Source organism: Cavia porcellus, unplaced genomic scaffold (assembly GCF_034190915.1).
Source record: "Cavia porcellus strain 051 isolate PalLab524CR breed Dunkin Hartley unplaced genomic scaffold, mCavPor4.1 scaffold_9, whole genome shotgun sequence".
NCBI classification, from domain to species: Eukaryota; Metazoa; Chordata; class Mammalia; order Rodentia; family Caviidae; genus Cavia; species Cavia porcellus.
Genome location: NW_026947492.1, coordinates 71276092 through 71420270, shown reverse-complemented (window position 1 = coordinate 71420270; position 144179 = coordinate 71276092). Strand labels below are relative to the sequence as shown.

Sequence of the window (144179 nt, the reverse complement as noted above, 5' to 3'; positions counted from 1 at the left end):
ATCATTTACTACCTTCTATGGGTTTTGGGATTGACTTGTTCTTTTTCTTCTAGAAGCTACAGGTGTAGCATTAGGTTGTATACCTATGCTTGTTCTGTTTCTCTGATATGAGAATTCACTGCTATAAATTTCCTACTTAGGACTAGCTTCATTGCATCCCATGAAGTCTAGTATGCTATTTATGTATTTTCATTTAATTGCAGATACTATTTAATGTCTTCTTTAATTTCATATGTGACCATTGTGTTTATGGCACTTTTGCAGTTTCCTTTGCAATTAATTTCCAATTTCATTGCAGTATGGTCAGATAATATGCATGGGATAATTTAAATTAGTTTAGTCATCTTCTCTAGGCTAGTATATGATCTACTTTAGAGAATGCTTCATGTGTGATGGGGAAGAATGGGTTTGTGATGCTGTTGGGTGGAACACTCTGTAAACATCTACTAATTCCATTTTTTTCACTGATTTGGTTCAGTTCTGATATATCTTTGAGACTTTTTGTCTAGTTGATGTATCTTTTTGTGACAATGGGAAATAAAAATCTCCTGGTACAATTGTGCTATTACTTGATTTTTTTCATGTCTAATAATATTTGTCTTATATAATTAGGTGTTCATATATGCTTATGATTTTTATCTCTTCCTCTTGAAATTTTCCTCTAACAAGTATGAAATGTCCTTCTGTATCTGTTTTGATCATTTTTAGTTTGAAGTTCACATTGTTTGCAAACAGAATAGCTACCTCTGCTTTTTACTGGGTTCCTACTGCATGGAGTATATTTTCTATCCTTTGACTTTCAGTCTATGAATATCCTTTTTTTTAATTTTAAAGAGAATAAAAGCAGACAAAACAAAATATTGTAAAGCCAGTTAAAACAAAGCAATGAAAGTGGTACAGAATTTCAAAGCAGTGTAATAGCAAATATACAGTTGCTACCATAATATATCTTGTTATCATACAAGAGTTGTTCATTCCATCAGACATAGCAAAATCAAATCAAATAAAATAGACTAAAACTGATCAAAACAGATCATTGAATAAAACAAAACAGTAAATTGGAACGAAATAAAGCAGAACAATATTAGATTTCAAATGCAAGACAAAAGGAAATCTCCCGTGTTTCTTATATTGCACACTATTATCCTCCGAATAGATACTCAGACCACCAGCCTTAGGCCTACACAATCAATCAAAGAATATAAGCATTTAGTTGATTTTGTACCTCAGTTGCTATTTAGTCAGTCTGTCCTCTGAACCAGCCAGTTGCTTATGGTATGGAGGGGGTTAGTTCTTGATTGTCAGCCCCTTATGCTGGTCCACTCATAGGAAAGGCAAATAGTTTTCTCTTTCCTAGGACCTGCCTAGTTTGCATTGCTTAGCAGAAAGGTGAACTGGCTTCTTGGTGTGCTCCTCTGAGAACCAGCATGGCTTCTCTAGTCCATAAATTTCTTATTGAATTAAATATGTTTCTTCTATACAGCATATACGTTATTTTGTTTCCTGATCTGTAGTTGCTAATGTGTTTTTTTTTTTTTTTTGATTTGTGAAGCCATTTATATTTATGGTAATAACTGATATGTATTGGCTTATCTTTATCATGTTATTTTTTCACTGTTAATTCCCTGACTTTCCCCTTTGTTTAATGCCTTGCCCTGACTTGTGTTTTGTTTCTGATGGTGTTCTTCAAATTGTGACCTTTTTTTTTCTCTGTCTCGACTATCTTTCAATATGCTTTGTTGGATTGGTTTGTTGGTCATGAATTTTTTCAGTTCTTTGTCATGGAAGTATCTTATTTCTCCATTAATTTTGAAAGGTTGTTAAGGCATGCCAGTCTAGATTAGAATTTGTTTTCTTTCAGGACTTTAAATATTTCACTCCAAGCTCCTCATGCCTTGAGGGTTTGTGTTGAGAAATCTGCCATGATTCTGATGGACTTTTCTTTATATGTGCTTTATTTTTCTTTTCTTTAACAGTTTCAATATTCTGCTTTTGTATTGAATATCTAAGAACTTGATTATTATATGTATATATTGATCATGGTATTTGGAGTTTTATGTGCGTCACTTATCTCTATGTCAGATTCTATCTTCATGCTTGGGAAATTTTCAGCTATTACTTATGCAAATTTTTAAAATTAAATGTGCACTCAATCCTGCTTTTTCATTTACGTCTATCAGTCTTATTTGTTATCCCTTGCATCATATTGCAGCTGGTGAACTGTTATCTCCTTATCCTTTGTTATTTTAAATAGATCTTCCTTTCATGATTGCTAGTTATGATCCAGTCTTCAGGTTTACCTTCAATTTCATTCAAGCAGTTTTGTCACCTTTCAATGGAGTATTTAATTTCCTGGATATCTTTTGAGGTTTTCTATGAGCTTCATGTCATATGTGAATAATAATAATTTAACTTTTTCTTTTTCTATTTTTATTCTTTTTATTTCCCTCTCTTCTCCAATTACTCTGGCTAATGCTTCCAGAACTATATTGAAGAAGAAGAAGAACAACGACAACAACAATAACAACAACAAAAAGAACAATAACAACAGAAGTATCAAGAAGGAGAAGGAACTGGAAAGAGGAAAAAAAATTGAAAGAGAAGGAAAAGGAAGAGGAGAAAGTAGAAGAAAAAAAGGGAGGAGACAAGATGAAGGGGAAAAAAGGAGCATGGAGAACAAGATATCCATACCTGTCCAGGCCACATGCCCAGTTACCTGCCACTTCTCACAAGGTCCCATCTTGAACCTGAGAATTTTAGGGGATGTTTGAGATATAAATCATAACAGGAGAAAAAATAAACCCACAAGAGTTTGTTGATCTGTTTCATTTATGTTTAGCTCAGCCCTATTCCAGCACTTTTGAAATTTTACTGACTCCATAGCATTTTCATCCTATTCATTATTGAACACAATAAATCTCAAGGGATATAGTGTTTTATATTTTGCTAGTTATATTTTATATGACAATAATGCAAACAGTGATGAATAAATTTATTTTGGAAAAAGTGATAAAAATACCATTGTCTTAACAATTTATCTGGAAAAATTCAGTGAAATTATGAAAACTTACTAAAGAAAATAATATATCAAGTGGCTGAATAACAAGACATATAAGGAAAAATATGGAAAGCTTCAATAGCTTTCTTAATATAAACTGAGTTTGTATAATATTCCAAGGCATTCATATCTAAAAAAGACATATATAAGCATAACTATGTTTTAATTATTTTGTATATAACTTTTGACTAATTTTATTATACTTTAACCTTAATGAAAATTGAAATTTTCATTATCTTATTAAAAAGTGGAGTGATTTTTATAAAATATAAAATTTTTAAAATAAAATAAAAATATAATATATAAGTATAAAATATATAAACATAAATCACATAAAAATAAATTATAAAATATATTTATATATTTAAAGATTAAATAATTACATTTATATTCAATTAAATAAATTTAAATTCATAATTAAGTGCATAAAAATTTTATTATAAATATTTACAAATTTTATTTTTGAATTTTAAAACAAATTTTAAATACGTTTTTGATAAACTTTTAATACATTTAAAAATTTTTCAGTTTATATTTGTAATTATAAATTTTATCATAAATTCTTTATAAAATTATCATAAAATAAATAAAATTTATATTTAAATAATGGAAATACAATTATAAAAATAAAAACAGAAATATAAAAATAGTACAAATATAAAAAATTTTTATAAAAATTACTTATTTTCTTTGGTTGAAGCTATAAAAATTTATATAACATACAAAATTTTCTTTTAAAAAATTTTAAAGTTTTATTTTAAAGATAATAAAACCAAACAAAATAAAACAGAATAAAACCAATCAAAACGAAACAGTGAAAGTGATACAGAATTTCAAAACAGGATAATAGGAAATCAACAATGGTTCCCATAATGTCTCTTGTTATCTTCAAAAGTGCTTTCCATATCATCAGACATAATAAAATTTAACAAAACAGAACAGAACAAAACCAATTGAAACAGAATACTGAATAAAATAAAAAAGTTAAATGGAACAAAACAAAACAGTGAGATCAATATTGGATTTCAAAAATAAGACAGAAGGAAATCACCCATAGTTGCTATATTACATATTGTTATTCTCTTAATAGATGCTCAGAATATCAGCTTTAGGCCTGCAAAGTCAGTCAAATGATAAAAGCATTACATTGTATTTGTGCCTCAGTTGTTAACAACTAGGGCTGCGTTCCTCCAAATCAGCTAGTTCCTTATGGGCTGGGCTCTGCATGACTGCCACTGGCTCAAAGGAAGAGTGAATTGGCTTCTTATTTCTCCTCCCAGGCCCAACACTGAAAATTTTCTTAAAATTGATCCCATTTATAAAACAAATCAACTAAATTATGACATGCAAATTACACAATTACACACAGATTTTTCTCTGCATACAAATGTCTGAAAGGGAACAATAACAAATCTTATAAGGCAAATATTTCCTAATATGTAAGGAATTCTTTTTTTATTTAGAGAAAAAAAAAAGCAAAACAGAAAAAAGGGTAGAAAAAGCATACATTTCAAAAAAATCCCAATAAGAAATCACTAGTTGATATATCACATATTGTTATCTTAGAAGTAGTTACTCAAATTACAAAACCAAAGCATAAGTGGACAAACAATGACAGTGCAAACCACTGTTTGATGAACTAACAAAAACAGTAGTGAGGGTATCTGTTTTGCGTATTTAAACATACATACAGTTGTATCCTTTAGAGCACTTTCTTTCCCTTTCTATATCACATCTATTATATATTTTGGATCTTATTACTCTTTCAGTTTTTTTAATTATTATTTTGTACTAGCAACAAAATGTAGTATTTGGAAATCTGAATCTGATTTATTTCAAATATGAGGATACTCTCAAGTTGCCTCCATTTACCTATATAAGCCTCAAAATCATCCTTTTTATACCTGAGTAATATTCTGTTATATAAAAATACCACATCATTTTCATCCATTCTTCAGTTGACAGGCATTTTGGTTGTTTCCAAGATTTAGCTATTAGAAATTGTGCTGCTAAACACATGCGTGCACCTGTATTGCTGAGACATCACCTTTCCAATTTTTATGGAAAATACCCAGGAGGGGAATAGCTGAATTGAATGCAACTTTCAATCCTAGTTTTTCTGGAGGCATCATCATACTGATTTCCATAGTGGCTGCACTAGTCTACATTCCCACCAATTTTCTCCATAGCCTCACCAATATTTGTTATCAGTTGATTTCTTGATGGAAGCCATTCTTTCTGTAGTGAGATGAAATCTCAGTGCTCTTTTAATTTGCATTTCTCAAATAACCAGTGATGGTGAACATTTCTTTATGTATCTATTTACTATTTGTATATCTTCATCTGAGAAATGTGTATTCATCTCTGATGCCCATTTTTTGAAGAAGGTCTTTGAATTTGGGGGGTTTGATGTTTTTCAATTCTTTGTATGTTCTAGATATAAGTCCTTTGCCTGAGCGACTGTTGGCTAAAATTCTTTTCCATTCTGTGAGTTTTCATTTCACTTTGTTGGTGATTTCTTTTGAAGAGCAAAAACTTTTTAATAAGATGAGATCCTAGTTGTTGATTCTTTGAAGTACTTCCCGTGCAGTCTATGTTTTGTTCAGGAATTTCTTTGCCTATCCCTATGTCTCCAAGATTTCTACCTACCATATCTTCCAGTAGATTTTGTGTTTCTGTTTTAATATTTAGATCTTTGATCAATTTTGACTTTAGTAATGCATGGTGATAGACAAGGGTCTAGTTTCAGAGTTTGGCATGTGGAAAGCAGTATTTGTGAAAGTGGCTATCCTTCCATTGAACATATTTAGCCTCTTTGTCAAATATCAAGTGGCTGAGTGTCTTTATAGTTGTGTTTGCATATTCTAATCAGTTCCATTGACCCTCAGGTCTATTTCTTTGCCAGTCCCATGCTGATTTTATCACTGTTGTTTTGTAGCATAGTTTCAAGTCAGGAGTTGAGATGCCTCCTGCTTTGCCTTTTTTTGCCCAGAATTGTCTTTGCTATTCTACGTTTCTTCTGTTTCGAAATGAATTTTAAGAATGTTTCCTCCAGATCCATAAGGTATGTTAATGGTATTTTGATTTAGATTGCATTAAATCTGTATAACAGTTTTGGGAGTATTGCCATTTTCACAGTGTTGGTTCTTCCTAGCCAAGAGCAAGAAATATCCTTCCATTTTCTAATATCCTATTCAATCTGCTTTTTTAGTCTAGCATAATTTTTAGCATATAAGTCTTTTACATTCTTTGTTAGGTTGATTCTTAAGTATTTCATTTTTAGATGCTATTTTGAAATGTGATATTTTCATAATTTCTCTCTCAGTGATTTTTTTGTTTGTGTATAGGAACGCTATTGATTTTTTGAGTGTTGACTTTGTATCCTGTTACACAGCTGAATTTGTTTATTAACTGTAGTGCTCTTTTAATGGAGTTTTTGGGGTCTTCTATGCAGAGTATCATGTCATCTTCAAATAATGATAATTTAACTTCTTCTTTTCCTATCTTTATTTCTTTTATTTCTCTCTCTTGTCTGAATGTTCTGGCTAATATTCCCAAAACTATATTGAATAGGAATGGTGATAGTGGACATCCTAGTCTTGTTCCTGATTTTAGAGTGAAAGCTTTCAGTTTTTGTTCATTTAGTATAATGTTGGCTGTTGGTTTGCTGTAGATGTCCTTTATCAGATTGAGGTAGTTACCATTTATTCTGAGTTTCTATAGTGTTGCACTTTATTAAAAGCTTTTTCCATGTCTATTGAGATGATCATATGATTTTTGTTTTTGGCTCTGTTGACGTGGTGCATTAACTTTATTGATTTGCACATGTTAAATCTTTCCTGAATTACAGGAATAAATACCCCTGGGTCATGATGTATAATCTTCTTGATGATTTGCTGCATTCTTTTTGTCAGTATTTTGTTGAGAATATTTGCATCAATGTTTATTAGTGAGATGTCATAAAGTTCTTCTTTTGGTTGGGTCTTTCTTTGGTTTTGGTATCATAGTAATACTTGCCTCCAGGAATGAGTTAGGGAGGATTGCTTCTCTTTGAATTTCATTGAAGATTTTGAGGAGTATTGGTGTTAAGTCTTCTATAAATTTCTTGTAGAATTCAACCATGAATCCTAAAGGACCTGGGCTTTTTTTTGTTGGTAAGCTTTTAATTATGTTTTCAAGTTCAATAAGTTATTGAAATATTGGTTACTCAGAACTGTTATATCTTTTGATTGAGCTTTGGTTTTGATAGTTCACATGCTTTTAGAAATCTGTCCACTTTTTCTGTGTTTTCTATCCTATGTGATTAAAGATTTTCCAAGTAGGCACTCATGATCTTTTAAATTTCCATGGGATATGTAGTAATTTCTCTCTTTTCATTCCTTATTGCATGAATGTAAATTTTTTCTTTCTTTTTCTTGATAAGATTGCCTAGAGATTTACCAATTTTGTTTAGTCTCTCAAAAAAACCATCTGTTTGATTCATTACTTCTTTGCATTTTTTAGTCTCAATTGCAATGAGTTTTGCTCTGATCTTTATAATTTCCTCTCTTCTTTGAGTTTTGGATTTTATTTCTCTTGTTTATCTCAAAGCGTGGAGTATAGCATTTGTGCTCATTTTGTTTTCTTGATATGACAATTAATTGCTATATATTTCCTTTATGGAACTGCTTTCTTTGTGCCCTACAGGTTTCAGTATGTTATATCTGCACTTTAATTGAATTATAGATATTGCTTAATTTCTTCTTTAATTTCACGTGTGTCATGGTTTATGTCCATGGCCCCCAAGCCTCATGCCTTTGCTTTATGCATTTGTGATTGGTTCATTGTCTAGCACTTGGATTGGGGATGTGAGTGCTACACTGGCCTAAGGGTGGAACTGGGAGGTGATGTAATGGCAGGAAGAAGGTGTCTCTCTCTCTCTCTCTCTTGCTGGTTTCCTCCTTGTTTTTTGCAGCTGCCATGAACTATGGCTCAATCATGTGACTGTGCCTTGGAGCCAACTGAATATGGACTGAAACCTCCAAAAACAGCTGAGAAGAGTTTGTATTCTGATGTGGTTGGGTGTAACACTCTGTAAACATCTATTAAGTCCATTTGTTCACAGGTTTGATTTAGTTCTGTCATTTCTTTGCTTACCTTTTGTCTAGTTGATCTATTTGTGACAATGTTCCTTCTTACAATTGTGCTCTTGTGTATTTGGTTTTTCATTTCCATTAGTATTTGTCTTACATAGTCAGGTGCTCCTGTGTTTGGTGTATATATATTTATAGTTGTTAGTTTTTCCTTGAAATTTTACACTAACAAGTATGTAGTGAACTTTTTTATCTCTTTTGACCATTTTTGGTTTGAAGTTCACATTGTCTGCAAATAGATTAGCTACCTGTAGTGGTTGATTGATTGTGCGAACTTGAGACATTTAGAAGCTTAACTAAATGGGTTTAGCAACTCTACACCCAAGGGTGTAGAAGAAGACCCATCCTAGGGTGGCTCACCACCTGGAGGTATAAAAGGGAAAGAAGAAGGAAGACTGCATTCCATTTCTTGGGAGAAGCTCCAGTCTTTGTCTTTGGTTTGGGCGTCATCTCCTGGCTTCCATCGTAGACTCTTCAGATTTCTGGCATATACTCTTCAGCCTTTCATCTAGAGACAGACTTCTTCTGTCTTCAGACCCATCTGCCTGCTAGTGAGGACTTGCACATGACACTATGGTGAACTCCAGACCTTGGATTGAATCCTTCAGCCTCCAGTGTGTAGACATGCTCTGCATACTTCCTCATTGGACTCTGTGGCTGATCATCATAAGCCAATCTTGTTGTTTCTTTTACATCTGTATATCTCAGGTTATATCTGTTCCCTCTACTAAACCCCTGACTAATATATAGTACCCCTGCTTTTTCCTGGGTTCCTGTTGCATGGAACATTGTTTTCCATCCTTTGACTTTTACTCTATGAGGTTCCTTTTGAGTCAGGTGTGTCTCTTGTAAACAGAAAATTGTGGGATGTTGTTTCTTGATCATTCTGCCAATCTACTTCTTTCAATAGGTAAATTAAGATGGATATAACTAATATGCACTGGCTCAATTTTATCATGTTATTTTCCTGCTCTTGGTTTTCTGGTTTCCCCCTTTGTTTAATTGTTTGCCCTATCTGGTGGCTACTTTCTGTTGTTGTTCTGGTAATTGTAGTCACTTTTATCTCTGTCTAGTATGTTGTTGAGTACACTTTCTAGGGTTGATTTTGTGGACACGAATCTCTTCAGGTGTTCTTTGTCATGGCAGTATCTTATTTCACCATTGAATTTCAAAGAGAGTTTTGCAGGGTACATAATTCTGGATTGAAAGTTGTTTTCCTTCAGGGCTTGAAAAACCCCACTCCAAGCTCATCTTTTTTTTTTTTTTTAATTTTATTTAAAGAAAGACAAAAACAAAACAGAAAATGGGTAGACATAATACATACTTTCAAAGAAAAATAATAAACAGTAATAAATCACTAGTTGATGTTTACATATTGTCCTCTTACAAATAATTGTTTGAGATGCAAAAGTGGAACATATAAATGGGAATTCAAACAGCGAGACTGCAAATAGTTCTGTTCAGCTATCTAATAAAAACTTAGTAATATCATTATCAATCCTATACACTAAAACATACATGCATTTATCCATATCTTCATTTATGTTAAGATTAAACAAACCAAAGCACACTAAAATCACTCTGAACAAAGAATAATAGTATTGCTGGATTTCACATCATTACACTCCAGAATCAGCACTGGGTGCTATAGTGCCTTTTTTTCCTTCAAAGTATTTGTTCATTTCATCATGTGTCATAAGATCAGTTCTCCTAAACTGTTTATAAGTTTTATGCAAGCATGATTCTTAACATGTGTTTCTATCCTTTCTATATTAGAGGGGGAAACAGAACAAAGCAGGACAGAACAAAACATATTCCTATAGACACATAAAACTAAAAAGACACATAAAACTGCTGTACAAGGAGTTCTACCATGACTACTGTGTTGTATCTTTTTATCTTCAATAGAATTGGCTACATCATCAGATACAGTATAATTGAATATATCAGTACATAACAGTATTAATAGTAATACAACTTTGTAGATAATGTAGAACTACAAAAACAGGTAGTAATCACACCAGAATGGATATTGCAGTGAATCATTGTCATTTTCAGTATAGTTGTCAGTATGTGTTCAGTATACTTTCAGACTTGATACTATCAACCTTAATGGTTTTGAATAAAATCTGCAATAATAAACAGCAATCAAGTAAATCAGATTTAACTAAGATCAATCATGATATAACAGTGTAAGTTATATAGGGATCCAGATTAAACTAATAGGAAATTAAAGATCATTACTGTGCTATGTCCTGATATTTTTGGGATAGCTGTCTGTCCTCAGATCTAGTGCTTATATACAAACTGGGATAGAATAATTTCTATCTAAGCAGAATGATGCGAGTAATATGGGTTTTAATTCCTGATACAATATTAGCAATATCTTCTGCTGTCTTTTTAAAGACTATTCCTCCCCTTTCCCTCCCCTAGGGTGTACTGTGCATTTTTGGGTATCCCCAACACCCTTGGTTTCATATTGGGTTGGGGGAAACCTGCTATTTACCTAAGTGGTTCTGAACCTTCTCATTCCTGAACTTGATCTCTGGTTGTATTTCTTTACCTCTTAAAGCTTGTCTTTCGAACCTATCCATAAATACTGGTCCAGTTTCCCCTATTACTCTCTGGTTCCCTATCACATAGAATACTGTTTTCTCTTATTTGATTTTTGATCCATATACCCTTCTTCAGGTTAATTATATTTCCTATAAAGAGCATCTCAGTGGACTCTACCTCTTGATCCACTCTGCCTGTGATTCTCTCTCTTTTTTTTTTTGCTTAAGTTAGTGTATCTAGACCATCTAAATTAAAAATTATATCCAACCTGTTTTGTTTCACTTTTGTTGTGCTTTTCCCCTATCATTAGTTGTCTGTTTGTCTTCTTCTTTTTGCTTTCTGCTCCATTCATTGAGGCCTCTCTGCCACTGTTCCTGAAATCCTGGTACTTTTCTCTCTCTTTAGAATGTTCTGCAATGTTTTCTGTAGAGTTGGATTGGTGGTTGCAAATTACCCCACTTCCTCTTTATTTTGGAAGCATCTTGTTTCTCCATTAATTTCTAGAGACAGTTTTTCAGGGTACATCAGTCTGGGCCATAGGTTATTTTCTTTCAGGGCTTGGAATACTTTGCTCCACACTCTTCTTGATTTGATGGTTTGTGCTGAGAAGTCTGCTGTAATTCTGATGGGCTTTCCCTTGATCTGTTTCTTGTATCTGACAGCTTTTAATATTCTGTTCTTATTTGGATTTCTGGGATCTTGATTATTATATGCCTGGGTGTGTAGTCCTGTTTTGGTTGTAGGTGGCTGGAGTTCTGTATGCCCCATACCTCTGAATAGCATTTTCTTTTCCTATGTTTGGGAAGTTTTCCTTAATTATTTCTATGAATAGCCTTTGTAGTGCCTTTGTTCTTACCCCTGTTTCCTCATTCACATTCTCTATTCTTAAGTTATAGATTCTCTTGTAATCTTCTAGCCTTTGTATTGTTACTGCTTGTTTTCTTGTCATTTTTAAGAAATTTTTTCCTTTCATGATCCCACATTGCAATCCTGTCCTCCAGTTTTGATAATATATCCTTAGTTTCTTTCAAACAGTTTTGCCAGCTTTCAATGGAGTTTTTAATTTCCTGGTAATCTCTTTGAACCTGCTTCATGTATTCTATGTTTTCTTTATATTCTTCATCCCTTTTTTTGTTTTCTTCCATTCTCCCATTTGTGTCTTCTTGAGCATTTCATTTATTAATCTATTTATATCTTGCTTTACTTGGTTAAATATTTCACTTTTGAACTCATCTATGAGGTCCCAAAGATATCGCTTTATGTCCACTGGTGCCATGTCTGATATTGCATGTTTGCCATCCTCAATCTCCTTTGCATTTACCTTTCCTGGATCAATGTTCTCAGGATTAGGAACTGGGGACCCTTTCTTGTTGCTTCCTCTTCTCATATATCTTGTTCCTTCCATAAAAGTATATATAGGAGGCCCCAGTTTCTTTCTTTGTTGGTTACAGTTCATCTGAAGTGCGCTGACTAGGTGCTTCTGCCCACTGCAGTGTACTAAGGAGGTACAAACAGGGGCAGCATCTGCTGGTCCTTCCCCTCCAGGTCAGTCAAACTGCTGAGGGCTTCACTGTATTAGGGTGCACTGACAGGTGTGGGGACTTAGTTTGGGCTAACCTATTGGGTGTCAGCCTGGGGCATGAACCAGGCCAAGAACATCCCACCAATCCCACTTGAGAAGGGAGCAGCTGACTGAAGTCACCACTGGTCTTTATTCTCATCAGGCTGCCCAGCCCCAGAACGTCATCTGTTGGAGCCCCTTTTTCTGTGGATTGGTTTTATTCCCGTCATTCACCGCAGGTCAATGCAGGTTCCCCACCAGCTCAGCTCTCAGTTTGGTGCACCAACCCCAACTTCGGTATGAGTGTGTCTCTAGTGAGTTGAAGCGGTGGGCTTTCAGGTAGCTTGGTAAGTCTCAGTTGTGTGAGTTCAAGTGCTGCAGCAGCAGCACCAAGACTTTAGCTGTTCCAATAGTAGCACCAGGACTGTATGTTTAATTGGTTTCTCTCAGCTTAGTTTGTTCCTGAGTCAGGAGGATCCATCTCCCACTGTTCAGGACTCCCCACACTGTATTATTTTTGGAATCTAAGTTGACTATCTCAGGGGGCCTCTGTAGCCTTCTGTTATCTATCCGTCATCTTTATCAGAAACCCCTCCAATATATTTTTGAAGGTAGTAGTATTATTACTCATTTATAATAGCATTGATTCAAGTTCACAAGTAGCCATTATTCTCTGAATAGATGATCAGACCACTGACTCTAGACCTGCAAAGTTAGTGAAACACCAAACACCACAAGCATCAAATTGCATTTTACCTCAATATCCATAATCTCAGCCTGTGTTTCTCCAAATCAGCCAGTTTTTTGCAGAGCATAGGGGAACAGAAAGTTGACTCTTCTTGTTTCCCAACCCATGTGCAAGAAGGAGCTGGGGTTCTGGTGATCCTCCTGGCAGCCGGCACATGGCATTGATTTGCAGGCCGGGATTTCTTCTTGATGACTTCTGGTTCTCTACTTCACAGTTTTCAAACAGTGCTGACTCCCATAGGAAAAGGCTGGAGTCAGGTGGTCACCTTGGTGCCCCCACATGGTGCTGATTTGCAGAGAGGGCTTGCCTCTTGGTGACTTCTTGTTGTCTTCCACTTCAGTCTGCAAATGGCCTGGGTCCTTATTTTGTAAACATTCTGAGCAGATTTCGGAGGTTTCAGTCCACACTCAGTTGGCTCCCAAGGCAGGCAGGCATGGCTGGGCCGCAGTTCATGGTGGCTGCAAACAGCAAGCAGGAACCAGCAAAGCCTCCAAGCTCATCTTAACTTGAGCATTTGTGCTGAAAAGTCTGCCATGATTGTAATGGGATTTCCTTGCTAGGTGAATTGTGTCTTTTCCCTAACAACTTTTAGTATTCTGTTTCTATGCTGTATGTCTGGGATCTTAATTAGTATAATCTGAGTGTAGATTTATGTTGGTAGTGACTGTTTGGCATCCTGTATGCCTCACTTATCTGCATATCAGATTCCTTCCCCATGTTTGGGAAATTTTTGGTATTACTTCTGTAAATAGTTTACTGATGTCATTCGTGTTGACTCCTGCATCTTCATTAATGCCTATTAGTCTTATATTGTTTCTCTTGGCATTTTAAAGCTGCTGAACTGTCATTTCATGTTGCTTTACTATTTTTACAATTTCTAACCTTTCATGATTGCTAGCTCTGATCCTGAAGGTCTGAAATTCTATCTTCAGCTTCATTTAAATGTTTTTTGACAGCTTCCAATAGGATATTTTTATTTCTTGAATATCTTGTTGAATTCATTTCATGCATTCTGCTTGTTTTTTATATTGTTCATTCCAAGTTTTGATCAGTTTTCCATAATCCTGTGCTTTTTAAAAATCTATTTCTTCTGTAGTTATGCTGAGCAACTTCTTTACTAATATTGTCATTTCTGTCTTTACATGAGAAACTATTTCTAATTTGATTTATTCTATAGCCTCATGGATTTGCTTCTTCATTTCACTTGCTATCTTTTCAAAGATTTCAGGTGTATGACTTTTAAAGTCTTCTATTTCAATGTCTCCTGTCCTTGCTTCTGATGGACTAGATGACTGAGCTTGCATTTTGCTTTTCTGTTTTGTCATTTTCACCTCTCAGGCTAATATTTGGTCTTTCAATCCCACTGGTCTCAACCGTCAGTAGTATATATCTTAGGGTCCTACTGTGTGATTGATGTTTGTGCAATTACTGGGTACTACAATGAAGAGAGGGCCAGTCACCTGAATTCCTTCTTCAGGATTTGTTGGGTGAGTGCTATATTCTTCCTGGGGTGATTAGCCTAGGAGTACTGATGCAAGTCAACTCTTAGTTTCCACTACTACTATGTCTTCAGGTTGTTCCAGGCCATTAGATATCCCTGTCTATAGTGTTTGTCTCATTTGGGACTCTACATAGTCACTGGATGTCTCATAAAGCTCTTTTAATTTTCTCCAGGTTGGGGAAGTCCTTATTGGCATACTCCTCAACCAACCTGCTGTTCTCTGTATGGAGAGAGAACTCACCCACACTCTTTCCAAGCTTGCCAAGGTCATACAGCTGAGGGAACTTCACTACTGCTCCTGTTTACCCCCTGAAAACCTCTATTTTAGAGGTAAACTCCCCACACTGACAGAAACCTGCTGAGGTTCTCTGTTTGGATGAAGGGTTTGAGTCTCCCATCAACCTATCAGGGTTAATCCACTACAGTCCAACATTCTGGGAAGAAGATACATAGCTGAAGATCAACAGCAATACTAGGTCCAGAAGGTGGGGGCAGTCCCCAAAGGCCGGGTGAGAAGGGGCCTGCCCTCCAGGCTAGAGACCCAGGGTCCTGAGGCAGGGTTGGAGGCCAGTCACAGAAGCGGCCTGCCCTCTGGCTGGAGGTATGGAGTCTGAAGCCCTTACATAATTTTTATAAATGCTCTGATCTTTCTAATTTCCTCTTTCATATGAGCACTGAGTTTGTTTTATTTTTCTTTAAGTTTGAGATTCAACATTAGATTGTTTATTTGAGTTCATTCTGTTTGCCTGATATGAGAGTTTACTGCTATAAATTTCCTTCTTAGGAATGTTTTCATTGTGTTCCACAAGTTCTGGCATGTTGTTTCAGCATTATCACTTAATCTTAGATACATTTCAATTTTTTCTTTAATTTCATCTGTGACCCATTAGTTGTTCAATCAAGTTTTATTTAATTTCCATGTGTTTATGTAGTTTTTCATTTCTTTTGCCATTTAATATTAGTTTTAGCACTTTGTGGTCAGATAATGCAGATAGGATCATTTCAACTCCTTTGTATTTAGTTTAAGCATGTTAAATGAGATAGTATGTGGTCTATTTTGGAGAACATCTCATGTGCAGTAGAGAAGACTATGTATTCTGATATTTTATAGTGGAACACTCTATAGACATCTAGTAAGTCCATTTGTTTACAGGTTTGGTTCAGCTGTGATATTTGTGTAACTGATCTATTTTTGACAGTGAGGTATTGAGGTCTCATAAAGAATTGTGTTAGTGCTTATTTGATTCTTCATATCAGTTAACATTTGTTATACATAGTTGTATGTGCCAATATTCGAGGTAAATAGATTTATGATTGTTATCTTTTCCTCTTGGAGCTTTTATAATTATGCAGTTACCTTCTTTGCCTCTCTTGATCAGTCTTGGATTGAGATCCATTTGATCTCCAAATAGAATAGCTGCCCCTGTTGTTTTTCCTTTAGAGATTAACACTGGTTATTATTGCATATTGTTAGCTTCAAAACAGTTGTTCAGATTACAATTAAGTTATAGGCATGATAAAAAACAATCAAAAGCTTAACAATGAAATCACAAGCTGTTTTTTGATGAACTAACAGAAATTGATAGCATAGTTATCTATCTTGTATATATATTATTTATATTTATACATATAATCTTTTCCCTTATAAATGAAGAAAAATGTAGCAGAATGAAGGTTGAAGGACAAATGATGACCACTCAAGGTTTGGGAAACTGGAGAAAAGAACACTAGAGAAGAAATGAAAGAGAAATCAAAAGAATATTAACATGAACCAGAACAACTAGAGAAATTGTTCATTCACATGATGATATCAAGAAACACAGTTGAGGAAAAAGAAAAAGGACAAAGTAGAAAAGAAAATGTAAAATTTTAAACAAAAAGACAGAAAAAAAAGAACAAAACAATCTATAAAGACCAATAAAATTTTTTATGCCTTCAATTCTATGATAGTGTCCAGTTCCATACTCAAATCTGTGCTGTGTAATTCACCCAAATTTCCAATAGGATTAGTGCTGAGTGTGGGGCTGATCTTGGCCTCTAAATGTAAGGGCAGAGGCCAGAACCTTCTGCCAGCACCTTTCTCTGTGTCACTCCATAGCCCATCCACATTTCCTTATCTGTTTGTCTCTCTGTTGCTCTCCTAATTGCTGTGATATCTTTAGACAGAGAGTCAGGACTGCTTCCTGCCCCATGCACAGTCAGCCCCTCCTGGCCCTTCTACAGCCTCCTCTGTTTCATTCCCACTGACATGTTTCTTCTCTCTCTGTCTCTTTTTCTCTCTTTCACTCTCATTCTTGCTGTTGGTCTTGCTTTCTTGTTCACTCTCTCAGGTCTGGGAGCAATACTGGGAGAATTCTGCCTTCTCACACATTTGCTAGCTACAGTTTAAACTGCTTACATCCCTTTCTCTCATCCCAGTGAAAGCAGAACAAGTGGGGTGGTGCTGTTGTAGTCATCAATTTTACTGTTGCCACTGTGGTTCCTAATCTGCTGCCAGAGATTCCAGTTAACCTCTATAGTACACCAAAACAAAACAAAATCCTCACAGCCCATCTGGGAGGGTGTAGCTTCCTGGTCACTCATTTCTGTGTGTGCTGGTGATATTTGCAATCAGGCTGCAATGTCTTGTTTGGAGGGAGATAAACTGTGTAAGGGGATTTTTATACTAAAACTATCCTATGTGGTTTAGGTTTGCCACATTGTTGTAATCCATCTGGGTTTTTCTTTTTGGAATTTTCCAGAATGGCAGTTCCTGCTCTACTCACAGGTAGAGTTCTCATTGGCAGTTTTCCACTTTTGAATGAACTTTGATGTAATTAAGTTTATATCTGCCATCATTACCTATCTCTTCTTTGATTGTATTTGTTCTCTATTGATGTTTTAATTATGAGTGTGAATTACTTATTAGTTTGATTATTTATGTTTGACCTAGACATTATATTATGTATCACTGACATGTAGCATTTTTTTATTTAAGAGGAAAAAGAGAAAAACACAAAACAAAACAAAGCAGTGTAAGGTTACATATAATACAGAACTACAAAAAAAAATAACAGTAAGAAATCACCTGTTAATAGATTACATATTATCATCTTGGAAATAGTTGCTCAAATCACAGTATCAAAGAATACAAAGTAGACATTCAAACAGAGAGACTACAAACAGCTGTGTTCAATGATCCAAAAACATTAATATAGTCAGCTATTCAACACCCCTATACACACTTGCTGTTATATCCGTTAGAGCTCTTTTTTTTTCCCTTCCTCTCTTTTTACAACAAAATTTACACATTTTAGATTTTATTACTCCTTAGTTCTTGTTACTTTTTTGGGGGGAGGAGAATAAAGTCAAATATGGCAAAACAAAGCTGTCAGTCAAAACCAAGGATAGACTTAGCACATGATGTAGAACAGAGTACACGGTTATTAACAATAGTTATCAACGTTGTCTCTTGTTTCCTTAAAAAGATTTGTCTATCTCATTAGATATTATAAAGTTGGACAAAACAGTAGAGAACAAGACCAATAAAACTTAGACATTGTAAACATTACAGGACTTCCAAAGGAGACAATAGTCAAACCTGAATGGGCATCTTAGTGAATCTTATTGCCTTCAAAGTAGTTGCCTATACCCTCAGACTTGATACTATCCCACAGAATGGAACAGAGTCTAGTCAGTCAAAACAAGATCGTGGGAGTATTACAGGACTTCAAAACAAGTTAATAGGAAATCGAAAAGAGTTACTATTATATATCCTAATTTTTTAAATTTTTCCCTTAATTAAAATAAACATAAGAAATAACTAAATAATTTTTTTAAAGAATAATAGTTACCATAGTGTCTGTCTTTTTCCTTGAGATATTTGGATAAAACTTCATATACTATAGTTTCAAATATTTCCATATCAAGAAGCCCAGAATAAAGCCTTTCTAATTAATAAGTGAAAATTTTATAAGGCTTCAAGGCCACATAATGAGGAATCATGATTGCCACATATTTTCATATATTTGAATCATTCTTAGGGAAACTATTCGGTATTCATACATGCGAGATTGATTTATTTCACTTATGAGTATGGTCTCAAGCTGCGCCCATTTATTGATAAATATCTCAATGTGATCCTTCTTTATAGCTGAATAATACTCCATTGTATAGAAATACCACAACTTTTTTATCCATTCCTCAGTTGATGGACACTTGGGTTGTTTCCAAGATCTGGCGATTACAAATTGTGCTGCTATAAACATAGGTGCACATATATCACTGTGGTATGATGCTTTCAGTTCTTCTGGGAATATGCCTAGAAGTGGAATAGCTGGAATAAATGGGATTTCCAGTCCCAACATTTTGAGAAACCTCCAGACAGACCTCCACAAAGGCTGTCCCAGTCTACACTCCCACCAACAGTGCAGGAGAGTTCCTTTTTCCCCACAGCCTCTCCAGCATTTGTTGTTGTTGGTTTTCTTGATCCTGGCCATTCTTTCAGGAGTGAGATGGAATCTCAGTGTGGTTTTAATTTGCATTTCTCTGATGACCAATGATGATGAGCATGTTTTCATATATTTATTTGCCATTTGCATTTCTTCATCTGAGAATTGCGTATTCATCTCAGATGCCCATTTTTGGATTGGATCTTTGAATTTTGGAGGTCTGAGTTTTTTTAATTCTTTATATGTTTTAGACAAGAGTCCCTTGTCTGAGAGAGAGTTCACTAAAATCTTTTCCCAGTTTGTGGGTTTTCTTTTCACTATGCTGGAGATTTCTTTTGACATGCAGAAACTTTTTAATAAGAAGTGGTCCCAGTTATTGATTCTGGGAAGTATTTCCCGTGCGGTTTGAGTCCTGTTCATGAATTCTCTACCTACTCCTATGTCTCCAAGGTTTCTACCCACTTTGTCTTCCAATAGATTTAGTATTTCTGTTTTAATATTCAGATCTTTGACCCATTTAGATTTTAATTTAGTACATGGTGATAGACATGGGTCTAGCTTTAGTCTTCGGCAAATGGAGAGCCAGTTTTTCCAGCACCATTTATTAAAGAGACTGTCGTTCTTCCAGCGAACCTGCTTGGCTCCTTTATCAAAGATAAGGTGGTTGAGTGTGTTTGTAGTTGTGGTTGTATCTTCTAATCTATTCCATTGATCTTCACCTCTGTTTTGATTCCAATACCATGTTGATTTTACTACTGTTGCTTTGTAGTATAATTTCAAGTCAGGGATTGTGATGCCTCCTGCTTTGCCTTTGCTGCTTAGAATTGCCTTTGCGATTCTAGGTCTCTTCTGGTTCCAGATGAAATTTAGGAGTGATTTCTCTAGATCTATAAGGTATGTTGATGGTATTTCTATTGGGATTGCATTGAATCTGTATAAGAGTTTTGGGAGAATGGCCATCTTCACAATGTTTGTTCTTCCTATCCATGAGCAAGGGATGTCTTTCCATTTTCTGAGATCATCTTCAATTTCCTTTTTCAGTGTATTATAGTTTTCACTGTATAAGTCTTTCACTTCTTTTGTAAGAGTAATTCCTAAATATTTCATGTTTTTTGCTTGCTAATGTGAATAATCCAGTTTGTCTTATTTCCCTCTCTGTGATTTTGTTGTTTGAGTATAGGAATGCTATTGATTTCTGAGTATTGATTTTGTATCCAGCCACATTACTGAATTTATTTATTGTATCTAAGAGTCTTTCAATGGAGCTTAGGGGGTCTTCTATGTAGAGTATCATGTCGTCTGCAAACAATGACATCTTAACTTCTTCTTTTCCTATCTTTACCCCTTTTATTTCTCTTTCTTGCCTAATTGCTCTGGCTAGTACTTCCAGTACTATATTAAATAGGAGTGGTGATAAAGGACATCCTTGTCTTGTGCCTGATTTTAAAGTAAAGGCTTTCAATTTTTGGCCATTTAGTATGATGCTGGCTGTTGGTTTGTCATAAATGGCCTTTATTATATTGAGGTAAAGACCATCTATTCCAATTTTCTGTAGAGTTTTTATCATGAATAAATGTTGGACCTTATCGAAGGCTTTTTCTGCATCTATAGAAATGATCATGTGATTCTTATTTTTGGCTTTATTGATATGGTGGATTACATTTATTGATTTGCGTATGTTGAACCATCCTTGCATTCCTGGGATGAATCCCACTTGGTCATGGTGTATAATCTTCTTGATGATTTGCTGGATCCTATTTGCAAATATTTTATTGAGGATTTTTGCATCTGTGTTTATTAGGGAGATCGGTCTATAGTTCTCTTTTTTAGTTGGGTCTTTCTCAGGTTTTGGTACTAGAGTAATATTTGCTTCCAGGAATGACTTAGGAAGGATTGCTTCCCTTTCAATTTCATTGAATAGTTTGAGGTGTGTCGGCATTAGGTCTTCTTTGTATTTCTTGTAGAATTCTGCAGTGAATCCATCTGGGCCTGGGCTCTTCTTGGTGGGTAAGGACTTAATTACATTTTCAATTTCAGTAACAGAGATTGGGTTATTCAACAGTTTTACATCCTCTTGATCTAGCTTTGGCACTTCATATGCTTCTAAGAATCTGTCTATTTCTTCTGTGTTATCAAACTTTTGAGAGTAGAGTTTTTCGAAATAGGTGTTGATGATCTTCTGTATTTCTATTGGGTCTGTAGTGATTTCTCCTTTTTCATTTCTTATTGCATGAATTTGAGCTTTTTCTTCCCTTTTTTTAATAAGGTTGGCTAGGGGTTTATCGATTTTATTTATTCTTTCAAAGAACCAACTCTTTGATTTGTTGATTCTTTGGATTGTTTTCTTAGTCTCTATTGCATTGATTTCTGCTCTGATTTTTATAATTTCCTCTCTTCTTTTGGCTTTGGGCTTGACTTGCTCTTCCTTTTCTAGCTGTTTGAGGTGTAGCATCAAGTTATTTATTTGTATTCATTCTGTTTTCCTGATGTGGGAACTCAGTGCAATAAATTTTCCTCTCAGGACGGCTTTCATTGCATCCCACAGGTTCCGGTAAGTTGTATCTGTATTTTCATTTTCTTTTAGGTATTGTTTGATTTCTTCTTTAATTTCTTCTGTGACCCACTGATTACTCAAGAGTGTGTTATTCAGTTTCCATGTGTTTGTGGGATTTTTGCAGTATCTTTTATCATTAATTTCTAATTTCAGAGCGCTATGATCCGATAACATGCAAGGGATGATTTCAGCTCTTTTGCACTTGTTTAAACATGTTCTGTGAGCTAATATATGGTCTATTTTAGAAAATGATCTATGTACTGCTGAGAAGAATGTGTATTCTGATGTTGTTGGGTGGAACATCCTGTATATGTCTATCAAACCCATTTGTTCACAGGTATGATTCAGTTCTGTTATTTCTTTGCTCATTTTCTGTCTGGTTGATCTGTCCCTTGGTGTCAATGGCGTATTAAGGTCTCCTGTTACAATTGTGTTACTGATAATTTGAGTTTTCATTTCTGTTAATAATTGTTTTATATAACTGGGTGCTCTGGAGTTTGGTGCGTATATATTTAAGATAGTTATCTCTTCCTCTTGGAGTTTTCCCCTTACGAGTATGTAGTGACCTTCTTTGTCCTTTATGGTCATTGTTGGTTTAAAGTTCACGTTGTCTCCAAACAGAATGGCTACTCCTGCCTTTTTTTGGATTCCTGCTGCATGAAGAATTGTTTTCCATCCTTTGACTTTCAGTCTGTGAGTATCCTTCTGGGTTAGATGGGTTTCCTGTAGACAGCATATGGTTGGATTTTTTTTCTTGATCCATTCTGCTAGTCTGTTTCTTTTGATTGGTGCATTGAGACCATTTACATTAATGGTTATTACTGTTAAATGCTGGTTAATTGTAGGAATGTTATCTCTCTGCTGTTGCATCTTTATCTTTCTGTTCTGTTTAATTATTTGCTTTGCTTAGTGGTTTTTTCCTTTGTGTGTCTAAACTGTCTTTCAATATTTTTTGCAGGGTCGGTTTGGTGTTCATGAAGTTCTTCAGCTGTTCTTTGTCATGGAAGTATCGTATTGCACCATCTATTTTGAATGATAGTTTTGCAGGATATATCACTCTTGGTTGGAAATCATTTTGCTTTAGGATCTGGAATATTTCACTCCATGCTCTTCTTGACTTTATCGTTTGTGCTGAGTAGTCTGCTGTGATTCTGATAGGTTTTCCTTTATAAGTGATCTGTCTTTTCTCTCTGACAGCTTTTAATAATCTATTCTTATGTTGGATTTCTGGGATGGTGATTATTATATGTCTGGATGTAGTTTTATTTTGGTTATGAGTGTTTGGAGTTCTATATGCTTCACTGATCTTGATGTCAGTTTCTGATCTCATGCTTGGGAAATTTTCAGCTATTACTTCTCTAAATATCCTCTTTACATCCTTTATGTTGTCTCCCTCTCTTTCATTAATCCCTATCATTCTTATGTTATTCTTCTTTGCATCGTCTTGCAGTTGTTGAATTGTTGTTTCCTGATTCCTAGTTATTTTCAAAAGATCTTTCCTTTCCTGTTCACTAGCTGCAATCATGTCTTCAAGGTCTGAAATTCTATCTTCACTTTCATTAAGGCAGTTTTTACAACTTTCAGTGGAGTTTTTTATTTCCTGTATATCTCTGTGCATCTGCATTATGTATTCTGTTTGTTTCTTATATTGCTCGTCTAGGGATTCTATCTTTTTGTTTAGTTCCTCCAATTTTTTATCTGTGTTTTCTTTAGATATATTTAGAATCTCTTTCATTTCTTTTATCATTTCTTCTTTTATCTGGGAGATTATTTCGAGTTTGAATTTCTTTAAAGCTTCCTGGAGTTGTTTGTCAACTTCAGTAGCTATTATGTCAGATATATGAGGTGGATGGGATATATTTTCTTCTATATACATTGCTCCTAGGGTTTCCTGAGATGGGCTGGAGGTTTGAGGTTGTAATTTGGTCTTTCGTTTTGTCATTTTCTATATTTCTGTGTTTCAAGTGTTATTTGAAAGCTTCCTCAGGATCTGTTGAAAATCCCCTTCTATGGTTGGAGCTACTGAGACTCTGACACTGCACTACCCCAAGCCATTGGGCCTACAGAACCAGTGGCCCTCCTCTGCCTGCTCAGAACTCCGCAGTTCCAGACAAGCTGGGCCTCAGGGACACTGTGCGCCCACCTGCCCCTTGGAAGATCCACAGCTCTTCAATCACAGCCGGGTTAGGGTGCTCACTACAGGCCACAGTGCCTCAGGAGCCTGTGATCCCTCCCTGCTTGCAGAGATATCCACAGTCCTCTAGGCAAAGGAAGGGACTTCTGCAGGCACTCCAGATCCGCCCAGCTCCTCCTCTGCAGGCAGATGGCTAGGCGCGGCTGGGCTCAGGGGTTGGTGTAGGCCCGCCCATCCATCAGGAGCTCAGCAGACTTCCAAGTGTAGCCGGGAGGGATGGGGAGGTGGCTGTAGTGGCCTCTAACCCACTGCTCCACTTCACTGCACCCAGAAGCCTGGGGGGACCGGAACAGTCTGAGATTTGGGCAGACTGTGCTGGGCACTCACCACAGGCTGAGGTGCCTCAGGAACCTGCGATCCCTCCCTGCTTGCACAAGTATTCAGTCCTTCAGACAAAGGAATGGGCTTCTGCAGGCACTCCGGATCCGCCCAGCTCCTTCTCCCGATATGTAGCATTTTATGTTGAAGTAATATTGTAGTTTTTCATGTGTAATGTAACCTAATATTTTAAGAGAAGTAAATTCTTTTGTACTATTGCTGTGATACATTTTATTTAAGCAAATTTTGTAAGCCTCACTTTTTCAACAAAAAACTTGTACTTTTACAAATTCAGTAACTAGAAATCATAACTAGTAACTCAGTAACTTGAAACCACAAGCATAAAACTCTGAATGCAGGAAAAAAGCCATCTTAAGAGTGTTCATTTCATGAGCCATGGAATGAAATGCTAAGTTTCCTGCATTTGCTTTGGCTTTATATAACCTAAATCTAATGTTAGAAAAGGTAGAAATTCAAAATTTTAACAGGTACAGACAAAAAGCCCCAATAAAAGTATACATTCTTCAGGCAAACAATCAAGAGAGGAGCAATATAGCAAGATGAAAAAAATTTCTGACAATTACCTCTCTGTTCTAGAAAAACACAGTATAAAAAAATTGTGAATTACCATCACCCTTAGTAGCAAGAGGTTAGTGTGGCATTGAAATTTCCACCCTTTTCATGCTGGGTAAGGATCTAGGACTTTCATTCCTCCATTGGACATGAGTAATGAGGTTTCTTGATCAGTTCCACCAGGTATGAGTGTAGACTACATGAAAAGCTTGCACTTTCACCCTCATCATTCAATAAAGAAATGTCCTTCTTCTTTCATACTAAGTTATGCTAAAGATAGTAGGATTTTGAGAGCCATTGAAGCTGGAAATTGACCTAGGACATGACCCAGATCCTACCAGAAAACAAAGAACATCTGGGTCAGCCACATGAAGAAGCTGCTACAGCCCAGAAAAACACCAAGCCCCTAGATATTCCAAGCAATGGGTTGCTTGGCAGAGGGGCTGAAATTGACATCATATTTACTGTATATAAGTAAACATCCTGCCTTGGTTGAGCATTGCCTCTCCTCCCATCAGGAGAGTAAGAGCTCCACCTGGCCCCAGCTTTGTCTCTTCTTTATTTTTCTCAAATTCTCATGGTCCTTCATCTTAAGAATCTTAGAAGCTACACTGGGTCCCAGAAATAAGCTAAAAAATAAAAAGAGATCAGACATGACATCAGATATGACAAAAAATCCTAACTTTCTGTTTATGGGAGTCTTAATGGGTATCAAGAAAGTAGAGCTCCAACATGTTCTAATTAACTATAAAAGATAATCTTCCAACATCATCAAAAATAAATTTTTTAAAGTACCCACAAAAATATAGTAAGACAGATCATATCCTTCATCTCAAAACAAACTTCAATGCATTTAAGCAAACTGAAATAGTATCAAGTATGTCCAGTGAAATAAAACCAGATATAAATAACAGAAAGATGGAAATAAAATATTCAAACATTTGAAACTTACATAACATTGTCTAATGGAATCAATACATTAAAGAAACAGTTCAAAAGAGCTTAAAAGTACCTTGCACTGAAATGAAAATATGTCAGATTTTGTGGGACATAACTAAAACAATTCAGAGACAAAATCCATTGGACTAAAAACACACTTTTGAAAAGATGAAAATCTGCAGTTAACAGTCTAAATTCTTACATCAAGAACTCAAAAAATTAAGAAGAGAATATTAACTCAAAGCAATCTGGAAAAAAGTAGAATATTACAACAGAGATGAGCATGGTAGTGCATGTCAGTAAACAGGAGCATATCAATCAGCACAAAAATGAGTTAGACAAAATTAACATCAATTCAGTATAAAAAGAATCTCAGAAAACTGTAATAAAAGATAATTTCCTCAAATAAATCAAGAAATGTAAAAAAGAAAGAAAGAAAACCCACCTAAACTATTACTAGTGTTAATAATTCACAATGGCAAAAAAGTAGTATATACAATAAAAATGATGTTAGGAATATCACATATCTACATGTTGAATAATGAAACTGGATTCTTATCTTGCCTCACATAAAAAAACAACTCAAAATGGATTAAAGATTTAAACATCAGACTAGAAATTTCAAAACTACCCGTAAAAAAATCTTAGGTTAAAAATCTTGACATTGGTCTTGACAAAGGTGGGGGCATAAATCCAAAAACAGGTGAAACAATAGTAAAAACTGAGTAAATGGGATTGCGCCAAGTTAAAAGACAACCAAAAGAATTGAGAAAATGTATGAAAACCATATATGATAACAGTTAACATAAAAATATATAAGAAATTCAACTCAGTAGCAAAAAAATAGGCAAGGACACAAATAGTTCTCAAAATGAGACATGTAAATAGCCAATACATATATGAAAAAATGCTCAGTTACTGATTAATCAGAAAATGAAAATCAAAACCACAATATCAACTCATATCTGTTAGAGTGTACATGTTGAAAATGATGAATATAAGTGTTGGAGAGAATGTTTAAAAAAAAGAAAATTCTGGTATATTTTCGTTGGAAATGTAAATTAGTAAGTCATTATGGAAAAGAGTACAGAGGTCCCAAAACACATCAGCTAAAATACAGACTCAATCCAAGTATTTATTTACAGATGGATTCCTATGGAAAAAGTAATATAAATAAATGATTAAATATTACTCATACAAAAATGAACAAGGTCTTATAAATTTCAGCAACACTATTGCACCTGGAATTCACAATGTTAGATAAAATAAGCCATACATAGAAAGATGATATCACTTATATATGGAATCTGAAATTGAAGCCCATAAAAATTGAGAGTAAAATATAATTAATTATCTGTGGGTAGGAATGAGGGGATGCTGGTTAAAGGATACATAGTTTTAGTTAGACAAGGAAAATGAATAGTGGAATTTATTGTATTGTAAAATTTCTATGATTAATAATATACTAGGTATTTAAAAATTGTGATAATACATACATTATCAATTTTTCAAATTGGTAATACAATTTTTCAAATTTAAGAGAGATAACATGTTAAATAGCTTCATTGACCATCCCACAATGTATGCATATATCAAAATATGATAACCAGACATGGTGGCACATGCCTGTGGTGTCAGCACTCAGGAGGCTGAGGCAGGAGAGTCACTGTCACTTTGAGACTAGTCTGGGCTACAAAGTGAGCACAAGGCCGGTTTGTGACTGCATAGTGAGACCTTGTCTCAAAAAGGCAAAAACAAATAAATAATCAAAAAGAAAAATTAAAAACAAACAAAAACAAAACAAAGCAATGCCCCAAACCCCCAAAACATCATGTTTAAACCAGGCATAGGGGTGCATAATAACAGTATTTGAGAGGCTGAGGCAAGAGGATCACTGTGAGTTCAAGGTCAGCCTATACTACAAAGTGAGCTCCTGTCTCAAAAAAAAATCATGTTTTATTCTACAAATATATACAATCTTTAGTTGTTGATTACAAATAACATTTTAAAAACCCGTTAGTACTATTATACTTAATGATGACAAACTTATTATCTTTGTCCTGAATAAAGAATGAGATAAAGCAGTATACTTACCCCTTAGCCATCAACATAATTGCTAGAAGTACGAGTTAGTGAAATAAAGCAAGAAAAAAAAAAGTTAAATGTGTGCAGATTAGAAAAAACCAAAACCATCCTTATTTCCCATGACATGGTTAGTAGAAACCCTAAGGGATCAACAATAGAAACTTAGAACTCAAAGTAACTTCAGGAAGGTCAGAAAACATAGGTAAACATATAATAATTACATTTCAATATACTACCCACTTCTGTATATTCCCCTGTAATTAATGGCGTGATACTGCTTACAATCACTCAATTTATAAAAAGAAAGAAGTACTTTGGTGGTGTAAATCTAACCACACATTTATAAGACTTTTACATGACTTTTAAAGGTGGTGCTTTTAAAGGAAGCCAAATAAAACTAAAACAAATGCAAAAAAAAACCAACAACAACAAAAAAAACAAAACACTGTGCCCATCAACTAGTATACTTGATATTAATGTTCACTCACCCACAGGCTATGCAAATTTAATGCAGTTCCTCTAAAAATCAGAGCAAAGTTCTTGTCAATATAGGTACGATGTTTCAGTGTTTATATATAAAGCAAATGAACTTGGATATTCAAAACAAATTTGAAAAGAATAAAAAGTATCAGTTTACACCATTTAAACATTCACTATATAGCTGCAAGATTGTGTATTATTTATGGTAACATAGTCACCTATACCAATGCAACAAAATAGAGAAGAAAACTGCTCATTGAGTTTGGCAAACTATGAGAGAGGAATTCAATGAAGGAAAGAAAGTCTTTTTAAATAGAATTGGAGCATTTGGGTATTTGTAGATTTTGGTATCCAAGGTTGATCATTGACCCAAGTCTCACACCTTCTACAAAACTTAAGATAAATTGAAGGCTCACATGTAAAAATGCAAGTCTACCAAACTTTGAGAAAAAACTGAATAATGCCTTTGGGATCCAGGGATAATCAAAGAATTTTTATAATTTATATGAACAAACTCATAAAAAGAAAAACTGATAATTTATCCTTCATTAAAATTGGAAATTTTTGCTTTTTAAAATAGTTTGTTAAAAAGGTTAAAGCCAAGTGTGGTAGTGCATGCCTGTAATCCCAGCACTTTGGAGGCTAAGGCAGGAAGATCATTGCAAATTCAAGACTAGATTTGGCTAAAAAATGAGCTCAAGGCCAGCCTGAACAGCACAGTAAGATCCTGTCTAAAAAAAAAATGGCCAAAAGAGAAGCAATTGGGAGACTATGTTTGCCAACTGACAGAACTAGTTCTAGAATAAAGAATTACCAAAATACCAGTTTAAAAAATAAAAATTTAAGTAAAAAAATGGGTAAAAGACACAGACATTTCACTGAAGAGACATACAAATGGTAAGTAAAACACAAAAATGTTGAAATTTATCACTTTGTAGGGAAATGCAAACTACTACAATAACATCACCACACACCTATGAGAAAGCATAGGGTCTATATCTCAGCACTCTGAAGATGAGGAAGGAAGAATACAAGTTTGAATTCAGCCAGGGAAACTTGGTGAGACCTTGTCTCAAACTAAAAAAAAAAAAAAACAAAGTAAGCTGGGTGAGGTGGCACACACTTGCAATTCCAGTTTTTGGGAGACTGAGGCCGAAAAATTACTGAGAGTTTAAGACAGCCTAAGGTACATAATGACCTCTGTCTCAGAAACCAAACCAAACCAAATCAAACCAAACCAAACTAAACCAAATCAAACCAAACCCAACCCAACCCATAGGGCTGGAAATGTACCTTATTGTCAAGGCCAGAGTTCAATTCCTAGTAACACACACATGAACACGCACACACGTGTACACACACACACACGCACACACACACAGAGTTACAGTGCTAAATGATGATAAGACACAGAAAAACCATATCATTTCTACCTTATGGCAGTAATGTAAAGTGATACAGCCACTCTAAAAACCAGTAGTTGGACAGTATCACTACAAAACGAACATTTGATTAACCTATGTCTCAGCATTTATTTCAAAGTAATGAAAATTTATCTTAAGTTCAAACTGTACAGAAATATTTACAGGAGCTTTATTCACAGTAGCTCCAGACTGCAAATTCCTCAGATGTCTTTCAACTGGTGCATATTTAAAATGAAGCATATTTATAACATACTGCTACTCAACAATAAAAAGAATGAACTATTTACATACATAATGATCTGAATGATTATCAGAATATTATCTGAGTGAGGGAAACCAATTCCAATAGAACTTGTAAAGTATGATTTCATTATGATTTATAAATCACTTAAGATTTATAAATAGAAAGTATATTCTATCTATAACAGAAATTATGTCATAAAGTATATTGTATGTGTAAAGTATATTCCACTCATAACAAATGCAAGAAATGTAGGATGTATCACTGATTGCCAAAGATTAAGGAAATGATAGAGAAGGAGAGTAAATCTGCCTGTAAAAGGGTAGCATGCCTATCCTCTGCATCCTGATGGTATTTATGTGGATTCATGGCTTTGATACTGTGGTTTTATAACACTGAACCTTTGTAGAAAATCAGAGAAGGGGCACATGTAATAATTTTGTATTATCTCTTACAGCTATCTAACGGTGTATGAATAATCTTAACACTGCTATGTTACAAGACTATGATGAGATTTTATGTAAATAATAGCACTGCATCTTTTTAATACATGTTATTTATTTAATGTTGAATTACATTGAAAAAATAGTGAATATAAAATAAAATATGAAGGATATTCTTGCCATCTTCTGTGTTAATAAGAATTTATTTAGTATATGGTTTTTAATAGATACAGATTTTACTAGCATTTATATGCAATCCTACAATCTAAGCAGTTTTGAAAAAAATATTTCCTCCTAATTTGGGGACTTAAACTCATTGGGAAATTATTGTGAACAGATGTGGAATTATTAACAGTGTTTATCTGACATTGTATTCACAGCCACATCTTTTGCTGTACGAATGGTCATGCGTTACCTTGTAGACTGCTACTTAAGAACGCTAGGGATGCCAGGAAACCCTGGTATAAGCAGCATGTTGTTTTTCTAACATATGAAAAATTCACTTGCCTTATTTGTTTTGGATAAAGAAATGAAGGTTTGCATTTTTTATTTAGGAATCTATTCCTATATTCTCTTGGATGTTGTTTACCGAATGGATTAAACAATATATATAGAAATGATTATTATTTATTTTATTTAGTCTTGATTTGGTCTGTTGAATGGAAACAGTCACAAAAAGAGAACTGACAATATTCTCAAAAAGTCTCGTTTTGCAAACATTCTTCACTGAAACATTATAACCATATCAACCAAATAATTCAAATTCAACCAGGTTTTGTGTTGAGAGTTTTTCAACTTACAATATAAAATGTCCTTAATATTTGTACATGCACATATTTATGTTTTATTCTAAGCAGAGTTAGTTTCAGGGTCTAGCATATGATTGTTTTCAAAATTAGATTTTTATTTGAGAGCTATGATGGATATGCTGTTTTGCACTACCCCTTCTTGTAGCTGAATTGTCTTCTAGCTCAGTTAATTTCCTATGATTTGTTTTGTATATTTTCCATTTCAGGAGCATCATGTCTTATTACTGTCATGAGCTCAGAGAGACTTATAAGCATGCACATACAGACAATAACTGCCCAATTATACTTATTTTATTCTGATAATTTGAATTTTGAAAAATATTTCCTCTCAGATACTTTGGAAATTTTCCTTAAACTCAGAAGCTTAAAGATTCTTCATATGATCCCCATTATTTCCACTAGTAATCTCTCTCTCTCTCATTTCATCTCAGTTGATTTACACTCAACAACTACATCATGAAAAATAGTATTCAGATGCTGTAGTTTCAAGCAACTTCCATCTGTACATTAATTCACTTAATTTTCTCTACTCTGTGAGATTGGTATTAGAACTATTTTCATTTTACTGAGGAGAATACAGACAAAATATTTTAAATGATTTCCCAAGATCACATATTTGAGCACAAGGAATGGTATAATGGGATACATTATTAATCTGCACCGTATAGTTAATAGCAACTTTGCTACACCATTTCAGAAATTTTATTTATGTTATTCCAAAAATATATATTACTATCACTGTATGCAAATCAACAAAATTAAAATTTAAACAAAATGTCAATTATAAAAGCAGGGCTAAAACCTAGAATTCTGAACTCTCAGTTCAGTGTTTTTCTGTGACATCATGGAATTTAAGATTGCAACACTAATTGGGTCAGGAAATGAAGGCAGAGAAAATCCAGCACTGTGGGTGCTATCATGTTCTGGGTACTCTACATACAGTAAACTATACCATTTATTCCTCTCAATAACACTGAAAAGTATATTAATGTTACTTTATGAATTAGTAATTTAAAGTTCAAAGAGTGTAAGTAAAATTCTCCAAGAATATATTACTGAGTTAGGAAATAAACCCTGATTGGTCTGGCTCAAAGCTTATAGCTTCCTTTTGAGCAAAAGTATGGTATGAGAGAAAGAAATGAAGATTTCCAGTGAATAGAAAGGCAAACAGAGGCCAGGGGTCTAGCTCAGTGGCATACATGACTACTTGGTAAGCAGAAGTTCATGAATTCAATCCCCGGTACAAAAAAAAAAAGACACACAGAGTAGCTGTGAGGCTTTAGAAGTATTGTGATTCCTTTTCTTTTATGTAAATTCACTGATAATCTTCTGTCCTGATCTTCTCAAACATTTCCTTTCCCTGTTTTCTAAACTTTCCCAGTTTTGCATCTTTTAGTCTCTTGAGCTCCTGCCTCAGAGCCATCCCAAAGCATCAGAAAGAGGAGGAGAAAATGTGGACTAAAGAAGGGAGGTGCAAGATAAATGAATCTTTCCTGGCTGGATAGAGTTTTCTGACTATGAAAGCAAGTGAAGGTGAAATTTCCATCTCAGATTTCTTGCACTCCCTAAGTCTTCTTCTGACCATCCTGGACAACATGGTGAGTCAGTGAAATCTGAAAAAAAATGTGAGTAGATTCTATTATCTGCTGATTCCTCTCAAGTGATCAATTATTCAAAGTGTTCTTTATTTCTATCCAATCCGTTCATCTTTCTATTCTTCTCTACATCTAATAAAACCTCAAATACCTATCAACGTTGCCCATATCTGGTTCATTCTGTCAATACCTAAACAAAACAATATCCCTGTCTTTATTATTTCCATTCATACATGATCCTTTATGCATACGTTGTCTTTCTACCTCTGTTCTTTATGGTCTTCCATTCCTAATCTATCTTTTACTATTTACTTTCACCTAATTTCATTGAATCTGTTGTCTGTCTAGAGAATTTATCCTACTCAAATATCTCAACTTTTATACAAGGAAGAACCAATCTTTCTGCATTTAAATTTCCTCATGTTTTGGATGGTCCTTGCAGATCTACAATCTATGTGTTTCCAAGTCTCCCAAATTTTCTCCCAATTCTATTTATACTATCCGTAATGCAAATATTTAATTTCTGCCCAATAATAATTTCCACCCAAATCCTTTTTCATGTTCTTCCTTCACTACATTCCTCTCCTATCATATGCAATTTATTCATTCTTCTCATGTAATGCTTTCCTCTATTTTAGTCCAGACATAATTACACTTTTGCTAATTAGCAATGAACCCTGTTTTTCTTTTAAAACTAAGTTAATGAGAATGAGAATGAGAGACAGATAATACAGGGGAAATTTATGTCTGAAAAATATGAATAGTTTTGGAGGGGTGATAAACAAGACTGAAACATGAAAAATTAAGAATTTCTGAAAGGCAGGTGGGCATTTCAATAAACAGAAGTTTATGTGGTGAGACACAGAGTGAGAGAACAGCATAACATGTTTTAAAAAACCAGTGGATAATAACTGGATCCTTGTGGAAGAGTTAAAATAAAATACATTTTAATAACTTGGGCTGGGAATTTAGCTCAGCAGCATAAGCTCCTGCCTTGTGAGAATGCATTTGCAAGTTTGATCCCTGGTAATAAAAACCAAAACAAAAAATTAAAACTAAAATTAAAAAATGAAAATTACTGGAGGAGCTTGTATGTGTTCTCCGAAACTGAATACTCTTTTGTCAGTAGTTCTACATAAATAACACTCCAGAAATAAGTAGAAGTTAGACTGATGATAATTCAGACTTAAGTAAGAAAGACCAAGAAAGAGGCTATTGAAATAATTAATTCAAGAAATAGCAAGCACTTGGTATAAGGGACTAGAGAGAAGACAGTAGAAATAGGACAGGAGAAAAGGACAGACAAGAAGATAATTAAAGAAACAGTTTAGATGAAATTAGGAGTATCTGTGGGTAAAATATATGGTGAGAGATGGATGAGTATAAAAAAATCCTAGGAACTTCCAGCTCTATGACATGAAAATAAGCCTATGTAAAATAATAGGCTTTGAAATTATTTTCTAGGTATATTGTATTTGAGAAAGTCATGTGGCTTTCAGGAATTATGTTCACTCCTTACTAATTCCACTTCACTGACTTAGTACCTCATTTATAGCTATGGAAGCAATTGTAGTGGTGAGAGAGCAGGTAAAATGATATGTAGGCTTTCCCAGCTTGAATGGGTGCAACAAAGAGAGGAGCTTCACAAAATCTATGAAAGGGAAAGGATGGGAAGGAGGGTAATTAAGGTATCTATGAAGAGATGGAACCTAAGCCAAAACTTGAAGACTTAATAGGAGCCAGATACGTTCATAGAGATTGCAGCATAAATGGGGCTGTGTGATGATAGACTTGGCATGTAAAGTACAAGTGTAGATCGTTGCAGGAGGTAAAGTTTTGCTGAAAGTGTTGGCAGATCATGAAATACCATAGATTTTGTTAGATATCTTGAGCATTTTGTATCAGCAGTGGAGCATTACAAATAGGTTTTAAATAAAAGAGTAAAATGGTTTTATTTGAGCATAAAAGGGAGAGACTGTTTATTGGTAGAGACATCAACGAGGAGTTCAGATGTGGGACTAACATTTTTAACATTTGCAGAGTATCAGATATAAAGATTGAAAGGATCAAAGGATTAACCTGAAGTTCTGCCCACAAATGGATAAAAAGCACAATGGATGGCATATCAGTCAGAAATTAAGAATAAAGTTTCAAGGTTAAGGTCATGAAGGAAAATTAAGTTTAAAGTTCTCATTTGTGAAGCTGTGTATTGTAGAAATAGAAGTTTAAGCTTGCAGGTATGAGGAAAGGAAGATCTCTCCCTAGGACTAGACAATGAGCTCTTTAAAGACTCAATTGATTATTTCTTTGTACTACATCTCTTAGCCTATGGTTTAAACCATAGCTTATCTGCCACAAAATTCTAATCAAGCAACATTCAGTTGATTCTACCTTCTTTTCCTTTTAGCCTCAGCCTTACTTCCTAACACTTTGACCATATAGCACACAGGGTGGCATTAAACTTTTATGCATATCAGTTAATTTGTGGCAAAGGAAACCTCTATTCCATATTACATATAGAAAAAGTTTTAAATTTTACAAGGGAAAATTTTATCTCTGATATAAAGGTGTTCCAGTAAATGGATGCTTTTAGATTAGTCTTCATGATAAAGAAACGTGCTCTACTCTCATTACTGGAGTTAGAACAACTTCAGAATCTATCGGATTCTTAGTCTTTCGGTCACCCAGCATTTAGTTCCTAATTTGATTTTCAGGTAGATCTCAGATTCTCTTTTAAAGTACTGGGTTTCAGGAACTTTCATGGTGTAGTTAATATGACCTTTGGCATTCTGTTTTTGAAGTATCATGAATTTAAATAAATGTATTGTGAATATTAAATACAAGGCATATCTTTTAGTCCATCCTTCATGTCATCTGAGTTCTGAAACTCTGAGATTTTGACTTCTTGGTTCCACTTTTTATAATCCATTTGACACCATATGAATTATATAACTGCTCTATATCTCAGTTTTTCCTTAGGTGTTAAGTGAAGCTACAACCAGTACTAACTCAGGGTTGTTACTGAAGGTCAAGTGATTAATATTGTAAACATTTTAGAACAGTCTCAAATAATAATGCATAGTAGCCAAGTTATAGATGGCTGTTATCTCTCTATTGTGTAACTCATTTGCTCAAAACAGAGTCATGATCTAGCTCATGAATGACTCTTACCTAAGGAAAAACCATATCTATCTATCTATCTATCTATCTATCTATATCTATAGATATCTATATATGTCTTTTTGCATATGAAAATTTATTATACTGTGTTTACAACATCAAAATTAATGATTCCTTTTTGCCTTTGTATAGGGTTGAAGAGAAACATTTGGACTAACTAGTGTCAGCTTTCCTAGTGTTTTATAATAAATATTTTTCTAAAGGCCAGAAAAGACTCATTTCCAATGCAAAGGCATTTATTGTTGTCCATGTTTGGCTTAGCTAATTTCTCAGCTCAGTGATTAATTAAGTTTGCTAAATATAGTGCATCTCAAAAACACACCCACTCCAAGAAGCGAGGTTCTTGCTGTGGCAACCCAAAACATCCATTCTTATCCCCTGAAGAACAGTAGACAAGACTGACACCATGGAGCGGAGGAATCACAGTGGCAGAGTGAGTGAGTTTGTGTTGCTGGGCTTTCCAGCTCCTGTGCCGCTGCGGGCTCTACTGTTTTCCCTCTCTCTGCTGGCCTACGTATTGGTGCTGACTGAAAATGGACTCATCATTGTGGCAATCAGGAACCACCCTACCCTCCACAAACCCATGTATTTCTTTCTGGCTAATATGTCTTTCTTGGAGATCTGGTATGTCACTGTCACTATTCCCAAAATGCTTGCTGGATTCCTCTGGTCCAAACAGAATCATGGACAGCTGATCTCCTTTGAAGGATGCATGACACAGCTCTACTTTTTCCTAGGCTTGGGCTGCACTGAGTGTGTCCTTCTTGCTGTTATGGCCTATGATCGTTATGTGGCCATTTGTCACCCTCTCCACTATCCTGCCATTGTCAGTGGCCAGCTGTGTGTGCAGCTGGCAGCTGGCTCCTGGGCTGGAGGCTTTGGAATTTCCATGGTCAAAGTTTTTCTCATTTCTCGCCTTTGTTACTGTGGCCCCAACATCATCAACCACTTTTTCTGTGACGTCTCCCCATTGCTCAACCTTTCATGCACTGACATGTCCACAGCAGAGCTCACTGATTTCATCCTGGCCATTTTCATCCTTCTGGGGCCACTGTCTGTCACTGGGGCTTCCTACATGGCCATTACTGCTGCTGTCATGCGAATCTCGTCAGCTGCTGGACGCCACAAAGCTTTTTCTACCTGTGCCTCTCACCTCACCGTTGTGGTCATCTTCTATGCAGCCAGTATCTTCATCTATGCCCGGCCTAAGGCACTTTCAGCTTTTGACACCAACAAGCTGGTCTCTGTACTGTACGCTGTCATCGTACCATTGTTCAATCCCATCATTTACTGTTTGCGTAACCAAGAGGTCAAAAGAGCCCTACGCCATACTCTGCATCTTTACCAGGGACAAGATATTAACTTCAAAAAATCTGGTAGGGACAGATAGAATGGAGGTATGAGGTCTAACAAAATTCTATAAAATTTCAGATTGATGTCTTCTATGAAGCCAGTCAAGTTCTTCAGTCCTAGGTGAAGTTCTAAAGTTTCAAATTCACCACCAAAGAACTGGAAATATATTTTCTATAATTAGTCTGGGAAAAATAAGAGGGATAGATTTCAAGCTAGAAATTGGATTTCTGCAGAACAGGGCCATAAAATACAGAACACACATTCGTATGATTTAAATAGACATAGTTCCATTCAAAAATGCATAGACTTTGTTAACTAAAACAAAACAAAAAAACAACTGGAAATTTCTTTTTTTTTTCTTTTTCTTTTTTGTCTTTTTTGTTTTTATCAGTACCAGGGATCGAACTCACGACTGCCTGCTTGCAAGGCAGACACTTATGCCGCTGACAGACATATACACCACTGACTATAGCCTACAAGTTTACTGACACCCAGGAGGTGATCATTCTGATGTGAGTTACAAAGCAAAAATGAGAAATTATGAATTCTTTGTGTTGGCAAATTTATCACCTCTTAGACAACAAGGGTTTCTAGGATAATTGCTTTCTTTATGGAGGTTAATGTCCACATTGAATTGGTGATTAAGTGCATTTGTTTATTTAACCTCTATCTCCTTAATTATAACTACACAGATCATAGAGACAAAATCACATTTGCTTACAGATTATTTTGTTATCATGGCTTAGAATAGTGTCTATCATGTGATGGCAATAAATACATGTAATTAATGAATGTAGTGTGGAGCCACATAGGCAAGGATCCTGATTTAAATCTTTGTGTAAATATATATATTTTTATATAATGACAAAAACCTGGACATATGCATTGTTTCCAGGCATTGTGTAAGAAAATCACAGTCCTTACATGAAGTCAAATAGTATGAAGGTAATAACATAATATGATCTAAATAGGGTTAATTACAAAAAAATTTTTAATATAATGAAGAAAATTATGTAACTGTCAAAAACCATTTGTTTGCTGCTTTATGTCCTTTTTTATCTTAATCTCTTTAAAATAAAAAATAAAAAATAACATTTGGAAGGAATTTGACTAAATTATCAGCTGTAGCTGTGTAATGGATCAGATACTTCTATAAATGGCATTTTATGATGAATGATTATTACTAAATTATTTATTTAAATAAATTTTTTTAGCCAGTACTGTATACACTTTTATTTATCTGGACAGAGAAATAGTTCAAGTCTGTCAGTATAATTTTCAGAATTTTAGCTTTCTATTGTTTTTCCCAAGGGCTAGAACTCTAAGACAATGAGGCTCCTCTCTCCAGATGTGGTAACCAGATATTGCTGCCTGTTTTTCCATAGTTTTCTACTACTTAATACAGTTTGTGAAAGTTTGTCAAGGATATTAGAGACATTATTGGATGGTTTACAATTATTTAAAACACATATATATGACAAAACATCCCAATAACATTTAGAATGATCATTTTAAAAATAAGCATTGTTCTGCAGCTCTGCAAACACTATTTTCCCACCTTTAAGAATATTTACAGTATAAAACACAAGACTAAGAAATGTCAGACCAGAGGAGACGAAAGAGTTAATACTGGTACATAAAATGCAGTATATTGAAATAGATCTTGGAAAAATAGAAAGAATATTAATGGAAAAATGATGTATCTGAATAAAGTAGTAAATTTTAAATTGTTTTTAAAAATTTATTTAAAAATTAAAGTTAATGCTTCAGCAGATTTTAGTATATTGACAGAGTTCTACTACCTATGAACACAATCAAATTTAGATTTTCGTTATCCCAAAGCAAAATATTTGAAAACTTAGGGCTCTGAGCAAGAAAGTAACAAGCCGGCCTTCCTGGTAAGCAGCCATGGTGTGAGCAAGGGGTGGTGAGCCAGGAAGAGACCCAGCAAGCCTTTCCCGAGATCCAGCCATGTTGGAACTTAAGGAACTGAAGAAAGCAACGTGCCCACCTTACTGGTAAGCAGCCATGGCACATGCGAGTGGCGGGCAAGCCAGGAAGAGAACCAGTGAATGGCTCCCATGAGCTACTGGCACAGGGCTAAGAAGCAAACATCCTGTCTCCCCTCCTCCACCCATCTCTGTTAGCACTGGGAACCAGAGATCTGAGCATATCTTGGGAGGATGACCACATGCAATATAGAAAATATGGGGGATTTCCTTCTGTCATCTCTTTGAAGGCTAATATTGTTTTCACTGTTTTGCTTTGTTTTGATTGTTATGCTCTATTCAACATTCTCTTTCAATTGGTTTTATAATGTTCTGTATTTCATTAGATTTTGTTATACCTGATTGAATGAACAACTATTGTGAAGATAACAAGATATACTGTGGTACCTGTTACTGTCATCCTGTTGTGAAGTTCTGTACCAATTTCTCTGCATTGTCTCGATTAGCTTTGTTCTGTCTTGTTCTGTTGTATTTTACTACCTTCAAAAAAGAAATGTAAAAAACAAAGGCAAAATACTCTGCCCACTAGCTATTATTTTCCAGGCTCCCCCCACCAGTGCTCAACCACTGAGCTACTCTATCTTCATAGATTTTCCTACTCTGGAATGTTTTAAATTTAAAATTTAAATTGTTAATAGTAATGTATCAATTTTCATTTAGATTTGACAAATATACCTGGACCTAAACATAAATATTGGCAGCAAAACTGGGTGAGGAATATATAAGAATTTTTTAGAATTCTTGCACTTTTTGTAAATCTAATATTATTCTATAATAAAAGAAATATTCAAAATGTATTATTTTTAGAACAAATAATTTTTATAAATCTGATGTAGTTTAGTGTCTTCCATAAAATATAGTATGTTGTGTCTTCCTTGATGATTATGGTGGTATGTATAGCCAACTCTATTTTTTCTGAAGATTTTTAAAAATTCTATGAAATTTTAATTCTTATACCACTCATGCATTGATATTGTTGTAAATTACTGGATTGATAACATAAAACAAAGAATAACTGGTGCATAATTACTAAATTATACATGTATCACTCTTACGTCACCATTAAGTGCAAGAGTGGGTGCTCCACTAGGCATAGAAAGCAAGGGCTTGATGACCAAGTGTCTTCTTCACTTTTTCCTAGAACCACTTCTCAGGATAACATTGTCTTTCCTGATTTTTGTGTTCCACAGGCCCACTTCATGGACATTAGCAGTCCTAGCATATACTCCAGGAGTGTTTATTCAAAGACAACACTTTTTGAAATCTAAAGCAGTGGGGTTTGACCTGTTGTCAATTAAGAGACCTCATTATTCTATTGTTTCACCCTGTCCTGTCATTATTCCCTATTCTTTCTACCATGGGTCTCTCTGTACTGGAATTTCTTTTATCTCATTTGTACTGATCAAATTCTGTCTGTGTGGCATATTTCAGCACGGATAATATTCTGCATTGTATACTTATCATAACACGGGTTTAGAATGTGTTTACATACATAACACTTTTGATCCTAAGGTCAATAATAAGATATTGATGAAATAAATGCTTTTAGTCTATGTAGTGAACAATTTGAGGAAAAAAGACCATTTTTAAGGTCAAATATCTAAAATATGGTAGACTCCAGAGTAGGGACCTAATTTTTGAACTGCTGAACCAAAATTATTTCCCATTATACTACTTCCAAGCTCTCTTGCTCCCATGAGTCTTGGATAATATCTCTCTGATGAAGTATTTTCCATGTTCCTAATTTAAAAAGCATATGCTTCTTCTTGGAAACTCAAGAGCACTTTGTTTGCACATTCTATGCCACATGTATTATTCTATGCTCATTAGAGTATGCAATTCTTTCCTGAAATATCCTGTTTCCAAATGGAAGACATCGTAACTTATATATTTATGTTCTGCAGAATGTTCAGCATGGTATACTATACATGGAGGAACTCAATTAAAGTGGGAACTGTTTTTAAATAACCATGAACAAATAAAGCCAGAATTTATATTTTCCTTCTAACTGTAACTTAGTACTCACTGACCAACCTTTCTCCATCCCTCATACTCTGGTATTCTCCTCAGCCTCCATTAACTTTCTACATTCAATTTCTATGAACTCAACTTCATTAGATTTCACATATGAATAAGATCATAGTATATACATTTGTGTAAAGCTGGTAAAGAGGTTTGGGAATGCTTTTACTATAGAGAAATGATAAATGAGGATATACACATATATTTTACATTGATTAGACATTATACATGTATATATGGAAACTCACAATATGTATAATTATATGTAAATTAAACATGCACATAATAATAGAAGAATAAAATACTGATATTTTACTAAGATAACATCTACTACCTTACTAACTCAATTAGGGATCTTATACTGTAGTAGTTTTCAGTCAATTTGATTTTGCATCATCTTGTACATAGGAGATAAAGTATCACACAGTAGCCCCAGGTAGAAAAAAACATGGTCTGATTATAAACAGGAATTCAGAGGTGGACAAAGATTTGGTTTTCCTGTCCAGGTCCCCTGGACATAGTCTTGGCAAGGCATGCAGAGTTTCCCCAGAGCCAGGACAGATTCAGTGTAAGTGACTCTCCTGGGGAGAAAAACTGGGCAAAAGGCACACTGGTGTTAAACGCACTCTCCAGTCTCAGTTATTGTCTTCTTGCTTACCTGCTCCTGGACCCACCATTCAGTCTAAGCCAAGACCAACCCTGATCTTCAGAGGATATAAAAATATGGAGAGCAGTCTTTCATTCTACTTCTGCATAATCAGTGTCAATATCTGAAGTATTTTCTATTCTCAAAGAGTGGGCAGATGGACTATACTGCGTGTTCTGAGGCACCAGGTGAGACTGATTTATCTCTAAACAGAGCTTCAAGGAAACTGAAGTGGAACTTAGGAAAATGTCAGCAGGCATCAATTCTGAACAGAACAGGAAATCAATGGGAGCATGAAAATTCACTGTCAATTAAATCTTTATTCAATGTTTGGGGAAATTTGGGCAGGTGAAGGACCTTTTAGGTGTTGAACAGGACACAAGTGTATGTTTCTTGCTCTAGGAAGAATCTATTTGTATGTGTTATCTCTTAAAAAGAAACACATATAGGACTGAAAAATAAAATTTCTCTACCATAATGATAGATTCACTTTCCAGGGTCCCATACAGATTTCAAGCCTCAGTGCTCCTGTTCTGAAAAATAAGAGAATAAGGAAAATAAATAGAATTCTTCATTCCTCCAGATTCAAAATAGAGGGTATTAAGTGGCACACCTGTGGAGAGAGTGGAGGTGAAGTGAGGCAGTAAGTGTGTGAGCGTAAATATAAAAGCAATACATTGGAAAGAATATAAGGGAAAAGTCATAAGTAATCTGCAATTAGAGCTCTTCCAAGATAAGATAATCTTATTTTACAGGAAAAATCAACTTACCTGAATCCCTAGAATAATAGAATAAGGAAGTAAAAGATACTGAATGATTGTATGTTTATATGAGCATGTGTGAATGAAGTTGAGTGAGCACACATAATGCTACAAATAGCTAACACAATGAAGAACTGTGGGCCAAAACTTTTGTCAATTGGTTTGTGCACATTATTACATTTATTTCTTATGACAACTAAATCAGATAGGCATCATTATCAACAGTCTTACTATGCAGAAGAGGATATTAAAGTAAAGTAAGTGATCTCTTCTAGATGACAGAATTAGCTGCTTTATTCTGACTCTGAAGCTGTTGCTCTTAAATTCTATATATAGATGAATGCATGTGATATTATGTGTCTGATGATTGAAATGTGGAATATTGTACATCTCCAGAAGAGGATAGTAGCACAATAGTGCTACTATCTACCTGGCTACAATCAAGGTCAAACTCAGGGCTCTGTTCTTGGAAACCATTGCTTTTCTCTAGGAACCAAGCCATGAAATTATGAATAAAGTATTTCAGTGATGAAGGGTGAGTTGGAAGCCAGGGCAAAAGGGAAAATCTCCTTCTAACCTGTATGCAACAATGGAAAAGTACAGTGATGGCAATAATATGTATTCCAGTTCCTCTTCCTGCAGTCCTTTGACATGAGGGGTGTCAGAATGTCTATAGTTCACCTGGAGAAGAGCGTGAAACTTAGTTGACTCGCCACTCTCTTGACCAATGATCTGAAGATGAGAAATAAACCCAGACTTTAAGAATGAGGGTGGTATTTAATAGAAACATGCATTTGTGCATAATATTTCAAGAGTGAACACTATGGTAACATGTTTTCTTGACCAAAGGGACAATTGGAAAAGTTCACATAAAGTTCTGTCTTTCAGCTACACAAGATCCATCTGTCTTTGTACTACATTCATGCACCCTGTTCCTCTCCCCATTCCTGTGGTTCAGAACCAGATGTAATGGCAGATATTTAGAAATATTGACCAAGAGAAGAGAGATTATGGTTCAGATCCAGTGTTCACAAACCTTATGGATATGTTTGACGTGAAAGAATTCTGGAAATTCAAGCTTTGGATATGTCAAAGATGTGTAGTCTGATAGAATTGTCCATCCTGCTGGTGCAGACACAAATCTCTTTCTCTTTCTCTTCCACTGACCTATTTCCTGTGAATCCTCAAGCTGCAAGGGATTCATTACTTCAGTTGTTCATCAGTATTCAACTAATGTGAATGTATTTACTAGGCACCTTCCTAAGTATTTGGGTTACAATCATGAAGGAGCAAGGTCTCAAATTTTGCAAGATTACAGCACAAGAAATTTCCATGCAGTGGAGAAGTGTGAATTGGGAAGCAGATACTAGCTAAGCACTTGACCTACTTATTGAAGATATCTCTTAAGTGAAAACATGATTCTTGAATGACCAGATAAATATTGAGAAAAGTGTAGTGGAAATAGTTAATTATAAATGTAAAAATCAACGGGACATGAGAGATTATAACCTATCTGGACTGCAAAAATGGATTGAATATATTTGGAGCATGGAATAGCATGTGACAGTGGAGCCCTCTGCCTTCTTGCCCCCTTTTTAATGTTATAATAAAACAAAAAATCTTTGATACAGTGTATGCATATTAAACTATACTACATATTTTATATGTGGACCAGCAATTCCATTTTCCTAAAAAGGAAAAAAAATGTTTACTAAAACAGTAAAACATTTGCATTTCATTCACTTATGTGAAGTCAAAGCTTTGATCATTAAAAATTTTTTAAATACTTATTTTCATTTAAAAATGTCTAGGGAAGTAAGTTTTCTGTGGCATTTTTATCATGAGTGACTGCTGGGACTGTGTTAAATGCTTTATTTGCATCGATGAGGTGATCATGTCATTTTTGGTTGATCATGTAATTTTTATCTTTGGTTCTGTTAACATTTTTTACCCCACTTATTGATGTGCATAAGTTGAACCATCCCATCATCCTAAGGATGAATCCTACTTGGTCACTATGAATAATTTTCTTAATGATTTGCTGCATTCTGTTTGCCAGTATGTTATTGAGAAATTTTGCATTTATGTTCATTAGGGAGATTGGTCTGTAACTTTCTTTTTCACTTGAGTCCTTCTCTGGTTTAGGGGTAATGCTTACTTCCTTGGTAAACTTTTAATTAAATTTTTAATTTCATTGACTGATATTGGGTTATTTAGAATTTTTACATCTTCTTGATTCAGTTTTGGTTGTTCACATGTATCCAGGAATCTGACCGTTTCTTCTGTTTTCCATCTTATTATAGGACAGTTTTGTAAAGTACATATTGCTGATTGTCTGGATTTCTGTAGGAAACTTTGTGATTTCACCCTTTTCAATCCTAATTGCATGAATTTGAGTCTTTTCTTTGCTTTTTTGGATAAAGTTGGCAAAGAATTGATCAATTTTCTTTAATCTTTCAAAGACTCAACTCTTTGTTTCACTGATTATATTGTTTTCTCAGACTCATTTGCACTGATTTCTTCTCTGATCTTTATAATTTCCTCTCTTGCCTGAGGTTTGGGTTTGATTTGTTCTTTTTCTTCTAGAAGTTGGAGGTTCAACATTATGTTGTTTATTTGAACTCATTCTGTTTTTCTGATGTGAAAATTTAGTACTCTAAATTTCCCTTGTAGGACTGCTTCCATTGCATCCCAAAGGTTCTGGTGTGCTGCATCAGAATTATCATTTAATTATAGATATTATTTAACTTCCACTTTAACTTCCTCTATGACCCGTTGATTGTTCAGGAGAATCTTAACTTCCATGTGTTTATGAAGTTCTTGTGATTTCCATCTGTATTCCACAATTGTCAGATAATACGCATGGGATAATTTCAATTTCTGTATATTAACTTAAGCATTTTCTTTTTTAAAATTTTATTTTATTTGAAAAATGATAAAACCAAGGAAAAAAGAAAAGAAGAAAATCAATAAAAAATAAACCCATATAAGTTATTCAGAACTTGAGAACCTTATGAACGAACAATAATTACCATAATTGCTTTTTTTGTCTTCAAAATAGCTGCAGATACTTTTGGACATAATCAAAATTGAACATATCAGAATAGAATACAAAAAATAAAGCCAAAACAGTGAATGCAATAAAGGACTTACAACAGATCACTAGTAAATAAAAAATGGCTACTGTAATATGTCTTGTTAGCTTTCAAATAGCTACTCATGCCATCAGATTTAACATCAATCAAACAAAAGAGAATAAAACCCAACCCAACAAGACAATGAAGACGATATAGTTTTCTTGTTTGAATCACTTCCTGGTGAGACCTGTATCCCTACCCTTGACAGGTTGAGAATGGCACAGAATCTTCAAAGTTGTCTTGGGTGTGGCTGTCTCCACTCTGGCATCCGCAGCGCATGACATTGCTTTCCAGATGTGGATCACCTCCTGGTGAGGCCCCTGCTTCTCTCCCCCTGCAGTACCTGAGTAGCACAGACTCATGTAGAGAGGCTTGGGTTAAGCATTTTCTATGGGTTAATGTTTGGTCTGTTTGCTGGATGCTCCAGTGTCTGAGAATAATATTTATTCTGATGTTGTGAGGTGAAACACTATTAGACATCTACTAAGCCCATTTGTTTGCAGGTTTGATTTAGTTCTGATATTTCTTTGTTGATATTTTTGGTTAGTTGATTATCTAATTGCGTCACTGGGGTATTAATGTCTTTTATTAAAACTGTGTTAGTGTTTATTTGATTTTTCATGCCTTTCAATATTTGTTTTATGTAGTTTGTTGTGCTGGAATTTAGAGCATATACATTTACGATTGTTATCTCTTCTTGAAGTTTTTCCTTCTCAAGTATGCAGTGACCTTATTTGTCTATTTTAATTAGTTTGGGCTTGAAGTTCACATTTTCTGCAAATAGCATAGCTATTCCAAGGGTTTCTGTTGTCATGGTTGTGTTTGTTTAAATTCCTGTAGTACAGAGTAATGTTTTCCATTCTTTACCTTTAAGTCTATGAATTTCTTTTTGAATAAATGTTTTTGTTTTTGTACAACTTGATGTTATAAACTTAAGTGAAAAGCTATTTTCTCCTTGGTGTGAGAAACTGCAAAAGGAAATGAAGACCAAAGTATATTATACATTTTGTGCAATGGGAAGATATTTTTCAAAAGTAAAGAATAACTAAGGCAGAGAAAGGGGAAAAGAAGGAGAAAAGATAAAAATGATAATTTAAAAAGTGTATAATGGAAACCAAGCCTTTTAAATAGGGAACAAAGATGGTTTAAAGGGAGGAGAGGGGATTGGGAAAACAAGAGGAATCAACACATATCATGTACTGGTACAAATTCCCTTTGATGAATATGATCATTATGTATATCTAAAATATACAAATACATTTAATTAAATAAATTTCCATGGCATCATTAGTGGAGAAAATAGTGAATCAAAATAGTGAATCAAAAATAGTGAATCAAAATATGGCAGTGAAGGATTTATGAAATCTTAAACATTCATAATGATTTCTGACACTGTACTACCCTTTTTCCTTTTAAGCAGGAACACGTTTGTGCTTTGAGTTCCTAATTAAACAGAGAACTTGAAATAACAGATGGAGACTGATATTTTCTGATCACTGAAAATGAGCTGCCAGTGGGATACATTAAAATCATTGACATCAGGTGAGAGAAAGTCATCAGAATAAAAAATGGAAGCGAATTTTTGATTGAGATTTTTAATTTAAGTAAAAAGCAAGCAACAAATAAAAAGCAATTTGATGGAATTCTGCACTTCACATTTTTAAGAAGTGTCCCAGTTTACTGTTTTATGTGTCGCACTCACGTGGAAGACAGAGTTAAGATCTTTGAGTGGTGTTACACATCTTTTTATTTCTTGTGGTATTGCTCTAGAAGACTCCAGTGTCTCTCAGTGCTTTTAGTCATGCTGGTGATGAACATCACTCTGGTCAGAGAGTTCATCCTGGTGGGTTTTCCCACTGCCCCATGGCTGCAGGTCCTGCTCTTTTTCCTCTTCCTTGTGGTCTACCTACTAGTGATAGCAGAGAATCTTGTTATCATGCTCACCATTTGGGTGACTAAATCCCTCCATAAGCCCATGTACTATTTCCTCAGTAGCTTGTCTTTCCTAGAGGTCTGGTATGTCTCTGTCACAGTCCCCAAGATGCTAGATGGATTCCTCCTGCAGAGGCGGCACATCTCCTTTGCAGGCTGCATGACTCAGCTCTACTTCTTTATCTCCCTTGCCTGCACAGAGTGTGTGCTCCTTGCAGCCATGGCCTATGATCGCTATGTGGCCATTTGTCATCCTCTCCGATATCCAGTGATCATGACTACGGCTTATTGTGTGCAGCTAGTGGCCTTCTCTTATGTGACTGGTTTCATGATTACTGTGATTAAAGTCTACTTCATTTCACATGTCACCTTCTGTGGCTCCAATATCATGAATCACTTTTTCTGTGACATCTCACCAATCCTCAAACTGGCGTGCAAAGACTTGTCCACAGCTGAACTAGTGGACTTTGCTTTGGCAATTGTCATTCTTATCTTCCCTCTCACCACCACTATCCTCTCTTATGTCTACATTGTGTCCACCATTCTTCATATCCCATCCACCCAAGGAAGGAAGAAAGCTTTCTCCACCTGTGCATCCCACCTCACTGTTGTTGTAATTTATTACACAGCCATGATTTTTATGTATGCCAGGCCTAGAGCTATTGCTTCCTTTAATTCCAACAAACTAATCTCAGCTGTGTATGCAGTTCTCACACCCATGCTAAACCCTTTCATCTACTGCCTAAGGAATCAGGAGGTCAAGAATGCTATCAAGAAGACGTTGGGGGCAGGCCAGTGCCTTCTGGTCAACTGACCCTTCTACCCTGAAAAGAAGAGAGCATTCCATGCAGGATAATATTTCTATGACATTTATCATGGGTCTGTTTAGTGTTAACACTGCCCAATAGGCCAGAGTTCCTAAAGAAATCAAAGGATAGAAAGTATAAAAAAAAATTAGTGAAAACACATGATAGTTGCTTTGTATTGCTTTGACCATTAACTATAGATAGTTAAGTATTTAAAATGTTATGGTAATAATTTAGTACATTCAATTTTAATGCATATTTCATACAATATATAGTTATATGTTTAACATGTGGTTGATATTTCTCAGATATGAAAATAGAGCTCCTGATCCATTTATTTACATGTTCTCACAAATTGTGAGGAAGTCCCACACTGTTTAGTTTGCGTTTCAATTTTCTTCACACCATAGCTTCTATTATTCTTTTTTTCCTTAACTTTATATCTTGCCTGTGGTGAACCTATAGAGGTTAAATTAGGTTATAATTAATGAGTTTTTTCTGAATTTTAAATTTATGAGCCAATATATTTTATTATACTAACATTTCATGATTCACTGTATCAGCAAACATCTTTAACACCTCTTTTGACATTCACATAAAAGCAAAAATGGATGATGGTGTGTTGTTTTGGGGTCTTTCTATATTTCTTTGTTTCTTTTTATGAGACAAGGAATCACTATGAAGTACAGGTTGGCCTTGAATTCACTTATGTAGTCCAGGCTGGCATCAAGATCATGGCAATCTCCCTGCCTCCTGAATGCTTGGATTATAGGCACGTGCCACCTCACCTGGCTCCAAATGGATAATCTATGAAATAATGTTCATTATCTTTGGATACTAGACAAATAAAAATCAAATAACACTGAGATTCCATCTTATGCCAGAAAGAATGTTAACATCAAGAATACAAAAATCAAAAAATTTGGAGAGATTATAGGGAAAAAGAGCACTTTTACATTATTGATGGTTCTACATGCTAATATAACCAATAAAGATATTAGCTTGGTGATATTTAAAGTTAAAAATAAAAATCCAATTTGACCCAGTTATAACTTCTCTTGGCATCTTCCTGAAAAATTTAAAGACATAATATTACAGTGTGAAATGAATACTCATGTTTGCAGCTACACAATTCATAATAGCTAAATCTTGGCAAGGTTATATAGGCCTATTAACAGATGAATGGATAAAGAATTTGTGGTATATACAATGGAATAATACTCAGCTCTAAAGAAGAATGAATTTCAATTATTTATAGGGAAATAGGTGTGCTCTAAGACCATAATGTTAAATTAAATCAATCAGACACAAAGGTTAACTGTCTCATAGTTTTCCTATGTGTGAAACCCAAAATATAAATAAAGAACAAAACCAAAAATAGATGATAGAAAACAGAAAGGTAGATTTTGTGAAGATGAAAACGCATCTTCAGATGGAGAGGTGACAGAAAGATAGGAGGGGATAGGGAAATAAAAACAAACAAGATGTAATATGTACATGTACCAATTCCCTAAGATGAACGCAATTACTGTATTATGTATCACAAATATATGTTAATAGAAAAAGAAAAAGCTTCCCTGGATAGAGAGCACTTTGAATATAATAATCCTTCTGCTATTCTGAAAAGTATAATTCATTAAAAATATTGATAGTGGTGAAAATTCAATAAATTTCAAATAAAGTCTAGCAAAAGTGAGTTTTTAGATTCTTGGCTTTGACCAATGTACAAGTCATTGTTATATAATGTTGAGGGAATCTGAGGATGAATAGAGAGTTTATTATCATTCTTCACCCTTTCTGAAACTTCTATTTCAATCTGATATGATTCCAAAATTTAAAAAACGTATTTAGAGAAGAAATGCATTATGCTGTTACTATCTTTTAATTTTTTTATTTTGAAAAGAATAAAACCAAAAGAGGAAAAAAACCCAAATGGGGTCATTCAAAACAAAAGGATAGACATAGTACATAATTTAAAACCACAATATAAAGTGATCTCCAATGGTTACCAAGATGTCTCTTGTTATCTTCAGTAGAATTGTCCATATCATCAGGTACAATAAAATTTAACATAGCAGTACAGAACAAAATCAATAATAACAAAACATTGCAGACATTATAGGATTTCAAAAGAGGGTAATATTCAAACCAGACCAGGTATCATAGTGAATCTTACTGTCTTAAGAGTGGTTGCCTATATTATCAGACTTGATACTATCAAGCATAACAGATTCAAATAAAATCACTCAAGACAAGATGGTGATTGAACAAGACAGATTCAAATAAAATCAGTCAAAACCAGAAAGTGAAAGCAATACAGGGTTTCAGATTAAGTTAATGGAAAATTAAAATGTTACCAGAGTATATCCTCTTATCTTTGGAATAGCTGTCTATGCCCTCAAATCTAGTACAAGTAGACAAACTGGAACAAAATATAACCAAACTAAGCAGAGATGAAAGCAATATGGATTTCAAATCATGATACAAGATACTAATGTCGTCTGTGTTCCCTATTTAGCCAGTTGCTAATTTTTCACTTTCCCAGGGTGCATTGTACATTTTGTACCCCACTAACTCCTTTAATTTTTAGATTAGGGAGGCAACCCACTATTTATCTAAGTGGTTCTGAAACTTTTTACCCCTAATCGTGGTCTCAAGTTGTATCCATTTACCTACCAGAGTCTCAAGGTTTTCCTTCCTTATAGCTGAGTAGTTCTCCATTGTATAATAATGTTATGTCTTTCCAACTAACCTGCAGCTGATGGATTAGCTAGTCCCACGTTTATCTGGTTCCCAGTCACATAGAGTGTTATTTTCTCATCTTCAACTTTCAGCCCATAAACCTTTCAGGTTAAACATATTTCTTATATAAAGCATCTTGATGGACCCTATCTCCTGATCCATTCTGTCTGTGTTTCTTTTTATTAGTGTATCAAGCCTATCCACATTAGTGATTATGGCCAATCTCTGCCTCATTTCTTTTTCTGCAATAGGTTGTCTACTTTCTCCCTTTACTCCACTTTCTGCCCAGTTCATTGAGCCCCCTCTGCCACTGTTCCTGAAACCATGGTCTTTTTTTTTTATTTAAGGAGAATGAGGAAAAAAAAACAGAAAAAGGGTACAAGTAGTACAAAATTTAAAAAATAAACAGTAAGAAATCACTAGTTAATAGAGATGTACTCTCATCTTAGAAATAGTTGTTACAAATAGTTGTAACTAGAAATAGTTACAAGTTTGAAGCATATAAAGTGGACTTTCAAACAGTGAGTGTGCAAACAGTTTTGTTCAATGATCCAAAAAACACTCAGTAATATGGTAACCTATCTTACACAATTAAACATATATGCAGTTATAACCGTTAGAGCACTTTCTTTTCTTTTGTACAATGACAATTACACATTTTGGGTTTTATTACTCCCACAGTTCTTATTACTTTTTTGAAGAGAGTAAAACCAAATGCAACATATCAGAACAGAGTCAGTCAAATCAAAAGGATGGACATAATAGATAATGTAAAAACAAAATATAAGGTGATCAACAATGGTTACCATACTGCCTCTTGCTATTTTAAGAAGAATTGACAGTTATAATAAAATTGAACTAAACAGTAAAGAATAAAACCAAAGCATTGGAGACATTACAGGATTTTAAAAGAAAATTATAGTCAACTGGAATGGGCGTCATAAGGATTCTTACTGTCTTCACAGTTATGCCTATACTTTCGAACTTGGTACTATCAAGCAAAGCAGAATAGAGGAAAATCAGTCAAAACAAGATGGTGAGGGAAATACAGGATTTCAAATCAAGTTAATAGGAAATCAAAATAGGTTACTATAATGTATCCTATTTTTTATTTATTTTTCCCTTAATTAAAAAAATAAAAAGAAAAAAGTAAATAATTTTAAAAAGGGGGGATTGAGATGAAAGAGGGCATAGCAACAGAACAGCGCAGGTCAAGTCATAACCATTTAAGCAAAATAGTGTTTCACCACAAGATATCCTGACATAAAATAGTTACCATAGTGTCTCTTTCCTTGAAATCTTTGAGTATAACTTCTTATACTGTAGCACCAAACATATCAAGACACTATAAAACCATTCAAGAGGATGACATTATTACAGGGTATTTAGAACTAATTGACAGAAAATGAACAATGGTTTCTATATGAACTCCTTGTCTATAAAAGTTTTTGCTTATATTATCATATATAATAAAATCCACTAAAGTACAACCTTTTAAGACCAATGGAGACAGAAAAATACACGTTTGATGGGACTTCTAAACAAGATGATACTAAATCAGCACTAGCTATTATGATGTCTTGTTTTCTCCAAAATTGCTGTTCTTACCTTCTGATCTTCTCTGCCTCATTTCTGTTGAGCTCTTTTTCTGTTGTTTGTTGTCAGTTTGTCTTCTCCATTTCATTTTCTGCTCCATTCATTGTGGCCTCTCTGCCACTATTTCTGGCATCTTGGTATTTTCCTTTTTCAGACTATCCTGCAGTATTCTCTGTAGAGTTGAATTAGTGGTTGCAAATTCCCCTAGATCCTCTTTATCTTGGAAGCACCTTGTTTTTCCATCAATTTCTAGGGAAAGTTGTGCAGGATATATCAATCTTGGCTGGAGGTTATCATCTATCAAAGCTTGAATTATTTCCCCCCATGCTCTTCGTGATTTGATGGTTTGTGCCTAGAAATCTGCTGTAATTCTGATCTGTTTCTTGTCTCTGATGGGTTTTAATATTCTGTTCTTATATTGGATTTCTGGAATTTTGATTATTTATATGCCTGAGTGTAGCTCTGTTTGGGTTGTAGGTAGCTGGAGTCCTGTATACCTCATATATCTGAGTATCTTTACCGTTTGCCAAATTAGGGAAATTCTCTTGGATTATTTCTGTGAATAACTTTTGTAGTCCATTTGTTTGTGTCCCCACTTCTTCTCTTATGTTCTTAATTCTTAAGTTATAGATCCTCTTATCATCTCCTAGTTTTTGTATTGTTGCTGTTTGGTTTTTTTTTTTTTTGTTATTTTTAAGAAGTTTTTCATTTCATGCTCCCATATTACAATTCTGTCCTCCTATTCAGATAATCTGTCCTTAGTTTCTTTCAAGCTGTTATGCCAGTTTTCGATAGAATTTTTAGTTTCCTGGTAATTTCTTTGAACCTGCTTTACGTATTCTATGTTTTCTCTATATTCTCCATGAAACAATTTCCCCCCTTTTTTTTGTTCTTACATTCCACCATCTGTTTTTTCTTGGGAGGTGCTTAGCATTTCTCTAACTATTCTGCTCATGTCTTGCTTCAGGTCATTAATATCGTCATTCCTGAACTTGTCTATGAGGCTCTGGAGATAGCGCTTTATGTTTATTGGTGCCGTGTCTACTATTGCATGTTTCTAGGATTGGGGGCCAAGGAACCTTTCTTGTTGCTCCCTCTTCCCATATTCTTTGTTCCTTATATTTAAGTGTGATAGGAGGCCCAGCTTCCTTCACTGTTGGCCACTGTCTGTTTGAATTGTGCCGGCTAGGTGTTCCCACCCACTGCAGTGGCACCAGGGAGACACAGACCTTGGTAGCCTATAGTGGGCCTACCCCTCCTGGTCAACCTACCGCAGGCTTCACTGCTAGGGTGCACCTCTAGGCACTGGGACCTGGGTTGAGCTAGCCTATTGGGTCTCAGCCAGCAGCATCTCACAGGCCAGGCACTCCCCACCAATCCCGCTTGAGAGGGGGATACGTGACTGAAGTCACTGCAGCTTCTCGTTCAGGGTAATCTGCCCGATCTGAGTATGTCCTCTGCTGAAGCCTCCTTCTCTATAGAAGGGTCACGGCTGGCTCACTCACCACAGATTGATGAAGGGTAACTGGCCAGTCCTGCTCCGAACTCCTTTCAATACTTTCCACTCTCCGAGCTTTTGTGCCTCTCTCCCCGATGTGCTGACCGGGATGCAACAGCAGCTGCAGGTAATTCACATTGCAGTTTCCAGTGGCGTGGGTCCGGCTTCCATGCTGAGACCTTATCTGTGCCTGCTAGATCACCAGCATTGCGTTTCCAGATGGTTTCTCTTAATTTAGTTCGTTCTTGGGTCAGAAAAGAATATCTCTCCTTGCCTGGGACTTCCTGCCTGGCACCATTCTTAGATTTCAAGTACGGTTTCTCAGAGAGCCTCAGAGGCTGCTGCTATCTATCTGCCATGTTCTTTTGGTTTTCCAACCATGGTCTTTTTTTCTCTCTCTCTAGAATTTCCATCCTTATTTTTTGTAGGGTTGAATTTGTAGTCATGACTAGGTCAAAACTAGGTCCGCTAGTTCCTCTTTGTCATGGGCATCTTATTTCTCCATTAGTTTTGAAAGACAGTTTTGTAGGGTACATCAATCTGAGTGAAGGTTATTTTCTTTCAGGGTTTGGAAAACTTCCTCCAGGCTCTTGTTGATTTGATGCTTTGTGTTGATAATCTGTCATGATTTTAATGGGTTTTCCTTTATAGGTGATCTGTTTCCTTTCTATGACAGCTTTTAATATTCTATTCTTGTGTTGAATTTCTGGCATCCTGATTATTATAGTCTCTGTGTGTAGATCTATTTTGGTTATAGCTGGCTGGAGTTCTGTATGCCTCATATATCTGGATAACACTACCTATTCCTATGTTTGGGAAGTTTTCTTTAATTATTTCTGTAAATAGCCTTTGTATTTCATTTGTGTTTACCACTGCTCTTCACTCACATTTTTTATTCTCCAGTTATAGATTCTCTTGTCATCTTCTAGCCTTTGTATTGTTACTTCCTGGTTCCTTGTTATTTTTAAGAGATTTTTCCTTTTTCAATCACACATTGCAAACCTATTTTCAAGGTTTGATAGTCTATCTTTCATTTCTGTAAAGCATTTTTTCTAGATTTCAATGGAGTTTTTAGTTTCTTAGAAAACTCCTTGAATCTGTTTCCTGTATTATGGATTTTTAAATATTCTTTATTGAAGGTTTCTCTCCTTTTTCTATGCCCCTCCATTCTTCCATCTGTGTCTTCTTGTGAGGTACTTAGAATTTCTTTTATTTCTCATATCTTCTTTTACTTGTATTAGAATTTCTATTTTTAGTTCTTTTATAATGTCACAAGATAATTCTTTGTGTCAGATGCTGCTTTTTCAGACACCACAGGTGTGCAACCCCTGATCTCTTCTGTTTTTACCTTCCCAGGACCAGTGGTGTTTGACCTCCTTCCTCCCTCTGAGACCCTCAGGCTCGCTAATGCCTGACCTCACCACAACCCTGTGTTTCCAGATTCCAGTGGTGTATCATACACAATGGGATCAGCTCTGGTGATAGCGAATCAGGTTACAGCCTTCTCTCTATGATTTTCTTTTCTTTTTTTCTTTCCTTTAGTTTACTCCTGGTTTGAGAGGATCTATCTGCCTTCATCCTGGTCTTCTCTAGGACATTTTATTCCAGCATCTGAGCTATTTCTCTCACAGAGGCTCCCTATTTTGCTGCTTACTGATCTTCCATCTTCCTATTTTATTTTAATTGACATGAAATAATTTAATGAAAAATTTTCTGATTTCAATGGCTTTCATACTAATTGTTGAAATTACTTCTTTTATCATTATAATAGTGTATATAGCAAAAGGTTCAATCTTCTGTGAAAAATCTCTTTGAATATTTTTACAGAGCAAAAAATTGATATAGAATTTTATATTAATATAATAGGAAATTAACTATGCTTATTATGTCATGTATTGTTATCTTCAAAGTATTTGCTCAAGTTACAAAGTTGATGCAACAGTATACTTACAAATCATTTGCTTCAATGAAGTTAAACTCGTAGTCCAATGATCTTAGCTATCTTGTGTGTGTGTGTATTTTTTCTTTTTCTTGCCTTCTTTTCTTTCCTCATCCAAGTTGTTCTTCCCTTTTGAGTAATTTGAACTGCAGCTTTCCCAGGCCACAGCCATGTATCAGGGAGGCAAGTGGTTGCTTGGTTTCCTAGTGTAGTGCCCTAAGTTTCAACATGGCACAGATCTCAGCAGATGCTTCTGGTTCTCTCCATGGGGTGGCCACAACTTACATGCCACAACTGCTTATTAGGGAGGTGATATGGTTGCTTTGATTGATTTCTTGATGATAGCCATTCTTTCTGGGGTGAGATGGAATCTTAGTGTTGTTTTAGTTTGTATTTCTTGAATGACCAATGATATTGAAAATTATTTCACATATTTAATTGCTGTTTCTATTTCTTCATCTGTGTATTCATCTAAGATGTCCATTTTTGGACTGGGTCTTTGAATTTGGTTGGAGGGATGATTTGTTTCAGTTCTTTATATGTTCTACATAGAAGTGTTTCGTCTCAGGTATAAGTGGCTAAAATTTTTCCCCTCTCTGTGGGTTTTGTTTTTATTCTATTGGTGATTTCTTTTAATGTACAAAACTTTTTAACAAATTGAGGCTCAATTGATTAATCCCTTGAAGTACTTCCAATGCAGTTTGGGTTCATTTATGAACTCTCTTCCAACTCCTATGTCTTCAAATTTTCTACCTACATTCCCTTTCAGCAAATTTAGTGTTTTTTAAAAAATATTTCATCTTTGATTTGTTTTGACTTTAGTTTTGTGCATGGTGATATACATGGGTCTAATTTTTGTCTTCATCATGTGGAAAGACAATTTTTCCAGTGTAATTTATTGGAGAGTATCTTCCAGTGAAAAAATTTGGCCCCTTTGTCTAAGATAAGATGTCCTAATGTGTTTGAAGTTGAGTTTCCATCTTTGAATCAGTTTCATTGATCATCAGGGCTGTTTTTTTGCCAGTACCCTTTTGATTTTATTACAATAGCTTTGTAGCATAATTTCTAGTCAGGGTTTGTGATGCCTCCTGCCTTCCCTTTGTTGCCCAGAACTGTTTTTGCTATTCTAGGTCTCTTCTGGTTCTAAATGAATTTTAGGGTTATTTTCTCTAGTTCTGTGAGGTATGCTAATGCTCTTGGGATTGGATTTGCATTAAGTCTGTATATCATATTTGGAAATATGACTGTTGTCACATTGTTGATTCTATCCATGAGCAAAGAATATCTTTCCATTTTATGATACCTTCTTCAATATTTTTCTTTCAAAATAATTTCAGTAATTTTTAATGTATAAATCTTTTACTTCCTTTGTTAGATTGATTCCTATTTCATTTTTAAGGATGTATTCTGAAAGGTTTGGTCTCCCTCATTTCTCTCTCAGTGAGTTTGTTGCTTGTGTATAGGAGTGTTATTGATTTTCAGTGTTGACTTTGTATCCAATTATGCTGCTGAATTTGGTAATTAATTCTAGAAATTCTTTGGTAGAATTTTTGAGGTCTTCCATGTACAGTATTATGTCATCTGTGAATAATGATAATTTAACTTCCTCTTTCCCTTTCCTTATTCCTTTTATTTCTCTCTCTTGTCTAATTTTCCCTCTTGACTAATATTTTCAGAGCTATACTGAATAAGAGTGGTGATAGTGGAATCCTTGTCTTGTTCCTGATTTTAGAGTCATCGCTTTCTGTTGTGTCCATTTATTATGGTTTTGGCTGTTTTTGTCATAGATGGCTTTTATCACATCGCGGGAAAACCATCTATTCCAATTTTTTGTAGAGTTTTTATCATGCATGATAAAATTGTATTGAGATGACCAAGTGATTTTTGTCTTTGACTCTGCTGATAAGGTTTATTATACTTACTGATTTGCTTGTGTTGAACCACTCCTGCATTCTTGGAGTGAATTTCACTTAGGCATCATGTATAAACAGAATGATTTGCTGCATTCTGCTTGCTTGTACTTTATTGAGGATTTTTGCATCTATGTTCATTATGGGAATCTTTTTTTGGTTGGCCATTTCTCTGATTTTTGCATCATGGTAATACCTGCTTCCAGGAATGACTTAGGGAAAATTGCTTCCCTTTCAATTCCATTAAAAAATTGAGGAACACTGGTGTTAAATCTTCTCCGCATTTCTTGTAGAATCCAGCAATGAATTAATCAGAACTGGGGTTTTTCTTGGTTTTAAGTTATTAATTACACTGGATTATTCAGAATTTTTAACTTCTTGATTAATCTTTAGTAATACATACATTATTAAGAATCTGTCCATTTCTTCTGTTTCTCATCTTATGTGAGTAAAGATTTCTGAAGTCAGTATTGATGATTTTATGAATTTTCACAGGATCCATACTGATTTCATCCTCTTTATTCTTTATTGGGTGAATTTGATTCTCTTCTTTCCTTTTTTGTTAACATTGGTTAGGGGGTTATCAATTTTATTCATTCTTTCAAAGAATTATCTCATTCATAAATGGTTTTAATTTTCTTGGGTTCAATTGTGTTAATTTCTGCTCTGATGTTTAGAATTTACTCCCTTTGTGTGATCTTGGGGTTTTATTTACTCTTCATTTCTACAAAATTGAGGTTCAGCATAAGGTTGTATTTGTGCTCATTCTATTTTATTGATGTGAGAATTCAGTGCTATAATTTTAACTCAGGACTACTTTCATTGCACCCATAGGTTCTAGTAAGTTATATTTGCATTTTCCAACTGTAGATATTGTTTAATTTCTTTTTAATTTCATCTGTGACTCATGGGTGTTATTTGATTTCAATGCATTTATGGAGTTCTTATAGTTTCCTATTTCATTAATTTCCATTATCATTGCACTTTACCTAGATAGTATATATGAGATAATTCCAGCTTATTTACAATTAGTTAAGTATGTATGATGCACTAGTGTGCAGTGTGTTTTAGAGACTTTGTTGTGTGCACCTGAGAAAAATGTGTATTCTGATGCTGCTGGGTAAGTTCTGTAAAGTTCCACTAAGTTCATTTGTTCACAAGTTTGGTTAAATTCTGTAATTTGCTGATTCTCTGTCTAGTTGATCTTTGTACATGTGACAATGGGTGTTAAACTGCCTTGTTATCACTGGATTATTCATTATTTGATTTTTCATGTCTATTACTATTTGTCTTATATAGTTGGGTGCTCCCATATTCAGTCTGCAAATATTTATGATTGTTTTATCTTCCTCTGGAATGTTTTCCCTAACAAGTATGTAGTGACCTCCTTTATATCTTTTGATCATTCTTGGTTTAAAATTCACATCATCTTAAAATAGAATAGCTGCTCTGATTTTTTCTAGGTTCCTTCACATAAAGTACTGTTTTGCATTATTTGACTGTTAGATTGTGAATTTCTCTTTGAGTTAAATGTTTCTCATATTCAGCTTATTGTTGGATATTGTTTCTTGATCCATTTTCTATCCCATTGTCCAGTTGTTTTTTAAATTGGTGAATTGAGATCACTTACATTTATCTGTTTCATGTATTCCATTTGTTTCCTATATTGATCATTCATGATTTCCATACTCTTCCTGTCATTGTCTATTTTTTGTATCTCTCTACTTTAGATTTGCTGAGAAATTCTCTTATAAATTTTGATATTTCCTTTATTACCTGTGAGGTTATTTCTGCTCTTACTTCTATAGCCTCATGAATTTGTTTCTTTACTGTGGTTGCAATAATTTCAGAAGTTTTAGATATGTGTCTTCCACTTTATTCTATGTCAGTGTCTCCTGAACTTGCTCTGCATGGGCTGGAGGAAGTCTGAGGTTGCATTCCACTTCTTTGTCTTGACATTTCCTATTTCAAATAAAATTTTTGTTTTCTGTTTTGATCCTTGTGTGTTTTTGTAGTAAGTATCTATATTACTAGTATCAAAGCCTCTCTAGGAAAAGTCTGCTCTTCAGGGATGTCTTCTAGCTGGAGGAGATTCTTGGTTCATGTCTGTCACAAGATCCTACCTTTCCAATTAATTAAGAATAGCATATTGGCACCTGTTTGGTGCAGTCACCAGTCCTTTGTTGTAGGGATGTGGTGAAGTTGTTACCTCAGAGCTTCCCATTACTCGAGAAAGGAGAACAACTGATATGACATGCTAGCTAAAGTAGTAAAATTGGCAATAACTATAGCATCAAAGACAATTTAGAAAGTGAAAAACTGTGGTAACCATTGATTTTGTACTTTAGACCATAGGAGCAAACTCTATACTTATATAGCAGACCTGATCACAAATGAGGAGTTTGTAGGAAAAGTGTTTCCCCGTGGTACAGTAGTTTTATCCTGTGGTGAAGAAATTTAAGCAGGATAGTGCATAAAACAAAGATAACTGGAAAGGAAGTAGAAGCAATGCTGGAAGACAAAGGATGGTTACTCAACGTTTGGGCAACTGGACAATGGGATAGGAAAGAAAGAAAAGAAAAAGAAAGAAAGAAAGAAAGAAAGAAAGAAAGAAAGAAAGAAAGAAAGAAAGAAAGAAAGAAACCAAGAAAGAAACCAAGAAAGAAACCAAGAAAGAAAGAAACCAAGAAAGAAAGAAACAAAGAAAGGGTATTCAAGGGGTTATCTGAATTTCTTGCCAGGTTTGAGGGATGGGATTAATTTTCTGTGGTGTTGAAGTTCTCCCCAGCTATTTAGAAAAGAGAGGGAAAAAAGATAGAAACAAAGAAGGAGAATAAAAATTTAAAAGAAAAGAAAAAGAAGAGTGAAAAGAAAGAAAAAAAAATGTAAGAAGGGAACGGGTTACTGAGCCCTGCATTCTTCCAGAGCTGGTTGCTGGTCCTATGGTGTAGTGAGAAGTGACTGATACTTGGATTCTTTCAGTGGAGCTGATTACCAAGCCCAGGATTTTTCCTAAGCTGGTTTCTGGTCCCAGCATGTAGTGGGAGGGCCAGATACCTGAATTCATTCTGTATTTCTCTGAGGAGGCCATTTGTTGAGTCCTGAAATCAGTATTGCATGGTATACTTCCATGCTTCTAGTTCCACCTGTCCATCATGTGCACCTTATCCAGGTTAATACTGTGTCACCAGCAATTCTTCAGGTCTCCAGACTACTTGTATCTTGAGTTCTAGCCACCTGAACTATCCTCAGGCAATCTCTCTTTTGAATTTTTTATGAAATAAAAATTTGACTTGTACATGGATATTTCTGATTTAGCTGGTTCATAAGAGAGTTAAAATGAGAAATAACAATCACATAGTTATGACATTATACTTTTACCACTCAAAATATGTCATCATTAGGTACCAGTAACCATGAGTAGGAAGTTCCATGAGTTTCAGAGTGAGAGCCTGGTGGGCAGTTGTCTTCATTTTCTCATACAACTACTTTTCAGAGAAAGAGTACCTTCCCTGCTTTTTTATGTTCCAAAGGTGCATTTTATGAACACTGGCAGTCCTAGTCTTCCCAGAATCAGTGTCAACTCATGATGTGCCTTTAGACAAAGATGATGAAAGAAGTAGGAGGAGAGGAGGATGGGATCATTCCCTTTCACCAAATTCCAGTTAGTCACAGGTGTACCTCCAGATCCTCAAAGACTAGACAAAGCATCTCTAGGGTGGCTCACATTCAGGCCTTTGCCTCAGTTACTTTCAGCTGCCTTAGGCTACTCACTGAGATGCAAATGCGTCTCTGGGCCTTAGTCCTTGCAAAACTTGTAGTCATCAATTCTATGTTTTATGGTTGCTTCAGGTAAAATTAGTAGCAGAGACCAAGAACTCACAAGGCTGTGGACAACATGACAGCTAGAAGAGGCTATGGTTTCACCCTGTTCTTAGCACACAGTGCATACTTCAGGAGTGTTTATTCAGAAACTGAATGCTTCCTGCAGTCCAAAGCAGTGGATATGACCTCTTGTCACTTCAGAAGCCCCAATATTCTATTGTTTCACTTGTCCTGTCAGTACTCCATAGGTATATTCCACAAAAAGCTGTGAATGTACAATAAAAATCAATGCAAAAATATGTATTTCTTCTACTACTTGGTGGAATCCTTTATATAATGTGTGTCTAGGAGGTTCATTTGATTTAATCTCTAATTCAGGACATATATTCCCTAATTGCTTTGCATCTCTATGATCTACCCATTGTTGAAAAAGGGATATTGAAGTCCTGGTAATAATATTCCTGGTTCCTTTTCCTCCTTACTTTTTTTTCCTGGGGATCAAACTCATGACTGTGCACTTTACAAGCAGGTGCTTATCCCACTGAGCTAAATCCCCAGCTCCTTTTAAATATACAGACACTCTATCATTATGGAAACATACAGAAATAAATATATACTAACAATAGAAACATGCAGAAATAAATATATACTAACAATTCATGATGATTTAACAATCTTATTACTATACAGTGATCTTACGAGCCTCATATTACAGTTTATGACTTAATGTTTATTTTGTCTAGTGTAAGTATAGCTTCTCCATTTTTTGCTTTCCATTTACATGGATTAGTGTTTTCCATTCCTTCAATTCCTGGGTATGTGCATCCTTACATATGAAATGGTATCTTGGGATATAGTTTGCTTGTCTTTTTTTAATAAACCATTTCTTCATTGAAACCAGCATTTCTGTGTTGCTACATAGCAAAATTTAATCATTTCACATTTTATGTAAATAATGATATGTAACGATTTGCCATTGTTGGTTTTATTCACTGTTTTCTGGATGTTTTAAACAAGCTTTCTTTTGTCTTCCTTTGAGATTTAATCATTTTTGGTAGTGTACTGTGATTTCTTTCCATTTTTCTTTAGCATGTCGTCTATATGTTTTCACTTTATGGTGTATTTCATCTAATTGTATGGTACACTTCTTATTTTATTTTATTTAAAATGTATAATTTTATAAATTCCCAGAAGCCAGATAATAAGACTTACATATTTTTATTCCAGAAATTACATAGTGTAGTACCTATAAGTGAAAAAAAAGAGTAAAAATGGTAAACATTTTATATAAAGAATATGTGCATAAAATTTTGTTACTTATGACTCACATTGACTTCTTACTCTAGTTTGTGAGTAATCTGATGTTGTAATACATGGATACACAAGTATGTAAGTGAAAAGACCACATCATACCTATAGGTACAAAGTAATACCCAACTGGATGTAACAGAAATTGACAAATACATGAAATTCAACTTTTTAGATGCCCTATCTCATAGACATAGTGCTGGCAATAAGCTTTCCAGAGCCAGGACAGAATTAGTATAATCTGGTCCCTGGAGAGAAGACATGGGGGAAAGGTAGGCAAGTGGTGAATATATTATCCTGTCCTTGTACTATTCTTGCTTTAGAGCTGCAAGCCCCATCATGCAGACTAAGTGAAAATTACACATGGTTCTCTGGGGAGCATAACAATTTTCACACCAGTGTGCTTTGCTTTAATCATTGTACATGTCTCAGAGTAAGGGCACCTGGATGGTGCGAAGTGAGTGACAGTATCAAGGAAGACTGTCTGAACTCTGAAGATGGATCCAAAGATGAAGAAGGGCTTTGCAAAGTGGTTGCAGGTATACCTTCTTGAATGGCAGAAAGAGTATATGGGGAAGCTTATGGCAAATTAAGATTCAACACATGTTTACTCTAGACTGGGAGAATTTGGGCAGGATCTGAGTTTTTTGTTATTGGGCAAGGCCGCAAAAGACATGTTTCATATTTGAGGTTAACACCAGTAGGTGCTAGTGTTAAGATAAGCACATTCAGAACTGTAGAAAAGTATTCCTGGAACCCAATGAAAGTATCCCCCATCAATAGCACAGTTAGTTTAGAGCTTTGCTTGCACAATAGTAACAGTAGAATGAGGTGATTCTTCTACCCTACATGCTTCAGAATAGAGCACACTGGTGGCATATTTAGGGCAAAAATTTGAGTAAAATTTTAAAGAAAACAAGGATGTGCTTGAGCAATGACTAGTTTATTAAAAAGTAAATTGCAAAGAAGGCATGAATAATATGTATCACAAAAGATATTCACAGATTTTATGATATTTCTTTGCTAATTAATTTGGATTATTTTCTAACAAGTGTGGGTTGTTTTATTCCCTAGAATATAACAGGAGAAGTGAGTAAAAGACAGAGAATGAATGACATTGTGTCTATGAGCACATGTAAGTACACGCCAGTATGCACAAGTAAGTAAACAACTATGTTTCTAGCATTATATGACAGCAGGTAAAGTTTATAGAGAATAACTATAGATCAGGTCTTCTATCAAATTCCATGCATCATCACATTTCATTCTTACAACACAATGCATTAAGGTAAGTGTTGTAAATATTTTCCAATTTATAGCAGAGTTTACTGATGTATATATAGTATGATACAGCTACTAGGGATAGGAACAAGTCTCTATCCTGACTATAAAGTTAGTGCTCTTAAATTCTATGCAGAGGAGATTGTATAGTAGATTGTGTGCCTGATGATGGAACTGTGGAATGCTACACATGGCCGGAGGAGTAGGAACCCCTGTATTGCTCCCTACTGGGACTAGATCATGAAAAAACTAACTTTTCTCTAATATTAGATTAGCGTCTGTCTGCATGAAAATCATTTCACTAAAGTATTGAAGAACTAGTCCAAAAATCCTTACTAGTCAACTTCTTCAGTGATGAAACTGTATATTGAAGACAAGGAGCAAGGAATAATCTTCTACTAACCAGAACAGACTGCTGAGCTGTGTCAGTGTGTGCTGCTATGAAAAGACAACAAGGTTACCAATAATACATACTGAAGCACTTCACCCCGTTAGTCTTTGCCATGCAGGAAGGGGATGTTCAATGGAAATCTCTCCATGCATAGCCTCTCCATGCAGGAAGGGGATGTTCAATGGAAATCAAATTTTAGTGAGGTGTACTTTGTATAACTTTCAAAGTAGAATTTTCCAGTATCATCGTCATTTAAAATTTTTCCCAAACTCTAATGAACGGGTTACACCCCGTTAGCTTTTGCCATTCTACTTGAGTTCACTCAAGTAGAATATCTAAAGGATTGGCCATGATTTTTTCACAAAGAGAACTACCTCATACATAGGAGTTTAGCAGAGAGTGAGCAATGATTTAAAGAGAGAACTTCATCACAGGCTTTAAGAATAAGCTACAAAGAAGGATAAACTTGAGGCATTTATAGGTAAATAGATGCAATTTGAAATGATACTTATAAGTGAAATAAATCATACTCACGTGTGTAAATGTCACATTGTCTCCATAGTGTAAAAAATTGGAAAGGTAAATAACATCTAGAATGTACAATAGATACTGTAAAATGAAAAGGAGATAAACTGTTCTTACAGAAAAAAACAATGGGACAAGAGAAAAGAGAAGACAAAGAAAGGAAAAGATTATATATATATATGATGTATATGGAAAATAGATAGCTATACTACTAAATTCTGTTAGTTCATTAATAAGAATGTTTTTTGCTTTCATTTTTTGATTGTCTGGTCATTTATATTCATGCCTATGTCTTTTATAACTACTTTGAAGATAACAATATGCAATGTATTAACCATTGTTCATCTATTACTTTGTTTTTAAATTCTCTAGCATCACTTTTATTTTTTCATTTTAAAATAAAAAAGAATAATTGAATCATTTAATAAAATTAATCATAAGATAGGTTAGCTCACACAGTTACATAAAATGCACACATATACACACACATATGCCGTGCTCCAATGTTACAAAATATATCTTACTTTAATTGCACTCATGGACCCTCCCACACCTCTTCAATTCTGTCATAATGAGGCCAATTTTATCGCTTAGACCGTGTGATACACTTGCTATGAAGGCATTCTGGGAGGACAAGTTCTGAATGTATCAAAGATATATAATCTAAATGAAATGTCTATGGAGATCTGGTGATAACTCTCCTCTGCCTCTAATCTATTTCCTGTGAATTTTAAAGCTGCAAAGAATCTACTAATTCACTTGTTAATTCAGATGACATCAATATCATGAATTTTCCACTTAGTTCAAAGTCATGAAAGACAAGGTTTTGAATTTATATTGTTGTTATTTTGTCCTCAAAATATTTATTCTTACTGTATTGGTATATGTGTTTAGTATATAATGTGTACATTCCCTTTGGGAAGATGGTCCAGGTACATAACACATTTTAATTGCTTTCTTTCTTTCTTTCATTCATTCTTTCTTTCTTTTTTCTGTTTTGGTACCAGAAATCTAACTCACGACCTTGCACTTGTCAGACAGGTGCTTATGACACTGAGCTAGATCCCCAGGTCCCTTTAATTTCTTTTTTCATCTCCTTTCCCTTTCCTCAGTTTTTTGCTTTGAACATTGCAGTACAATACAAAAACTCTCCATGCAGGAAGAGGATGTTCAATGGAAATCAAATTTTAGTGAGTGTACTTTGTAGAACTTTCAAAGTAGAATTTTCGAATATCATCGTCATTTAAAATTTTTCCCAGACTCTAATGAACTTGGGCTGGTGGAAAAGGTTACAGATAGGAAATATCTCAAATATTAATCTTTTGGAAAATTTTCTTAGAGTATTGTCCCCTATGTTTTATTTCAGATAGAAATAAATGTTTAATCATTAAACTGCTAATAAGATGGAGAGATGAACTCATCATAGAAGAGACGAGTAGATTTATTTTCAGTGATGAAGAAGATAAAAATAACAAAAGTGTTAACATTTGAATCACTGTACCAGGTGAGAGATGAGGCAGATGTGATTTTCAATTCAGGGAGATTTGTTTTAAAAAAAAAAAAAAACTTTGGTGGAAATGTTTGCATCACTTTTGAAAAAAGCTTCTACAACAAAAATTACTTATTTACAGGAATACTGAATTTTTGTTCAACATCATAAGCATCTTTATTACTTGTAGTGTTGCCATAGAAGACTTTATCATCTCAGTGCTTCTGGTCATGATGGAGATGAACATCACTCTGGTCAGGGAGTTCATCTTGGTAGGTTTTCCCACTGCCCCATGGCTGCAGGTCCTCCTTTTTTTCCTCTTCCTTGTGGTCTACCTACTAGTGGTAGCAGAGAATCTTGTTATCATGCTCACCATTTGGGTGACTAGATCCCTCCATAAACCCATGTACTATTTCCTCAGTAGCTTGTCTTTCCTAGAGGTCTGGTATGTCTCTGTCACAGTCCCCAAGATGCTGGATGGATTCCTCCTGCAGAGGCGACACATCTCCTTTGCAGGCTGCATGACTCAACTTTACTTCTTCGTCTCCCTTGCCTGCACAGAGTGTGTGCTCCTGGCAACCATGGGCTATGACCGCTATGTGGCCATCTGCCATCCTCTTCAATATCCAGTAATAATGACCACAGCTTATTGTGTGCAGCTAGTAACCTTCTCCTATGTGAGTGGTTTCATGGTATCTGTCATCAAAGTTTATTTCATTTCACATGTCACCTTCTGTGGCTCCAATATCATGAATCACTTTTTCTGTGACATCTCACCAATCCTCAAACTGGCATGTAAAGATATGTCCACAGCTGAGCTAGTGGACTTTTCTTTGGCAATTGTCATTCTTGTTTTTCCTCTTATTTCCACCATCCTCTCCTATACCTACATTGTGTCCACCATCCTGCATATACCCTCCACCCAGGGAAGGAAGAAAGCTTTCTCCACTTGTGCATCCCACCTGACTGTTGTTGTGATTTATTACACAGCCATGATTTTCATGTATGTCCGGCCCAGAGCTATTGCTTCCTTTAATTGCAACAAACTAATCTCAGCTGTGTATGCCGTTCTCACACCCATGCTAAACCCTTGCATCTACTGCTTAAGGAACCAGGAAGTCAAGAATGCTATCAAGAAGACCTTATGGGGAGGTCAGTGCCTTCTGCTCAGCTGATCCTGCTGTCTAGAGAAGAAAATGGTGTTCAATGCAGGATGTCATTATCATGACATTTCTTATGTTCTGGTTTGGTATTAAAACTGCTCCACCAATTTGATGCCTAAAGAAATTAATACATAGGAAAAAATTTTTTAAATATGTAAATAGTATATAATATTTGTTACTTTCCAAGAAAACTATATATACGTACACTTAATGGGTATGGATTATTGAGTATGTATTTAGCATTTACTCATAAATAAAGCATTTTTTCATAGTGCTCTATGACTTACTCATGCTCAGGTACTTAATATCATGAATAAGGAAACTGAAGTGATGTAGGTAAATAAATTGTCCAAGATTTCAACCTAAATAACATTGTGCTTACATTATTATAATGCAGACCCTACATACAAGTTAGGTAAAAACGATAAATTTCTAAGATAAATGAGCATCTTTGGTATCATTGAGGCATCTGATGGCCACAAGAAAATGTAGTATACTAGACAGAAACTGCAAATTTTCATTAAATCATAACTTAATATGACTAAACTATTATGATTCTGTCAATTACTTTCTTGAGAATGGGACAAAATATCCAACACCTGCAGCTTGAAGGAGGAGAAGTTTAATTTGGCTCTGTTTTAAGAGAATTCAGCCCATTGTTGGTTGGCTATATGCTAGGGCTTCATGACTGTGAAGAAGCAGAGCATTGAGAAAGAATACACCCTTTCAGATAACCCATTAGTAATCCACCACTCTGACCAGATTTACTTCCAAACAGGAGACTTTGGGAGAGGGGACAATTTAGATTCAAGCAATAAAATTCCTCTCCTAGTTCCTCAAAGACTCATGTCCTTTCATTATGCAAAAACCATTTAGCCCGCTTTTAAGAATTGCCAGTCTTAACTGTTCAAGCATTGCTGAAAGCCCAAGTCAAAAAGTTTCCTCTGAAGCACAAGACAAACTCTGAGTTGCAAGTGCCTGTGATAATCAAGAAAAACTTAAATACTTCCAAAATGCAGTGGCACAGAGTAAATGTTTTCATCACAAAAGGAAGGAATGGGGCATAGAAAGAAATTAAACCAAAATAAAATCATAACCCAACACTGGAAAAATTAAATCCCTTAACTGCTTGTGTAGCACCAGGGACAGCTTGTGGTGAGATGCGGGATCTAAAAGACAAGCAGGCTAGCTAATGTGGCCTTTCAGGGTGCAGCCCATATGCCTCTACTCTTGGACAGGCTCCACTTGCCTCTTATGGTTTTCCTCACCATTCCCTCTACTTTTCTAGCATGACAATTCCTGGGATCCCCCTTGCACTTTCAGTTTCACTATCACAGTTTAATCCTTTGCCTTTTCAGAAGCTCCTTGCCTGACCTCCCAGGGTTTCCTCTGAAATCTGGATTAAAACCCCCCTGACTTTATAACTCTTGAATTCTTCATGCCTCTAAAACCAGCACCACATGGATGATGCCTTGGTCTGCTTGCTAGGAGGAAGACCAGCTGGACCCCACCCCTGGACCATGGCTCTAGCAGTCTCTGAGTGCTTAGATGGCTGAATATGATGAATTGCCTACTGGGAAACTGATTTTTCCTGCAGCCCTTTTCCAGAAAGGGAGTAAAATCTGTCCTCTCCAAAAAGAGTTTTTTACTGTTGCACTTTTAAGCTTATAATGAATGGAATCTTGCTGATTCTGAATCAAAGTATTTGACTTCTTTTCAATGTTAATCTTTTTAGCAACCACGCTTTCTGTGGCCCAAACTTTGTAGCTATTTCTTTCTTCCCAAGAGTCAAGTTTATCAAATCATTGAACTTTAATGTTTTTCTCCTGATCTACCCCAAAGCACCCAAAAGTAGCCATGCACTTTGGACTGCTTTGAATTTTTTTTCTGTCAGATTCACTGCCCTCAATCTCAGTCTTCTGCAAAAGCACAGAGCACTGGCAAAATGAAAACAAATTTTCTGCCAGAATGTAATACACATGGCCTCTTGTCAAATTACTAATCACTTCCTTGCTCTTGACTGAAACTTCCTGAGCCTGGCCTTTACTCTTCACATTTTATCAGCACTCTAGTCTGCTGACCTCCCACCAATCTTGTATACGAAGTACTTTTTTACAACATTCTAGTACTTCTTTAGTCTGCATCTCCAAATTTTTCCAGTCTTTTCTGTAAATCAATTCTGAATCACATGGTTGGGGACAGTCACAGCAAAAAGCAATTTCTGGTGTCAGAATCTATTTTAGTCCTTTTCTTCTCACTGTGACAAAATATGCGACATTCACAATTGAAAGGAGGGGAATTTATTTTGGCTCACATTTTTTATAGGATTAAATCTATAGTTGATTGACTCCAGGGCAGGATTGTATGGAGAAAGTCACGAAGCAGACAGAAAAACGTAGAGTCAAGTACAAGAATAAACCCTTCTAGGTCACGCCCCCTATGACTCACTTCTTCTAAGCAGGTCACACCTGAATACATGAGACTCTGGGAGAATATTTTAAATCGAAATATAAAAACTGCTATTCATCCTGACAATTTTAAGTAAGGTTTAAAAACCTTCCTTCATCTTTATAAGCTACTCTCAAAGCTATTCAATATTAACAAACTAATTTATTCGTATATTGCTCTTATGATGCTACTTTACTGCTTAAGAATCCTCAATTTTTATTATTATGGCATACAGATTCTATTATTACTCCTATTACTGTTTTGTAAATACACTGATATTCATGAAACTCAATAATATATCCTCTCTCCATGTACACCAAATTGATCATGTATTTTACTGATTCTCAATATCACCAATTCTGATGATACTATTTACCTTAATGTACTTAGTAACTTTAAAAAATTATCCTCATGCTCAACATATTCATTTATTTATTTTTGTGCTTATATTATATGCTAAACTCTGTGAACAGACTGTGAAGATAAAATGGTGAGCAAAACAAAATAAATAGCTATAAATTATCCCTTCTAATAATTTAGAGATTAATAGGGAAAATAAAAATTCTGAGGTAAGTGTCAAAGGTTATGAGAGAAAAATGTTATAGCATAAGTAGAATTCAGGCTTAACACTTCAAGTAATTAGGTGGGTGGAAAATTGTGAGCAGTAGTGAGGATCAGGAACTGTGAGCAAAGGAAGGCTAAGAATCAAGAGAAGTAGGGATACTGAGTAAGAATTGAAAGATGATTCTCACAGGTGGAGCATAAAGTGACACAAGAAAGAAAAGGGTCAAAGGAGGAAACAAGAGTATCTTTACTAATAGAAGAATTAAAACTAAGTTTTTATTGGATCATTGAAAACAACTGTTTGCAGTCTTAGTGTTTGAATGTCCACTTTGTATGCTTTAATCCTGTAACTTGAACAACTGTTTCTAAGATGACAATATGCAATCTATTAACTAGTGACTTCTTACTGGTTTTTTTGGTAATTCTGTATTACTTGTACCCTTATATTGTTTTGTTTTGTTTCCTTTAAATAAAAAGTTGTGAAATTTCTATCATAAAAACATATGAATATATGAGTAGCTCTATAGCAACACGTTCATTTTCTCAATGCTCGATTTTCAGTTTGTAATGCTTTTATCAAAGCAATGCTAGTAAGTGCTAAAGCATATCAGGAATAAAGCAAGTTGAATAAATATTCAACCTCAGATGCAACACTTTGTCATTCTGAATGACTGATATCAGTTATCAGTTTTTGTTTTTGACTTCCTTACAATATTATGAGATCCTTTAGAATAAGAACTAATTTATTTGTTCAATACCTGCCATCATGGTTGACACTGTAGTCCTTATGCTAGTTATTACTATTTTTCATTTCTGACCCTAGTTTTCACTCTCTGAGCTCTTTATCCCACGGGATACCCATCTGTAAAGACGTGAAGGGAACTGATCCTACAGACTGTTCCACCTTGGCTCTGCTGGCCTGTGGCTTCCACTTTGGTTTGGCTAGTGGAAAGCAGCAGGAAACCAGAGGGTGAGAAGAAAGAGAATGAAAGGGGTATTTTTCCTGGCTAGCCACTTTGACTGCAGTAATAGCTTTACCTCCTGCAACACAGGTACCTGCTAAGGCTGCAGCTATCACTGAGATTCTGCTGTGTTCATCCTTATATGGTTCACTATCCCTTCTGATTTTCTTCACCTTAACCAATGTCTGAATAGTTGTGACATTTGATTCAACTCAAAACTTTCATCTGAAATTATTTTCTCATTTTTGTCTGGGATGCTGACTGATATGGCACTCAATACATATTGATAAGTCAATGAGAGAAACACATTTCTTTACAAACTCATATACTTCTATTTTGAAGCATAGCATAAGCAAATTTCATGTCCAGAAATTCTTAGGTATGACATATGAGAGAACTTGAATCAATACAGAACACTTCATTTCACATTTAAGTTTTCAAGTACTTTTCTTAAAATAACTACATTTTCTTCTAACTGTATGATGTCACTGTCAGATTTAATAGATTTTGAGATGTCCGAGCTGACACGGTCAGCAAATTAAACCTCTATTTATAGCGTCTAACTTTTCTCCTGTTTATTGTAAAACTTCATGTGTCATCCAGAAGCAATTACTTTCTCCAGAACTAATTTGAATAACTTTAATGCAGAGAACTTCTCTGTCTTTTTCCTTTTAGGTTGCTTGTTTTCTCTTACCAGAGTAATCTAGGTTATATTTTAAGATCTGTAGAAGAATTTTTCCAGCATATTTTCTAAAGTTGATTCTAATTTATTCACTGAGTTTCATTATCTTCTAGTAAGTAAACTATTTTTACTTTTAAAACTGGCCCATTGGGAATTAAGAAAAAATACTGGGAACATGCGTGAGGTTTGTATGCAAATAGTAGCTAAGACTGGTGTTAGCTTTGAATCTTTTTTGAGTTATTAGAATTTCAGTGTTCTCATCTATAAACTGTGTGTCATAATATCCATACATGAAGGTTTGTAGAAAGTTAAATGAGAATTAACCTTAACACATTTTTCTAAGTCAGTCAACAAAGTACAAGATAAGCACATGTTCATAATATCCTTAATCGTCAGCTCAAGGACTGCAAGTGTAGCTTAGTAGTACAGTGTGTGCCTAGCATGTGTGAAATCCTGTCATCAGTCACCAGCAAACCACACACACACATGGAGTTCAGCTCAGATCTCAAATCCTCCATGATGCTGCTGTTCTGTTTTGTTTTACTTTGTTCTTGTTTTCCAGTTCCCAGATTATATGGATTTATACTAACACCTATCAGGAAGATGCTCTCTTCAGGTGCACTTAACTGCTGTTCAGTGTGACAATTTCTCTGTCTTTCAGGCACTATCTTTTACTGACGATGATTCAAATACACATTCTTTCTTGCTCTAGATTATGTGTCTTGTGTACACATTCTAAAAATATCTTCACTTATTATTTACTCAATGGTCAGTAAATATTTGATGAGTTGTGTTCGGTCTTTTAATCCATAGCCACAATATATACTTTTCAAATTTTATAATGTAATTTGAATTTTAAAATTATGTTCTCTCTAGTTCTGATTTTTAGTTCCATGATTGAGGCCAATCTAATGGATTAGATTTTCACATTTGTTTTAGTATTTTCTAAGATGGCAAGGCTAGAAAGCTTAACACTGCAATTCTAAGGCAGTGCCTATATCTTTTCTAGTTGATACATTTATCTGACACTTTTTTGATTAGTACATTTTAAATTTTATTTTAACTGAAAATGATAATTATAAATATTTCTGGATAAAATGTGGTATTTTGATATATATATTTCCGATGTGAAATGATCAAAGCAGGATTACTGAGGAGCAGCTTGACCCTGTGAAAAGAACGCAGTGACTTATATTAAAAAATTGACAAAAATAAATTGCAAATCTGTGCTAGGCCTGAATAATTTGTGGTAAAACCCACAGCTGGCTTATGGACAGGTTAGGCTTAGGCCAAAGGCCAGAACTAAAACTAACAAGCAGTCTGTGAAGTCCTGGCACCTAAAAGTAAGGGAAAGACTATAGTTGAGGACTCTGATTCATCCAAATTCCTTCTAGCTCAATAGTCTCCATGAGGTTAGCAGACAACCAGGTTGCTAGTTAACCATGATGTTCATGGGTGCTTTTCCAAAAATGCTTTGTTCTTCGAATGTTTGAGCTTTGCCTACATCAGCTGTCTACCTGCATCCTTCCTGCAGCCCACTGGCACCCCCTCCATCAAGCTACTGAAGGCCTAATAAAAGGCCAGGGACACTTTGCCTTGTAGTCTTAGTTCTTCTTTAGGCTCTGATCATCCGGTTTCCCTGGAAACTGAAATACATATCTTGTCTGTGTTTTACTCCTTCCTTGTATCCCTGAGCAGTGGGATATAACTGAAGGTATATAACAAAATTTAACACTTCACCATTTTGGTGAAGAAAACATTAATTTTGTAGTCAAAGAAAATCTAAGTTTTCAAACTTTTTGAAATGTATAATGTATTATCATTTTTGCTGTAGTCACCATTGTGTCCACTAGATAAACAATGCTTATTTTTCTACTGAGTCAATCCGTAGAAATGGAGAAATCCTGTAATTTGTGACAATAGGCATGAAAATGAGGACATTGCTATGATGGAGACTGAAACACTCTAGCGACAGGCTGAGGAAGCCAAGTTGTCAGGTGTCTGATTAGCTGATGTGAATTAAAGTAGCAAAAATTATGAAGACAACAGCCTCTGATTCATCAGCTCTGCAGCAGTAGCAACAGTGATTTCCTTCATTGTGGCAAAGATAAGGGGATTTGGAGCCAAAGGTTCTTTCTGAGGATCAGCCTCTAGTCCTCTAAAAACATTGTATAAGAATCATATTTCCTTTATGCCTAAGTACCTAGAATGGATGCTGGTATTTGTAACAGAATACTAGTAATAGTTAGCCTAGGAAAATTATCATTTTCTCTGAATCTTCATTTTCTTGTTTGAAACTGAGAATAGCAATAATACTTTCTAGGCTTGTTGGAAGGGATGTATTAGCTCACAAGTAAAAGTTTTAGTGTAAAGAAGGCACACAACTTGTAACATTAGTCTCAGTGTTCTGTAGATAGTTTCTTTCAGGTATTCATGTTTCTTCTTACAGACTTCTGCAGGGCAGTCTCAATTTTTAAAACAGAGATGCTATTAATTATCTCATTGGTTGAGAAACTGTATTATACATTATAATAATACAAAGGTTTTGGCATGAGAGATTGAATGAATAGTTTTATTTATTCAATAATATCCCAGGTTTTAATGTTTTCATTATAATTAAACAAGGTAATAAAACTTATGAATACTGACAAGCAGAATTCCTTATGAGCACACATGGAACAATTCTATATAGTGGTGAACATTACCAGTTATAGTATAGTACTACATTTTAGTCCAATTTTATAATGATTCTACCTACTTTCATTTTAATAAGGTCTAATTCTTGAAAGAATAAATCAGTGTATAACTTGCAACTGTTTTTATAAAAATAAATTTACAATTTAAAAGCAGAGTTCACCTTCTTTATGAATTTTAAAGCAGAAAACATGTTCACATGAATGCTATAAATATAACACTAAAATTCTCCTCATCAGGCGATTTGTTTGTTAGTCTTTTCTCTGAGTATCATGTAATGGAGAATCAAAAATAATATCTCTAGGTATTTTACAATGACCTTCAGCAACTGCTACCTTACTGGCGTTATCATAGAGAGTTTTCAATATAGAGAATGTTTGTAAGCAAAGAGACATTTTGTCACACACTTGATCTACATCCTCAATTCCCTAGTTGTAACAGGGCTGAAACAGCTCTGAGATTGTGTCCTTTCATGTTCACTGACTAATTCCCAGACTTTGGAAAGCTTGTGGAGGCTCCTTATCTTTTTCCTTAGGCTCACACTTTAATCATGAGCTTCTAGGGCTCTGATGGTAACAGGAGAGAGGAGGGTGAAGAATGTGGAAAGAGGTTAGAATCGATCAGAAATACGATCAGCTGGTGTTCCATGCACCTTCTGCCTTGTGTTTTACTGCCTTTTTCTTTTAACTCTGGCTTTTCTTCTCAGCTAAGGAGGCTATTCCTCCTCCTAAGCCTCTCCTCTCACCTCTATTCACTGAGAAAAAGAGAAGAGCAGTGTCAGACTATCCAAAATGAAGAATCAATATAATACAGTTTTCCTTAATATATATATAAAAAGCCACAATTGGCCTGCACAGGAGACAGAACTTTGAGATTTGCTTTGCCTACCAAAGCCTAATTTCCTGGCCATATGTACACATATGTGCGCTTTTATGTTTAGATGCAAGCAGTTTAAATTTTTGTTTTCTCTGAAGCTTACTATGAGCTATCAATACTGTTAAATCATTTTTTCTATGTTTTTTTTTTGCTCCTCTTGCCAGGGTCCCCTCAAAATAACATGAATATGTGAAAGAAAGACGACCTATGCAGTCATTATACATCAAAGAGAGAGAAAGGTTTAGGAGTAGAATTAGGATCAGTCCCTGATTTTCCATGAACCTCTTGCTGCTCTTTTCTTTCTCTTTCATTTTTCTCTGTTGACCAATGAAGAGCATCAGGGGAGATTTCTCTAACTTTTTGCTATTACCTTTGCATATATCCTAGTATTTTGAGCCAGATCCCCCAGGATATATCTTTTAAAAAAACAATCCTCTATATTGAATAATGGGCTCATTGTAACAAGGGCCTGTCCCACCCATGATTTTCTCTGGTGAGGCTGGGGGAGGAGTCAGCCTAGAAAGCCAGCCTTTAGTAGAGAAGGAAGAGCGATCAAGAGTGAAGCAGCAGAAGAGGAAGAGAGGACTGGAAAGAAGCGCACTGTGAGCAACAGGTAAAGACAGAAAAATTATATACAAGCAGAAAAACCACTCCTAAATATGTCTTTATCCAACAGGAGCATCCAAGAGACCTAGAAGAAAGCTGCAAATTTTGGACTTAAACTTGTGATATACACAAATTGCTTTTCATTTGAATTAATAGCACAATTAAATTTTTCCTATATTATTTATCTGGATCCTAGAGTCTTTGCTAGTGAGAAGAACTAAAAGTTCTGTACCTTGTGAACTTCACAGAGAAGTTTTCCAGTATTTAGTTAAGGCTATTCCAGTATCTATAGTTTTTTCTTGTCTCTTTTTCCTTTATGTTGCTTTTTAAGGTGGCGAGGCAAGTACTCATGGGGTGAGGTTGGGTATGTTCTTCAGGATGCCTCTCCACAGATCTGACTACTGAACAACTGTACCAAGATCTCCAAACTAGATCCAACTAAGGTGACCCTCAGGTTCCTAAAGAAAAATTCAGGGTGATGAGACATCTGACCTTTATTAAATACCGTAAGTCATTTACATATCAAATGCTGAACTTGCACTGCAAACTGTAGCAGATAACACAGATGAAAAGTAAGTTAAATTAGAATATATTTTGAGTCATAGGCATTCACAAATCAAGAACAATGACAAGAAAAACGATACATGTAATGATATGGTGCTATACTATCCAAGATGTTGTAAAACTAGAGATGGTACTGAAAAATAGCTTAAGGTAATAGACAGGAACTAGGCAGAAAAGTGGATGGTTAGAGCTAGTTTGTTGGAGATAATGAAATCTAAATAGACACTTGCCAGATAGCAAGCCTCTGAAAGAATTTAAGGTACAAATTTGGAACTACACAGTGTTGAAGGTACCTGTTAGACTGGAGAGTTGCAGATTCTTTAATATAGCTAGAGCTTAGGTTGAGTATCTGAAATAAAAGAAGCTTATAATACACAGGAATATAAGGGTCTGCTCACTGGGGATCTGTTGCAATATAAAGAATTCTAACTTGCAGATAGCCAATGATAGATTTAAACCTGAGAAACATGCTTAAATTTATGTGTTAGCAAACACATAAATTTATGTGTTAGCAAATCCACTCAGTGTGGAGATAGGGATACCATTTAGTTTCTGTAAGTGTCAGTTATGTTAAATATGCAGAACTTTTGCTAGCCTCTGTGGGTTTCACTCTGTTGTAGTGCATATCCTTACTGCTCTGCTAAGACTTTTGTTTTCTTTTTACTGCTACTTTCTACCCTAGTTAAAGTCTTTCCTTTATTCGGGCTGTTCTTCTAGTTTTCAGAGTGTGCCTCTTCATTCTTCTTGAAAAATCTTATTTCTTTTGAGTACCATATTCTGAGTAAAACGCACCAATTCTTCAAATCAGCAGGTGGCCTTTTCTCTGATTGAGCTAATATTTTATTCCTAATAAAATCTTTCGTGTTGGACATGATGGTGCACACCTGTAATCTCAGCTATTTGGAAGACTGAGACAGGAAGATTGTAAATTTGAGTCCAGCCGGAATGTGTGGGCAAGACGATATCTCAAAATAAAAGAATCAAAGAAATGCAGATGTAGTACAGTGATAGAAGGACTGGCTAGTATGTGCTTGGCCCTGGGTCAAATCTCAATACTGCAAAACAAAGGCAAAAAGTAATAGAAATACTTTTCAGAATTAGGAACGGAGTAGTCCAAAACAAAATGTGTTGTGTGTATTCCTGATCTGTATTTCAAGACACATGTAGGTGAATGAGGAGCATCACAAATATTAGGAGGCCCAGAATATAATATAGAATTTGGGGTAACTTATGCATGAAAAGCCACTCCGCCAATTAGATTTTAAGAATTTTATACTGATTATAAAAACTCAGATTAGGTGTGAAGACTAAATTGAAAGGTGAGGAGTTTGGTCAAAAAACCTGATCAAAATAAAATTGCTTTTATTATAAAGGCCTATTTGAAGGAACAGGAGAGTGGTAAAAATGTACAAAAATAATAGCTTAGGTATGAATTAGAAGTCCGTTAGTGGGCAGAAAGAGAGTAAGGAACAGTAATTTTAAAAATATTCTTTCATATTAACTAGTGTTAATTTTCTATTATTTTATTTTGAAATTTTGTATCATTTTTATTATTTTTGTTTAAAGAACAAAAAAGTATTGTTTCATAATAGATAAGAGGAGGATTATTTCATAGTAGATAGAAATAATTTTTGAGTAACAACCATATGCTGTAATTTCATCTCTTCTACATTTTGCTTGCGTGAAATTAGCCAAATTATGTACCCTGGTAACTGTAATGTGGGAAAAGAAAAACTTACCTTGTTAAGATGCTGTGAGAGTTAGGTTTCATAATGTGTAGAAAAGAGCGAGGACAAATTCTATCATATAAAAAATACCCAGTAAATGAGGATGATGGTTAGAGATTATGCAAGCTTGGAGATGCAAGGACAAGGAAGAGGAATGGAGATGATGACGATCAAGTAGGAAAACTCGGGGAGTGTTCAGCACAGAGAGAATACTGAGCTCTGTAATCCTCATTCTTGTACCAGAAACAGTGGTGTGGGGACAGAGATGCATGTAATGCCTGAAGTAATTTACTCCGATCAGTGTAAGCAAACTTACAAAATGATAAAAATATCAGTCTTAAAAATCCAGCTGACAATGACCCCTGACCAACAATGAATGGAAAATCAAGGACCTCAGACTTGCAGCTTTAAAGAACTGAAATTTGAAAACAACGTGAATGGGCGAGGAAACTGTTATTCCACAGAACCTCCACTTGAGAATATGGGGCTGTCAGCACCTTTCTTATGAGTCCAGCTGAGTCTTGCTCAGAATACTTGCTTACAGACAATATGAGATAATAGATCAAAGGTTTTCAGGCTATTACTAGAGAATATTTAAATGAGAATAATCTTGCCCTGGCCTGGCCCATGTAACAAGACGTACTCTGTATGATACTGCAGGACTCAATGTGTTGGAAATAGGTGAATTAATAGAAAGTTATATGGAAAAGTGTGAAGAGGCTAATATGTATAATTATTCATTAAATTTGTTTCTGTCTGTTTCTCTCCTCCAAGTCATAAATTATTTTTAATCCAAATCCAAATCATTCAATCACTAACTTTTCATCTCTTTGTGTCTTTGCACTTTCAGCCTTCTTTATTTAATAGATAATTTAATGGCTCTGGATCAAGGCACAACGTCTTTCAAATTTAAGGAACTCAGTTTTGAAAACAACATGAATGAGTATGTTGTGCCTTACTTCCGGATCTTTAAACTGTTTATTCTGTGTGTCTGGAAAGTTCTTCCTCAGAGTCAGATAGCTATGCTTTTCCTTTCTTGATGACTACTCAGTGAGCCCTGTCCCTACCAAAATGTTTTTAAAAAAATCAACCTCAGGTTTGGAATGTTGCTCAGTGGCAGAGTGCTTCCGTATTATGTACGGGTTCCTGGGTTTAATCCTCAATACCGCAAAAAGAAATCTATGGTCACTGTCTGATTTCCTGATTTTCCTTTCCTTGATTTATTTTCTCCATCTACTTTATTCTCCCCTATGCTTATATTCTTATTTATTGTCTGTTTCTCTCCCATAGGATGTAAGTACTTAAGATCAGGGACCTTTGCCTAGTTTTGTCTGGTTTATTAACTGAACTGCTCCAGTCAATAGAGCTTGTCACACAGAAGGAGCTCAAGTTTTTGTGAAAAGAATGAATTTATGTACAGGAAGAGATGGGTGTCTAGTAAATTGGTTTCCTGATGAAGTGGGATCTAGAGTAGTTGGGAGTATTAGTCTTAGATAAGGAGGACAGAATAAGCAGAGCTAGCAAGTTGTGAATATGAATGATTTGATAGTGGGAGGTTAAGAGCCTCCTTTGTCTGTGTAAGGTAAGAAGTGAAGCTGTGTGTGAGAGCTGGAGCAGGGAGTGGGGCAGCAGATCAGAGATGCAAGGCGAAGGTCTCTGGGAGAAGAGGAGAGAGAATTGACTAAAAACTATTATAGGACAGCCAGCAATTATTGGAGGCCCATCTGAGCTCTAAAATCATAAACACCCTAGCCTGCACCCAAGAGCCAGTTAGGCTTCCTCATGTGATTTCTTGGTTGAGACATTTATATGAAGTTTATTTCATTTTAAACACACACACAATATCACTATATGGTGTTATAATCTATTTTCTATTGTGATTTCTTCCCCCAGCAGGGCCCAGCTATCAAGATACAGATAAGAAGAGGAGCCTTATTGCCTTCCTTGAAGACCACTGCTGCAGGAGTATTATGCTCTTCCTTCAGTAACCTACGGAGGCATGTATTTTTGTGGCTGTAATGGCTTGCTTACTTCTTGTCTCTTTCTCAAGACAGTAAATAAGAAAGTCTCGCTTTTTCATATTTATATTTTCAATATTCATTGTGTAACCAGTCCTCAAATAAATATTCAATAGATTTTTAGCTTCTTCATTGATAATGCTATAAACATTCTGCATTCAAAATTTGTTGAAGTGTTTAGTGTTATTATATAACCCTTTTCATTCATAAGCGAAATAAGTTCAGGTTTGCTTCAGTTAAGCAGTTAGGGACAAGTCATGTACTATATAATTCAGGTATTGCAATCATGTGTTCCAGTATTATGTACTTTCCTTAATGCTTTAGTACACCAAAAATTGAGGCTTGTTTTATCCTTGTTGAGCGTCCTGTGTCACTCATGCCCCTTTCTGTGATATTTTTAAAGTATTGGACATGACTGAATATGAATTCATTCATAAAAATTCCTCCACAACCTGGTTTTGTAATTGTTTAATTTTAGGTTGTTTCCTCACTGGCAAAAATTTCTCTCTGAAGTTGTTAAAATTAATTAAGGGATAATTCTTAGTGGAGAAACAAGTCAAAGCTGAATTCTAGTTCACAAAGGTCATTTTTAAAATTCACATACCCAAGTATGTGAAAGGTTTAGGATAAAAATACATATAAATAAAAAATGATTCCTGAACATTTAAGGAATTCTGAATTTTATTCTTCTTTCGGTTCTCTGCATTTTTGCTTTTTTTCCTCAGGACATTTCTCCCTGTTGCCTTGAAAAATCTCTGCTTTTCTTAGCTGCATGTTATTTACAATGTCAAACTAACTTGCAACTATATTTAAGTTTCAAGCCTTCCCCCAGATTATGATCCTGCTAAGGTGTGGGACCAGAGTCCTCTCACTTTGAAGACACCATAAGTGCATTCTGTCTTTCAAGCAATGTCTTCTATAACTCTTTGAGTCAATGAGTAAGTAAACTTAATCAGGGAATACAGCATAAAAATTTGGCTGTAATGGCTTGCTTACTTATTTTCTCTTTCTCAAGATAGTAAACAAGAAATTCTCACTTTTTCATATTTATATTTTCTTTCTTTCTTTGTTTCTTTTTTTCTTTGTTTCTTTGTTTCTTTCTTTCTTTCTTTCTTTCTTTCTTTCTTTCTTTCTTTCTTTCTTTCTTTCTTTCTTTCTTTCATCAGTACTGGGGATTGAACTCACGACCACCTGCTTGCAAGGCAGGTGCTTATGCTGCTGAGCTAAATCCCCAGCCCCACATATTTATATTTTCAATATTCATTGTGTAACCAGTCCACAAATAAGTATTCAAGATTTTTATCTTAATCATTGATAATGCTATAAACATTCTGCATTCAAAATTTGTTGAACTGTTTAGTGTCGTTATATAATCCCTTTTCATTCGTAAGTGAAATAAGTTCAGAATTGCTTCAGTTAATAAATTAGTGACGTCATGAACTTGATTTCAAATGTACCAATTATTTGTTCCACTATTATATACTTCCTTCTAGTTTTAGAAGACATAAAAGAATCACACAGACATATATTTAAAAAGTTCCTTTTTATCTATGAGTTTGCTTTTGCATTTTCAGTTATCTGTGGTCAAATGTGGTTCACTATAACTCAAAAATAATAAATGGGAAATTCCAGAAATATTCAGTTCCTCTGATTTAAATCGCATGCCTTTCTGAGTAGCATGACAAAATCCTACACTGTCCTGTTCTGTACTATTTGGACACGAATCACACACTTTGTCTAACAATTCACACTATGTATTCCTCTCCCTCCTCAATCACCTGACAGCCAATTCACTTTATCAGATGAATGTCAAAGTGCTAACATGCAAGTAGCCCTCATAGTACATAATAAAGAGACAAAATACGATCCTAGTATTACTGGCTACTATGACATGCCAGAGAAGCCATGCAGAGCTTTTCTCAAGTGAAAATGTGCAAGTTCTTCATTAACAAAGAAAGAAAAAAAAATGTCAAAGTTATTAAAATTTATGATACAACAGGAAATTTGGAGAGTAAAAATGGTCATATACATATAATTTTTATTTAATATATAATTGTTTTTATTATTAGCTATAGTCCTTAATCTCTTACCATGCTTTACATATTAAACTTAATCATATACATATATGTCTGGAATAAAATGATAGGATTTGGTACTATCCATAGTTTCAAATAGCTAGGGGAAGTCTTAGAATGTATCCACTGTAGATCAAAGGGTACATTAATGTACCTTTGTATATAAATACAATTATATACCTTTTAATATATGCTTTTATTACTATTAATATATACTTTGTATATAATATTGCATAATATATTATTTATCTTTTATGTAATTATTTACTATCTATACTTATATATACTTTTATTATTTGTGTCAATAGGGGTCACCTAAAAATTAAAAATACATTAATTATTTTAAAGAGGAAATCTTTCATCTTTGTGCATAGTTAAAGCCATGACCTTAAACAAAGGCAAGCATTACCAGTCTTCAAAAGTTACCCAACAAAGCCAGAACAGGCCGCAGTGAACTATTCTCATGATCAGGAGAGCTGTTCTACTTGACAAGTTACTTTTATTTCCTCCAGGTTTTGAATTTCATCCTTCTGCACCATTCTTGAAGTTTATTCCAGACATGTTGGCAGTCTTGTAGCTGCTTCTGATATCTGAGAATGTTCATAAATAAAGTACTTTCTCCTGGTGCTACCTGAAGACCTCTTTGTGACCCAAACCTGGGAGGCCTAAGCCCTGAATTTGATAGCATAATTCCATTTCCACCTTCTTCGCTTCATGTCATTTTTTTTAGGTTCTTGTTTGAACCCTGATTTTCTGGAGAGAATCTCTGGCCTGTCCTAATTTCCAAATCATACCCTAGAGCTAGATGATGGCCCTAATGATTGATGACAAAATACTTGTAGACTGAGGGCTATTTGCTCCTCTTGAACATTTTGTTGTTAAATTTGGTGTTATCATCATTCAATCCGTTGTCTTTTGGCGGTCTAACCATGTGGAAAGAAAACATCACCAAAATTAGTGAGTTTATCCTGGTGGGTTTCCCTTCTGCCCCTTGGCTGCAAATTCTCCTATTCTTTCTTTTCCTCATCACTTACCTGTTTGTCCTGTTGGAGAATCTTGTCATCATTCTTACTGTATGGCTCACGAGATCTCTGCACAAGCCCATGTACTATTTTCTGAGTACCATGTCCTTTCTGGAAGTCTGGTACATATCTACCACAGTGCCCAAGATGCTGGCTGGATTTCTACTTCATCCCAATACCATCTCCTTCCTGGCATGCATGACTCAGCTTTATTTCTTCATGTCCCTCGCTTGTACTGAATGTGTGCTTTTGGCTGCCATGGCCTATGACCGTTATGTAGCCATATGTTGGCCCCTTCGCTATCCAGTCATGATGACCACAGGATTTTGTGTTCAGCTGACCATTAGTTCCTGGATGAGTGGCTTCTCCATTTCCATGGGAAAAGTGTATTTTATTTCCAGAGTTGGATTCTGTGGCAATAATGTCTTAAATCACTTTTTCTGTGATGTGTCACCTATCCTTAAACTGGCCTGCATGGATTTATCCATGGCAGAGACAGTAGACTTTGTGCTGGCCATCATTATCCTTGTGTTTCCTCTCTCAGCCACCGTCCTTTCCTATGCCTTCATTGTCTCTACCATCCTGCGTATACCCTCAGCCACAGGACAATGGAAAGCCTTCTCCACCTGTGCATCTCACTTGATGGTTGTTATCATCTTCTACACAGCGGTGATCTTCATGTATGTCCGACCTCGTGCCATCGCTTCATTTAATTCAAACAAATTGATTTCAGCTATTTACGCAGTCTTCACTCCCATGCTCAACCCTATCATTTACTGCCTGAGAAACAAGGAGGTCAAGGATGCTATCAGGAAAACCATAGCAAGTGGCCCAGCTCTTCTCCGTGATTTTCACCCTGTTGTTCTATTCTAAAATATAAGTACTAACAGGAAATCACTCTAATTCTATCCCCTGTCCTGGATCGTGACAAATTTCACAAGCATTCACATAGTCTTCCACATTTGAAATATCAATTCCCATCTTGAATTTTTTTTCATCCATCTCATTTAATTGATAGTTTGGCAGAACCTACAAATTATACCTTAATGTCTAATGATAACAAAAGTGTTAAATAACAGGACTTAAAATATTTTTGATAAAATGTATAAGTTATTTGAAGTTATAAATAATTATTTCACTTGAAGCACTAAGGAAGTAGATGAACATAATTTAGTCAGACATATGGTAAGGAATTATAAAATGATTCTCATAAAAGATTTAAATTTTATTTAAAGAAAGACTGAACAAAAAGAAAATGGGTAGGAATAATACATACTTTCAAAGAAAAATAAATAATAAGAAATCACTAGTTGATGATTACATATTGTCTTCTTACAAATACTTGTTCAAGATACAAAGGTGAAACGTACAAAGGGGGGATTCAAACAGTGAGACTGGCAGCAGTTCTGTTCAGCTATCCATCAAAACCTTAATAATATGGTTATCAATCCTATACACTTAAACATACATGCAGTTATCCATAATTTCATTTATGTTGAGATTAAACAAACCAAAGCAGGCTAAAATCACTCTGAACAAAGAATAATAGTATTGTTGGATTTCATACTATGGGATCAGCACTGGGTACTGTAATGTCTCTTTTTCTTCAAAGTAGTTGTTCATTTCATCTTGTGTTATAAGATCAGTTCTCATAAACTGTTTATAGATTTTACACATGCATGAGTCTTAACACGAATTTCTATCCTTTCTATATTAGAGGGAGAAACAAAATAAAGCAAGACAAAACAGAATATATTCCTATAAATACATGAAAGAAAAAAGACATATAAAACCACTGTACCAAGAGTTCTACAATGGTTACTGTGTTGTCTCTTGTTATCTTCAATAGAATTGTCTCTATCATCAGACATAGTATAACTGAATATAGCAGCACATAACAATGTTAATAAAAACACAACTTTGTAGATAGTGTAAAACTTAAAAAACATTTAATAATCAACCCAGAATAGGTATTGTAGTTATCTTCGGTATAGTTGCCTATACTCTCAGACTTGATACTATCAATCATAAACAGTTTTGAATAAAATCTGTCGATATCAAACAGCAACCAAACAAACCAGATTTAATTAAGATCAGTCAGGATAAAACAGTATAAGTTATACAGGCTCCAGATAAAGTTAGTAGGAAATTAAAGATGATTACTGTATTATATCCTGTTATTTTGAGGATAGCTGTCTGTGCCCTGAGATTTAGTGCAAGTAGACAAACTGGGACAGAATAAAATCTATCTAAGCAGAGCAGTGCGAGTAATGTGGGTTTTAAATCCTGATTCACTATTAACAATATCCTCTGCTGTCTTGTGTAAGACCATTCCTACCCTTTCACTCCCCCAGAGTGCACTGTGCATTTTTGGGTCTCACCAACACCCTCAGTTTTTAGATTTGGTTGCGGGGGCAACCTGCTATATACCTAAGTGGTTCCAAACCTTCTCCCTCCTGGTCTTATCTCTAGTTGTATTCCTTTACCTATTAAAGCCTGTCTTTCCAACCTATCTACAAATACTGGTGGAGTTGTCTTTATTACTCTCTGGTTCCCTGTCACATAGAGCATTGTTTTCTCATATGTGATTTTTGGTCCATAAACCCTGTTTCATGTTAATTATATTTCCTATAAAGAGCATCCCAGTGGACCCTAACTCCTGATCTACTCTGCCTGTGTTTCTCTTCTTTTTTTATTAGTGTATCAAGTCCATCTATATTAGAGACTATAGCCAACCTTCACTGCCTCATTTCTGTTGTGCTGTTTTTCTGCCGTTAGTTGTCTGCTTTTCTTCTTCATTTCACTTTCTGCTCCATTCATTGAGACCTCTCTGCCTCTGTTCCTGTAATCTTGGTACTTTTTTCTCTCTCTCTAGAATGTCCTTTGGTATTCTCTGTAGAGTTGGATTGGTGGTTGTAAATTCCCCCAGTTCCTCTTTGTCTTGGAAGCATCTTGTTTCTCCATTAATTTTGAGAGACAGTTTTTCAGGGTACAACAATCCGAGCTGGAGGCTATTTTCTTAAGTTCTTCTTGGTTTGATAGTCTGTGATGAGAAGTCTGACATGATTTTGATGGGTTTTCCTTTATAGGTGATCTGTTTCTTTTCTCTGACTTTTAATATTCTATTCTTATATTGAATTTCTGGATCTTGATTATTATGTGACTGGGTGTATCTCTGTTTTGGTTGTAGGTGGCTGGAGTTTTGTATTCCTCACACATCTGAATGCCATTTCCTTTTCCTGTGCTTGGGAAGTTGTCCTTAATTACTTCTGTGAATATCCTTTACAGTTCCTTTGTTTATACCTCTGCTTCTTCCTTCACATTCTGTATTCTTAAGCTATAGGTCCTCTTGTCTTCTTCCTGCCTTTGTATTGTTACTGCCTGTTTCCTTGTTATTTTTAAGAAAATTTCTCTTTCATGCTCCCACACTACAAACCTGTCTCCCAGTTTAGATAATCCATCTTTAGTTTCTTTCAAGCAGTTTTGAGAGCTTTCAATGGAGCTTTTAATTTCCTTTATATTCTTCATCAAACAATTCTCCATTTTTTGTGTGTTCCTCCATTCTTCCATCTGGGTCTTCCTGAGAGGTGCTTAGCATTTCTTTTATTAATCTATTTATATCTTGCTTTACTTGGTTAAATATTTCACTTATGAACTCATCTATGAGATCCCGAAGGTATCTTTTTATGTCTGCTGAGGCCTTGTCTGATATTGCATGTTTGCTGTCCTCAATCTCGTTTGTATTTACCTCTCCTGGATCAATGTCCTCAGGACTGGAGGCTGGGGACTTTTTCTTGTTGGTTCCTCTTGTCATGTTTTTGGTTTCTTCTTTACAGGCATATAGAGTAGGTCATAGACCCTTTTCTTTTTTGTTATGGTTCTTCTGAAGAGTGCTGGCTAGGCAATCCTGCCCCCTCCAGTGTTATTGAGGTGCAAAAACGGACAGCATGTGCTGGCTCTTCCCCTCTGGGTCAGTCAACCTGCTGAGGCTTTCACTGCATTAGTGTGTGCTGCACGTAGGAAATTGGTTTGGGACAACTTATTGGGTCTCATTCAGGGGGGTGATCCAGGCCAAGCAAGCCCCACCAATCTCATCTGGGAAGGGAACAACTGACTGAAGTCACTGCTGTTCCTTGTTCTTGCCAGTCCTACCTGATTCCAAAATGTCATTCCTTAGAGGTACCCCTTTCCCATAGAAGGGTTTTATTCCCAGCATTCACTGCATGTCAATACAGGTCCCTTGCCACCTCTGTTCTCTGTTGTGCTCACTGATCTACGATTTAAGTGTTACTGCACTTCAGTGCAAGTGAGGTTCCAGGGAGTTAAAGCATTGGGAATTTGGGTGCACGAGAGCCCAGAATCTTAGCTGCCTCAATAGCAGCCTGGGAATACATGTTTGGCTGGTTCTTTTCTCTGTAGGTTCTTCCTGGGTCGAGAGGATCCATCTCCATCTGTCCAGGACTCCCCATGATGCATTATTTCACCATCTGAGTTGTCTGTCTCATGCCTCTGTATTCTGCCTCTGTATTCTGCTCTTATCTGTACACCATCTTTACCCAAAAAGAGATAAATTTTGACAAGAAATACACAACGTTGACCAACTTCATTATATCATACTCTGAAAAAAATTATGAGTCTGTTCATACACAAGATTCAGGTACTCAATTTTTTTTCTTTTTTTGTGTTTTTCCTTTTTATCAGTAGTGGGGACTGAACTCACGACTGCCTGCTTGCAAGGCAGGCACTTACACCGCTGAGCTAAATCCCCAGGCCCTAGTACTAAATCTTTTACAAAAATTCGTTCAGACCTATTTTGTGACGTCAGCTAAAATTACTTAACAGTGGCTATAACATCTTATGAACAATAATTTTCAACATACTTTACTAGAGAATATTGTAAAAAAAGATAGAAAGCTAACATTTTTCTTCTAATTTGATGTTGGTGATACCAAGACACCTGTCTGATATACTTTGAACTTGAGAAAAGACATGAATGGGAGCTTCCTTGGTACTTTCAGGCTCAAGCATACAAGTCATCTTAATTATTTAGGGAAAGGTGATTTTTAATAGATGAATGCATATGAAAATATGATATTTATATGTGACAGAGTACTACTCTACGACATAGAAGAAGAAACTTGAGGAATTTTCAGGTAAATGGGTGCATCTTGAGACCAAAATATTAAGTGAAACAAATCTTAGACAAGTTTACATATTGAGTGGTATTTCTTATATGAGAAATTCAAAATATAAATAAAAGTAAAATGACAATATGGAGTAGGGAGCGACTTTCCAAATAATAAGGGGAACAAGAGTTCGAAGGAGCAGAGAGGTCATGGAGGGATAGAGATAAAGAGGAAATAAAAGAAAAATTAGAGATTGAGCTTTTGCAGATGAGAAATAGGCCGAGATGGATGGAGAGGGGATATTAGGGAGGGGAAGGGGATGAAATGAGCATTCAGATGTCTTGCGTACATGTGCCAACTCCTTGTGATAAATGTAAGCATTGTGTACTGAAAATGTGTCCTAATAAAAATTTAAAATTAATAAAGTAATTAGAAGAGAGTTTCAGGATTCATCTATGCTTACAAACAAAACCAAATTTCCCAAGGAATCTCATTGTGTGATGAAATAACAAAGTAAGTTATCCCGAGGGAAGCCTCAGGGTTTATCTTGTTTGCACCTCCTCTCAGTACTTCAGTCTTTTAATAATTCCTCCTAGAAAAATATTCAGTTCATTGTTAGTGCTTAAAAAATAAATATTTATTCTTGTCACGAATACAAGAAACGTCTGGAGTTCAAGCCATGTAAAGTCCAATTTGAGCCCCTCTGTTAGGTGAGAAGGCTGAGAATCAATGAAATCCTAACTCCAGATATGCATGTATAGATTTCTGCTTCTCTACTATATATATTTTCATCTGTAGTTACTATCTTTAAAGGAAATTCATTCCAGGCCTCCACATGAGCAGAAAGATGCCCAAGTGACCAAGGAGGAAGAATCTAAAGGAAACAAGACCTCTAAAACCAGAAATCCTGAGTCTATTCTAACAGCCACATCCTTAACTCTACAACTCATACAGTCTATTTTGGAAAGGATATTTTTCTTTCCCCATCTTATTTTAAAACTTCAATTGTAGAAATTTTGCTATTGAATATTGTGTCAGGGTGTCAGTTTAGGTACCAGAGTCCCAGCAATCCACAAGAGTCATTTACTGAATCTAGTAATGCTTTTCAATCACCAGAATCTTACTATTCTCTAATCGTTCAGTCAATTTAACATTGGTACTCTTTTTATCTTTTACTTTCTTGCAATCTTTTCTTGGCAAGATTTTCCCCCATCAACCGTCCCCCACAGGGAACCTCCTAAGAAAGATTTTAATTTCCTGGAATTGATAGCCAGTTGCAAGGAGAGTAGGTAGGAGTCAGCACTTGGTGAGTATTAATGTTGTAGTTCTATACTCACTAGTCCCATGGTTCTCAGAGGTATTGATACACTTGAGAAAATGATTCTAAGTTGAGTTTATATTTATATTCTCATATGAATAACTGCTGATGATGCCTCTGCTCTGCACAGGTAGCTCAAGTACATTGCCTTGGTTTCTCTTTGTCACAGTATCTCCACATCCCAAGAAGATCACCTAGGTAAAATAGCATCAACTGTCCCTTCCAAATTTGATGGTATATTTTCAATAGGATGAGTTATGCTTAGGAAAATTTTAATGTGCACATGTGCATGTATATGTGTGTGTATGTGTGTGTGTGGGGGGGTTGTCTGTGTGCATGAGACAGAAAGACACAAGAAAAGGAGAGAAAGGAACCTGTGAGTGAAAAGGAATCCAATCATTCATGGACATGTTAAGTTATTTATTCAGGCAGTTAAGGAGCATTCCTAGACAGTTTATTATGTGACAAGAGATGCAGGTATATGGAATGAAATAGAAAGTCATAGTCATGTAAAAGAGAGGGAATTGTAAACATATAATAGTGTATACTTAAAAATCATATTATTGCATACACGTGCAAAACTTACATTGGAATATGTACACTTTACTTATTGTGTAAGAATTTGCAACAATAAAATACTAAAAATGGACTCTTGAAAATTTGTTAGAAAATAAATTTATTGGAAAATAAGTCAGCAGCGAGATTTTTCAGAACTTTGATATATTATTTTTCAAACTTTTAATAGTGACCTTAATAAGGAGCTTAATATACTCTATAAGTAAATACATATAATACATATAAACACACATAGATACACACAAAAATTTTTTCAAAACGGTGCTTAAATTGTTACAAGATATTTTTTCTTTTATTTTCCAGTTTTAATAAATGCTTGTAGTAACCCACAGATTTTATTTCATTTTCCAGTTATATGTTATAAATCTTAGTTTCAAAGTAATGAGTTAAGCAATAGTTTATTTTGGTTATTGATGTGATTGACTTTTTCATTGTTCATCTGTGTAATGTGTAATGTCAAATTGAAGTGAAAGGGAAGACTTTCACTTGATTTTTTCAATCTTGCAAAGTGGTCCTTGACTCTGTCTTCTTGGTCTCGTAAAGGCAATAAGAATTCCTATAATTAGGCTATGTTGAATTCAGATACAGTATAAATTTAAAATTTTTAAATAGAAAACGTTGATCTAGTATCCTTGAAATCAAGCCAAAATTATGGCACATTAAAGCAGCATCACCAAAATTACATACTCCTGTCTCACTGTACCTACTGACCCAATGGCTTCAGAAACATATATGAATGAAAAAATTAGAAAACTCAGTGTTTTAAAAGTTTACAAGTATTTAAAACTCAAATCTATTTGTTTTTCCATTAAGGGCTCTACTTTCTATATACATTGCTCCATCATAATCAACAGGTGATTTCTCTATGTGTGCTAATCTATAAACAGCAATAAACACCAATGGGCAAAGAAAACCACACTAATCTGACCGAATTCATCTTGTTGGGCCTTTCTTCAGATCGTCAAATGCAGATTCTGCTCTTCGTGGTATTTCTCATCATCTACCTGCTGACTGTGTTTGGAAATCTGCTCATCGTGCTCCTAATTCATGCTGATTCTGGACTTCATACACCAATGTACTTCTTTCTTAAGAACCTGTCATTCACGGATCTCTGTTTCTCTACAACTATTGTTCCCAGGATGCTGTTACATTTTATGGTTATGAAAAAGACCATTTCCTTTGCTGGGTGTTCAATTCAGATGTTTTTCTTCCTTACAATGGGCTGTACAGAGAGTTCACTTCTAGCAGTGATGGCCTATGACAGATTTGTAGCTGTCTGCAAGCCCCTACACTACTCCACCATCATGACCCAAAGAGTTTGCAATTTGCTAGCCACAGGGTCGTGGACTAGTGGTGTGTTAGTGTCTTTAGTAGACACCACCTTCACATTACGTCTCCCGTATCAGGGATCGAATGTCATAAATCACTATTTTTGTGAGCCTCCTGCACTCTTGATGCTGGCTTCTGAAGAAACGTACGAAGCTGAGATGGCCATTTTTGTAATGGGCATTGTCATCCTCTTAGGTCCTGTCTCTCTGATCCTTTTCTCCTACTGGAACATCATCTCAGCTGTGATTCAGATACGGTCAGGGAATGGGAGACTCAAGGTCTTCTCTACCTGTGGCTCTCACTTTATTGTTGTTATCTTCTTCTATGGGTCAACAATATTTACCTACATGCAGCCAAATGCAAAGAAAGTGGCTAAGGGGAATAAGGTGATCTCAGTGTTCTACTCAGTCATGACATCCATGATGAACCCATTCATTTATAGCCTGAGAAACAAGGATGTAAAGGAGGCTTTTAGGAAAGTGTTTAAAAGATAAAGCCTTGTGGATGTATGGATGTTCATATTGGCATATATCAGGGGTATGGATATATTCCATAGTGTAAAGTCTTCTATAGTCTGAGACATCAGCAAAAGTCATAAATGTGTGCTTGCACCTCAAGCAATGCTTTCAGGATTGCTAACTCAGTCTTGCATGGCCTTATTGTCTATGGCCATAACTTATGAGCTACTATGCCAAAAATATTTTACAGTAGCAAACAAGATGTTCACTTGTACTGTTTGACTGCTGTAATTGTTTTCACCCAGGGATGTTTCCTTTTGCCTCCAAACCCCTCAGCTACATGTCAAACTTATCTCATGCCAGCATCATCTGTAGCCATCCAAATATCTTGAAACCTTTAGATGATGTCAATAAGGTAGTTTCTCCCAATTTCCTGTGAGAAAAGGTCAATATTTTTCCATGAAATTCTGACACTGAGAATGCATTTTTAATCTCTGGAAGTGCAAGCTACTAATAGAGCCAATTCAACCACAAATAGGGGGAAAGTAGGCAGAATCAACAGGATTCAGGATCTCACTTTGCCCTAAATACATTTATTGCACAGTGGCTTCCTCTAAAGATAATGGCTGTCTCAAAGAACCTAGAATGGAGACATAATCTCCCTACATGAGAACAGTCATGTGAGAAACCCCTGTAACCACAACAGTCCTCAGCATCCTCTCCCCAAGACATGTTTTTCTAAGTGCTACAGCTGCCCATTAATTTCTCCTCAGTGGAAATAGAATAGAATAAATGGATGCCAGGTGAGAGGAAGTCTTGCAGTTTGCTTTGTTGACAGTTTAACCCTTTTTGTATCTTTTGTGAGCAACCTGTGAATTAATTTCCCATTCCTAGATTCAGAACCTGTGGGTCAGAAAATGCTACCTATGGACCATTGAAGTACTGCCTATTTTCCAACTCCTCATGACTCTCCATGTCTTCTAGCAGAAAAATTGTGACACAAGCACGTTCAGCTATTTGTACTCCCTTTGTCAAACTTTCAAGTACTCCCCTGCCCTCAGTTTGTCCCAGTCTTCTGCCATGGAGCCATTTGTGGGGAATGTTGTCATGGAAAGAATAATTCTGCTATGCTCTTCTTAGCAAAATTGTCCTTTTACAAAATAGGAAGACTATGCAAATACTTTATTGTATCCTGGAAATAGTTAACAGATGGAATTCATTTATCACTTGGTGACATTCTCTTGTCTTGTGTGCAAACAAAGTGATTCCGGGAAAAGATCATGCAGAGAAAATGAGAAAAGCCTAACTCTTGCTGTTGAAGAAAGAGCAGATGGTAAGACACGTGAGGATACACTAAGTGAAAGGAGAGGAAGGAAGAAGGACGGAATTATTTTTAACAATCTTTGGTGTGAGCAACCTGTGGGCAACATGGAAGACTCACAAGGGGAGAATTGGTGAGGAAATCAAGAATTCTTCTGACCTGTTTCTAAATGTACCTGTGTTATGTGCTAAGTTCTCCCACTCCCTTCTGTGATTCAGTAGCTACAGGAAATCCTTCATTTAAATAAATGGGACATCTTGGACTTCACTGTATATCTCTAGTGTATTTTCCTCTTAAAAGTAGAAAGCAATTAGAGTTTTTGAGTTAAAATGCACACAAGTATTGTTAATTCTTAGGTAGTTTTTTTGTTGTTTAAGGAGTATTAACTAAATAATGAATATACAGTAAACCATTTGTGTCAACAGGTTCTCTGCCAATGCAAACAAAATTGCTAAATGTGTCTGTATGAATCATGTGAAGATATTTTTAGGTGTTATAAGTAATCAAGACATGATTTTAAAAATTCAGGATGATGTGCATAGATTATATGAAAATATTCTTATATTTTATGTAGGAAATGTGAACATCCAAGGATTTTGTTATCTGTAGGGGTCCTGGAATCAATCACCTGGAGAAACTGAGAGAAGACTATGTATCTGCCATATTTTATTCTTTTTTCATTTTTGATACCTCAGCTCCAAAAGTTCAATGACATGGAGACTGCAGAGGTTCAGAGTAATATGAACTATCAATGTAGTATTTGATCTCAGATATAATGCATGTATTTTAGTTTCAGATTATCATCTTTAAAATACCCTCAGGACTGCTTACTGTAAAGAGGTAACAACACTGATTGCCCCAAGGGAAGGCCCTTGGGATTAGGACCTCAAGTTTGATGATTTTCTTCTAGAAAATCCTCCAAGCTCATTCCTCAGTGGATTGGGGGTTACATTCTTTAATACGTCCTAGGGCTGGGATAGACTAAGACTCATAGCCCTGATGATGTTCCAATCTCCCTGTATTGGAAAATTGCAGTAGAACTTGGCTTTTTGGGTACGGTAAGGTTTAGAGGGTTTTGGAAACCACACTTTCTTAATTTTTACATCTTTCTCCATCACTGCACTTACGACGTTATGTTTCCAGCTGCCAGGCCTCCAGGAGAGACTAGATAAGATGCTGGGGTTAGAGGTATTAATTCTTCGTTCATAGAAGAAAATTGTTAAAATAATTAAGGATTGTCCCTTTCTCCTTTTCATCTGACTTTTAGAGACAAAATGGATTCTTCATGGATCCTGTTCTGCAACTCCTGAGGGAATGGTTAGGTTCTTGACCATGAGTACCAAGTGAATGTTAAGCCTGTGGATGCCCCACTGCCCCAATGCATCACGTAAAACTAATCTCTACTTTCCTTTTGCCTCCTGCTGCCTTAGTGCACCCATTTCATGACTTCCTTTCTCATTCTCTTTATGCACTGAGGCTTAAGGATTGAGAGGAAGCAGGACCAGCATGGAGCATGAGACACAGGCAGGAGGATCTTTAGGTCAGACTTATCTGAGTGGCCACAAGAAGTGTGGGCAATTGATGGCCATATGCAGGAATTCATTCCCATTCTTACCCTTTGGACTACTGAATTCACCCTCATCATGGAGGGGTGGTTCACCAGTGAGTTCCTAAGTTCTTTTTACCTAGTGTTTGGTTCTGTGATTGAGAGCCTTCAGGTGATGTTGAATTAGTGATAGCAAAAATAAATGACATATGTCACAGGTTAAAGCAACAACCCAGACCAGGAACATGTAAACTAAAGTGAGAAGACAGTGTAATCACTGCATGAAAAGAAGGATGTACAAATCTTTTTCTAAACAGTGTGAAAGTAAAGATCAACTTATAGATTGCATAAAATTTCAGAAAGTGATACATCAATGTTGACTGTGGGCGGCTAACAGATTTTACAAACTAAGGGGATCAGAACTTTTATATGAAGGGCTATGGAGTTGAGAACTGCAGAGTAGTTTTGGCTAAGGCTAAGATAAAAGGTAAGAGACCAGGTGAACTTTTGCACTTTCTGTATATTGGCAGAAAATAGACCACTCAATGAATTGGAAAATAATTTATAAAATAGTATGAAGTGGAAGGGAGGAAAACAAAATAATGTTTATCAAATAGCATATATTTTCAGTTATGCAAGATATATTTTAATATCTAGTATATAGTATATTGACTGTAGTTGATAATGATATAAAGTATACTTTAAACCTGTAGAGAATAGATCTTAAATTCTCTCACCACAGAGAAAAAAATAGTTACTGTGTAGACGTGATTAATGTATTAATTGGCTTGATTATGATGATCATTTCCCAGTGTATTTATATCGAATTATCAAGCTGTATACCTTAAACGTATGCAATGTTTATATTTCAATTATACCTTGGTATTTAAAATAAGAAAAGGTGAGGTAGATTCATAATTTTCTAATAGTATCATTTTTTGCGATTTGTTCTTCTACATGGAATATAGAGAAGTATATGAAGAAACAGAACTGGGAATTTGGGCATATGGTATAGAAATCATGATTAAAATGCAGAACACAAGTAAACCTGTAAGACAAGTGCTTTATAATCACTGAAAGGTAATCTGTTAAGAAATAGTAATTGATATACCAAATGCCATAGTGGTTGAAGGTGATATAGAATAAGAAAAGATTCTCAGTTTGATAAAATCATGGTTAAAAATTGTGGAAACTGAAATTGAAAACATTTATGGAGTCAATGATATGATACAAAGCAGAAAAAGTAAGCATTGAATGTATACTGGATAAATTCAACAATAAAACCATAAATCCAATAGTAAAATCATAAATAAAATTAGATAAATGGTATGATAAAAGAATCAAGAGAAGCTGTATACATTTACCCTTCATTTTGGAACAAAAATCATTTTTGCAATTGCAGTAAAGTAATACTTATCTTTACCATTTTAACGGTACGTTTTAAGATTATTTTAGCAATATTTCTGTTGTGTGACAGATCTCTAGGAACTTTTTATTTTCAAAATCTAAAACTCTGTACCCATTTAACAAAATTCCACCTACCTCCTTCTGCATAACCACCACTGTACTTTCTGTTTTATGACTGATTATTTTAGCCACCTCATATAATAATAATCATATGTATTTTAACAGATTTATTTCATTTTGTAAAATACACCCAAGAGTCACTGACTGTCAAATTTATAATGGAATTTCGGGCTGCTTAAAGGCTGAGTGATATTCTAATATATGCACATTAAATTTGATTTCTCCAATGAGCTGTCAGTGCACATTCATTAGTGTCGCATCCACCTCCATGTGCTACCTTTATTATTGTTGCATATTTGGTTTTGTTTTCCTTTCTAAAGTAGAAAGTTTGATAATATAGTTAAATAAAGTATAGTAAAAAAACAAACAAAATAAAAGCCTCTAGATAGCTATCAAGTATCTGGGGTTAGTGTACAATAGAACAAGTTTATTTGGATTTGCTTTTGCTCTATTCTATCATTAACTCTTGTTTCAATATCATCAGGTTTTCACAAATGCTACATGTGTAGAGTTTAACAGCATGGGGCTGGATCTGGAGAAAGGAATTCCCTGGGATATTTAATAAATCACTTTAAGGCTTGGTTTAATTTTCTGTCGAGATTAACATCTTCTGAAAATTGGACAAGATAATGCCAACAAAAAGCTTAATACAAGTCCTCCAGTGTATATCAGCTTTAGGAAAAGATGTTATACTATTCTGAATAGAAATACAGAGAATGTAAAGACGGAAGAGACAACAGTAAAGAATCAAACTGAGTCTAGACTATGAAGGTGAAAAATTGTGTATTGTCTGATTACAAACAATGTGCCTTTCCTAACAGAATTTGCAAGCTGTATTCATACAAAGATGAGAAGAGAAAATCTCTTGTAATTCCATCATTCAGAAAAATGCACATGTAAACTTGAAAAGGCAAATATTATAATAAGAATTACAGTGTAAAACTTTTTTTTATTTAAGAGGAAAAAGAGAAAAACACAAAACAAAACAAAGCAGTGTAAGGTTACATATAATACAGAACTACAAAAAAAAGCATAACAGTAAGAAATCACCTGTTAATAGATTACATATTATCATCTTGGAAATAGTTGCTCAAATCACAGTATCAAAGAATACAAAGTAGACATTCAAACAGAGAGACTACAAACAGCTGTGTTCAATGATCCAAAAACATTAATATAGTCAGCTATTCAACATCCAGATACACACTTGCTGTTATATCTGTTAGAGCTCTTTTTTCCCCTTCCTCTCTTTTTACAACAAAATTTACACATTTTAGATTTTATTACTCCTTAGTTCTTATTACTTTGGGGGGGGGAGAATAAAGTCAAATATGGCAGAACAAAGCTGTCAGTGAAAACCAAGGATAGACTTAGCACATGATGTAGAACAGAGTATACGGTTATTAACAATAGTTATCAACGTTGTCTCTTGTTTCCTTAAAAAGATTTGTCTATCTCATTAGATATTATAAAGTTGGACAAAACAGTAGAGAACAAGACCAATAAAACTTAGACATTGTAAACATTACAGGACTTCCAAAGGAGACAATAGTCAAACCAGAATGGGCATCTTAGTGAATCTTACTGCCTTCAAAGTAATTGCCTATACCCTCGGACCTGATACTATCCCACAGAATGGAACAGAGTCTAATCAGTCAAAACAAGATCGTGGGAGCATTACAGGACTTCAAAACAAGTTAATAGGAAATCGAAAAGAGTTACTATTATATATCCTAATTTTTTAAATTTTTCCCTTAATTAAAATAAACATAAGAAATAACTAAATAATTTTTTAAAAGAATAATATTTACCATAGTGTCTGTCTTTTTCCTTGAGATATTTGGATAAAACTTCATATACTATAGCTTCAAATATTTCCATATCAAGAAGCCCGGAATAAAGCCTTTCTAATTAATAAGTGAAAATTTTATAAGGCTTCAAGGCCACATAATGGGGAATCATGATTGCCACATATTTTCATATATTTGAATCATTACTTACATTAGGGAAACTATTCGGTATTCATACATGCGAGATTGATTTATTTCACTTATGAGTATGGTCTCAAGCTGCGCCCATTTATTGATAAATATCTCAATGTGATCCTTCTTTATAGCTGAATAATATTCCATTGTATAGAAATACCACAACTTTTTTATCCATTCCTCAGTTGATGGACACTTGGGTTGTTTCCAAGATCTGGCGATTACAAATTGTGCTGCTATAAACATAGGTGCACATAAATCACTGTGGTATGATGCTTTCAGTTCTTCTGGGAATATGCCTAGAAGTGGAATAGCTGGAGTAAATGGGATTTCCAATCCCAACTTTTTGAGAAACCTCCAGACAGACCTCCACAAAGGCTGTACCAGTCTACACTCCCACCAACAGTGCAGGAGAGTTCCTTTTTCCCCACATCCTCTCCAGCATTTGTTGTTGTTGGTTTTCTTGATCCTGGCCATTCTTTCAGGAGTGAGATGGAATCTCAGTGTGGTTTTAATTTGCATTTCTCTGATGACCAATGATGATGAGCATGTTTTCATATATTTATTTGCCATTTGCATTTCTTCATCTGAGAATTGCGTATTCATCTCAGATGCCCATTTTTGGATTGGATCTTTGAATTTTGGAGGTCTGAGTTTTTTTAATTCTTTATATGTTTTAGACAAGAGTCCCTTGTCTGAGAGAGAGTTCACTAAAATCTTTTCCCAGTTTGTGGGTTTTCTTTTCACTATGCTGGAGATTTCTTTTGACATGCAGAAACTTTTTAATAAGATGTGGTCCCAGTTATTGATTCTGGGAAGTGTTTCCCGTGCGGTTTGAGTCCTGTTCATGAATTCTCTACCTACTCCTATGTCTCCAAGGTTTCTACCCACTTTGTCTTCCAATAGATTTAGTGTTTCTGTTTTAATATTCAGATCTTTGACCCATTTAGATTTTAATTTAGTACATGGTGATAGACATGGGTCTAGCTTTAGTTTTCGGGAAATGGAGAGCCAGTTTTTCCAGCACCATTTATTAAAGAGACTGTCGTTCTTCCAGTGAACCTGCTTGGCTCCTTTATCAAAGATAAGGTGGTTGAGTGTGTTTGTAGTTGTGGTTGTATCTTCTAATCTATTCCATTGATCTTCACCTCTGTTTTGATTCCAATACCATGTTGATTTTACTACTGTTGCTTTGTAGTATAATTTCAAGTCAGGGATTGTGATGCCTCCTGCTTTGCCTTTGCTGCTTAGAATTGCCTTTGCGATTCTAGGTCTCTTCTGGTTCCAGATGAAATTTAGGAGTGATTTCTCTAGATCTATAAGGTATGTTGATGGTATTTCTATTGGGATTGCATTGAATCTGTATAAGAGTTTTGGGAGAATGGCCATCTTCACAATGTTTGTTCTTCCTATCCATGAGCAAGGGATGTCTTTCCATTTTCTGAGATCATCTTCAATTTCCTTTTTCAGTGTATTATAGTTTTCACTGTATAAGTCTTTCACTTCTTTCGTAAGAGTAATTCCTAAATATTTCATTTTTTTGCTTGCTAATGTGAATAGTCCAGTTTCTCTTATTTCCCTCTCTGTAATTTTGTTGTTCGTGTATAGGAATGCTATTGATTTCTGATTATTGATTTTGTATCCAGCCACATTACTGAATTTATTTATTGTATCTAAGAGTATTTCAATGGAGTTTAGGGGGTCTTCTATGTAGAGTATCATGTCATCTGCAAACAATGATAACTTAACTTCTTCTTTTCCTATCTTTACCCCTTTTATTTCTCTTTCTTGCCTAATTGCTCTGGCTAGTACTTCCAGTACTATATTAAATAGGAGTGGTGATAAAGGACATCCTTGTCTTGTGCCTGATTTTAAAGTAAAGGCTTTCAATTTTTGGCCATTTAGAATGATGCTGGCTGTTGGTTTGTCATAAATGGCCTTTATTATATTGAGGTAAAGACCATCTATTCCAATTTTCTGTAGAGTTTTTATCATGAATAAATGTTGGACCTTATCGAAGGCTTTTTCTGCATCTATAGAAATGATCATGTGATTCTTATTTTTGGCTTTATTGATATGGTAGATTACATTTATTGATTTGCGTATGTTGAACCATCCTTGCATTCCTGGGATGAATCCCACTTGGTCATGGTGTATAATCTTCTTGATGATTTGCTGGATCCTATTTGCCAATATTTTATTGAGGATTTTTGCATCTGTGTTCATTAGGGAGATCGGTCTATAGTTCTCTTTTTTAGTTGGGTCTTTCTCAGGTTTTGGTACTAGAGTAATATTTGCTTCCAGGAACGACTTAGGAAGGATTGCTTCCCTTTCAATTTCATTGAACAGTTTGAGGAGTGTCGGCATTAGGTCTTCTTTGTATTTCTTGTAGAATTCTGCAGTGAATCCATCTGGGCCTGGGCTCTTCTTGGTGGGTAAGGACTTAATTACATTTTCAATTTCATTAACAGAGATTGGGTTATTCAACAGTTTTACATCCTCTTGATCTAGCTTTGGCACTTCATATGCTTCTAAGAATCTGTCTATTTCTTCTGTGTTATCAAACTTTTGAGAGTAGAGGTTTTCGAAGTAGGTGTTGATGATCTTCTGTATTTCTATTGGGTCTGTAGTGATTTCTCCTTTTTCATTTCTTATTGCATGAATTTGAGCTTTTTCTTCCCTTTTTTTAATAAGGTAAAACATTTTATAACCCACATCCATGTCTTAGATATTTTTCAAATATTGTTGGGCTATATATATTTGTCATTTTTAGTGATAACTCAGTATTGCATCCTTTGAATGTGATGTATTTAATGATAGTTTCCCTCATCAAATATTTATGATTATTGTTAGTATAGTACTAAAACATCTTGTGAAATTTTTGGCCATACTGTATTGTTTTGAAAGAAAATAACTTTTATTATAAATATGATTGATTTTACTGTATCAAAGTATATTCTTCATTTTAGCACATTTTATATATTTGGGCAACATACATCTCTTGCAGATTTTAATAATTTGTATCTCCAGTGACACAAAAACTTCATTTTCATATTTTAAACTTCATTTCCATATTTTAAACTTCAAAACATCACATCAATATGATCAAGGCATCTAATTTTAACTTAGTTTGGATTACATATATATTTTAAGTAATATACTTATTTGTGATGCCATTTTTTCAATTAACAATAATAATCTTGTTATATCAAGTTTTGAAGTTATTCTGTAATGAAGTTTACCAACTTTTAAAATTATTTTTATTGAAATATACCAAATTGTTATTTTAATAAACATACTTTTTTCATGTTTGAGTTTTAACTATTTTGTGAGTAGGGACTTAAAATTTTGCATAATTACTAATGGATTACATTTTAGAATTGATTTAAAGCACTGATTATTAGAAAAATTTAAAATTTATTAGTTTTTTGCCAATATCTTCCCATATCCATTTATTTACATTTTTATTGTGTTTATGATGGCTTGTACTCTATCAGTGTCAGTTATTTTGAGTTCTCATGTTTGTTAACATTTTGTTTGGTGTATTTTTGAGAGACCTTTTACTACTCAAAGTTTGGCTGGAAAGAAAGGAAACAAGGGCCAGTGGTTGAGCTTAGTGGCATAAGTGCCTACCTGGCAAGTGTGAGGTCGTGAGTTTGATCCCTTGTACAAAAAACGAGGGGAAAATAGTATAATAATAACCTACTCTGAATCATAAAATATAAAATTTCTTAAAATAAATTTTATTTGGTATTCATAAAGCCTACAATATCATACTGTTGGATACACACGGATTTCAAAAAGATAACTATTGTGAGGTAATTAACATATGCATCATCTTGTATAGTCACTTTTTTCTTTTTAGAGCAAGAGCAGCTAAATTCTACTCTTTTTGCATACAATATATTGTTAATTTATTAGCCATAATTTGAGTGTTTCTTTTGTATTTCACATGTAAGTGAATCATGCCAGTATTTTTTGGTGGTCTCGTTATCCTTATAGCATATCTTTTAAGCTCTTTCAACTGTGACAGAGAGTAAGATGTTATTCCATTTTAGAGCTAATATCACACACACATACACACATCAGTTTCTTTATCCATTCACCCACTGACAGACATTTAGATTGTTTCTGTCTTGACTATTGTAAATAGTGCTGCAATGAACATGGGAATACAGATATCTTTACGAGGGAGTTTGATCTCTTTGGAGTATATACCCAAAGAGAGATTTCTGGGTCATTATGGTAGTTCTATTTTCAACTTTAGAATCCCCGATACTATTTTCTATAAAGCACGTACCAAGCTAAATTTGCTCACAAAAAATAGAACAAGTAAATTGTATTGTTAATATATTCAAAGTAAATTCTTGCTTATATGTGTATATAAATATATATTTTAAGCAATATAGTTACTTGTGATGTGTTTTTAATTCCTTAATAAATGCCCTTGTAGAGTATGATATGTCTCAGCACTGTAATATATTTGTCAATTTTTTATGCCTGCTTGATGTACATTATATTAAAATATGATGTAATTCATATCTGGAAGGTAATGTTTCTTCCACTCCCTTCTTTTACTTTTCCACATGCTTTTTTTCCCCCTCACTGCCTCTTTGACCAGGTCTTAATTTAAAATAAGCTGTCCAAATGTATGTCACCTGTATGGAATAGAGATTTTGAGAATTTATGTGGCAGGCTTCTTTTCTTCAGCAGGTTTCTTTTCTTCAGATTTCTCAGTCTTTCTATCCAAAGGCTTCTTCAACGTGTTTCTTAGTACCAGCAGCCTTATTTCCTTTCTTCTTTTCCACAAGCTTCTTCCTGGCAACTCGATTCTTTTCCAATTTGGCTTCCTGTGCAGCCTCTTTAGTCACACGGATTTTGTGATTCCTGGTCTGGTGAAGAAGGGTGTTCCAGGGCATGGTCTTTGCATATGGGCAAGATCCTCAAATTCTTCAGAGGATTCTTTTTCAGGACCCTATGGTGAATTTTCATGCAAGGTGCTTGCAGGGTTCTTTATTTGTCTAGGCTCCTCATGATTTTCTCAGGTCTGCATTGCTTATCTTGTGCATAGGAAGGTTATAGTGACTCTTGAGGGTAGCAGCTTTACGCCAAGTACCCTACAACACATCTAACTTCCAGAAAGCACTCTCAGTCCAAATGCAGAAGCACCTCACATGCCCACAAGGGGCAAATTTCACAATATTCAGTTGCTTACTTTAAGCAGAGTAGTGCCCGGGATATTTCTGAAGACCTTGATGATGCCATTGTCTTCATTATAGATGATGCAAAATCCTTGCTTTGGATCCTACAGTGGGTTCCCTCCTTGCTCTTGCCAGCCCTCATTGGCTGAGAGACATAGAACTTTTTGTAATCATTCTGGGCCTTACGTTTCTTCAGAAGCACAACTGCCTCCTTAGTTTTCTTATAACCTTCAACTTTATCTTCCACCATCAAAGGCAGTTCAGGAACTTCCTCCATTCGATGACCTTTCCACAGGAGCAGCACTGGCAGGGCTGAGGCAGCCAAGGCAGAGAAGATGGCATATTGCTTCTGAGTTGTGTACACTTTGCGTTGCCAACAGCACCAGATTTGGGTTGGTGCAAATATGCAACCTTCTCAATACTTGTTTCCAAAGCACTCTGGCTGGAAAGGTGTGTCCACCACCATGAACTCTGGGAACTCGAGTCACAGTTCTGGCAGTCATCCAAGACTGGGCACTGGTCTGTTGATTTTCTAATTTGCTGACAGCATAGACTGCTTTTTGTTTGTAGGCAAGGTGATGTGAACAAAGTTCACAACATCTGGTCAAATGGGAGCCTTGAAGGTAACAGACAAAGTGACATTTTAGCTGGACAGCTCACTGACATAAGGGGGCAAGCACAAGCCATGGCAAGGAGAGAAGGCCATGCTCCTCCTGACCTCAAGGCTCACGCAGGAAAAGCCTACACCACACTGTATATCATTAAATTACTCACTTAGATGAAATTAGAAAGAATGTGCTAAATCCCTTACCAAAATTCTCTGAGAACCTGCTTGGAATTTCACCGAATTTCTGTATAAGACTTCATTATTCTATTCATAAAATCAAAATGCCCACTCATTTATGCAGACATTGTTTTTCATGGTTGTCTTCAAATTAAAAGACAACACAATACTCTTGTGTTCTGTTTTTTTAACAACTTCTTTATCAAAAGATTGAACTTTATTTTTCCTCATTATTTCTAACAAATGAAAGTCATTTCTCTCATTTCTTAAAATACATAGAAATTCCTTAAAACTATCAAGTTTGAACATTGGTCCTTTTGTGAATGATTTTTGCTGAAATTTCAATTTAGTTACTTTTGGTATACAACAGAATAAAAAATTTACTACTTTTGCATCTGACTAGTTTTAATAGGATAGAACACACTCTGATTTTTTAAAGCATACAATCAAATTATCCACAAATAATGTTTGCCAGTTCTCTCAATATTTATTTCTCCATATTTCATACTGTTTGTTGGCTAAGGACCACAGAATAGTGAAAAAATAAGTTTTAAATATGTCTCACTCTTATCTTGGTACGTATTGATAACTCCGCCAACTTGATTGACTCTAAAACTCTGGAAATGGAGAAGGAATGTGGGCTTGTTTTCAGAGCAGATGTGTGAGATTAAACAGTGAGAACTTTAAAAATCTTTACCCTTCACTTCCAGCAGTTTTGAGGAGGAAGAAAAACAAGTTACAGGATACAAAAGGAATGAAGACAACTCACAGGAGACAGTTTGAGAATATTTCCCAGTCTTTTTAATTTTTATTTAATTCCATAAGAACTTTCTTTTTATTGGAAACAAAGTTTTGAAAAGAACAAGAGCACTACTTCTATCTTTGCCTAGACTTTACATTCATTGCTCAGACTGGTGACTGTAGAATTGTCTTGTAAATATAAGAAAAAATCATCCACCAAAAATACCACAAAAATCTCACCATAAAACTAAATGACTTAGAGAAACACAATCTGTTTGTATCAGTAGGTGCTTTATAGTCTTTTTGATTACATGTCATTGGGTAGTCCAGCTGAAGATTGGTGATACAAGAACCTAGAAAGATCCTCCTCCTACTGGTGCTAGTAAAATATTCAAATAGGAAATGATAGCAACTACTTAAACTTGTCAGCCATGATATTGAAGCTGTTAAAAGAAATCAAGACCACAGTGTTATGTAGTGCTAAATAAAATGGCCAAGTCACACAGGTTGTGAAAAAGTCACACTTTTTTTTTTTTTTTTTGGTTGCTGGCCTTAATTAGGAGTAAACACTCATGGGAGAGAAGAACCAAACCTCTGTGGTAGAATTTATCTTTGTGGGCCTCTCACAGGATCCACAGACTCAATTTCTGCTCTTCGTCCTGTTTCTGGCCATCTATTTGCTTACTGTGCTGGGAAACCTGCTGATGATCATGCTCATCCACACAGATTCCAGACTCCACACACCCATGTACTTTTTCCTTAGGAACCTGTCCTTTGCGGATCTCTGCTTTTCCACCACCACAGTGCCCCAAGTGCTAGTCCACTTCCTGGTGAAGAGGAAAACCATTTCCTTTGTGGGATGCTCAACACAGATAGTTGTTTTACTTCTGGTTGGGTGTACAGAGTGTGCACTTCTGGCGGTGATGTCTTATGACAGGTATGTGGCTGTGTGCAAGCCATTGCACTACTCCACCATCATGACACACGGTGTATGTGTCCAGCTAGCTGTAGGGTCCTGGGCCAGTGGAGCCCTTGTGTCCCTGGTGGACACCACATTTACACTGCATCTTCCTTACCAAGGAAACAATGTCATTAACCACTTTTTCTGTGAGCCTCCTGCCCTTTTGAAGCTGGCTTCAGCAGACACTTACAGGACAGAAATGGCCATCTTTGCAATGGGTGTGGTAATCCTGCTGGCTCCTGTGTCCCTCATCTTCATCTCCTACTGGAATATCATCTCCACTGTGATCCAGATGCAGTCTGGAGAGGGAAGGCTCAAGGTCTTCCCTACCTGTGGTTCCCATCTCATTGTCGTTATTCTCTTCTATGGCTCAGCCATATTTGCCTATATGAGACCAAACTCCAAGATAATGAATGAAAGGGATAAAATGATATCTGTGTTCTACTCAGCAGTGACACCCATGCTGAACCCCATCATTTACAGTCTGAGGAACAAAGATGTCAAAGCAGCTCTAAAGAGAGTAGCTGCAACATAGTTTGGGCTGATGATGATCTGGGAGAAATATGACAATCTTGGTAAATGGACAGAAGGAATTTTCCTGAAGAAGTTTCCAAAGTGTATGCTATTGCCCCATTTTTCTTCTTGTAGTTTTTCTTAGATCTCTTCTGTATATTTCCTATTCAAAGCAAAACATTTTGTTATACAGAATGAAGAGATTAAAGGAAAGAAAACTTTTAAAAAGGCAGTGGGGGAGAAAGGAAACAAAGAGGGAAAACAATGAAGGAATCAAAAAGGGGAGAATAAAGATGGGAAGGATGAAGGAAAGAAAATGAAAAAAGAAGTGGGAAGCAGTCACTTCTCTCCTAGCCCATACAAGTAAGTGTTGACATTTTCAAATGTAGGCATATAGTAAAATGTCAAAGATTCAAAGAACAAATAAAATCAGCAACAAATTATTATAAATGTAAGAATATATTTCTAGCAATGAAATAATATCATTCATTCTTACTGAATATGTCAAATATCCTTTGAACACATATACTTCCAGCGTATTTACAACTTGTGAAAATGAAAAGAGTGAATTCAAGAAATAACAAGTGACAGAATTTTTCTCTAAGAGTATACATAGAATTTAAAAAAAACTATGATCTAAAGAGTAGATGGAAAATTAATAAACATTTTAAAAGTACATGTAAAGTTAAGAAAAAAGTTAGGAAGAGCAAGATTGAAGGTATACATTGAGAAGTACCCTTAATTCAGATTCTTCTTCGGTCTAAAGAATCTATCCAATGTGGAATTCTAAGAAAAACTGCTGAAAGTTGGATGACTATTAAAAATGGGAATAGAAAATGGAGTTCCAGTTGACTTTATCTTTCATCCTGATAAATCATTTAAACTATATAACATAGATTGGAATTTCTAAATTGCGGCCATTGTGGTTACTGAAAATGTTTCTCTCTACGGAATGATGTAGGATAGTTGACCTCAACAATTCTCATGTAAGATAATTCCAGATAATTCTTTATCTTTTTCTTTTCTATTCTTTTTTTTTTTTTTTTTTCTGTACTGGAGATCAAACTCATGACGTTGCAGTTTCCAGGAAATTGTTTATGCTGTTACTCTAAATTTCTGGCCCCAGATGATTCTTTTTATTTTTTTAAATTTTATTTAAGGAGAAAAGAAAAAAAAAAGCAGAGAAAGGGTACAAGTTATACAGATTTACAGAAAAAAAATAAACTGTAGGAAATCACTAGTTAATGGATTACATATTGTCATCTTAGAAATAATTGTTCAAGTCACAAAATTAAAGCTTGTAAAGTGGACATTCCAACAATGATACTGCAAACTGTATAAGATAGGAAATGATATCACAGAGTTTTTTTGGATCATTGAACAGATGATTCTTTATATAATAAAATTTCTATATTTTTAGGACTAGGATAATCTTTCCCATAAATGAAGTGTGAAACTATTTGTTTTAGGCTGAATTCTTCATTAGATTGCAAATTCCATGGCAATGAAGAATCTATTAGTCATTGTTACTTAAGAAATAATGTCTTAAATTTTCACTTAGTAATGTTGGAATTTAAGAGATATGAGCTAGAGAAATTCATTTAGATCTTAATTCAAATGAGTGTAATTGCCATTTAATAAATATGACGATATATATCACAAGTTTTAACCTTAATGCCAAGAGTTTGGATATTTTTTTCTAAATGAAGGTATCGGGTCCTGTAACCATAAGACCATAAGAATGGTGAAGATGGAGCACACACACACACACACACACACACACACACACACACACACACATACACTGCATATTATTAAAAGATACCAGTGTAATTCTGCAACAGAAAGACTGAGAATGAATGCAGGACACCATGCTGGAGATGGCAGCAATTCAAGGTAGACAAGAGTAACAAATCAAGCACAATGTAGCAAGAGCCAGAGATTCAGGAGATAAACTTGAATAAAACTTTATCAGAAGTGGTTAATAAAAGATACTTTTCAGAAAAGATTTCCTAGATGTCTCAAAGTTTATCTATTAATAAAAGGCTCTTGAACTGGTCGATTAGATCAGTACTGACCATAGTAAAATAATTGCAACAGAAAAATGCAATCACATTATTACAGACTTTCAAAAAGCATACAGAAATCACTCTTGAGAAGGTGGCTTTTAAATTGAAAATTGTGAATGAAAAGGTTAATCAGAAAAGGTGTTGTGTAGGAGAGGCAAGCAATAAGTTCATTTACACAATTTTCTCAATTCCCTAAGTTCTCTCCAGTTTTCAACTTTGTCAAAATCCCTATGCTATTGTTGATGAACACTATGTATAATTTATAGATTAATTATTAAAATTAACAATATAAAATGGTAATGCTAGTTCTTCTTCTCTTAGGAATGTGGCCTGACCCCGTTTTTTTTTTTTTCAGTGAAGATGCATACACACATCCACAATGGCAAAATTTAAAAATTGTTATTATAGACATGTTATTACAGGTATTCTAGATTTTATGTAGTGTGAGGAGTAACACATTATGTAGCATAGTCTACCACTTAAGGAGCTTTTATTTTGGGGAGTGGAAACAGACCACAATGAAGTACACTGCAGCACAAACAAGAAAGGTTCAAAAGGCAATAAATGCATTTTCAAAATGAAACAAAATATGTGGGATTATATTATGGTTTGGCTGCATGTCACTTAAATTGGTAAGTTCTTTGACAAGTTAAAAACTTTTTAGGTTTCAGTTTACGGGTACAGTTTGGGTATACAAAATGACTACATTGGCAAATTACCATTTAAGGTGAGATTAAATGATAAAATAGGTCATGCTGGTTTGACAAAAAAAATTCACAAGCTTTGATAACAGGTAATTGGCCCTATAGATTTTGGATCATGGTAAGGGCAGCAGGGAGGTCACTATGGTGAGGTTAGAGGGAGTATAAGAGGGAAGTTTCTAATGGGGCTGAAATGTAGGCCAAAACAAATCAAATGCACCTGTGTGGAAACGTGTTGCCATCTGCTTCACGTGTATGGAAGTCAGTCTGCACACTGGGATAAATAGCTAATCGTATCAGAGCAAGAGGAGATCAGATTTCTTCTGTCTTTTGGCTAAGATCAAGTACAGAACAAGGGGAAGAGAACTCTTTTAGGAAGACATTGTTGAGCAACTGCCAATGGACTGTGATGACTTCAACTAAGGCAAAATAGAGACCAAGCAAAGTGCACAGGTGTAGAATCTACTGTAATAGATGAAGCCTGCAGGATTTACAAAGCACTACAGTAAAGGAGAAAATAGTGTTTATATTTAATCTTTTCAGTAGTTAAGTTGTGTAGACAGTGATGCTATTGATTTATATGGAACAAAATGGAGAGAGAACAGATTAGCAGGAATATGAATCAAAATCATTTTGAATTGTTTGACACTCCTATTATACATGACAAGTACGCACTGGGAGTTCATCTGAGTATCCAGGACTTTGGGTATCAAGAGCATGTAGATGGCATTTAAACCTATGCAACTATTTGAAATGAATAAGACGGGATTCTTGAGTGACAAGAAATGGAAGTTGTACTATTACCATGAGGGAACTTCTACATTCAAGAAGACAATAGGATCCAAAAGAGTGAGGAGAGTGAAGGGAGGAAGGAGACAAATCGAAACCTGTGTCTCCTGGAAGCCTGTCTGGGGATGTTTATGTTCCCATGTGGGCACTATCTTCAGGGCACAATTGCTGAAAGCAACCTTAAAATAACAGAAGAGCACAGCAACCTGCTATGACAGAGTGTAATGAAACCTGATATGGAAGTTTCCCTCTTTTCAGCTAGGAAAAGCCAGGACAATCTCAATATCCTACTTCTCCTTGACTGATAAATTTCACCAGGCTCGTGAGTAACCTAATAATCATAATTTGTGGGAGCCATGTAGGATGATTAAGGCCTAACTGATCTCTCCTTTGGGTTGTAGAGAGAAAAGCGGCATGAGTGTGGGCTGTCACACTGCAGGGAAAATTAAGACAGCTGAGGTCCTGTCGTTCACTCAAGTATGGATCACGGATGGGGGGAGACAGATGAATCCTGATCTACTCTTATTTCTCATCCCTGTAACTGTGTGAATAAAGTCCAAGTGCACCAGGCACGTGGGGCTCTTCTTGAGGGGAGACAAAATTACCTAGGTTCCTCATTATTTTACCCCACTCTTTCTAAACTATATTTTAATTTTTAAGATTAAGTTTATTGGTATAGTTTGGACATACATAAAATTTATATTCATCATTGGAAACTTGCATCTCAATGATGTATTTTGATTACTCTTTTTTTCCTCACCCCCTCCCTCCCCTTCAATCCCTCTTTCACTCCTTATTTACAAAGCTTTGTTTCCAATTTATTCTTTCTTTAATCTTTTTTTCTTTTCTCTTCCTTCTTTTCTCCCTTATTTTCACTAGTACCTCTTTCCTTTTGAACAATATCTATTGTACATTTAGGTGCTTATTTACTTTTTCAGTTTCTCATACCAGGGAGACAATGGGATTTTTACACATGTGACCAACTTATTTCATTTACAAGCATAGCCTTAAGGTGGATCCATTTACCTAGAACTGTCTCATTTATCCTTCTTTGTGGCGATTACTCCATTTTATATATTTATAAAAACCCACGTCTTTTTTCATCCCTTACTGGGTTAACGGGTATATGGATTGATTCCAAGATTTAGCTATTACAAATTGTCCTGCTATGAGTCTTCATATATCACTCTGGTTTTAACTCTTTCCAGAAGATACACAGAAAGGGAATAGCTGGGTAAAATGGGATCTCTATTCCTAGTTTGAGAAGTCCTATTCCTAGTATGAGAAATCTCCACGCTGATTTCCACAATGTTTGCATCGATCTCAAAAAATAGATTGGTCTGCAGTCCTCTTTTTTGGTTGGATCCTTCTCTGGTTTTGGTATCAGGGTACTGTGTGCTTCCAGAAATTACTGGGGGAAGTACTGCTTTCTTTAAATTTCATTGAAGAGTTTGAGAAGTAGTGACATTAGATTTTTTCTAAATACTTTGTTGAACTCGTTAGTTGGTAAGTTTTAAATTATATTTTCAATTTAATTGACTGGTATTAGGTTATTTAGAACTTTTATATCTTCTTGGTTCAGTTTTGGCTTTTCATATGTACCTGAAAATGTGTCCATTTCTTCTGTGTTTTCCATTTTATTAGCATATAGTTTCTTAAGCTAGATATTGATGATTTTCTGGATTTCCTCAGGACCAATTGTGATTTCACCATCTCTCTTCTCTTTTGGATAAGGTTGGCTAGGGGTTTATCAATTTTATGTAATCTTTCAAAGAACCATTTGTTTATACACTGATTCTTTTTATTGCTTTCTTGGTCTCAATTGTATTACTTTCTCCTCTTCTTTCTATAATTTTCTCCCTTGCACAAATTTTGGGTTTAATTTGTTCTTCTTTTTCTCAAAATTTGATGTTAAGCACTATTTGTTTAAACTCATTCTATTTTCCTGATGTGAAGAATCACTGCTGTATATTTCCCTCTCATGACTGCTTTTATTCGATCTCATAGGACCCAGTATGTTGTGTTGCAATTATCACTTAACTGTAGATGCTGTTTAATTTCTTCTTTATTTTTCTCTGTGACCCACTGATTGTTCAGGAGGGTGTTATCTAATTTCCATGTGTTTATGTAGGTTTTGTGTTTCTTTTGATTTCCACTTTCATTATACTATGGTCAGAATATATATATATATATATATATATATATATATATATATATATGTATATGGGTTTCAATTCCTTTTCCTTGGTTTAAGCATGCTCTATAGGCTAATATATGGTCTGTTTTGGAAAATGTCCCATATGCACCTGAGAAGAATACATATTCTGATATTATGAGGTGGGAGACTCTGAGACATCTACTAAGTCCATTTATTCTCAGGATTAGTTCTGATATTCCTTGCTGACTTTTTTGTCAAGCTGATCTATATGGTTGTGGCACTGGAGTATTAAGATCCTGCATCACAGCTGTGTAAATGTTTACTTGATTTTTCTTGTCCATTAATATTTGTTTTATATAGTTACACACACTAATATTTGGTGCATATATAATTATGATTGTGATCTCTTCTTCTTGGAGTTTTTCCTTAACAAGGATACAGTACCTTTTTTGTCTTTTATGATCAGCCTTATTTTGAAGCTCACACTTTCTGAAAACAGAATAGCTGCCCTTGCTTTATTTCTGGGTTTCTGTTGCATGGTGTGTTGTCGTCCATCTTTTGACTTTTGGTCTATGAATTTCTTTTTGAGTTAAATGTGTTTGTTTCATACAGCTTATTGCTGTGTCTCATTTCTTGATCTATTTTGTCAATCTGGTTATTTTTTTTTTGTCTTTTTATCAGTACCGGGGATCGAACTCACAACTGCCTGCTTGCAAGGCAGGCGCTTATGCCGCTGAGCTAAATCCCCAGCCCACAATCTGATTTTTTTTTGATTTGTGAACTAAGATGATTTATATTGAAGTTTAGCGATGTAATATGTATTGGCTTTCCTTCTCATATTATTTTCCTCTTGTTAGGATTGTTATCTTTACCCTTTGCTTATCCACTTGTCTTGCTTTGTGACTTTTTCTGTTGCTGTTTTCAGAATTGCAGTCTTGCATTTATCTTCCTAGAATATTATTCAGAGCATTTTGGAGAGCCTTTTTAGTGACCATGAATTGGGATATTGGCAGTGAAGCTACCCAGGGCCACTCTGCTGGTTCAGTTTATTCTAGACTCTGTGAAATAAAATTGTGGCTCTTCCACCTGCTTCTGTTCCAGTGTCTATGCCAAAGTACAGCACCAGTTCACCTCAGTCACCAACCATTGAGTCATATTCTCACTGTTGCTTTGGACTTTTCCACAGCATCGGTCCCTGCTGCCATTTTAATCTAGTCTGTGTTTCATCTTCATTAACTTATGGTCAGGTGTAAGCTTGCGGGTCAGCTCCTTCTAATAATTCAACAGTTATGCCCACTTAATTCAATAGTACTTATTGAACTTTATAAGTTACTAAGTAGCTGTTTGAGATTCAAAATTCTATAGGAAATGGAAGTGAATTTGACCATCATCAAATTTAATTCCTTATTGATTTAAAAAAATTTTATAAAGATATTTAAATCCACAAGAAGTGACTACATAAAAATTTATAGGTAAATAACAAAATCAGTGTATCAAGGTACATGTCCAACATTTCTTTCCTTCTAGAAGATACTTTATTTTCAACCTCTATCTTTGATGCCTATCTTTTTGCATTTGTTGCCACTGAGAATGTTCGTTATTTCTTAAATCTTTTTTCATTTTTATATTTATGACACACCACCAATGCCAGAGTCTCTTGGAAGACTTTGGATAATTCTTTGTTAAGTCTATCATATTATCCTAACTGTATCTTAAAGTCACTTTTAAGCATGACTTCTCCAAATAGAAAAAAGTACACATATGGAAATGCAAGTAATTTCAGGAAGAGAAGCTCTCCACGTATGATAATGGCAAATGAGATCAGAAAATGTTCCGCCTTTCCTGGCAGATAAAGCTTCTGAAAAATGGCACTGTGTAGAGAATGAGCTCGAAATGTTGCATAGGAGTCATATGTACCAATAGAGATTGACAGATCAATCCAGGAGGGATTGTAATTAAATAGTAATTGGTAATGATTGGATGTGAGGGTAAGCTTTAAAATTTTGAGAAAGATAAAATCAGCCACTGTAGACTTCTAGAACTAATAAGTAAATTCATCAGTGTATAAGGATACAAAATCAATACACAAAAAAATAGTGTTCCTGACACCAGCAATGAATATGCCAAAAAAGAACAAAAAGAATCCCTTTCACACTAGCTTTAAAAACTATTTAACTAAGAATCTAACAGAGGAAGTAAAAGGCTTCTACAATGAAAATTATAATAGTCTGAATAAAGTGATTGAAGAGAACATCAGAATGTGAACAAATATCCCTTGATCCTGGATAGAGAGAAAGTATTGTCAAAATGCCCATATTGACAGAACTGATATTTATGATTAATACAATCCAATAAAAATACCAACATCATTCTTCACAAAGCTAGAACAAACAATCTTAAAATTCATATGGAACCAAGAGATACTCAAAACAGTAAACGTAGTCCTGTGCACCAAAAGGGAAGCAACATGCATCACAATCCCAGGTGTCAGGATTTATAAAAAGCTAGAGTGATAAAAGGGAAAAAGAGAATGATACTGGTACAGAACGAAATGTGTTTATCAATGCAATGGAATTGAGAATGCAGAAACAACTCCAGACTTACTCGGCTACTTGATCTTTGACAAAGACATTGAAAACATGCACTGGAAAAAAAGAGTCACTTAAAAAATCATTTTGGGAAAACTGATGATCGAAACTTAGAAGAATGAATCTAGATCAACATCTCTCATCCTGTACTAAAATAAAATGAAAATACATTAAAAAAAAGAAACACTGAGTGTGCTCTGGAATATTAAATAGGTAAAACTCTGAAGGCATAGGCATAAGCATTGACAAGGACTTTCTGAATAGAACGTGAGATGTATAAGTAATAATATCAACAATCAATACATGGGACTACCTAAGATTAAAAAGCTCCAGCATAGCAAGCAACCGATAGAGTGATGAGACAATCTACAGGCTGGAAAAAGCTTTGACCAGATACTTTTCAGACAGAGGATCAAAATCTAGAATCCAGAATACCAAAAATATCTCCAAAATAAATAATCCAATTAAAAAGTTAGCATCTTTGGCCATTAGAGAAATCCAAATTAATATGATATCAAGATTCTACCCTACACTGGAAAGAATGGCTATCACCAGAAGCTATGAAAACAACAAATGCTGACAAGATGAGGTGAAATAGAACCTTTCTGCATCATACCCCAAGAAGCCCATCTGCTCAAGTGTAGGGCTCTTAGAAGATGAATGGTTTGTTGGCTCTCATGACTGGCTTGGTGTTGGGAGGTGGGGCCTAGAAAGAAAGTACCTATTATTAGGAGCATGACCTGCTGGGTTGTATCTCCCTTCCTTGTTTCCCCTTTTATGTTCTCTTTTTCTGGATGCTATGCCATGAGCAATTCTCCTCTGACATGACCTGTCACATTCATGCTGTCCTGCCTTGAAGTCAGCTGACTACAGACTGAAACAGGAGCAGAAGTAGACTTCTCCTCCTCTAAAGAAAGACATCTCCAGGTGAGAGGATACTGGAGGGGCGAGGGAAATATAAATTACCAAGATGCGATATGCACATGTACCAATTTCCCAGTATGACTATATCTATTATGCATTGCAAATGTATACAAATCTTTGCAAATAAAAGGAAAAATCAGTCACTGTGTTTGAAATATAATGACTATACAGGTACTAGTTTTTCAGAAATTCATGATGATGGAGTAGGAGTTTAAATTGTACTTCAAGTGCGGTTTGAAGAAAGTAGTATGATTTGATTTTCTTTTAAAGACAGCCTTCTAGATGCTAGATAAATACTAATTTTCAGTTCCATATAAGTTTTAAGAGACTTCTATCAGAGTAGTATCTATTGACATGAGAAATTTTCAAAAGCTGGGACAGTGTTTTATTAGAAGAGCTAATGGGACTCCTGACACATAATAAAACAACTCACCTATTATTTGATATTTCAATGTTAGTTCTTTTCAGAACAAGTAAAGTTATAGAATATTATGGTGCATAAAATGCTAATCACAATACTAAGAATGAACTAAGGATATGTCCCTATGTAGTAATGTGCCATGAAATGATGTCTCAGTCCAGGATGAACTGCATACAAGGTGGTGGCTCTATTAGGTGACATTGCCTAGAGATGCCACAGCCATCTTCACTGTGTGCAGTCTAGGATGTTTCAACAGTGAGGAAATCCATATGACTCACTAGAATTTATCCCTATCATAACATTGCTCAGGATAATACTTTAATACAAGTGTTTCAGTAAGTTTATTAATTGAGAAAACTGCACAGGAGATTAAAGTATTAAGTAATCTGATGCCTTGATCAGTAAGATATTCAGTGCTATAGCAATTCAGAAGCACATGGGGACCTGCTGCCATACACAGCAAAGTGGGATCTCGTACTCGGTAAATGTACTTCATACCTGAAATTCTGCTTTCCTCGAAACTATTGCTAGTTTGAGAAACTTAGAATTGAGAAGTAAAATTCTTAGTGCTATGAGGTAAGATTTCTCTGTCATGTGAAAAATTTCTGTGAAATGTGTATTTCATCCTTGTACCTCAAACATGCTTTCCTTGATAATTTTCACTTTGCCATAATCTATTAAATTATCCTCTGTGAGAAGTGGAATTATAATGACACAAAAGAAGCAATCATAGGTCCTCTCAGCTAGGAAAACCAAAAGAGACCATCCGAGTACTGCCCATTTTCTTCTAAGTTTCTACATTTCTTCTGGCAGACATATTATGTATGGCATAAACATATCTCAGTAATTTGCATTTATTTTGCCAGGACTGTATAAATCCCCCTGAGTTTTCCTACTCTTCTCCCATAGAGCATTTTTCCGATTCTTATCATGTGAATAATGCTGCTAATTTTGGCAAAATTTCTCCTTTCTTTAGATACAGTTGTCCCATCATTCGTTCTATTTTGTTAAACACTTCTACAACTCTCTTGCATCTTAACAAAGCATTAAAAAGTTATGGTGCATGCTGCTGCAGAGTGTGAGCCAACAGAAAAGCAGGCTTGCAGAAACCTTCTGTGCATACTCCTCCACCTAATTTAACAGACTCGGCACCATGCAATTTCTAGCTCTTCCCTAAACCCAAACAACAATAAAAAGTAAATGCCATGAATTAATTCAGGGCACAAAATAGAAATTGAAGATATGCACAAAAGTGTTTTCTGGAATGCCTTCAGAAAGTGGCATGAAGGGACGCTTTATCCCAGTAAAGGGAGCATATTGAGAGGGATTAATAGCAATGTTTCATTTGCTGCAGTACATTTTATTTACACACTGAGCTCTTTTTAAAAATTGCATCTCTTTGTTGACTCTAAAAGATTTCTTTCCTCCAGTATTTAGATATGGAACAGAGCACCTTGCAGTGTTGTAATCCAGACATACGTGGACTCAGACGCTGTAAACTCTGTACTCTGAGACTGTACACACTGACACACTTCTTGTAAACACCTGTCCTATTCAATGACCTCCTGAGACATGCTGTGGTAAGTATGCACTCATTGGTGGATCACTGAGTGATGCTGCTGTAAAGAATGCCTGTGTCCCTTGGGCACTCTGAGAGCAGTGCTTTATTGTTCAGCTGCACCTCCCACGAGATTTTCCCAGCACCAAGTTTGGAGCAGTAAGTGCTTTTTGTGGTGCTTCCTGTGGACCAGCCCTCATTAATACATTTCAATTAACACTATCCTTCATTGTTAATGTTTTTTCAATAAGTGTTAATGTCTCACAATCTGTCTGCAGGTATTTTCTTCTGTCTCTTAGCAACTTGCTCCACTGCCCCCAGCACACTTAGGCTGTGGGTGAGGCAGGCTATTATCAAAAACTGGAAGATAGCAAGTGTTGGGGAAGATGGAAAACACAGTGAACCCTGCCACACAGGTGATATCAATGTAAATTTTTGTAGCAACTATGGAAAAAAAATGTAAGTTTCTCAAAAAACCCACTGAAAGTACTAAGGCCTTCAGTGTTTCCATATTGGGTATAATCAATAGGAAACAAATCAGTATGTTGAAGAAATATTGCCACTCACATATTCATCAAATTATTGCTCACAACCACCAAAATATGCAACCAATTTTAGTGCCCATTAACAAACAAAGAAAACAAAGTGACTATGTTTATGGGAATATTATTTAGCCTTAAAACAAAACAATTAGCTTTTGCAACACTTGAAATGAATGAAAAATACTTAAATTGCTAAACTTGCTAATTAATTTCATTAAATTTTCTACACTTACAGACATTTCTCATTTAATGAGTTCCATTCTGAGGATTAGGTCATTAACTGAATTCATCACCAAATGAAAAACTAAAAACTGGACACAATATGTACATTCTGATATTCAAAATGAAGAAATGGCAAAAAAAAAAAAACTCCACCTTGATGACTTTAATTTTATTTGCATAAGTCTTACTTGCAAATGGTAATGTATAAGATAAATATACTACAGTATAACAAAGCATGAAACCATAGTACTAAACTGTACAGTACAAGCTGAAAAATTTAAAGTGCTGTGAACAAAGTGTACTAATAAAAAGACACTGATGCTTTAACAAGATGTACAGTCCTGTACAAAATAAGTGGGTCATAAGTCCTAACAGGAAACCTCAGTGATAAGTCTAAACCGCCATTCAATAAGTCATTAAACAAGTAATACCTGTATACACAAGTATCAAAATATCACTTTGTATACCATAACTACATACCAATTTTAATTCATCAAAAACTCAAGTAGTTGGGGCTCAGCACAGCAAAAAGTTGCCGGGCTTTGGCTTCAGTGCTGTGGCTAGCGACACCACAGATTTTCTACTGAGTGTTCACCTCTGCTAAGACCTGCTGCTGCTACCCAGACAGTTCAGCTTGCTCCGTTATTCTCTCGACACTGCTTTGGGACTTCGAGCTCTAAGAATTGTCGCCACATTTGACTCAAGAGCCAACAACACCCCTACTCTCATCTCAAAAAAAGAAACAGTTTATGCAGATACCAGCATAAACAGTGGGTCACAGGGGAAATTAAAGAAGAAATTAAACAATACCTAAAAGAAAACAAAAATGCAGATACAACTTACCAGAATCTGTGGGATGCAATGAAAGCTGTCATCAGATGAAAACTTATTGCACTGAGTTCCTACATCAGGAAAGTAGAACAAATACAAATAAATAACCTGATGCTACACCTCAAACAGCTAGAAAAAGAAGAGCAAGTCAAGCCCAAAGCCAAAAGAAGGGAGGAATTTATAAAAATCAGAACAGAAATCAACACAATAGAGATGAAGAAAACAACCCAAAGAATCAACAAATCAAAGAGTTGGATCTTTGAAAGAATAAATAACATTGATAAGCTCCTCACCAACCTTATTTTAAAAAGGGAAGAAAAGCCCAAATTCATGCAACAAGAAATGAAAAAAGTGAAATCACTACAGACTCTATAGAAAAACAGAAAATCATCAACACCTATTTCGAAAACCTCTACTCTCAAAGGTTTGATGACACAGAGTATCTAGACAGATTCCTAGAAACATATGAGGTACCAAAGCTAGATCAAGAGGCTGTGAAACTTCTGAATAACCCAATCTCTATTAATGAAATTAAAAATGTAACTGAGTCCTTACCTACAAAGAAGAGTACAGAGCCAAACAGACTCACTGCAGAATTCTACAAGAAATACAAAGAAGACTTAATGCTGACACTCCTCAAACTATTCAATGAAATTGAAAGGGAAGCAATCCTTCTTAAGTCATTCCTGGAAGCAAATATTACTCTAGTACCAAAACCTGAGAAAGATCCAACTAAAAAAGAGAACTATAGACCAATCTCCCTAATGAACACAGATGCAAAAATCCTCAATAAAATGTTGGAAAATAGGATGCAGCAAATTGTCAAGAAGATTATACACCATGACCAAGTGGGATACATCCCAGGCATGCAGGGATGGTTCAACATATGTAAATCAATAAATGTAATCCACCATATTAATAAATCCAAAAGTAAGAATCACATCATCATTTCAATAGATGCAGAAAAAGCTTTCAATAAGGTCCAACATTCATTCATGATAAGAATTTTACAGAAAATTGGAATAGATGGACTTTAACTCAATATAATAAAGGCCATCTATCACAAACCAACAGCCAGTATCATACTAAATGGCCAAAAATTGAAGGCCTTTACTTTAAAATCAGACACAAGACAAGGATGTCCTTTGTCACCACTCCAATTTAATATAGTACTTGAAATACTAGCCAGCGCAATTAGACAAGAGAGAGAAATAAAAGCGGTAAAGATAGGAAAACAAGAAGTTAAATTATCATTGTTTGCAGATGACATGATAGTCTACATAGAAGACCCCCTAAACTCCATTAAAAGACTCTTAGATATAATAAATAAATTCAGTAATGCAACTGGATACAAAATCAATAGCATTCCTTTACACTAACAACAAAATCAAAGAGAGAGAAATAAGAGAAGCCAGACCCTTACACTAGCAACCATAAAATGAAATATTTAGGAATTACATTTATGACAGAAGTGAAAGACCTGTATAGGGAAAATTATAATACACTGAGAGAAGAAATTGAAGATGATCTCAGAAAATGGAAAGACATCCCTTGCTCATGGAAAGGAAGAATAAATATTGTGAAAATGGCCATTCTCCCAAAACTCTTATACAGATTCAATGCAATCCTAATAAATATACCATCAACATACCTCACAGATCTAGAGAAATCACTCCTAAAATTCATGTGGAGTGAGAAGTGACCTAGAATAGCAAAGACAGTTCTAAGCAACAAAGGCAAGACAGGAGGCATCACAATCCCTTACTTGAACTTATACTACAAAGCAACTCTAGTAAAATCAAGATAGTACTGGAATCAAAATAGAGCCAAAGATCAATGGAATAGATTAGAAGATATAACCACAACTACAAACACACTCAACCACCTTATCTTTGATAAAAGAGCCAAACAGGTTCACTGGAAGAACAACAGTCTCTTTAATAAATGGTGTTGGAAAAACTGGCTCTCCATTTGCTGAAAACTAAAACTAGACCCATGCCTATCACCATGTACTAAATTAAAATCTAAATGGATCAAAGATCTGAATATTAAAACAGAAACACTAAATCTGTTGGAAGACAAATTGGGTAGAAACCTTGAAGGCATAGGGGTAGGTAGACAATTCATGAACAGGACTCAAACCCACATGGGAAATACTTCCCAGAATCAATAACTGGGATCACCTCTTATGAAAAAGTTACTGCATGTCAAAAAAAAATCCCTCCAGCATAGTGAAAAGAAAACCCACAAACTGGGAAAAGATCTTAGTGAACTCTCCCTCTGACAAGGGATTTTGTCTAAAATATATAAAGAATTTTAAAAACTCAGACCCCAAAATTCAAAGATCCAATCCAATATGGGCATCTGAGATGAATATACACTTCTCAGATGAAGAAATACAAATGGAAAATAAATACATGAACAGTGTTCATCATCATTAGTCATTAGAGAAAGGCAAATTAAAACCACACTGAGATTCCATCTCACTCCTGAAAGAATGGCCAGAATCGAGAAAATCAACAACAACAAATGCTGGAGAGGCTGTGGGGAAAAAGGAACTCCCCTGCACTGTTGGTGGGAGCATAGATTGGTACAACCATTGCGGAGGTCAGTCTGGAGATTTCTCAAAAAGCTGAGATTGGAAGTCCCATTTGTTCCAGCTATTCCACTTCTAGGCATATTCCCAGAAGAACTGAAAGCATCATACCACAGTGATATATGTGCACCCATGTTTATAGCAGCACAATTTGTAATCGCCAGATCTTGGAAACAATCCAAGTATCCATCAACTGAGGAATGGATAAAAAAAGTTATAATATTTTTATACAATGGATTACTACTCAGCTATAAAGAAGGATCACATTGAGATATTTATAAATAAATGTGCACACCTTGAGTCCATACTCATAAGTGAAATAAATCAAACTCACATGTGCGAATACCGAATAGTTTCCCTAGTGTAAGAAATGATTCCAATATACAAAAGTATGTAGTAATCATGATTCCCCGTTATGTGGCCCTATAAAGTTTTCATTCATTAATTGGAATGGCTTTATTCTGGGCTGCTTGATATTATTGCCTGTGATGAAATGAACAGCTATTTTGAAGAAAACAAGACATCCTAATAGCTAGTGCTGATTTAATATCATCTTGCTTTGAAGCCCCACCAAACTGTTGTTCTTCTGTCTCCATTGTTTTTATCATCTTGTATCTTAATGGATTTTATTATATGTGATAGTATAAACAAAAATTTTTATAGGCAAAGAGATAATATAGAAACCATTATTCATTTTCTGTTAGCTGGTTCTAAATACCCTGTAATACTTTCATCCACTTGAATGGTTTCACACTGTCTTGATATGTTTGATGCTATAGTATATGAAGTTATATTCCAATATTTCAAGGTAAAAGACACTATGGTAACTACTATTAAGTCAGGTTATTTGGTGGTGAAGCAGTAGGTTACTGAAATTGTCATGCTTTAACCTGTATTGTAATGTTGTTATGTCCTCTTTTATCTCAATCTCCCCCTTATTCATTAAAAACTATTTATGTATTTTTTATATTTTTATTATTTTTTTAATTAAGGGGAAATATAAAAAAATTAGCAGGATATATTATAGTAACTTTTTTGATTTTCTATTAACTTGATTTAAAGTACTGTATTATTCCCACTATCTTGTTTTGACTGATTAGACTCTGTTCTGTTCTGTTTGATAGTATCAAGTTTGAGGGTATAGGCAACTACTTTGAAGGCAATAAGATTCACTATGATGCTCATTCTGGTTTGACTATTATCTTCTTTTGAAATCCTGTAATGTTTATAATATTTAGGTTTTATTGGTCTTGTTCTGTACTGTTTTGTTCAACTTTATTATACCTAATGATATAGATAATTCTTTTTAAGGAAGCAAGAGGCATTATGGTAAACAATGTTGATAATCTTGTACTCTGTTTTTACATCATGTGCTATGTCTATCCTTGGTTTTGACTGACAGCTTTGTTTTTTCATATTTTGTTTTATTCTCTTCCAAAAAATGTAATAAGAACTATGGGAGTAATAAAACCCAAAATGTGTAAATTCTGTTTTGAAAGAGGAAAAAAAGTGCTCTAAAGGATACAACCACACCTAAACCATGTGTTTAGGTGTGTTAGGATAGACGACCATATTACTGAGTTTTTGTTGGATCATTGAACACAACCGTTTGCAGTCTGTTTGAATGTTCACTTTGTATGCTTTGTATGCTGTGACTTGAGCAACTATTTCTAAGATGACAATGTGTAATCTATTAACTGGTAATTTCTTACTTTTTTTTGTAGTTCTGTATTACTTGTTTTGTTTTACTCTGTTTTGTTTTATTTTTTTTTCCTTTTAAACACAATTAAATAAACTTAAGACAATCAAAGTGCATATTGGTAGTGTTTTTGCACCAGTTTCCTGGTAATTTCACCTGAAGTCACCATAATTTTTGTTGACTAATACAGGAAATTTAGTCTTTTGTGATTCTGGAGGCCAGATATCCAAAACAGAGAGTAAGAGTAAGTACACATGCAGACAAAAGTCTAAAATACCATGGCAATTCTTAGTTTAGGGTGTACCATCTAGAAGGTACAGAATATACTTATGTCTTCTACTTTTAAAATGATTTTCATTATTTGAATCTGTATTCTAAAAATGATTACCAAGGAGTTGGAGACCCTTGAAGTCCATGGGGAGGTCTGAGAAAATTTAATGCAGTCTCTGACACCAGAAGTGATTCAGGCACAGTAGTGCATGATTATAATTTTAAAATACCCCACAGACCACTTATGGTAGAAAGGCTAAACAAAGTTAACATCTCTCATCACTCCAGGGAATGCCCTGATTACAGCTGCTCTTAGGACCTTGGGTTTGAAAAATTCTTCAAGAAAATCCCCCAAGCCCAGTTCCTTCATGGATTTGAGATGTCTCATTGGTGAATTGGGGACTGTGTCCTTTAATAGAAGAAGACATCTTGAGCTGGGATAGAACTAGATTCTTGGCCCAGATGATGTTCCAACCTCATCATATTTAGTAAACTGCACAAAGGGCACCTATTAGGATAAGGATTAGAGTGCTTCAGGAACCACATTTTCCACATCTTTTTCCATTTCCACACTGCCCTGATTTGCACCTGCCAGTGATTCAGGTGAGAGTGGGTCAGAGGCTGAAGGATTACAATTAGATTAATTGTAAGGAGTCTAAATCCTGACACTGTTAATGAAGAGGAGGGCTTTACCTTCCATTTTGTTGTTGGTCTCTCTTTTCCATGTAGCTTCTAGAGAGAAAACATGTTCCTCTTGACTCTTGCTAAGAAACTGCTTTGGACATGTCCAAGCTCTTGCGTAGGCTTACCAGAGTGAAGGCAAGAGCTATGAACAACCACTGCCTCTCCTTTGGTGCTAAAAGCTTATCTACTAGATTGTTCTTTGCGTCTTACTGTCTCTGAGGATCCTTTTATGGGCTTGCTTCCTCATTCCTTGGCCACTCAGTCTTGGGCCTTGGGAGCAGGTAGGACCCGCATAACATGTGAGCCTCTTGCTTCAGAGAAACAAGCAGGAACAGCAGCCTTGTGAGTACCCTGCAGGCATGCAGCTCCTTTCCTGTTCTCAGGACATCTGAACCATCATCCTTCGTCAGACCTGGCTGGCAGGGAGTTCACAGGCTCTCTTGAACCTGGTGATCATTCCTGAGGCTTTCTAAGTCAAGACCTTGACAGCCTAAGTCAGAGTGGGACACTATCCTCACTTACACTCATGAGGAAGTGAATATGCTAGTGAGAGGACTGGCAGAAGCCTAGGTATTCATTCTTTGAACTTTAAAACCTCTGCTATGTGTTAGGTGATATTGAAATACTGAGGATATAAATAAATGATATAGGTTGTACAATGTTGGAACAGCAAGCAGTCCACGAACATGTGGACAAATAATTAGAAGACAATCTAACAAGTGTCTGAAAGAAAGAGCATGTAAATCTTCGGATATTGCAAGAATATGGGTCAATGTTGTTTTGGGCCCACAAGTAAAAACAAGAAAGCTTTCAAAACTCATTAGTGCAGTGGAATCTTACTAACAGGTACTTGAAATTTTGTTGTACTAATCTTTATGTTATACATTTTTAGATCTTTCATAGTAAAAAAAAGTGTTCAACAATTATAATAACCTAGTGAAACCTGACACCTGCCTTTGCCCCTCATTATATGCTCTTGAAAGTCTGTATTATCCTTGTGTTGCATTTGGTCTTGACTTTGAATTTTCTCAGGACACGGTTCTAAACCTAATAGTTAAAAATAAAAGATTCTGAAGGGTATAAACAATGAAAATAATCATCTTCAATCAGTCACAGCAGCCGTGTCTTAATATTTTCCATCCATAACAACAGTTTTCTTAATCTTGCAGTATTAATGGAATCTAGACATTGATCTCATGGCTATAGTGAGATGTTATATAGTATTATAAGGCAGTTTATTGTCCTAAATTCTTTAAATTGCTTATGCTTTATTGAAACACTTTGTAAATGCTATTACATATGTGTACTTTGTATGACTATTTTAGAGTTTAGCAAAGCTACGTCAAGAAAATCTGAGTACATTGTTTTGGGTCCCACATAAAATAGACAAGCCAAGAGACTGCAATTTCATGTTGTTTTTTAAAAAATATTGAAACAATAGTGAATTTCTGGTAAATTATTGCTTATACTTAAATACACATATATGAACATATATATATATATATATGCATATACTTTCTAAGATGAAGTAGTTCTTGCATTTCTTTTATTAGTAATACACTTTGGCATAAATAAAACCTTTATCATACTGACTTTTCATTCCTACTGAGATCTGTTTCAGTCCTGGCATATATTTATTGGACAAATATTTTAACTTTACTCAGTATACACTAAATAAAAAAATATTTATAATATAGTTCATATCTGGCATGATTGGTTTTCTCTGTGTTCATTTTCTTAATTTTTTTTACTTTTAATTGATATATAGCAATCCTACATATTTATAGTATGATGCATATTCAATGCATAAATGGCAAAATAAGAACAGTAATACCTCGGTTCTCATACATTTCTGTTTGCAAACAATTTGATTTGCAAACAAAGTGTTTGGCAAAATTTTGTTTTCATTTGCAAACTCTGCATCAAGTTACAGACAGGACCACGGCAGTCTTTCCCAAACAAACACAAGCATAGACATCTACAAATTTGTAAAGTAAGTAAGTTTGTAAACCAAGTATCACTGGTACATCAATCACCCACACATTTATCATTTCTTGGTGTTAGAACAATTCAAAATTCTCTTTTCTAGACTTTCAAAATATATAGTTAATCATTGTAAGCTATAATCACCCTCCTGTGCTACAGAATATTGGAGCTGTATCTTTCCATCTAACTGTATGTATTCTTGTGCCTGTTAACCAGTCTTTTCATGTACTCCCTTTTGCAAGATTGGAAATCACTGTTCAGTCCTCCACTTGATTGACATTCATTTGTTTCCACGTTGAATGAAAATGTGTTATTTTATTTCAGTGCCTGATTTATTTCACTTAACATAGTGTTTGCCTGCTACATTCATGCCACCACAAATTGCAGAATTTCATTTTTTATGGCTGAAAAATACCATTATGTATATATACCATATTTTCTTCTATTGTTAATCCATTGATAGATACCTTGAGGGTTTTGCCCCATTCCTGTGGATAGTGCTATAGTAAATGGAACCATTTTTCCTTTGTATACCACCTTTCACATCATAAACTCTTTGAATAGATAAAATTTGGAATGATCTCATCAAATTCACTTAATAAAATGTCCCATATACTTGGTTGAAATCTTTTCAACTTATATAGATTAATTCAGGGAAATAAATATTTTTGTATATGTGAAGATAATATATATCACAGATTTCTTCAAATGTATTATTAATGCTTCTGAAGTGGGTACCTTTTTTAACCACTGAATTTTTTTTATCAAAACTTTTACTTGATTTTTTAAGTATATAACAATAGAGGAATGTCACACCCCTTTTCTTCAGGTATCAAAGCTTGAATTAGCATTTTTAATTGACTTTTGTACATGCAGTCAAATTTCATGAAAGCATTGATTTTATTTTTCCTTGGATTCCTTTTATTATCCTTTGAGTAATACCCTAAAATGTAATAGCTCTTAAAATAATAGCTGTTCCAAACACTTTAAAATACCCTCATTATTATCCTTCTCAGTGCTTATATAAATGCTATTAGTTTTAATGATTAGCTCTAACAATCTTTAAATAGAAAATCTGTTTGACTTATGTTCAAGAAATAAATATGATTTATAGTTTAAACTTCTCTCAACTGATTTTAGAAGAAAAACAGAAGCTAGCCTAATGGTGACGAATTTCTTCAGATTTTGCTTTTCTGAGAAAATCTTTATGCCTCTTCTGCTTCTAAAGTTTAGCTTTGCTGCAACATGAAATTGCAGCTTTGATTTTGAGTGTACCTCACAGGGCCATGTGCTCAAGCTCAGATCTCCAGTCTATGTAAATATTTAGAGGTGATGGAATTTCTAGGAGGTGGGCCTATGAAAGGAAGCCAGATCACTGGAAGCATGTCCTCAAAGGGGATGTTGGGCTCCAGCTGTTTTTCTCTCTTTGTTTCCCAGCTGTCCTCTGGTGAGCAGAGTCCCTCTTGTCATATACTTTTGCTGTCATATACTTTTGCTGTGACAGACTGTGCCACAGAATGTTGTAGTGTGCCCACGGGAACTGGGATTGAAACCTCTGAACTATGGGGCAGAGAGTCCTTTCATTAAGATGATTATCTCAGGAATGTCTTTACAGAGACGCAAAGCTAAAACGACTTAGGATGACTTAGGATTCTGAGCTAGTAGGTGTTTTGTCTTTTCTTTCATCACTGTAAATAAATCATCCTGTCCCTTTCCCCACAGTCTGCAGGATTTGTGTGGTGAAACTAGCTGTTAATCCAGTGAGGTTTCATTATATGTGACTTGACATTTGTTCTTGGACTTTTTTGGATTCTTTCTTTTTGCTTTACTTTGGCAGGTTGGTATTAACTTTCCTTGGAGAAGACCTTTATAGATCCCTCTTCAAGGATCTGGTTAATCATATCTCTCCTAATATATCTGGTTAATCATATCTCTCCTAATATTTAGGAAGTTTCCAGCTATCATTTTATCTAATATGTTCTTTGTAATTTTCTAGTTTTTCCTCTTCTGAACTATGAGGCTTAGACTTAGACTTATTTTGGTACTTTTAAATTTTTAAAACTTTCCCCTTACTGGGTTGATTCAGGAGACCTCGCTTCAAGAGCAAAGTTCATTCTTCTGCTCCAGTCTGTTAATATAGCTCAGAATTATATTATTCATTTCACTCAGAGTTCAGAATTATGAGCGCTTAGAAAAACCAGATTAATAATTCCTCAAATTTTTTGTCTCATAATCTATTGGAAACAATAAGAGACTCATATTGTGTAAAAGAAAATACAAAAAAAAGTAAAGGTAAAGAAACTATGAATTAAGATAGTAGGGTACCCAGTATATGAAACTTGTGTTACCATTGCCAAAAGACCCTATGCAAAGAGATGCCAGACTGTACAACATAGATTAAATATTATTCAAAGGATATTACTGAGCACAACTACCAAAAATGTAGTCAGTTTTACTGATATCCAGCAATATCCTTTTCACACTGATTATAAAAGAAAGAAGACTATAGTCAAAGAATGGCATCACAGATATTGTCTACCCCTTGACCAGAGTTTTCTCTAAAATTATGTTGTAAAATGAAAAAAATTCAGGCTTCATAAGTGCCATTGGTTTATAGAGACCAGCCTTTTAAACCTACATCAATTTGTATGCTTTCCAAAATTATATAGAGGAAGGGTGCCCTGTAAGGACCACTTTAGTTTTTACTATACAAGTCATCAAGTGGTTGAACCAAGATTTGCTCATAACACAATTGCAATGATTTTTAACCACTAGTGTTACTAAAGGATTCAAGAGAAAAAAAAATGGATTTCACTTGCTAGAAGTACAGAACAAAGAGATCTCAACATTAAAGCAAAGGACAATTTTGGATACTAATAAAAGTTAATTTACTCAGACTGAAACAGCTGATGCATATTATGTGTTTTCTTGTTATTTTTCTATGAATAGAAGCCAACACTCATGGGAGAGAAGAACCAAACCTCCGTGGTAGAATTTGTCTTTGTGGGCCTCTCACAGGATCCACAGACTCAAGTTCCTCTCTTCTTCCTGTTTCTGGCCATCTACCTGCTGACCGTGCTGAGAAACCTGCTGATGGTCGTGCTCATCCACACAGACTCCAGACTCCACACACCCATGTACTTTTTCCTTAGGTACCTGTCCTTTGCGGATCTCTGCTTTTCCACCACCACAGTGCCCCAAGTGCTAGTCCACTTCCTGGTGAAGAGGAAAACCATTTCCTTTGTGGGATGCTCAACACAGATAGTTGTTTTACTTCTGGTTGGGAGTACAGAGTGTGCACTTCTGGCGGTGATGTCTTATGACAGGTATGTGGCTGTATGCAAGCCATTGCACTACTCCACCATCATAATACATGGTGTATGCGTCCAGCTGGCTGTGGGGTCTTGGGCCAGTGGAGCTTTTGCATCCGTGGTGGATACCACATTCATACTGCGTCTTCCCTACCAAGGAAACAATGTCATTAACCACTTTTTCTGTGAGCCTCCTGCCCTTTTGAAGCTGGCTTCAGCAGACACTTACAGAACAGAAATGGCCATCTTTGCAATGGGTGTGGTAATCCTGCTGGCTCCTGTGTCCCTCATCCTCATCTCCTACTGGAATATCATCTCCACTGTGATCCGGATGCAGTCTGGAGAGGGAAGGCTCAAGGTCTTCTCTACCTGTGGTTCCCATCTCATTGTGATTATTCTCTTCTATGGCTCAGGAATATTTGCCTATATGAGGCCAAACTCCAAGATAATGAATGAAAGGGACAAATTGATATCTGTGTTCTACTCAGCAGTGACACCCATGTTGAACCCCATCATTTACAGCCTGAGAAATAAGGATGTCAAAGCAGCACTCAGAAGAATAACTGCAAAATAATCTGATGGACAGCTGTGACTGTCCACTTATCATGAGTATTTTAAGCATGTAGAAAGAAGCATTTTTCTTGTATTGTTTTCTAATTGCATCCCATTCTATCTAATATTCTTCCTGCTATTTTCCTATTTATCTATTCATATAACTTCAACAAGTTGCCTATTAAAGTAAAAATATTATTTGTCATTTGAAATAAAATTGAAAACAGTAAAAAAGAAAGCATCTTGGTAAACATGCAAAAATTTAAAAAACAAAAAGAGGAATGCAGGAGAAGGGAGTAATGAAAGGCAGAGAAAAGAGAAAAAGGAAGGAGAAATGGAAGGCAAGAAGAAACCAGGACCACACAATCTTAAAAAGAATTTAAAGAACAGGAATATACTGATGTGCAAAAATTAAACAAAGAATAAGATAAACAAATAAACATTGCAAATATGAGAATGCACAGTGGCAAATGGCTTCATTTCCTTATTTCTTGCAAACATTTCAAAGTATGTTTTGAATTGTTTACATAACCCAAATTACATTTGTAGAAAGTAAGGGTATAGATATAAAACGTATTCTTCATGGTGATATATTTGTAAAATAATATTCAGTTATAAATTTAATAATTTCTGTTATTAAAAGGGAGAAAAGTCAAAAATAATGAATGGTGTATTTTCTAAGTGTACAGGAAAATACAAAGGCAAAAACTGATAAATTAGAAGGTTTGGATTAAAAAGTGTCTTAAGTTACATACTCAAGAATCTACACAGCATTTAATTCTTTAAAAACAGTGAAGATTGGACTGTAATATTGAAGGTGTGATGGTGAATCTGGATTGTCCTTTTGTGTGGCTTGAAAGATGCCTAGGAGTTTAGTAAGAGATTCTTCTGGGTGTGTCCTGTTGGGCACTAGGGGTGGCACTCTTTTCCTGCTCCATGCTTCCCTTATGCCAGGAGTTAACACTGGCATAACACTTTCAATCACCTTGTCTCTGCCATGATGTTTGTTCCTTAGAGATAGCCATCCATGTACTGAAACTCCTAAAACCAAGAGCCCAAATAGATACCTCAGGCTTTATGTTTGGGGGACCAGATATTTTGTCTCAGCAATGGAAAATCTAACTAACACAAATGGGAAGCATGATAGAATGTGAAATAAGGCAGCAAAAGGAGATCTGAAAGACTGTCATGACCTTTGGAAAGACATTTGGATCTGTAATGTAGAGTAGAATGTGCAGGACTTTACTACCCTGATTCTTGAGTTGCTTGTTTAAAACCATCTTTCTCAATGAAGAATGATCAGGACAGTTGACCTCAGTCATTTGCATTTAAAACAACCATTGGTGACTCCTGATAAAATTAAAAAGTACATCAATGTTTTTAGGTAATGGGATAAGTTTTAACATAAATGAGGTGTGTAATTATTTGCTTACATTTAAATCCTTCATTAAATTGCTAACTTTATGGCAGTAAAGCATGTGACAGCTTTGCTGTCCTCTGTATGAACTCTATATTAGTACTGTTCATGAAGTAATGTGCCCAAATGTTGCTGTTAATCCCTATCACCTAGGTTTTTGAAATAAGCTATACAATTCATTATCGATAGTCACCCCACTGTGCAGTAGCACATCAGAGTTTCTTGAATCTATCTAATTGTAATGCAGTACCCATTGATCACAGTCCGCTGTCCCTCTCCTGATGCCTCTCTCTGCTTCCATAACTCTTGTATCATTTTCCACTTTATGAGCTAAAACTACAAAATGGCTTTCTCTACATTTATGAATTAAGCAATTCAAATTATAGTTTATGTTTGGAGAATAAAACAGAAAGTAAATTAGTCAATTTCCAAAAACAGTAGTATTTGTCAGAAATAGTTCACACAATCAATCATGTTACTTTTTGTTGTACCCTAAGAAAATAGCTTTGTTATATGTGTATTATAGCAAACCTGTATAGGGGCTTACTAAATGTGTTTGTTTTATCCTTTTTCCCTAACTGATATGTTAAGGGACCTAATTGATCTGTTGAGCAACACTCTCCTCTGTAAAGAATTGCAAGAATCTCACCTAATTGATATGTTAACCATTGTTGCTCTCTACAAACTACAGAAGCTGTGCTAAAACAAGCTAACAAGGGTTGTTAATCACTGCTAGGAGCCTTTATTCTCCTCTAAAGAGCTAAGGAAAACTAGAATGGCAATTAATTTACATTTGTTTAAAGTAACCTGCTTGTGTGCAGAGAGATTTGTGTGTGAGTTTAACCCTTTACCCTGATCTTGACACATTACCGCCGTTTTCTGTTCTGTATGGCGCCTTATTGCCTCCCTCTCCCCTCACCTATCTATCTAGGCCATAAAGAATTTGGGTTTCTGGTGACCTCCCCCTGACCCGGTGATGATCTGTTGTAAAATGAGCCTGCCCCAATTTTAAGAACTGCTTAGCTTAAACAAATTACCGGGTAATACTATGGCCCAAATCCCAATCGGTGCTTTCCTTTTGTTCTGTATGTATCAAATGAGTTAGATATCAGGTCTTCGTAAAACTTAAGTTCCAGCGTCTCATAACTTGTGACCCCTTCGCACTCACTAGCGAAGACAAGCTGTCCTGAGATAATTAACTGTCCACTTTCTTCTCCAAATATTGCTGCAGACGTGCCACTCTGAGATAATGTCAGTCTGCAGGATGGAAATAATTTTTAAAAAACACCAGAAACTCCCTAGATTGTCAGAGCTAAGTGGACAGCAATACAGTTTCCAGACTCGGGTCAACAAGTTTGATGGCTCTACAGGTTTCTTTGTTTCTCTCCCCCCGCCCTTTCCTCCAGCCCCTTTTTAAAGTCCTCCCTTCAGCTTCTAGGGGACAGTCTCCAAATTGGCTCCCGGAGACTGGTCGCCAGGCCTGGAAATAAAGCCTTTGCCACTAAATTTTCAGTCTCTTGCCTCCTTGGATTTTATACCGGGGCTCAAGTTATAACATTTGGGGGCTCGCCCTGGATGGAAGCAAGACCCCAGACTCATTTCTGAACATTTGAAAGTAAGTGCTCTGGAGGATTTGTTTGGGCCGCGGTCAATTTGTAATTTTGAGGGGATGCCCTCAATTTGGGAGCGGGAACCACCCGAGGACAGAGTCAGTTGGTTTGTAGGACAAATTCTGTCCATTTGTGACTCTGCCCTGGGTGGGGAACAGCTCCGTTTGGAAGGGGACGCCCTTAATTTGGGAAGTGAAACCTCCTGAGGACAGAGTCAATTGGTTTTTGCCATTTGTGACTCTGCACCGGGTGAGGAACCACTCTGTTGGTTAATTTGTTAATTCCTCCAGATCCCAAAATTTGACTAATTTTTGGGCAAAGGCCATTTTTGCTGCAGCTTGTCTCGTCTTGTATGTCTGTTTGTTTGTCCATTTGTTCTAAATGTTCTCCTTTTGGTTACCCTAAATCTAACAGAACATTCTCTCCTAGGAACCCCTTCTACGAGCCCAGAATGGACAAAGGGATTTAGATATTGATGTGCAGTGTTTTTGTTCTTTAAAATTGTTTGCCTGTTTGGATTTGTTACTAACTTAGGGGCTTGTTGCCCATTTCTGTTGCAGGATCCATATGGCTTATTAGATTCAAGCTTCATAATAAGAAAAATTATTTCCTTTAGCTCACCAAACTGTGCAAAAAGCACCCTTTGTTTGTGTCTTTAATGTTGTGGCGCCTTGTTTAATATGTAAGTCTTCAACTGATTGCTTGCAACCTTGGCATGCCTTTTAAAAGGAGTATTTTTCTTTCTGGTTAAAAAGTAAATATATGTGCACATATATGTGTATATTTATGGTTTTTAAGAATCATATCAACTTTACCAAGTAAAAACCAGGTCATACTGTAATTGAGCCAGTTAAAAGGTTATAGCTTTAAAAAACCCAGCATTTTAATGTGGTAAAAAGACATAAAATTAATTAAATATGTTTTAGACTACTAGAAGGTAACTTCAAGGGTTTTGTTGAGAGTTTTAATGTTGTCTGAGAAGCGAAAAAAAAAGATAATTGACTGGTGATAGTAAAAAGGAGGGACAAAGAAAGTGGTTTGTCTTCAAGTAAAATGTCTGCTGTGCCAAAATGTAAAAAAAAGATAAAACTTAGAGGTATATTATAAGTTATAAAAAGCTCGAGATGATATAAATTTTGTCTTGGTTTATAGTACTGAAGACAACAGGTTTGACAAGAAGTAAATGTGTTCAAAGTTTGACAGTATTGGATCAGTTTTGATAGATTTATTTATAAGATTCTAAACCTTTGCTGCAAAGTGTTTCCATTAATATGAGATTATAGATGATAATAGAGATAAGATATAAGTTTTCACATGTGCTGTGGACCTCTGGGAGATTATATGGCACAATTTTGTTACCTATGAAAAAGCTTCTTTTTGTTAAGTATGTAATTTCAGTAAAATGATGGCCTGCCAGGTGGCACCCTGGGACAAAAGGTGGTGTGCCATCCAGATAAAGCCTGCTCTCTGATATGGAATGCCAAAACCATGTTGTCCTTTTGTCCCAAGCCGATTGAACATCCAGAGGTAAGGAGGTTTCCCTAGTATCGCCAGTTGGTCTCTTTGCAACTCAGTCGGCCCCACATGTTAGAAAAAAGATTACAAAGGTTTGAGAGTTTAAAAAAAAATGCCCCTCAGCCAGTTGATAGAGATAGCACAAAAGGTCTTTTAAAACTAAAAAAATTACCGTCTACTGGGAAATTTGTCCAGCGTACCTGAGTCCTCACAACTGACTTAGAGTTAAAACTGTTGGGCAAATGGAATCAGGAGATTCCAGAAGTCTGGGCAGAAGACAATCCTCCAGGGCTAGCAGTCAGCCAAGTCCCCCTTCTGATGGAGCTCTTACCCCAAGCATGCCCCTTCTGCTTGTGACAATGCCCGATAAGCCTGCAGGCCCGGAAAGGGATTTAAAGTCCACATGCAGAGGCTAAGAGACAATGATATTCTCATTCCTTGTGTCTCTCCCTGGAACATGCCCTTGCTTCTAGTCACTGAAGCCAGGGACAAATAACTATCGCTCTGTACAGGATCTCGGAGAGTTAATACATGAGTTCTGAGTCTATACCCAACAGTGCCAAATCCTGAGAACACCTGGTACTCTGTTCTGAACCTGAAAGATGCTTTCTTCACTTTGCCACTTACTCTGGTGAGTCAACTCCTTTTTGCCTTTGAATGGACTGACCCAGATACGGGGGTAAAAAAAAACAGCTGACCCGGACACATTTACCTCAGGGTTATAAGAACTCTCCCACTCTTTTTGATGAGACATTAACAAGAGATCTTTTAAAATTAAAAAAAAAAAAACACCCTGAGATAGTGCTCCTCCAGCACATGGATGACTTGTTAATAGCCTCGACCCCCACGGAAGCTTGTAAGCTTGTCAAGAGACAACTGAAAAACTGTTAAGGACTTTGGGGCAATTAGGCTATAAAGTCTCGACTAAAAGGGCACAATTGTGCTGTCAGGCTGTGACTCATCTGGACTACAAATTGCAAAAAAAAAAAAAAAAGGAGGAGGATTTTGTCTAAAAAAGTGTCCAGGCTATATTGCAGATCCCATTCCCAGAAACTAAGAAACAGGTGCGCGAATTTCTGGGAGCTGTCGGATACTCCAGGCTGTAGATTCTAAATTTTACTGAAACAGCTCACCCCCTGTAGGGCTCCCTTAAGGAAAAAACTCACTAAACTGGACTGATAAATGTAAACTGGACCTTGCGGCAGCTCAAGTGGGCCTTGACAGAGGCCCCAGCCCTGGGACTCCCTGATGTTACCAAGCCATTCACCTTGTTTGTAGATGAACTCAGGGGCATTGCCAAAGGAGTCCTAACCCAGGACATTGGCTCTTGAAAGAGGCCTATAGCCTATCTTTCCAAAAGGCTCAATCCAGTAACAAGAGGGTGGCCTCCATGCCTAAAATTCTGGCCGCTGTGGCAATGCTACTTAAAAGAGGCCCCCCCCAAAAAAAAAACCTCACTTTTGGACAGAAGATTTCTGTAGTGACCTCCCACAGTTTAGAGACTCTTATCAAAACCCCTCCTGAAAATGTGAGTGCTAAAATCTCACACTATTAGGCCCTGCTCCTAGACCCAGAATTGATAGTTTTCAAGACTTCTTCAGTTTTAAACCCAGCCACCCTTATGCCTGACAACGACCTGAGAAATTTCACAGATGGAAGCAGCTTCATCCAGAACGGCAGAGGCAGATGAGTGGCCGGGGCAGCAGTGACCATCAAAAGGAGGTACTCTGGGTTAAGCGGTTAGAGCCTGGCATCTCTGTCCAAAAGGTGGAGCTCATTGCTTTGACTGAGGTACTAAAACTAGCCACAAAAAAGAGGGTAAACATCTATACAGATAGTAGATATGCTTTTGCTACTATACATGTACATGGAGCCATCTATTAAGAGCGAGGTCTCTTAACCTCGGCCAGGGCAAAGATTTAAAAAAAGGGGGGGGTGGCTCCACAGATCCTAGATTTGCTGGCAACAGTCTGGCTGTCGGCAGATTGCTGCTATTCACCTGAGGAAACAATTTGGCAGATCAGGCCTCTCAAAGAGTAGCAATCACATCAGAGGGGCCAGCCGAGAAAGTAACTGCTCTGATGCGAGTCCCCCCGACCTTGTCAAAACCAGTCTACACAAAGAAAGACTGCACTGGTTGTTGTGAGCCATCTAACAGATTCCAGTCCCTGTGACTAAAAGACAAGTGCAAAATTTCTAGGAGCCACAGGACTGATCCAGAGTTTGGGACCCTGGCAGAGGTCTGTTGTCTACCTTTCCAAGACACTTGATTCTGTAACAACCAGATGACCACCCTGTCTGTGGTGATTTCCTCAGTAGCCCCCTCATAAAGGAAGCTTAAAAATTGACTTTTACACACAAACTCTTGTTTCTTCCTGTTCCCTGGAGACTCTCATCAAGGCCCCATCAGACTGCGGATGTCTAATTCCTGAGCCATACATTATCAGGCACTATTTCTGGAAACAGCGGCTTCAAACTCTGGCTACTTTGCTGCCTAAGGATGACCCCTCGTTGCCTCACTACAATTGTACTGAGGTCATTGATCACCTCACAGGACTTCGACCTTATCTAGTGGATAAGCCATTATCTAGAGTTCCATCCTACTTCTCTGATGGAAGCAGCTACGTCTATCAAGGTAAGCGGGTCTTGGGAGCTGCCGTTACACAAAATCTCAGGTTCTATGGGAACAAATCTTAGAGCCAGAGACATCAGCATAGTGGGCTAAACCCATTGCCCACACTGAGGCCTCAAGTTGTCTTTATCAAAAATGGAGTTTATTGTCTTCTGGAGTCAAAAGATTAAATTGCTCCCCAAATTTGGACTTGTTGGCTGCCATCTAGATGCCAAGGAGAGTGGCTACTATCTGCTGTATAAGCCATTGGGCAGAAGATGATCTTGTTATAGGAAAAAATAATTTGGCAAATGCCACCTTCCAAAAGATAGCCAGAAAGCCCCAAAATCAGTGGGGATTGAGATAAGCTTGACATTACTGCTGATCCCACCTATTTTCTTTGTCAGAGCCCATTTACACTTAAAAAGACCAGCATCTGGCAGCTCAACTTCCGAGAGATTCCCGGGGGCTAATATCAAGCTAGCCCAGTCTGTGAGCTTCAGATGCCCTCAGTGCCAATTGGTAAATCTAAAAGTACTGCAACAAATAGAAACCACTGGTTATCGTGAGACTATGCCTAAAAACACTAAAAAAATAGATTTTACAAAAATAAAAAGCCTAAAACTTCAAGGATATAAATGTTATAATGGTTGATACTTTCATTAGATGAGTAAAAGCGTTTTCTACTTAGTCTGAGTCAGCTCTGATAGCAGTTTCCCTGATTTGGTCTCCCTTTTTATCCATGGGGTCCGACAATGGCCTGGCTTTTATAGCCTAATAACTCAAATTAACCTAAGCTTTGCAGATCAATTAAAAACTCGATTGGGCTTACCAGCCTCAGAGTTCAGGAAAGGTAAAAAGATAAGTTAGATTTTAAAGACTATAATTACTAATGGCCTTAAAAACTGGCGAAAAATGGGTAAGTCTCTTTTCCTTCTGCCCCTTTGTGTGCGTGATGCATCCCCTATGTTGCAGATATTTCCTCTTTTGAGGTTTTATATAAGAGATCTTCCTCTTATCATTAAAGGTTTCTAAAAATTAGCTGATTTAACTAATGAAGATCTTATTAAGTCTCCCCCAGACTTTTCAGCCAGCTCTGACTTCCATCCACTGGTTATTTCGCTGCTGCCCACTGCGAGCTAAAGAGCCTAGGCACCTAGACAAGCGACCTCACCATAAATCACTTGAGCTGCAATAGACTGTCAAAGTAGCTGAAAGCCTGCCTGGATTCAACGTTCCCACTGCAGACAGGTCCCAGCTTCAAAAGACCATTAGCCTGTGGATAAATAAACTGTCATTTCTTCCAAGGACACTTTAAAGCTTAAGATTGTCTAATATAACTGATAATTTTGTGTTCTCCTCTTTTGTAGAGACCCCTAAGAGGCCTCTGTCTGACTTAAAAATTGTTACTTGTATGATAAAACAGAGTAAATTTAAATGTTGGTTTTCTTTCTCCTTTTGGTTAACAGCTTTAATGACAGCTACAAGACCTTTGTTAATCCTCCTACTGGGCCTTGTGTTGTAAACAAGTTGATAAACTATGTCAAAGTTCTTAAAAGCTTATAATTATAAAGACACATACAAGGTTATAAACAGATGGTAAGGAGTCAATGATTTGACACACTGACTAAAATCAGTGGGGAATGTTGTACCCTAAGAAAATAGCTTTGTTATATGTGTATTATAGCAAACCTGTATAGGGGCTTACTAAATGTGTTTGTTTTATCCTTTTTCCCTAACTGATATGTTAAGGGACCTAATTGATCTGTTGAGCAACACTCTCCTCTGTAAAGAATTGCAAGAATCTCACCTAATTGATATGTTAACCATTGTTGCTCTCTACAAACTACAGAAGCTGTGCTAAAACAAGCTAACAAGGGTTGTTAATCACTGCTAGGAGCCTTTATTCTCCTCTAAAGAGCTAAGGAAAACTAGAATGGCAATTAATTTACATTTGTTTAAAGTAACCTGCTTGTGTGCAGAGAGATTTGCGTGTGAGTTTAACCCTTTACCCTGATCTTGACACATTACCGCCGTTTTCTGTTCTGTATGGCGCCTTATTGCCTCCCTCTCCCCTCACCTATCTATCTAGGCCATAAAGAATTTGGGTTTCTGGTGACCTCCCCCCGACCCGGTGATGATCTGTTGTAAAATGAGCCTGCCCCAATTTTAAGAACTGCTTAGCTTAAACAAATTACCGGGTAATACTATGGCCCAAATCCCAATCGGTGCTTTCCTTTTGTTCTGTATGTATCAAATGAGTTAGATATCAGGTCTTCGTAAAACTTAAGTTCCAGCGTCTCATAACTTGTGACCCCTTCGCACTCACTAGCGAAGACAAGCTGTCCTGAGATAATTAACTGTCCACTTTCTTCTCCAAATATTGCTGCAGACGTGCCACTCTGAGATAATGTCAGTCTGCAGGATGGAAATAATTTTTAAAAAACACCAGAAACTCCCTAGATTGTCAGAGCTAAGTGGACAGCAATACAGTTTCCAGACTCGGGTCAACAAGTTTGATGGCTCTACAGGTTTCTTTGTTTCTCTCCCCCCGCCCTTTCCTCCAGCCCCTTTTTAAAGTCCTCCCTTCAGCTTCTAGGGGACAGTCTCCAAATTGGCTCCCGGAGACTGGTCGCCAGGCCTGGAAATAAAGCCTTTGCCACTAAATTTTCGGTCTCTTGCCTCCTTGGATTTTATACCGGGGCTCAAGTTATAACACTTTTGAAGTTAAAAATGGATTTTATACGAATTTTGTTTTAAAGAGAATTTAAAATAGGCTCATAGCGGTAGAGCACAGTTACGTTCCTAAGAAAATGAAACATATTCCTCCCTTCCTAAGAAAATGAAACATATTCCTCCCTCATTTTAAAGAATATTTATTTTAACTCATACTCAAACACATAAATATGATACACTTTCATGGAGAACTACTAGATTTTATTGTATGTATATACATTTTACAATGTTTAAATCAGATACAAGAACCAAAATTATGAACCCTTCGTATTATTGAAGCATATCCAGACATGTTTAGAAAAGTGGACAAGCACTTTTTGGTTTTGTTTGCTTTAATTATTTACAAATGACCCTTGCTTATAATATGTTCTAACTGACTGTGAATATTTTATGAATATTTTTAAGATTTGAACTTTACCCACTAGAAAATGTTCCCTTTTAAATACACACACACACACACAGGACCATCCACAACAGCTGTTTCCTGGAGACAAGAAAAGATGCATCATGTGATGGAAAAACAAACTACTGCTAACTGACATTAGGTAAAACTGTCAGTGCATACCTGATCTTTTAATATTATTGATTGATCTAAAAGATATGCAAACCTCAACACTCCTGTACCAAAGGTACTTAAGGTTTTCTTAGGCTACACATTTGAAACTGCTTTCCCAAGTTCTTAGCTTGATCCAGTATGGACTAAAAGCTTGAGGGTCCATGTTTGGATATCCATGTTTGGATATCCATGTTTGTGATAACACTAGAAACACTCCACAAAAGCAGTTACCTAAAGAAATAGTAATATTTAAAGACAGTGAATAGTAATGTTAAATAATATGAACCATATCCTATAATATTAAAAGAGCATTTGAAAAATTTTTACATTTCTATACTTCTGTATTGAAAGACACAATTTCCATTACATGACTTTTATTATTATGAGTATTTCACTCATAAGATAAATCTTTTGATTTCAAGAAGTGGTTAATGTTGGAGATCTACCTAGAGAGTAGGGTGTGTGTGAGCATATATTTTCCTAAGACTCTCCTCAAAGCATATATAACATGCTTATTTCTCAGGCTATAAATGAGGGAGTTCAGGGCTGCTGTGACAGTTGTGTAGAAAGTTGAGGTGATGTTGTCCTATTTGGGATCGTGGAAGTAACTGGGTAGGACATACATGAGTGTAGCTGTCCCATAAAACATCCCAGAACACTCACGTGGGAGGAGCAGGTAACAAGAGCTTTCTTCCTGCCTTCTTTGAGTGCATGTGGAGCACACTGAACAAAATGAATGCATAGGAGGCAAAAATGGCAACAAAGGGGAAGAACACACCCATAGCATATACCAGGAACTCATCTCTGGAGGTGTCTGCACAGGCCAGATTCAGCAAGGGTAAAATCTCTCAGAACAGGTGTCTGATCTTCTGGGATTGGCAGAAGGGATAGTGCATGGTATGCACAGTATATCCTAGAGCACTCAGGAATGCTAGGATCCAGGAAGAGGCCACCATAAACCAACAGACTCTAGACCTCATGAAGATCATGTAGTTGAGAGGATGACAAATGGCCTGTCATAAGCTGTGAAGGCCAGTAGGAGGTCTTCTGCACCACCCACAGTCAGCTCCAGGAACATCTGAAGGGCACAGCCTTCAAAGGATATGGTGTTTTCTCTCTGCAGAAAATCCATGGGGGCCTTTGGAGTGACAACTGATGTGAACAGGAGGTCCATGAGAGAGAGCTGCCCCAGCAGGAGATACATGCATGTGGAGCCAGACATCCACTGTGATGACCAGAAGTAGCATGCTATTGCTGATCAGGGCCAGCGTGTACAGGACACTGATGTGGCACCAAGCAGTTCAGAAGATCCACTGTGATTCAAGAGCCCCCAAGATGAAGCCACTTCCTAAGGTGGAGTTCTGGAGCTCCATTCTGTGTGGATCTTCAGCTGACTAGGATTGCATAGATTCTCAATTAAGTCTTTCTAAGATAGACCGTAATTTTGTCCCATTAGAAGCTTCTTAGAATACCAATCTTGAATTCATGAGATATAACATTTCCATTAGCAATTGACTTTTGTCACTTGATTTCTGAATTTCTGATTTGTAATTTATATTAATAAGAAAGTTTGTCTAAATGGAGATCTGAGACAAGCGTAATTGTTAACCATCAAAACATCACTACATAAATATAGTATTCAGGACACTAAATCTGTGCAAGTATATTTCCAGGAATATTAAACCATCTTTCTACTAAGATTAATTCATGAAGAATGAAACAGCTAGAGGGTGCAGGATGGTGAAAATGACAGGAATTATGTGACTATTTGTGAGCTGAGCTATCTAAGAGGTCAGAAAGCACTTCTGCAATATACAAAGATGAGGATGTGCAGAAAGACAAATCTACATAACACAACCGAGGTAGCATTTAATGTATAGGAGGCTGTTGCTTCAGTTTCTGATATGCAAGCCTTTGTGCACAGGGAAGTAATAGCCTCTTATCTTGGCTTGAACCCAGTTGACAGTTCTGGAGTGTTGGCTCTTGAATCTCACTGTACTCAACCATTTAAGGAGACACTGAGAAGGGAAACAGTGACCTTTTTTGGCTGGCTTT

General features: G+C 35.6%; 7 protein-coding genes and 2 pseudogenes across 7 annotated transcripts; 7 read left to right on the top strand and 2 right to left on the bottom strand.

Moving 5' to 3' along the window:
• The first annotated feature begins 36227 nt into the window (after positions 1-36227).
• Positions 36228-37211, top strand: LOC100719091 (olfactory receptor 226). The gene has a single exon (XM_013144155.1). The coding sequence runs from the start codon at positions 36228-36230 to the stop codon at positions 37209-37211; it is 984 nt and encodes a 327-aa protein (XP_012999609.1).
• Positions 37212-47550: 10339 nt separating this feature from the next.
• On the top strand, positions 47551-48495 carry LOC100719374 (olfactory receptor 6B9-like). Its single transcript, XM_003462451.1, has one exon. It carries the CDS (start codon positions 47551-47553, stop codon positions 48493-48495), a length of 945 nt encoding a protein of 314 aa, XP_003462499.1.
• An 18726-nt stretch (positions 48496-67221) lies between these two features.
• Positions 67222-68166, top strand: LOC100719652 (olfactory receptor 6B9-like). The gene has a single exon (XM_003462452.1). The coding sequence runs from the start codon at positions 67222-67224 to the stop codon at positions 68164-68166; it is 945 nt and encodes a 314-aa protein (XP_003462500.1).
• Positions 68167-84299: 16133 nt separating this feature from the next.
• On the top strand, positions 84300-85265 carry LOC100719928 (olfactory receptor 6B9). The gene has a single exon (XM_003462453.1). It carries the CDS (start codon positions 84300-84302, stop codon positions 85263-85265), a length of 966 nt encoding a protein of 321 aa, XP_003462501.1.
• Positions 85266-92311: 7046 nt separating this feature from the next.
• LOC100728475 (olfactory receptor 2D3-like) lies at positions 92312-93235 on the top strand. Its single transcript, XM_003462415.1, has one exon. The coding sequence runs from the start codon at positions 92312-92314 to the stop codon at positions 93233-93235; it is 924 nt and encodes a 307-aa protein (XP_003462463.1).
• A 10679-nt stretch (positions 93236-103914) lies between these two features.
• LOC100720202 (large ribosomal subunit protein uL4-like) lies at positions 103915-106851 on the bottom strand (annotated as a pseudogene).
• A 25-nt stretch (positions 106852-106876) lies between these two features.
• On the top strand, positions 106877-107800 carry LOC100720481 (olfactory receptor 2D3-like). Its single transcript, XM_003462454.2, has one exon. The coding sequence runs from the start codon at positions 106877-106879 to the stop codon at positions 107798-107800; it is 924 nt and encodes a 307-aa protein (XP_003462502.2).
• Positions 107801-130700: 22900 nt separating this feature from the next.
• Positions 130701-131701, top strand: LOC100728756 (olfactory receptor 2D3-like). The gene has a single exon (XM_003462416.2). The coding sequence runs from the start codon at positions 130778-130780 to the stop codon at positions 131699-131701; it is 924 nt and encodes a 307-aa protein (XP_003462464.1). The 5' UTR covers positions 130701-130777.
• Positions 131702-142294: 10593 nt separating this feature from the next.
• Positions 142295-143497, bottom strand: LOC100716974 (olfactory receptor 2AG1-like; annotated as a pseudogene).
• Positions 143498-144179: the final 682 nt, after the last annotated feature.

What these genes read in the sequence shown, in the direction of transcription:
- LOC100719374 (XM_003462451.1), top strand. Translation starts at nt 47,551, where the DNA reads ATGCTGGTGATGAACATCACTCTGGTCAGAGAGTTCATCCTGGTGGGT.
- LOC100719652 (XM_003462452.1), top strand. Translation starts at nt 67,222, where the DNA reads ATGATGGAGATGAACATCACTCTGGTCAGGGAGTTCATCTTGGTAGGT.
- LOC100719928 (XM_003462453.1), top strand. Translation starts at nt 84,300, where the DNA reads ATGTGGAAAGAAAACATCACCAAAATTAGTGAGTTTATCCTGGTGGGT.
- LOC100720481 (XM_003462454.2), top strand. Translation starts at nt 106,877, where the DNA reads ATGGGAGAGAAGAACCAAACCTCTGTGGTAGAATTTATCTTTGTGGGC.
- LOC100728475 (XM_003462415.1), top strand. Translation starts at nt 92,312, where the DNA reads ATGGGCAAAGAAAACCACACTAATCTGACCGAATTCATCTTGTTGGGC.
- LOC100728756 (XM_003462416.2), top strand. Translation starts at nt 130,778, where the DNA reads ATGGGAGAGAAGAACCAAACCTCCGTGGTAGAATTTGTCTTTGTGGGC.
- LOC100719091 (XM_013144155.1), top strand. Translation starts at nt 36,228, where the DNA reads ATGGAGCGGAGGAATCACAGTGGCAGAGTGAGTGAGTTTGTGTTGCTG.